A 144,179-nucleotide genomic window follows, 5' to 3' on the forward strand; every position below is an offset into this window, starting at 1 on the left:
CTCTGCCACTCCTGGGTGGACCTAATACGCAACTATTATCACAGTAGCCTTTTGTAGAACATTCCAGTGGGTTGCGCCTCTATCACAGCTCAATGGACTCTATAGGGTATCTGCGGTTGCTGCTTGTACGCGGTTCAATGATTGAGCTGTCTCTCTGTCGCTTAAGGGTGAACTCAACACAGCGTGTCCACTAGCTGCCAGTTTATCCCCATGAGCTGCTCCGGTCTCCCTGCAAGGGAGACGCTATGTAGCATTCTACACAAGCTTTTTTACCCAACGATTTATTGCGTGGGTGTCGAGAGGCATTAGTAATTAAGGGTTAAGATACAGTAATGAAATAAATGGTATGTCAGGGATAATGTTTTAAAAATAATTGTTTAAAATATGAGTTAAATACCAAACACACATAGCCCCTTAGTATTTGGCATGGAGCTGGTTTGGGCCTCAGATCCTATTCATGGCTACTGAGCATAAGTGGCCATTCTTTCTCCGTTTCTCCTGCATTTCTTTTGGGAAAAAACCTAGTCTGTGTGTTCTCCAGTGCTGTCAGATTAGTCACACTGTAGTTGGAGTTATTCTGTGCCTAGTGGTGCCCATGCAGTAGCCTCCTCTCCAACCGTTGTGCTCTCTGGGATGTCGGATGCGTCCTCCTCCAAGCTGCCCCTGCTATCTCCAGACATGATTGGTTTGAACCATTAAATATTTTGGGTAATCTTCTCACCCACTTAATGTGCTAACACCACAGTACCTTTAACTTTCTCCACTGACCCTTACCCCAATTGAAACAGAGCCTGGAACTTCCAACCAGAGTGCTGGTCTTAAATCAGTACTTTGCAGGACTAGTTGGTGAACCCCACGCCCTGCAGGCTGCTTGACCAATTGTCGTTTTCCATCTCTCTTGTGCTTTAGTGATATTTGGGGTGGCTGAATGCCACTCTGTACCTACAGGTATGTTGTCCCGTCCACGTGTCCCCCGCATAAGGACCATGGGGAAACACTAAGTGGTACTATATGGGATAGTCTGCAGGGTGTTTTGATAAATTAGTAAGAAGTAATGCAGGCTCCATTCCAGGTCTTCTCCTTGGTCTACCCCAATCTGGAGGAACGTATTGAGAACTTTTATAAAGCGTTCAGTGTCTCCATTGTCTTGAGGCTAATGGGGCATGATCTTTTGATTCTTAATCCTCAGGTATTTCCTTGGAACAGGGGTCTGTACTGATCTGAGTGGGCAAACTGAATGTGGTGAACATTTTCTCCAGAAGGGGACGAATCTTGTGGAATTTGGTTAATGGTGTCAGCTCCACCAGGGATATTTGGAATGCCATTTCACCACCACCAGTGTCAGCCTGCCATGAAGGAAGCTGCTAAAATGCATGATGACCTTGGTCCATGGGGACTTCCATGGCTCCTCAGTCACCATGGGTGCTAGCAGTGTCACTCCTCTCATCAGTTCACATGCTGGATATGAGCTGACCATGCTCTACACTGAATCTTTGAGTCCAGAAAATGATAACTTATCCCAGAGATGTGTCTTATTTCGGCGACCCCGGAATGCCCTAGTTCCACCACCGTTCTTTGGAGTGTCTGGGCTATCACAATTTTTCTTCTCCTCAAGAGGTGACTATCCCCATTAGTGCTCAGCTCTTCTATCACTCACCACAGCTGAGTGAGTGTCAACTTTTCAGACAGCCCCCGTTGATGGGATTCTCTCAGGAAGGTGTATTCCATTTCTGCTATTGCATCACTTCCACAACTTCTTGTAGACCAACATCCTCTCTGGGTGCCACCCCAATCTCCTCCATGGTCATGGCTGATAGAAATGGGGACTCAAGTTGGCAGAGGTATGCACCCTGTCCAAGTAGGAACCCGCACTCTAGTCAGGTTAAGTGTAGTGCAAGCTAAAAGTGTACCTGTGCTCACACTCTGGTAGCTTGGCACAAGCAGTCAGGCTAAACTAAAGAAGCAATATGTAAAGTATTTGTGAACACACACACACACTAACACAGTGAAAACTCCCTAAAAGTACTCCACACCAGTTTAGAAAAATAGCCAATATTTGTCTAAGTAAAACATACACAAGTCAAGATTTGAATTTTTAAAGACTAAATCAAAATGAAGTGATCTGAAGTCAATAGCTCCAACTGGGCTCTCTAGTCGCACATGACAGTGACAAATCCAAAATTTCAGTCCGACCGTGATGGAACATGGGTTGGATACTGGAGTCATGCAGACCCCCTTACAGTACCGTCGATGTGTTTGAACTCAAAGATGATGCGCAGCCCAGAGTAGGTTAGGTGTCGTGGAAGCAGGTGATGCCTTTGTTTCCGAAGGCGGTGCAAGGTCGTTGATACTTTGACGCTCGAGGATGATGCAGTGCACAGAGGAGGAGCTGGTGCGAGACCTCTGTGCCTGAAGGCGACATGGCATCGATGATGAGTCGTTGTCAAGAAGAGCGTGAGGCGTTTATTCCAAGGAATTGCTGTTGAACCACTGAGCTGCAGGCGCTGCATCGGTCGGGAGCCACGCAGGGTCAGGACTGCATTGGACTGCATTGGAGTTTGAATGGTGTGTCACAGGCTTTGGTGTGGCGGTGTTTGAAACTCTCACAGTGGCTGTACTTTGGAGGCGCTACGGCAAAGTCAGAGCTGCGTTTAAAGTTCAGGTTGTTGCGTCCATAGCTTTGGTGCAGGCAGAGGCGTTGTGCCGATTTCTCAGGGATGTGCCATTTCCAAAATGTTGCTTTGGGGTTGATTCGTCAGTCTCTGGGTTTCAGCACAAAAACTCACTTAAAAGGGCCCAGGGCTGGATTTGGCATGACTTGGCAGAGGAGGACTCACAGCAGAGGAGCCCGGGTGATGGTATCAAGATGCTGGTAAAGTGTTTGTTGTCCCTGAGACTTCAGCAACAGGAAGCAAGCTCATTCAAGCCCTTGGAGAAACTTTAGATCAGGATGTAGAGAGTAAAGTCCAGTCCTCTCACTCCCAGGTAAGAAGCAGTAGGCAGCAATCTAACACAGCAAAGCATGAAGCAAAGTGACAGTCCCTCCTGGCAGTACAACAGCTCTTCTTCCCGGAAGAATGTCCTCAGTCCAGAAGTGTTCTCAGTATATGGTGCCAGAAGTACACATTTTAGCCTTTGAAGTAGGAAGACTTTAAAGAAAAGTCTTTGTAATGTACAGGACCCTGCACTTCCAGGCCCTGGCCCTGGCCCTGGCCCCAGACACACCACAGGGGCTTTGCAGCTGTTTGTGAGGGGTCAGGCACAGTCCTATTCAGGTGCACGTGTCAACTCCTCCCACCACTCTAGCTCAGGAAGGCTCATCAGCCTAGTGATGGGCCATCAGGATATGCAGGGCACACGTCTGCTCCCTTGGTGTGTGACTGTGGAGAGTGAATTCACAAAGCCCAGCTGTCATCCCATCCAGATGTGTACTCTAGGGACAGCAAGAGACACAGAATGGTTAAAATAAGTAAATTACAACTTTCTAAAAGTGGCATTTTCAGACTTGCGATTTAAAAAACAACTTCACTAAAATATGTGTTTTTAAATTGTGAGTCCAGAGACACCAAACTCCAATTTTCTATCTGATCCCTATTGGAATTGATACAAGGCAGCTCCAATTCTAACCTATGGGAGAGATAGTCCTTGCTGTAGTGAAAAATTAATTTAGCAGTTTTAAACAACAAGGACATGTAAACCTCAAAGGCACACGTCCTACCTCTTAGCTACATTGCACCCTGTTCTTGTAGCTACCTAGGGACTAATGTAGGGGTGCCTTGCATGTACTGAAAGGGAAGGTTTGGGCCTGGCAAGTAAGTGAACTTGCCAGGTCGTAATGGCAGTTTAAAACTGCACACACAGGATTTGCAGTGGCAGGACTGAGACAGTTTTGAAGGGCTACACATGTGGGTGGGACACTCAGTGCTGCAGGCCCACTTGTAGCATTTGATTTACAGGTAACCCTGGGCGTAGTGGGGCTACGCAGAGCACCACGGAGTTATGAACAAACTCCGTGAAACTCTGCGTAGCTCCGTTACGCCACCTGCCTCCCACCCTCCCTATTAAAAACCTCATCGCGCTGTGGTAAAAACTGCGCATGCACGGGCACCCGCACATGCGCAGTCTTCAGGAGAGGTGTGGCGCCGCGGCCAGGGCGACTGACGCTGGAATCTGGGGACCACGGTTCGATCCCTGGCTCCGGCGGCAGGTTAGCCCAGCACCATGTGACTCTGGGCAATAGCTCGCTTAATCTTTCCGACGGCCCCCAGCGCCTAGAGACCCTTACGGGTGATTGTGCGCTTTACAAATGTGGACTTTACTTTACTTTACTTCACCAAGAACGCGATGAAAAGGAAGAGGGCAGCCCAGGGATGCTGCAGTTAAGGTAAGGTGTTTTTATTTACTTTTAACTTGTTTTTTAAAAGTTTTAACCAATTGTTAATAGGGTGGGTGGGAGGTGTGGGCTGGCCAACTCCGCTCCGACGTGGAGTGTGCAGAGATTTGACTATTCCGCGTTCTCTGCGGAACGCGGAGTAGGCAAATCTCGGCACAGTCAGAGGGCGGAGCAGAGTTCTCCGCCCACGGTTATTTACAGGCCCTTGCTACACAAAGTGCACTGTACTAAGGACTTATTAGTAAATCAAATATGCTATGTATAGAGATTCCAAATGCCACACATTTTAGAGACTTGGCACATGGCATGGCACATGCACTTTAGCACTGATCAGCAGTGGTAAAGTGTCCAGAGTCCTAAAACCAGCAAAACGAAGATCAGCACACAGTTTAAAACAGGAGGTCAGACAGGGAAAACCACGCCAAAATATGGCAGGTCTAACCATCTCTTTTGGACATGCACTCAGAGCGTTCAGATCTACATAAGCCTCAGTGTTGTCGGTTAGTGCTGCCAGACCGGTCAGGTGTGTGCGGCTTCAGAATAGATGGCTATTTGTTACATTTATGGATGTTCCTGTGTCGATTAGCACCTTCACCAGAATACGGATTGGTGTCACTACAACGCGGTTTATAACAACGCATTCCGTTACATCGGAATTTTTACAACGCAGGATCCATTACATCGGATGCCATTACAACGCATGGCATTACATAGCAGATGCTATTACAACGCATGGCATTACATCGTAAGTATAGGTAAGTATACCTTTTAAAAAAAATGTAATTAAGTTAATTTAATTAATTTAATTTAATTAATTTAATTAAAATACATTTTAAAATAGTAATTAATTTTATTTAATAAATTTAAATCTATTTATTTAAATTAATTTTAATAAAAATTGTAATTAATTTTATTTAATTAATATAATGAAATTAATTTAATTTAAATATTTTTTTAATTGTAATTAAATTAAATTATTTAAAATAATGTATTTAATTTAATTATTTTAATTAAGAAATGTAATTAATATAATATAATTAATTTAATTTAACCTAAAAACACCCCTGTACCCCAAAACCCAAACCCTGCCCTGAAACCTAAAAACACCCCTGTACCCCAAAACCCAAACCCTACCCTGAAACCTAAAAACACCCCTGTACCCCAAAACCCAAACCCTACCCTGAAACCTAAAAACACCCGTGTACCCCAAAACCCAAACCCTACCCTGAAACCTAAAAACACCCTTGTACCCCAAAACCCAAACCCTACCCTGAAACCTAAAAACACCCCTGTACCCCAAAACCCAAACCCTACCCTGAAACCTAAAAACACCCCTGTACCCCAAAACCCAAACCCTATCCTGAAACCTAAAAACACCCCTGTACACCTGTACTTATTTTAAAAATTATTTTAATTAATATAATAAATAATAAATTAATAATATTAAAAAACATAAATAAATATATTTAATTATAATTAATATTAATAAAATTAAAAAAATGTAAATACTTACCTATACTTACGATGTAATGCCATGCGTTGTAATAGCATCTGCTATGTAATGCCATGCGTTGTAATGGCATCCGATGTAATAGATCCTGCGTTGTAAAAATTCCGTTGTAAAAGCCTCCCGTTGTAAAAGTTGCGATGTAACGGTGCATCACCCCAGAATACATGTGACTGTTACGTGGCACATTGGTGTGCAGTTCACAATTTCAGCATTGATTGGTTGTGTCCCAGGGTGCCACTTTGTTTGCGTCGGTGCAGCTCTCCCTTGTATCGCGTCTACCAGTTACACTTTGGTGGATCTGATCTTGGCATTACTTGTTGTTACAGGCCCTCGCATAAATGCTATTTCCATTACATCTGCTTGACTGTTTGCTAGCTTTTGAGATCTTGCTAAAATTAAGATGTTTTCTAGTTTGAGTCCGGGGTTGACGCAGAATCAAATGCCTCAGTACCCACAACCTGCAGCCTTGTATGATTTGTCCTTGACTTCCTTTGGTTAGTCATCGTCAATCCATGCACTTGCCAACTCTGTAACCCGGGCGTCGAAACCATTGATCATTTCTCCATGCTTTTGACGAGCCTGCCACAGCTTCAAACTTTCCTAGTCTGGATTGGTCTGTGGGTCAAAAAGGGCATTCGGGGACTTTCGCTGAGTAATAATCAAGGTCAGACCCTGTACCTCGTAGGTTCTCGAATAGTTTGTATGTTTGTTTTCCCACAAAGTGCAACAATAATGACCTCTTTACGGGACCACCTATTTCTCTTGTGGCCTTGAAATAGCTGTTGAGGCAGCCAGCTAACGTATTTCATATAACAGTCATAGGAGCTGGGCCAATCAGCTTGCTAATTATGGGAAGCACATTCATTACTGGTCGTGCAGTGCACAGCGAGTGGGTGCTTACCGAACTGCAGGGCCCCCTTATTGGTCATCCATATTCCCAGTGTCACTGACTGCCACTCTCACAGTCTTTCAATCTCTCTGCCCAGTGTGCTCTTAGCCTTCCTCTTAATGAGTTTGGTGCACGTATTATGACACAGTATGAAACAAGACACACAATTGATGGACGGAATGCAGATCAAATTAAAACATTCACCCCCAGTCAAGAGATCTGGGTTAAATCCATCCATCTTATGCTCACTATGCCCCCCCAGTTTGGACCTGGCGATATGTAAATCAGTCTTGACCCTGTGCCTCATGGGAACAGTCCAGCCCGAACTGCTAAGCCAGGTCCTCCCTGGACCAGAAACAAGCATCCTAGGATCGGTTTGGGGGGTTCACCCCTCTTCAGCTATCCTGGCTGAAGAAGGGTGAAATCCCGAAACCAGTCCTAGGATGCTTGTTTCCAGTCAAGGGAGGACTTGGCTTGGCAGTTCAGGCTGGACTGTTCCCATGAGGCACAGGGTCAAGACTGATTTGCATGTGGCAGGGTTCAAACTGGAATGGCATGGTGAGCAAAAAAACAATGGATTTAGGCCCAGATCTCTGTACTGGGGTGAACGTATGACATTGTTCTGCATTCTGTCCATAAACTGTTGTTTTTGCATTCATCACCCTGAGTGGTATGGGTATGCCCAGACGTGGATCCCGTGCTCTCCATGCCACTGGAACCAAGCTATCCTGGCTGCAGAGGGTTGAAACCCCGAAACCGGTCCTAGGATGCTTGTTTCCGAGGGAGGACCTGGCTTGGCAGTTCGGGCTGTACTGTTCCCATGAGGCATAGGGTGAAGACTGATTTGCATATGGCTGGTTTCAAACTGGAATCGCATGGTGAGCAAAAAAACTATGGAGTTAGGCCCAGATCTCTGACTGGGGTGAATGCATAACATTGTTCTGCATTCTGTCCATCAACTGTTGTTTTTGCATTTGTCACCCCGAGTGGTACCGGTATGCCCAGACATGGGTCCCGTGCACTCCATGCCACTGGAATCAACCTATCCTGGCTGAAACCGGTCCTAGGATGCTTGTTTACAGTCCAGGGAGGACCTGGCTTGGCAGTTCGGGCTGGACTGTTCCCATGAGGCACAGGGTCGAGACTGATTTGCATATGGCCGGGTTCAAACTGGAATGGCATGGTGAGCAAAAAAACGATGGATTTAGGCCCTGATCTTTGTATTGGGGTGAATGTATGACATTGTTCTGCATTCTGTCAATAAACTGCTGTTTTTGCATTTGTCACCTTTAGTGGTACGGGTATGCCCAGACGTGGGTCCCCATGCTCTCCATGCCACTGGAATCAAGCTATCCTGGCTGAAGAGGGGTGAAACCCGAAACCGGTCCTAGGATGCTTGTTTCCAGTCAAGGGAGGACCTGGCTTGGCAGTTCGGAATGGACTGTTCCCATGAGGCACAGGGTCAAGACTGATTTGCAGATGGCTGGGATCAAACTGGAATGGCATGGTGAGCAAAAAACGATGGGTTTAGGCCCAGATCTCTGTACTGGGGTGAATGTATGACATTGTTCTGCATTCTGCCCATCAACTGTTGTTTTGACAATATGAAACAAGTGACTGGGTAATGGGGCTGCTGTATGCTCTCTTGCTCCTCCTTATGGGGCATTAATGTCCTTGGACCAGTCTCTCGCAAGTCTGAGAAGCTGTGTGGGGTTAATAGAGAAACATTTCCATCCTGGGTATTTCAAACATTCTACTCTCATTTCTTGCTCGGGAGGGTGGCTGCGGTTGCACCTCTTCACCACAATGGGGCTCACGGCCTCTCAGCACGAACGTCTTGCGCTTCGCTGCAGCGACCAACCACAAAACTGGCACTGAGTTGTCGCACCTATCCCCTTTAGGTACGTGATCCTCAAGTGTGGGGCCAATTTTTACCACTGGTAAATCTTGGGCAACATGTAAGGTGACAAGATCTAGAGAACCAAAAACCGAGACATTTCGCAACAAGCATCTGAAATGCAATAGGTCTCCCATCTATCCGAGTTTGAGCTATTGGCATTGTAAATGACAATGCCTTTTATTTATGTTTTGGTTTTTAAAACATAAAACAAATGCATTGTTGTTTACAATGCCAATAGCTGAAACTCTTGCAAATGGCAGACCTATTGCATTCCAAATGCTTGCCCTCCTGCAGTAAGAGAAACGTATTGAAGCAAATACTGCTTACAGACTAAAGAAGACATACCGTGTAACAACCAAAGTAAAAGGGCCAGTCCTCATGGGAGGATACAAATGAAACCCAGGCAGTACTGCGAAGGGACTAACAAGCCTAATAACGAATCAGAAGCTAGCATTTACAAAGGTCAATGACACAAGCCAATGACAAATATGGGCGGAGACTCGGCAGGGCTTCAAGTACATACTCCAATACAGCATGGCTCACAGAGCAGCGCATGCGCGGCCCTGGTTTGATCTAAAAATAGAAGGACTGCAATTTTACCTCAACAGAGCGGCACAGAATGACAGCCATCCTCAAGACGAAACACAGAAGAGGCACTAAGAAAATAAATAAAATATAATTTTTAAAATGAGCATCATATCTGTTAATTAACTTGCTGATTTATAACAGCTGCTAACTAGCCCTGCTTTGGAACACCTAAAAAAGTGTCTCTAACTGTTTTCAGCCCAACCTCTCTAAAAACTGGGACATGAACCAAATTTGCAGAAATCTGCAGGGACAGCTGGTGAAAACCGGGACTGTCCCGGCAAATCCTGGACGCCTGGTCACCCTAGTAATATGAGGATGCATGGCTGCTACGCTGTTTGGTTTGGCTTGGAAACTGTTGCAGGGGCCGCCTCTGACATCCGCGACCCGACCTCCAGCCAGTGCTTAAATTGAACTGGTGGTTTCCGGTGCTCTGCACCGGCACTTAACTGTCACATGGTGGCGTTGTTTGGCTAATTTAGAGATGATCACAACAATAGTTAATTATTAATTCAGTATACATTAAAAATGACTATTACTGCCGCCCAAGCCATTTTTAAAGCTTTTGGGCCTGAAATGGTCTGAATTGTCCCACTGTAGGAGTGTGATGGTTAGTAGTTCTTTTGGTACCATCATTGGCAGCATGGCAGGAGCAATGCATGGTGCAAGCTGAAGTGGCCTCCTGACGAGAGTCCTGGCACGTATTTTTTTACAAAGTAAGCACTGCCTTCATCACAGATGAGTTGAGTGTCCTACCTGGGTTGGTTTCAGCAACCATCCTTTGCCACGCCTTAAACGCCTGGCATGCGACTCTGATCAGGCACACAGGAATCCAGCAAAGTTGACAACAGACAAATGATGCTCCCCTTTAAATAAGCCCTCAGCCACGCCTGCCCATCAGGCTGGGTGTAGCATAGTCCATCACAAGTATGGACCTTGAGACTCCTTACACCAAATACTATCAGCACTTTGACAAACTGTCAGCAACCTGCTTGTGGCCGAGTAATCTTGCCAAGAACCATAGATTGCTATGAAATATTTATATGCAGTTCACAGTTTTTGAATCTCATAGTAGATAGTACTTGATACTCCTAAAAAGGCAGCTTTTCACTGGAATACTCTTCTGCATGGTTGCCTAGTTTCCATGGTTCATGCGTGACTGCTTAGGCCAGTCCCGTTTTTTCTTAAAATTCTGAAATTTTTAGTCTTATTTAACCCAGTATAAATCCAGGACTACAAGTCCCAGAATTCCGAGTACGGCCTAACTAGTCAGGTGCGGATATGAACAAAAATGGCAGCTATGCTTCTGTTTACTATAGTCACTTTTTTTTTTACTTAGCCATTCTTACAAGGTAGCCCAAAGGTTTGCAGGAAACTACAAAAGATTGGCAATTGCGATTTTCTTCTTTTTTTCGTGCGCACAACGATCTTTTTTATGTTTTTTTCTGTAATGTAAAGAAAGACCACGTTAAACGTTTATGGTGGCTTTCCTCTTTTGAACGCAGGAAGAAAATGGGGAGAGATTATTTAATAGGTGAACGATTTGTTAATTGATTTTGACGGCAACACTGACCAGAGTTTGCGGTTTGGGTAATACAGGCCTCCTGCGCCATCACAAGGGCGGTATTCTTGACTTCTGAGCAAGTAAATCACTCACTGGGCCCGCCGCACTGGAACAACCAGCCTGAGGCGCAGCATATTTTAACAGCTGCAATGTTAAACTGAAGGAAAAACAACTTATGAAATCCCTGAGGACAGAATAGAAACCCGCGAAATCGTGCATGCCTTGGAGGGGTTGAGTGAACAAAGACTGCTTCAATAAAATATAATCCCCTCCTAAGTGTCGAAGCAATAAAAACAAATACCTACCCTACGGCTTTGCTGCCTTGGGGGACTCTAGTGAGAAACATCATCGTACACAAATGTCCTCTTAAATAACGTTCACAAAAATATCGTCCTATTGGGTGTAGCTAGCCTATTATTCACGATATTATAGTCTGGTACCACTCTGCCGTGAGGGCATGCAGAGAGGCCTGCATAGGTCAAAAACGCATATCCGAGGATTATGGGAAAAAGTCCAACCTGCCGGCAAAGTTCATTTTTATCATTTTTGAGGAATTCTGGGTGATTGAAACAGAACTGGGATGGGTAAGGGTAGCAGCAGTTGACCCTGGCACTGCCCTGGTTACTCCTGTTCTCAAGAGTCATCATGAGCACAGCAGCAGCAACAGAGGGCATTAAGATGGTAAAAGTCGAGTTTACTTTCTGCAGTCTTTACTCGCTGAAGGTAGCATGGAATGCTTCTAAACATATTCCTTTACATACAAAATGGGAGACTTTAGAGGAAATCTGGATGAGTCAAGAAAGTGCTCTGTCCCTCTGACTAATCTGGGCATTTTGATGCATTGAAGTCCCTGGAGCCTTATAGGATCAAGCTCTGAATCCAGGACATTTCTACCTATCAGACAGACTCAGTGGCGTTCAGGGAGGCTTCTTTGGTCAGGCAGCGAAGGCTGCAATATCAGTAAGGCCCCCTTCTCACCAAAGTGATGCCTCGACTCAATTCACTTACCAAAGGAAAGGCCCAGCACCAAATAACAGAGGGGACAAATCCCCAGCTCAAATTGTCAGCATCACTTAACAGAGAAAGCCAATGCAAGTCAAACATACCCACCCCTTGTTATATTCCATAGAATATCTCATTCATTTCATGAAGGTTACATTCATAATATGACAACGACTGAGTTTTTGGGAGGACGCCACACCGCTCTCTGCTTTTGCTCAGCTTTACCCCCACAGGGAACTGTCGGGTGCCGCTTGGACTTTGTTGAGCTCTCTCGCTCTCGCTCTCGCTCCTGCGATGTCCGAGGACCTTGCAGCTGGCAGAGGGGGGCAAGGCAGGGGCGCGGCGGAGCACACTGGAGTGAGTGTGGATGAGCGAAGCATGCGAGAGAGCGAAGCAACACAAACCAGCTCTGTGGGCCAGATGTAGGTAATTTTCATTTTACTGATTCTAAAATACCGACTCATACCGAATCGGTATTTCAGAATCGGAAAATGAGATGTAGGTAAAAAATCGGTAAAAATTACCGATTCGGAATCACTCGGAATCTGAAATCGGTATTTACCGAATCAGTATACTCCGACTCGGTACATTCCGAATCGGTAAAACCCATACATTCCAATGGGCCTCATGGCCTATAGGAATGAATGTGTTTTACCGAATCGGAATTTACCAAATCGGAAAATACCGATTCGGTAAATACCGATTCGGAAATTTGAAACTGACAAACATGTGAGCCTGTGAACCAATCAGGAAAACCAACCACACCCAAAACCAAAGGTACAGTGGAATCAACCAATCAGAATCAAGCACCCCTCCCCAGTACCTGGGAGTGGCCACACCCATGCAGGAGCAGAAACCAACAGTCAGGAGAGCAGGAGGACAGACTGAGGAGCAGGCTTCCCTGAGCTTACCTGTACAGCACCATGGAGAGTCAGGATGGACAGAGGGATGCTGCAGAGCGCAGAAGAAAATTGAAATTCAGCCCTGAAGAACTGCAGGTGCTTGTTGCAGAGGTTGTCAAACATTACAGCAAGATTTTTGGGAAACAATCACTGCATGTTGTTGAGTCCATCAAGCGCAGTACCTGGATTGGCATTCAAGCAAAGGTAAATGCCATTGGTGTCACCCACCGTGAAATAGACGATTTAAAAAAAAGGTGGTATGACCTTCGCATCATTACCAAAAAGAAACTAGCTGCCCACCGAAAAGAAGCTGCAGCAACAGGGGGAGGCAGAAACCGAGCATCACGACTCACCGACATTGAGGAGCTGGTGGAATCCACCCTTGAGCCAGAATGCATCCATGGCATTGGGGACGCTGACAGCTCTGCAAGAGCTGAAAAGAAACAAGGTAAGAGGTATGTACATTGTCATTAACCCATTTACCTATTCCCCTTCCACACTCTGTGTGCCTATATCACACTCCAGAACAGGTATTACTAATGCCCAGCAATGCATAATGGGAGACGTAGTCATAGGTAGATACCTAAATGCAGTCAGCATACCATACAGCAAGGGATGCGACACACTACTAGCATAAGCAAATGAGGGACAGGCAAATGTGTGATAGTAGTGTGATTTAATCAAGAGACACAGGTGAACTACTCCACTGACACAATGTCCATGTCTGTCCACAGGAGAGTCATCGCGCAGCACAGCAAAGGATAGTGAGAAGAGGAGAGAAGAAGCTGGTCCCAGCACAGTACAAGGAGGGAAGTACACAGAGCAGGCAGCCAAGTCATCTGAGGATACAACCACACCACAGCCTCAGTCTCCTCTTTTGTTTGGGAGTCAGGAGTCAGGGGCAGCTGCACAGTCCCCCACCCCGACAACTCCGTCCCCTGTGCCGGAAAGGGCAAGGTGGCTTGATGTGCCCCCTCCCTGCATATTTATTTATTTATTTAAAACATTTATAAAGCGCGGCTGACACCTTGCAGGTTTCCTGGCATACTAGAAACATCTGAGGAGGAAGAGGATGAGGGTGACATGGCCAGCAATACACTAGAGTCAGCCAACGCTGAGCAGCAGCCCACTCCTAGAGCTGTGCGGGCTAGTGTCCGAGGACGAAGGTCACGGTAGACAGCTGAAGGGCATCACGGTCAGGGGGTCTTCTGCGGTCTGGAGGCCACCATGGTCAAGGTCCAGCACCTGCAGGCAAAGGCAATGATGGGTGTTCAGAGGCAGGCACGCAGCACCAACAACAAGCTGGATGACATAGGCAAGGGCATTGGAGACATTTCTGAGAGCATGCAGTCGCTGGCATCTGGCATGACGATATGACCCAGTGCATGACTATCCTGTGCGACAAGTTGGACAGGGACCACTTGGAGAGGCGCAAGGCTCGTGTGGATGTGCGGCAGCAGACAAAAGAATTAAATAGATTTGCGACTGCGACCTCCCTGCTGTGCAGACGGTCAGTGGCGATGCATGATGCTATTGTTCGGTGCTGCACCAATTTATCTGTGGGGATGGCCAGAGTGACCTCTGCCATGGAGCTCATGCTCGCACAACAGACAGCCACCCGAGGCGACACATGTGCGGCTGACAGTGAGGAATCCACCAGCAGGAGTGGCACAAGCACTCCTGTCCCAGAAATACGCAGGAGCGGCAGTCGTCATTCAACAGAGACAGGCCACACCGAAAGCCATGACACACAGCCACATCCTGTAATCCGTGGACGTAAACATTGACTATGCCCTCCACCCAAAGGACAGGTCACGGTGGTGTTAACTGTGACCACCCAGTCATGGACATTGCTATTTCGTGTAACCATTGTGTGGTATCATTGCACATGAGTAGTGAAAATAAAACTACGTACATCATAATCACAGCCTGTCTGTGTCTCATTACTTACTCAGAAATATTGCTGTGTGATCTCTGCCCGTCTCAGTCTCTCATCTGTAGCTAGTGCTGCTAGTGTAGCATGGGCCTCTGCCTGTTCTGTGTCATCATCAATGTCTTCATGATGTGTGATCTCCACCTCTGTGCCTTCCTTGGTGGCGAGATTGTGTAACATGGCACAGGTCGCAATGATTTTGCAGCACAGGATTGGAGTGTACTGGCGTGCCCCTCCACTCTTGTGGAGGCAGCGAAACCTGCTCTTGAGGAGTCCAAATGTGCGCTCCACAACGTTGCGTGTAGATCTGTGAGCCACATTGTACCGCCTTTCACTCCTGGTGGATGGGTTGAGGTAGGGGGTGAGCACAAAGGACCGCAGGGCATATGCACTGTCGCCTAGGGAGAGTAAGATTGACATTAGTTGCATGTACATGATACATTAATCTACTGTGAGTGTCAGGGTGTGTCAATGTCATTTACCTAGCAGGTATCCGTTTCCAAAATCTCCGGCAACTAGCCGTGTGTATATCCCACTATTCTGAAATATGTATGAATCATGGGTACTTCCTGGGAGTTTCGCAACAATGTCTGTGATGATGTTGCGAGCATTGCATATGACCTGTACATTGATGGAGTGCGTTGACTTCCGGTTCCTGTATATGTGTTCTGTGGCTGCAGGTGGACAGAGTGGTACGTGGGTGCCATCTATGCAGCCTATCATGTGAGGGAACTGTGCCAGTTGATAGAAATCAGTCTTGGTCTTTGCAAGTTCTGCAGGTATGTCAGGGAATGAAATATAATGCTCCATCCTCTGCATCATGGCGTCCAGAAACCTCCTGAAGAAGCGGGACAGGCAGCTCTGGGATACACCACCCACTGCAGCTATCACACTCTGGTAGCTCCCAGAGGCAAGCAGGTGTAAGCCACACAGCACCTGCACATGGGGTGGGATTGCGTGGGCCCTGGGTGTAGGATGCTCCAGGAGTGGGTGTAGGTCCCTGATCAGGTCCTGGATGGTTTGGGGATGTAGCCTGTACCTCTGGAGTATTTCTGCCTCTGTCAGTTGGAAAAGTGTTTTCCCCTGCCTGTACACTTGTTCCTCCCTTTGCAATTCCCTCTCTTCTGCTGCCTGTAGTCTTTGCCGCCTTGCAATGACGTAGAAAGCCACCATTCTGCTCACACTGTTGCATTTTGGGACTCATTTTATAGCCTTCACCTGGTTACCACCTGCATTCAATCCATGGTAAATACCGACTCATTAATACTGAATTTCCGTAAATTAGGTATTTTTCGGGTTTCCTACATCTCCATGCCCATTGTTTTACAGTTTCTTATTTACCGATTCGGTAAATAAGAAATCGGTAAATATGAATTCGGATATTTCCGCATCGGTAAAAAACCGACTCATATTTACCGAGTCGGAATTATACCGACTCATATTTACCGAATCGGTATTATACCGACTCATGTTTTCCGATTCTGTGAAAATTAGGCTCCTACATCACATTTCATGTATTCCGGTCGGTAACAGCCGAAATTACCGATTTTCGGCCGTTACCAACCGGTATTGGCCGACCTACATCTGGCCCTGTGTGCGGTGAGCAGCTGCAGGAGCGGCAGGAGCAGAGCAAGAGGAGATCAAGCGGGGGCCAGGACCGGTGAGATTAGTGACAGACATCGATAGTTGGAGATACAGGGGTTGGAGCAGCTCCAGTACGCTGGCCAGGGGTGAGTCGGGTGGGGCGGGTGCAGGCTGAATAAGCAGCTGGCAGCCGTTCCAATTCCCTGCCCCCACGGCACCCCGATCCCCATCCGTCTCCTTCTCAACTGACTCACCCCCTCGGCCATCACAGTATTGCTGCAGTATCTTCCACTCTCCTCCGCTCCTGAGCCTCCGCTTCCTTGTGTCTGAGGGAGGATTAAAGTGCACCCCCGGACACTAGAACAAACCAGACCAGACCATAGTTATCGGAGCGCAGAGCACTGAGTGGGTAGTGGAGCACGGGGCCACACGGAGCTCCGTTACAACAGCTATTAACCCTATACCCCAACACACCAATGAACCCTATACTCCAACTCTCCTCCTGTCCCCCCACCTCTCCCTGCCTTCCACCACCAATTTCACCCCCTCCTTTTGCCATCGAGACACCCAACCTTCCGTGCTCTGCCCTACTCTATCTTGAAAATAAGCTAGGCTCTCTTATCACCTCCATCTCCCAGCTTGTAGCTTCCATTTCACTTTTAAGCTCCAAGATTTCCACTTTCCCATTCCCCTCAACTCCTTTGGAAAACTCTCACCTTCCCACGAGATGCCCCTCGCCCCCTCACCCCATCATAGCCAAGCATAACCTGTTGTCTGCAAACGTCGTTCACTCTAACAAGCCCTTGAATGCCACCCTTCTTCAACTTGCATCTCCGAGTAACCCAACTATCTACACAATTCCGGCCATCTCTTCTGTCAGAACCAAGCAGCCACCTAAACCCTGCCGTGCACCCCCGTATAAGTACAATATCCCTATCACCCTTGAGAAGGCGGGATTTTCATTCTGGAACCCGCTTACCACTTTCCAGAATCCCGTCACGGGTCGACTAGATCTTTTTACCTGCCATAGAGTGAATTAGGCAACCTATTTACCAACAATCAATACTTCCTACACATCCCAGTTGCTTCCCCCAAAGAACCACTGACTAAAACTATGTTTGAAGATTTATTACAGAAATGAAAACAGCTGAAGATACAAACACCTCAACACGAGGTTCAGAAGATAAACAGGCACTAATACAAACATAATCCTACGGAAAAGTCTTAGGCGGCTTATGAATAATACGAGAATCAACTCCAGAATCATCAGGCTAATGAAAATTGCTGTAACTTGAGTTCTGGTATGCATTGAAAAGAAAAGTCAAGTTAATCTATCCCTACACTGTGCTATGTGACATCCCTACTCAACAATAGCTCACCCTAGCAAAAGGTGTCAGCCGTGGTGACTTCCAAAGAAGTTCACTCACTTTCTCTTCAGTCTAGAGAATCCTCAGTCCTAGCTAAGCTCTTTGCCAATCCAACCGCTCTCTCTAGCTCCTCAGCCCATCTGCTCTACTTCCACCCTCGGGGTGCTGTCCCTAATGCAAAACCCCACAATACTGGCGACACGCCTTCAGGTACGCCCCTCTCGAAGGTGTTGGTTTCCAGAATTTTCCATTATGGCACCTTTCCATCCTTGTCGGTTCAAACGTCCTTGGGTCCCAGACTCTCAGTCGCTTCAAGTTGTATCTTTAAATTCCTCGGATACTCCTCCAGGTCTGAGCCTAACATCCTAACACTCATACACAATGGGCCCTTCTACTCTACTGTCTACTCGGTCCGGCACCTGCAAGGAAATACATGAGAATCGGCTCACACATTCTTTAACGTTGATTAGTTTTAGCCAAAGGCCGCCTTTACTAAACATTTCTACCATTTAATGCTAAGCAAAACATTTCCAGTCAGGCCTACATGATTTCCATGGACTGGACCTCTGCACGTTTTATAGGCCCAACACCCTACATGAACAATCCTTTCGTTCTTTAGGCCTCCAACTTTAAAGCAAATACATTTTCTACTTTAAGCAAGCTTATCATGTATATATATATAAATGCAAATATGAATTTTAATAATGCGGACCTAAACATACAATGGTGCACTATTTAAACTGCATCATTAGTGTTTCAAAACCCTTAACATTTGTTCTGCATGTAGTTCTAACATCAAATACTTCAGTTCTCAACCCTACATCGCATTTGAACATGATTAGTAAACCCTTTATATATACGGGTGCTGACTACTTGTACATATAATGCACCCCTACAATTTTTCACTTCTGTTTGGCGCTCTCTCAGTTCCCCCCTTTGATGACCTGTGTCATCACCACCACCACACCATCCCTCATTGTAAGAACCGAGCTAAACAGAACTTGTGGCCACTTGCCCTCGCTTAAGCATCTCCAATGCTCTCAGGCTGCGATATTGACCGTCCTGCAGCCTTTCCATTCTTTGCTCTTGCACTCTCATCGATCTTTGCAATCTAGTTGACCTATACCACTTGTACAGTCTCACCAAACCCCACAACCCAATCACACATGCCACAGCTATGATGAGGGGTTTCAGTACAAACTCAAGGAAACTCCCTCCCAGATTTGCAAACCAGTTTCCCACGGTTCCAAATCCCTTGCCAACCTTCTCCCACACGTTCTCTTGTGTCAAATCTTCAATTTCATAATGAATGGCAGTAATGTTACTGATATATTTCTCCAGATCCTTAGAATTATCTGGAATATATGTGCAACATTCCTGGACCTTCAAACGTTTACAGACTCCTCCCTCTTTGGCTAGAAGGACGTCCAAAGCAAGACGGTTTTGTAAAACCATTGTCCTTATCGACAACATCTCACCCTCAACCAACACTAGTGACTTTGCTGTATTCATTGACAGTTCATCCACCACAGTTGCCAACCGCCGTATCTTCACATCATTCAGAATGACTCCCAACATGGATATCATTGCACCAAACACATCTCCCACTATCGCACCCGCACTTTCACCTCGCTTTACCCTCGTCTGATGTCCCCCCTCTAGGAGAGCAAAATCCTCAGTATGGTAAATTTTGGGAAAAATGATCGCTAGGTAACACGTCCCGTACCATTTTTCCGGCAATCTCACATACGCATTCCTTCCACAGACAAAGTACACCGTTGGAATCACCTGCACCACACTCTTCAAGAAATCTTTCGTATAATACTCCAGTGTGAAGGTATGTTCACATGTAGTATGGCCCACATACACATTTTCATAATACGTTTGTGGTCTGTGAAGGCATAACTTCCCTTTCTGCACTTCATCTAGGGCTATCGGACCATAACTCCCTTTTGACTTGTGCTGCTTCTCCTCATCCGTCCAATCAACTTTACCTTGCCCTGAATCTCGCAATTGTTTTTGCTTCGTGTACCTGTCCTCAACCTGTTCTATGAACCTTTTCTCTGTCTCTGATAACAAGCACGTCAAATTGTGTCGGTGAGCATATGAGGTGTCTAATTCTTGTGTTGGAATGAAAAAATATCCAAGTCTGTCCTCTGACTTATAATAGTCAAACTTATTCAAGTGTTTATAAGCAGGGACTTCCGGTAACACAGCATCATAATTCAAAAAGAAATACTCAAAATGGTTACGCCCATAAAGTATGCTAAGCAGTATACTACATGAGATTCCATATGTCAATGGAAGGTGATGGTATCTAATACCCTCATCTACTGAAGCCGTCAATTGCATACACACATAGCAGTCTTTCGCATCCATCGCATCAATGTATTCATACAACAACTTTGCATACGCATTCTGTCCAAAATTGCCCTTAGACAGATCTGCGTGTAACCTACGACTTTCTTCTGCTAACAAAGCTCTTTCTACTCCTACTTTGACCTCTTTCTTGCTAGGAGTGATGGGTGTCGGTGTTCCCTCAACTTTCACTGCCTGCTCGTGTGGTACTAAATAGGAAACTGCAACTACTAATGCTATAAGGAGTATCATTCCTCCTAAAAGGGTACCTATTATACACTTAGCTCTACGAGTCGGGTTTCCAGCCTCCATGGTTTCAGGACAGGGTAGTTCGTTCTCAACAACTATTCAAAGTCTCTTTTTCTTGGTTATTTGAGTCTCCCGAACCACACCTCTGAAGGCAGAAATCCCCGTTCTGCTTTTCTTTTGCAGCCTTTTCTTCTGTAGCAACAATAGACAACCCTAGCCCTTCTCCGTCCTCTGTGGAAAGTCCCTAAATTTCTTCTTCCTCCACTCGGCTCTGGGTTGGTCTTGACAGCTATTTACAAAGTCTCTAATAATCAATGATGATATTTGCTCCAACTGCACAAAGCACATAATCCAACAGTTCCATGCGAAGGACTACTGCTTCATAAGATGGTATTTCTGGACCAAATGTAGGAAAAATGAGTCTATCCAGGATTAGATCACGTATCTTGCTCAGGTAAGGGGGATTTGGAATAGTAAGTGTCAGTACGCCTTCAATCTCAAGTCCAGGTACCAACACTATCACTTCCAACTTAACATTTGGGATTGTACTGGTCACTGCCACCGACCTCAGCCTCCCTGATCTCAGTACACCTGGCATTTGTCAAAGGGTAGATCCACTCGGAAGTGGCGTATCTTCGACAAGGTACTCTCACCCTCCTTGACCTCCTCGGACCTCTTTGCTCCGTCTCCTGTTCTCCCTCGTCCTGTTCGGACACTTCAGACACAGGAGCGAGATCCCTTTCTGAGACCAATCGCACGTTCAGGCGCCTCCGCCTTTCAGGCCAATGAGCCTCTGCACTCTTCACTCTTCTGCTTCTCGTTTGCACACCCTGTTCATCACCACTTTCAGCTTGTTCTGCGCTCAGATCACCTTCACAGCCACTTCCCCCTTCAGAGGCAGACTCAGTGTCACTGTTGTCGTGATCTCCTTCAGCTCTATCGGAGGAGATACCATCTTTTTCGGACTCCCCCACAGCTTGACTTGTCTCCTCTTGTGGATCTTCCTCTTCGTCAGTGTTGCCCTCTACGAGAGGAGCTGTTTCTTCCAAGGGTGCTGGCACTCGTCGGGTGTGAGAAGCGTGGACCCAGTTTGGCAACCCTCCACACTTCACAGCAGTGTTCGCCACCAAAATAACTTGGAAAGGTCCTCTCCAGCGCACATCCAGGCAGCTTTTTCTGACGTGCTTCCGCACCAGGACCCAGTCACCCGGGCACAGGTCGTGACAAAGGTCTCTGGAAGCCGGAATTCGGGCAGCCCGCACCTGAAGGGACACAGAATGAATGACATCAGAAAGTCCCTTGCAGTAATCAAGGATCAGATCATCTGTGATATTTAGCAAGGCGGTTGTAGGAATAGATGGCAGTCTCATAGCCCTCCCCATCAGTACTTCGTGAGGTGAGAGTCCTGTCCTCCTGTCTGGTGTACTACGCATGCTCATTAGCACCAACGGCAAAGCATCTGGCCATTTCAGGGACGTGGATGAGCACACTTTTGCCATTCGGGCCTTGAGGGTCCCATTTATTTGCTCCACTATGCCGGAAGCCTCTGGTTGGTAACTACAATGCAGCCTTTGGTCAATGTTCAGGGCAAAGCAGAGCATTTTCACAACTTCGCTATTAAAATGTGTTCCTCTGTCCGATTCCAAAGAGGTCGGAACCCCGAAACGTGGCACTAGCTCCCTCAACAACAACTTTGCTACTGTGAGTGTATCGCACCTACGAGTTGGGTATGCCTCAACCCACCTGGAAAACACACACACGATCACCAGGACATACCTAAGGCGATTACACCTCGGCATCTCAATGAAATCCAGCTGCATCCTGTAGAAAGGTCCGCCGGACCTCCCAATGTGACCCATAGTAACTGGCGTTCTTTTCCCGACGTTCATTTGTTGACATGTAACACACCTTTGACACACTGCTTCCGCAGCCGTCCTGAATTTTGGGATGTACCAAGTTTGTCTGAACACACGCATCATGGCATCTCTTCCCAGATGTACAGGACCATGTATCTGTCGTGCCATCGGACTCACCAGCTCATTCGGCAACACCGCTCTCCCATCAGCCGAAACCCATAAGTCCAACTCTCCTCTGACACAACCAGCCATTTCCCACACTCTTTTCTCATAGTCAGACACCTGCTCATGCATGCTCTTCAATTCTTCCCAGGTATCTGCCACCTCGAGCATCATGCTTAACTCGGTTCCTTCCTGCGCTCCCTCAACTGTTTGTTCAGTAAATGAGTATCCCTGCTCGGCACAATAACGTGCGACCTCATCAGCATAACGATTTCCCATTGACACAAAGTCAGTACTCTTTGTATGTGCAGTGCATTTCACGACGGCAATTTCGGCTGGACCTTGCAGAGCCTCCAGCAACAACCTGATAAATTCTCCATTCCTGATAGGGGAACCTGATGATGTCATGTAACCCCTTTGGGACCACAATTGACCGAAATCATGAACCACACCGAACCCGTATTGGCTGTCTGTATATATGGTGATCCGAATCTTGTTGGCTGCCAGGCAGGCACGCGTCAACGCAATTATCTCCAGGCAGGCCGCTTCGACTATTCCAGAGATAGTACAGACAGCAAACGCTGCTCTCAACTGACCAGTATTGTCCCTTACACATGAGCCATCCACAAAGTAAATTTCGTCTGGGTCTACCAGTGGCTCATCGACAATATCCGGTCTGGGTTTGGTGCACAGTTCAGTCACATCAAGGCAATCATGGTCTTCCCAATCATCATCCAGGTCATTTGGTAATGGCATCAAAGTAGCAGGATTCAAGACCGAACACCTCCTAAGGGTGACATTCTCCGCAGCAAGTATAACCTGCTTGTAGCGTGTGAGCCTATTATTGGTCAGGTGTTGTGTCTTGGTCCTGGTCATCAATAATTCCACTGAATGGGGCACATGTACTGTCAGTGGATGACCCATCGCAATGCTTTCACACCTCTCAATGCTGACACCTGTTGCGGCAACGGATTTAAGACATCCGGGCAACGCTGCGGCTACTGGATCTAAGGTAGCCGAGAAGTAAGCAACTGGTCTACGGACTCCTCCATGATCTTGTACTAAAACTGCCAAAGCACACCCTTCCCTTTCACAGCAGAACAGTGAAAATTATTTGGTGTAATCGGGCATTCCCAGAGCCGGAGCGCGACACAAGTCCTCTCGCAACTCAAGAACAGCCATCATACAATCTTTGTCCCATGGTACCGGATCACTTACATCCTTGTGCGTCAGTTTTTGCAATGGCTTCGCCTTCAGGGAAAAATTGGCAATCCACTGTCGGCAGTAGCCAACCATACCCAGGAACATCCTAACCTCTCTCTGGGTCGTAGGCACCATCATTTTCATGATCGCTTCAATCCTGTCTGGCGACACTTTCCTCTTTCCTTTCTCTATCCTGTGACCCAGATACTGTACTTCAGACAAACAGTACTGTAACTTGTTAGGGGATACCTTGTATCCATTCTCGGCCAAATGGTTCAACAAAGCAATGGTGTCAATTCTACAAGCATCTTCTCTGTCTGACGCAACAAGGAGATCATCTATGTACTGTACAAGAACGGAGTTCTGTGGCAGCACCAGATTCTCAAGATTTCTCTTCAGTAACTGATTAAAGATCGATGGGCTTACTGTATACCCTTGAGGGATACGACACCATGTTAAGACGCGGTTCTCTATTTTGAATGCAAAAATAAATTGGCTCTCCTCATGCAATGGGATCGAAAAGAAAGCCTGACACAAATCAATCACAGAAAACCATTCAGCTTGGAACGGTATCTGAAACAGTATCACTGATGGATTCGGTACCACTGGACAGCATGGAACAACTATGTTGTTCACCTTTCGCAAATCTTGCACAATCCTGAACTTCCCGCTAGGCTTCTGCAAGCCCATGATCGGGGAGTTGCATGGACTGCCCATGACTTCCTTCAAAATTCCCTGTCTAATCATGGATTCAATCACAGGTCTTATTCCTGCAATAGTCTCTGGGGTCAACTTGTATAGAGGTGTTCTTGGGAACTCAGCGCTCGGTCTTACTTGAATCTTAACTGGCTCTCCCCCTTTGATCAACCCGATCTCCTCTCCTGTAAAGTCCCACACTTCTGGTGAGACTGCATCCCTCAGGTCCCAAGGGAGTTCCTCCACTGTTAAAGCACGGTACAATTCTATACACACATGTGTATTTGCAACCTTGAAGGCAGCATCATCATCATTCGTTTGTAATTCTACTCCCTGTGGGGTACAGTAAATGGTACAATTGAGTTTACACAGGAGATCCCTTCCCAACAGACACACGGGACTGGAATCACACACCACGAATTGATGGTTATCCCTGAAACTCCCGATCTTGACTGGGACTGGTTCAGTCACAGGGTTTGTCATTCTTCTGTTTGCAACCCCTACCACTTGGATAGTCTGTCCTGAAAGGGGCAAGTTAGGGACAACTGTAGACCGCACAGTAGACCGGGAAGCACCAGTGTCAACCAAAAAGGTAGTGGGGTGTCCCGCTACATCGGCCTCTACGAATGTCCCCTCTGATCTACCTCCAGCACTGCCCTGAAGGTGCAGTCCTCCTCCCCACTCAGGCACCGTCCATCACTGGATCAAAGTAATAATACTCATCCCCTTCAACTATGAAGGGCATCTGCTTGTAAACCTTGTTCCCTGTCATAATCTTCGGTGGCTGGGGAACCAGAGCCCTAGGGGCTGAAGTCCCCCCTTTTGTCGTCTTAAATTTAGTTACTGTTACTCTCGGTTCAGGAGGGGCTTGGACCTCCTCCTCCTCCTCTTCTTGTACTTGATTGTCTGGGTTATGGGGACACTTGCGTCTCCAATGTCCGACCTCATGACACTGGTGACACCATGTCGTCTTTTTCAGAGCCGCCAAGTCTATCCTTGGCCTTGGGCCCTCCTCATTGTCCCTTTTCTGTCCCCCTGATTTTCTCCTCAATGTGCCATTGCCAGTCTGACCCTTTCCTCCCGATTGCATCTGTACTAACATCAGTTTATCCTTAAGCTTCCTTGTCTTGGAGTCTATCTCATCACTGCAATACCTCGCGTACCTCAAGATCTCGTCCAGAGGCTTGTTCTGCCAGCAAATCAAATGTTGCTGTATCATGAGACAGATATCAGGTCTCAGTCCCAGGACAAACTTGGACACAAACTGTCCCATGTCCTTTGGATCCATCACATCCAATCCACTGTACTGCTTAAAAATCTGCAAGAGCCGCTCATAATACTCATGGACTGTCTCCTTCGGTTCCTGCCTAGTCCGATCTATCTTCACCCAGTCTATGTCCTGTGGTGGTACCTTAGTCTTCAACCACGTGATCACCTGCTCGTATTTTATCATCACCTTGGGTGAGGGTCCATTTGTGCTAGTATCTCGATCCGGCTCCTCTGTGGGCCATTCAACACTAACCTTACATGCTATCCACAGGTCTCCTGGAACTACAATGTCGAACAGTGTGTTTAGATCAATCCACAATACCTTTGAGATCTTAACAAACCTCTCTACCTGTTTGTACCATTCCACTGGACTCTCTCGCAGCTTTGGAAATGAGTTCGTAAAGGCAGCCAAATCTCCCCTACTCCAGGGTACATGTACATATCTCCCGTGAGCCACCTGCCGTAAGGGGTACGCTTCTGCCTGCATCAACCCTCCTCCCGGGGATGTCTCAATAGCGCTTCGTCTAACGCTCTTTCTCTTTGACCACCTTTCCTCCCATTTGTCCAATTGGGTCCATGTTCGGATTCCCACTATCAGTTCCCTGATGTGGGTTTTTAATCCGATCACCCTCTTTTCTTCTAGGTCTTGGTCTGAGTACTGTAACCTATGGCCACCCTGTAATGCTTTTGTCTTTGTCAAATCCACAACATACTTGGTTGCCAATTCAGACAGTTTCTCATGTGCTGTCCTAGCCCTCCGCGTGACATCCTTTGCCACAAACAACAGTTCATCTGGTTCATAGAGTTCTATTCTCTCCAGTGGCAATGTACCTTCCACTATTTCCTCCATTTCAGATTTTAGTCTCAACACATCAATCCTTCTTGCTTTTATTGCCGCTCTCAATGTTCCTTGGCTAGAATTTCCATTAGAGTCCCTCCCGCCACCGTCCTGACTCACTCGTCTGTTTTCTTCAGGTGTGTTAGGGGGAACCCTTCTGTTCTCCCAACCCTCATGGTCCCACTCCTGTCTATTATCGCCAGAGGTGTGGTGGAACACCCCCCTACTTTCCACACTTCCGCGTTCCCATTCCTGCATGCTTTCGCTAGGCGTGCAGTGAGACACCCCCCTATTTTCCTGGGTTCCATTGTCGAACTCCTTCCTCGACCTGTTGCTCTGGGTATCAACAATCGTATCCCAAGTTCTCAAGTCAGGCCTTAATTCTCTAATGGACCTTGGCCGGGTCCTCTCAAGTCCATCGGTCCTCTCAAACCCCCCTGTTCTCCAGAGGAATCTGCCGATGATGCCCAAGGGGTGCTCTTTTCTACCGGCCTTGGCCATTGGCACCATCCGTCCGCCACATTACTCCTCCCTTCGCTGACACTTCTCTCTCTCTCTGTTTGTAGCGGACCCTCGCTCTTTGTCTGTTCTGGATTGTATACTGATACTATGGGACCTATGGTAACAGGCACCGTAAGGGCGTCTGGCAATCTCTGTGAATCTACACCCTCTTTGGTGTGCACCTTTTGCACCGTGAATCTTCCCACTACTCTCGTTGTGGGAGATGGTTGGGGTGCCTTTTCTCCCTCTGCCGGGCCAAACTTGTCCCCTAAGGAGCTCAAACAGCTCTCCATCGGGACACCACCGTCTGTGTCGGGGTCTTCCTTGTTCCCCCTCGGTGCTGACCCCCCTCCCGTCTCCGTATTATATGGAGGTGGTCTCTCCGACAACAGTCTCTCTATCAGGCTGTCGTCTGTCTCACTGTCCTCATCCTCGGTACTCCTTCTCTGCGCGTCCCCTGCGTTGACCAACAGCGGATACAACCTGTCTCCTTCGATGGTCTGCACTCTCCACCTCTTGGCTAATGCATCCCATCTCGCATCTTGAACTGATCTTTTCACCCTTTCTTGTCTCCTATCTCTGTTCCTTTCATGGGCTGCCCTAATCCACGCATTTAATGCTTCAAACTGTGTTGGTCTGGGCAAAGGCCGCAAAGAAGCCATAATCGCTTTTAGCTGATACAGCACCTCCAGTCTAAATGTTCCATATTTAGGAAAAGTCAATTCCTCCTTTCCGTCAGTCATCTTACACCAGTTCTCAAGCCACAATATGGTATGCAACCCAACATTCATAGCCATATAATAGGCTGGGGTATCCTCGGGTGGAGCCTCTTTCCCACCCCGAGGTTCTAACGTCTTTTCACCTCTAAAACAATCTCGCAACACTTTTAAGCATTTCATGATGAAAAACGGCAACACTTCTTTGTTTACAGTGCTCTTTTACTTCCCGATGACAATCCACCAATCCCAGCGCGGCTCCTCACTAGCCGCCCTATCCCAGCGCGGCTTCTTCTGACGTCACTCGGCTCCGTTTCGTAGCAGTTCCCCTCCTTTCTCCGCTCGTCTCCCGGTCACGCATGCGTCCCAATCATACACTGGAAATGATCACTTCCGACCAAGCAGCCACTTCCTTGACTGTACGGCCACAGTCTAATTGTAATTGTCACCGAACCGGCAGATGTCTGTCCACGAACGACCGGACAATCGCCTCACTGATAGGTTACAGACACACGGCAACTTCCGACCAGCGTCCGTTACCCACGCACTCACTCATTCATTCCCCCTATCTCGGTCCTGCGGGCGGTCAATGGTACCTCATGACCCCCTTTAACAATGGTCGACAATTACTATAGGTGTTCGATACACCCGAACCACTTAAGCTCCACTTGAGCCTAAGGTTTTCACTGGTTGCGCGCGCTCACAACCTGATCTTCCTCGCACACTACAGGCACTCAACTCCGCAAGACAATACAACACAACAATACAACCGTAGCACCGCAATCTAACACGCATGACCCTTTTTCATACTCACTCTCTTCCGAGCTGCTGCTTTCTGCCGCACCGTTACTCTCCGTCAGTTTCCATGGAACGCCATCCTCCGTCCGCGACTTTCTGGATACTCGTCATTTGTTCTCTATGGGCCTCGGGGAAATCTCACCCTACTCTAGATTACCCTCACTCCAGAAGATAAACCATCCTACTCTGCTACCAACTGAGAAGGCGGGATTTTCATTCTGGAACCCGCTTACCACTTTCCAGAATCCCGTCACGGGTCGACTAGCTCTTTTTACCTGCCATAGAGTGAATTAGGCAACCTATTTACCAACAATCAATACTTCCTACACATCCCAGTTGCTTACCCCAAAGAACCACTGACTAAAACTATGTTTGGAGATTTATTACAGAAATGAAAACAGCTGAAGATACAAACACCTCAACACGAGGTTCAGAAGATAAACAGGCACTAATACAAACATAATCCTACGGAAAAGTCTTAGGCGGCTTATGAATAATACGAGAATCAACTCCAGAATCATCAGGCTAATGAAAATTGCTGTAACTTGAGTTCTGGTATGCATTGAAAAGAAAAGTCAAGTTAATCTATCCCTACACTGTGCTATGTGACATCCCTACTCAACAATAGCTCACCCTAGCAAAAGGTGTCAGCCGTGGTGACTTCCAAAGAAGTTCACTCACTTTCTCTTCAGTCTAGAGAATCCTCAGTCCTAGCTAAGCTCTTTGCCAATCCAACCGCTCTCTCTAGCTCCTCAGCCCATCTGCTCTACTTCCACCCTTGGGGTGCTGTCCCTAATGCAAAACCCCACAATACTGGCGACACGCCTTCAGGTACGCCCCTCTCGAAGGTGTTGGTTTCCCAAATTTTCCATTATGGCACCTTTCCATCCTTGTCGGTTCAAACGTCCTTGGGTCCTAGACTCTCAGTCGCTTCAAGTTGTATCTTTAAATTCCTCGGATACTCCTCCAGGTCTGAGCCTAACATCCTAACACTCATACACAATGGGCCCTTCTACTCTACTGTCTACTCGGTCCGGCACCTGCAAGGAAATACATGAGAATCGGCTCACACATTCTTTAACGTTGATTAGTTTTAGCCAAAGGCGGCCTTTACTAAACATTTCTACCATTTAATGCTAAGCAAAACATTTCCAGTCAGGCCTACACGATTTCCATGGACTGGACCTCTGCACGTTTTATAGGCCCAACACCCTACATGAACAATCCTTTCGTTCTTTAGGCCTCCAACTTGAAAGCAAATACATTTTCTACTTTAAGCAAGCTTATCATGTATATATATAAATGCAAATATGAATTTTAATAATGCAGACCTAAACATACAATGGTGCACTATTTAAACACCATCATTAGTGTTTCAAAACCCTTAACATTTGTTCTGCATGTAGTTCTAACATCAAATACTTCAGTTCTCAACCCTACATCGCATTTGAACATGATTAGTAAACCCTTTATATATACGGGTGCTGACTACTTGTACATATAATGCACCCCTACAATTTTTCACTTCTGTTTGGCGCTCTCTCACCCTTCTTAGCCCAAGTGCCCCTGTCAACAAAACAGTCTCGACAGAGCTGCGATGTCTGCTCCACAACTGCAGATCTGCAATAAAACACAAACTCGAAATCTCTGATACCATCACCCATCACAATATTGACATGTTCTTCCTAACAGAGACCTGGTTCAATGATACCTCTCACTCTATGTTTGATCTCCTATTACCCACAGGCTATTCTATTTTTAGGAATGACAGATCTATCAAAGTTGGGGGAGGTGTTGCAGTCATCTTTGGAAACTCCCTCCAACTTAAGGCTTCTCCCATCAGCACCTTCTGCACTTTTGAATGTCTATCTCTTGAGCTTCAACTACACCACCGCTCACCCCTCAGATTCCATGTCATTTACCGCCCACCTGGCAGCGGCCCTTCATTTATGGAGGAACTCACTGACTTCATCAGCGACCAATACTCGCAAAGTGACAATCAGACCTTCGTGGGTGACTTCAATCTCCACTGGGGTCTCTGCAAAACTCTTCCGCAAACTTGCTGGCCACCTTCCTCTCTACAAACGATCTTGTCCAACACTGCACAGAATCAACACACTCTAAGGGCTCAATCCTGGACCTTGTTATTTCTAAAGCAGGCATGCTTTCTATCGCTACCCCTATTCACGTAGACTGGTCTGACCACCTCCTCATCCCATTCTCTCTTCACCTAGCACACTCTATAACTCTTGGCCAACCTAAGAGGGCTACCTCCTGATTTCATGACACTAAAAATATTGACACCGTTTCCCTCTGTGAATCAGCTTTGCTGTCACTTCCAAGGCTAGACCCGAACCTAGATGTTTACGATCTCACCTCCCAATGCCTCTCAGTCCTTGCAGTCGAAATCAATAACGACGCTCCTCTCCAAAGCAAAAAGAAAAGGCCCATTCCCTCAGCACCTTGGTTCAACAAATCTCTCTATGAAGAAAGGAAGCACCTAAGACTCCTGGAGAAACAATGTAGGCAAGCGCCCTCCACCGATAATTTGGCCACGCTTCGTTCAGCAAGATCCAAGTACCACAATCACATCTTCCTTGGGAAAGCAGCACACTTCAGATCCCTCCTTGACTCAGCCAAAAATAGACCCAAAAAACTATTTGATCTCATCAAGAATACTAACTGCTCTCCCCCAACCTCCAACTTGGAGGATTCTACAAAGAAAGTAGCAGATTTTGCTGTATTCTTTGACGGAAAAGTGAAATCACTTGTGGAACAGGTCGCTCATCCTACCCCTCCAGAGGAGCGCACATCACTAACCATTTGGCAGAACTTCGACCCCATCTCTGAATATGTCCTCCTCAAGTGCATCCTCGAAACAAAGCCCTCCAACCACTCTCTTGACCTCATCCCTAGTGCCATTGCCATTGACTTCTATACCCATTCTCTTCCCTACTGGACCACTCTGGTCAACCTCTCCCCCTGTCCAGGCTCCCTTCAAAACTGGGCAGGTCACCCCTCTGCTTAAAAAACCCACTGCTGATGCGAATGACCTCAACAACTTCCGCCCCATCACTAACCTACCCTTTCTTGCGAAGATCACAGAAAGATGTGTTACGAAACAGCTCTCTCGTCATATCAAGGACAATGATCTTCTTGACAATTTTCAGTCCGGCTTCATCCAAAACTGAAACAGCCCTGCTGCAAATGATTGATGACGCACTGCGGATACTCAATTCGGGGGGGTCTTGTCTTCTAATTCTCCTTGACCTTTCTGCAGTCTTTGACACTGTAAATCACAACACCCTCCTCAACACTCTTCAACAGAGAATGGGCATGGAGGGCACTGTGCTTAAATGGTTTGCTTCCTTCCTCTCTGATAGATCCCAAAAGATCAAAATAGCGGAAAGTCTTTCATCTCCTTTGGCGGTGGGTCAAGGTGTTCCTCAAGGCTCTATACTTGCACCCACATTGTTCAATCTCTATTTCGAACCACTGGGAAATCTCCTAAGTAAATCCGGGGTCCACTATCATCTCTATGCAGACAACACTCAAATCTACCTCAAGGTTGCCTCCACTCACGATCTCTCCGTCCTAAGCTCTACTCTGGACTCCATTCAAAACTGGATGTCAACACATCAACTGATTCTGAATCCCTCCAAAACTGAATTCCTCCTCCTCTACTCCTCACTTTCTCCTCCACCGGTTCAATCATGGATGGACCAGATGAATCTACTGAACAATAAACCCATCATTGTTGACAGCGCAAAATCCCTAGGTGTCATACTCGACACAAAACTCAATCTACTCTCCCACATTCATTCAATTGTAAAGTCTGCCCGATACCAACTGCGCCTTCTTTGGGGGATTTGTCGCTTCTTCCCGGAGCATGACCTTAAAACCCTGGTCCAATCGCTGGTCCTCTCCAGACTGGACTACTGCAATTCTCTTTTTACTGGCCTCCCCAAATCCCACCTGTCCCCCCTGAAGTCTGATCTCCATTCAGCAGCTCGTTTAATTTATGGGGCCAAAAGAAGCGACCACATCACACCCATGTTATCCACCCTCCGCTGGCTTCCCATCGAGGCAAGATCTATCTACAACCACAAAGCCTTGCCCTCCTCTTCTCCTCACTACCTGGCGAATAAACTGAAACTCTCTGGAGGCTCTCGACCATCACGAAATGCGGAACTTCTACTGCTTGAACCTCCAAATTTCAAGAAGGAAATATCGATGGCCCAATTCTTTTCAGGCAACACAGTGAGAGTCTGGAAATCACTTCCACCTCAGCTCCGGACCACCACCTTCTCCCAGGCCTTCAAAACTGACCTCAAAGTTCTCCTCCTTCAAAGACACTTTCAAAGTTAATTCATGCCCTCTCTATTAACTGAAGGAAGACCTTTTAGTATTGAAAATTTCTATTCTCCATGACTATGGAAGTGCCTTCCCAGTGTGTTCTTGTGGTTTGAGAGTCTGCCATTTATTGCAGTACTACCCTTTTACCTGTGTTTGGTACGCTTTTGTAACATGCACACGTCATTTTTCTCTTGTATCACACTGTTTGCTACCTCTTACATTTTGTTTGCTTTCGATACTTGCACAAGTGCCACCATTGCCTACGTAACGTTTGTTCTTGTGTTTGAGTGTCCTCCATTTATTGCAGTATTATACCTCTACTTGTACTTTGTATGCTTTTGTAACCTGCACACATGTCACTTTTTCCTCCTGTAATGCACCGTTTGCTACCTCTTGTTTTTTGTTTGCTCACGATTGTCACTTTTACCTCATGTAATGTAAAGTTTGCTTTTGTAATTTGGTCACTTGTAATGTTCTCATGTATCAGTTCTGTTCCTATTGTGAAGCGCTCTGACACCTTTGGGTAAAGTCCGCGCTATATAAAAACGCATAAATAAATAAATAAATAACACCAGACCTTTACGCCCTGGGGCTTGGGTCATTTCTTCAGCGCTCTTAGCGCCTTCATTTCACCGCCTCGCTTGGGCAATTAGGCCTGCATCGGTGGTGTTAATAAAGAAAGCACCAAAATCAAACAGTTAAAAAGAGTAAAAGAGTAAAGACAGTAAAACATTAGAGACGGCTGGACAGATCTACGGCCCACGGCTCCTCTCTGTGGTAGCCCCTACAGCAAATACGGGGATTCAAGGAAAGAAGGAAAGAAGTAGAAAGGAAGGAGGCAAAGGGTGCAAGGAGCGAGCGCTACCACCATTAGCAGGTGGCGGCAGAGTGCGTGCCCGTCGATCCCATAGAAGCAGCCTAACTAGGTTGGGCATAGCTCGCAGGGTCCGACTGTGAGACCCCCCATTCCTTTCTCTGTGACTGTACAACATAAGGCCTTGTAACATCAGTAGAACAGGCCACCTTTGCCACTGAAGCTATTCTGGCCAACAGCCTCTAGGAGGTCAGGACGCCGGAAGTAGCTATTCTGGCCAAAAACCACCAGGAGGTCAGGACACCAGAAGTACCAAGCATATAAGGCCATCTCAAGGCTATCTTAAGGCTATCAAAATCAATCAAAAAACCAAGGAGATCTCAGGAGACCTAAAGAGACTTAGGGAGTACAATAGAAATGAGATCAGGGAGAGAGAGGCGGTCACTTACATCTATACTCAGCAAGAGGAAAAGGAAGAGCAAAGGCCTCAGCGAGATCTCCAGCAACGAGAAACAGGCAATGGAGGAGAAGGCATCACATTGCAGTCTGGTAGCACAACAAACAAACGCTGAACCATGCAATGTGTAGTGGCGGCTTTCAGCCCAAAATCTACTCAAAATTCTCATTCCTAAAGGCCGCAGGGGCAGTGCTAACTCTCAATAATGAAAGCTTGAGTGATCTCCCTTTTCCCCTCTGCCCAGAGTCTGCACTTCATTCAAAACAACAGCACATAGGAAAAAGAGACGATGATGACGGCAAGGGCGAGGATAAGAAGGGACAAAGGCAGCCCCTAGCCTGGAGGGCACCCAAGAAGAAGGGCCAGATTTAAATACATTAAGGGCAGCCTCACTCAGCAAAGTCCCTTGGACTCCCACAAAAACCATCGAGCGAGGTATACTGGTTGGCTTTAACGAAGCTGCGCCAAGAGTCACTGGTGCGCCATCTGAATTAAGAACAGGCCAACCACTTGCACCCTTAGTCACAGTAGCAATAGGAAGAGAATTCAAAATCTTAAGGAGTGGCAACCCTCTATTCCAATAGTTGTTTCCTCTTCACTTTCAACTACGGAGGTCATTAATGCTGCACAAGAGACCACAACACCGCACACTATGAAACGAGAGGAACAATTATCAATGGTCAATGGTCGACGAGCATCACTTCTCACAAGGGGTACAGGGAACCGCAGACCAATCCTTCCCCATACTGGAGCCTGATTTAGTTGCCGTGTGGCTTTCAAATACTCCGGGAGGAATGGGGGAAGGACAAGATGAGGCAAATAAAGGAATACTGGACTGCGGGCCAGATGCTAAAAGCAACACTACAATGACATCCTCAGGCATTATGAGTAATAAATCTCCCGAAAGCTGAACAGGAACCATCTCAACACATGACTGGGGTGAACCAGATGTGCTACACTCGGAGCCTGATAGCAGCGGGCCCGACATAGGGCCAGAACAGGAGCAGCATGACTCACTAATCACCTCTTGCACAAGGTACCCAGAGTCTCAAAGTGGGCACCGAATCCGACCCAAGGAATTGGACAGCCTAGACACAGGCAGGCTGTGGTTGTCCCTACTGGTACTTGACTTAGTTCCATCAAAGACCTCGAGGGCGGCCCGAACCTTTGAATATTCTCATGGAATGTAAACAGTCTGGGAAACAAGGTATCCGACATAGAATTTCTCTCTTATATCCAAGGCTTCGACTTAATTCTAATGCAGGAGACGTGGCTGGAAGAACCTCAGCACCTACTTGGGTACAAAAACCCACCATCTTCCAGCAACCAAAGGAGCCACATTTGGCCACCTAAAGGGCGGCCTTTCTATCTCCTCCTCAATAAGCACCATAAGGGGGACGAGAGAAGTTGACTCCACTCTAACCCCAACAAATGGGCTCCAAATTCTTGCACTGGACATAGCGGAGAGCAAAGCTAAACAGCAAATTATTGTACTAAATGTTTACATTCACCCACAAGATAAAGCCAGAGGAGTTAAAATGGTGGGTATGGAAATAACAAAGTTGCTCTCAGAAGAGTCAATAACCAACCTTGAACTGGCCGGGGAATTCAATATGCATTTAATAGGACCACAATCGAGGGATACTGAGCTGGAGGAACAATTTACAGCAAGGTAGATCCCCACCCAGGTACAGGGCAAAAAGATAAAGCTGACAGCCCAGTCTAGAACTTTATACAGGACATGGAGTACTTAAGCCTTGTGGTACTAAATGGTCGCTTTCTGGGAGATCATCCCACGTGGCAATTTATCACAAAGCCATGGCAAGCTCTGCAATAGATTACACGCTAGTTACTCTACATTTGTTTAGCAGGATTTCTAGTTTCAGGATCGGAACAAAAGAGCATAGCGACCATCAGCCCCAGGAAATTTCGTTGTGTATAAAGGAGAGGCCCTTGACCTTCCCAGTGGAGAATCCTGCAACTATTTATACTGTTAATCTCAGAAGGCTCAACTGCAAAACTAGTCAACCTGACAAACTGCAAACCATAGCCAAGTCAATCTGGGAAAATCAAGCAGAGGCACATAGTAACGCGAAAGCCCTCAGGGAAACAGTGACAAAACAACAAGGGGAACAATTTGCCAAAAGATCAGAGGGCAATGTGCCAGACAGACGATCGCCCAATACACAGATTGTAAGTTCTCAATCTGGAAACCAACTGAACCACTTACCAATCTCGAGTATACCAAATGTGAGGGCCCTCAATAAAAATATAAATAAAACTTTACGAAAGCTAAGACAAAGGGGAAACGAAACTACCCTACAAAAAACCCTTGTGCAATTAAAAGCAACAAATATGAAAATGATCTGGCAAGCAAAAAGGGAAGCTGAAGATACTTTGTGGGCTAAGCTCCTGTTTGACGCAAAGACAAATCAAAGTGCAAAATTCTGGCGAACAATAAATAACTTAGGTAAAACCCAAGTGCAGGGTATCAATTCCCACCTAACAGATCAAATTTGGCCAGGCCACCTCCACAAACACTTCAACCCAAGAGGGGAAAGCCCCGTTACAGCACAACCAGGGTCAGGACAGCCTGACAAGCTGAGCACCCATGGAAACATCAGAGGGAGGTCAACAAGAGAACCGCACTTCACAATTTTGCAAATTAAAAACCGAGTAGCCAAAGGTAGGCCAGAGGGGGCACCTGGCCCCAACGGTATCCCCCCAATATTGTTTAAAACTGATCTGAACTACTGGGCGGCTGTATTATTAGTGTTCAATTCCATAGAAGAAGGGGCTGGTATCCCAGATACCTGGAAAGGCTCCATAATATCTCAAATCTACAAGAAAGGAGATAAGAATAAACCTACTAGCTACAAACTTGTAGCCCTAATTGATGTTGAGGCAAAATAGTATGCCAGTCTCCTTTTGGACAATTTAACAGCATGGGCAAATGAAAAATCCCTCATCCCCATCAATCAGACAGGCTTTTCCAAAGGCGAAAACTCCATAGCGGTAGCTCTAAAATCTCTGAAACTTAAAACTGACGGGCCGAGCGTTTACCCCCTACTACATGTTCTACAAGCAAAGTTAATTCCAGCTATTACGTATGGAAGCAAATGCCTCAGGGGAAAAGATGAAGAGACTTAAGAACAAACTGTGCTAAGAGCAGCAAGAATAATCTTTAGCCTACCAAAATATGTCTCTCCTGTGCAAATCAGTCTGGAGCTTGGCCTACTGTCACAAAAAATAGCTCGCAACGCTGCTTATGTGAAATGCTGGTTTAGGATCAGAAGCTCGGATAAGTGCTCTCTGAATTTCCACCTATGGAAAGAGATAAACTCAAGCAGATCCTGCACCCCAAAGGATTACCTGACCGCATCCATAAACCGCCTAGGCCTGAAGGAGCTCTGGGCAACTATGGGAACGCAGAACAGCTTTAAGTCTTTGGTAAACAAGACAGTAAAAAAGCTCTCAGTTCTCGAAGACAAAGAAACGCTCAGGAAAAGGTCTCACGGTTGGTGCGTGCTGCAGTTATATTACACCTGGCCCGCAAAATTACCTGCGTGCTGGCTTCAGCAGGAGGCGAAAAGAGAAATACCTCCTGTTTCGAATGGGAATTCTTCCTGTCCTCCCGCATCTACCACCATGGAAGCGAATCGCAGAAACAACTCAGTGCCGTCGCTGCTGGGAAGCAGAAGAGAGCATCATGCATCTCCTATGCATTTGACACGGTCTAGACCTAGAACGATGCTTGTTTCTGAAATCTATCTTTAACACCGAGAGGATAAGAACCTGCAGTCAAGCAGTGAAGGCTTGCTTTGGTGGAGGAGACATACATCTGGCACGCCGGTTTGTACAATTTATGGTGGCGGCAGAGGAGAAAATGAAGAGATCTGGTGCACCATAAAACAGCTCTAAATCAAGGGCTTACCACTACTGGTCCTGAGATGGAAAACGATTGGGCTTTAGAAAAGCCGAGGACCAGAAGAACCAGTAGTACCTTTATCATGAAAACTGAAACAATCTTGATAAATGCAACTATTAATTCTGTGACTTTTAGATATAAGTGCACTTCTTAAGCTCTTTTTATCTCTGTTTTTATATCACAACTAAGGATTGACTAAAGCTCACTTGTTGAAATAGACACTCGGTTGGAGGAAGGCTCAACCAATCTGAAAAGAAAATATTGGGCCAGGCCAAATCCTCCCTTAGCTCTTTCCTTTTTTAATGTTTGCATAAATGATGAAATTGTAGTGTATTTTCTTTTCTTTATGAATTTTTGACTTCACCAATCTCCTTTTTGTAAAGGTTTTTATTATCTTGTACAATAAATATTTACTTACTCATATCTGGTATAACGTTTTGAAACTGAAGATTGAGAGAGGAAAACTTAAACTAAAAACTGAAGAGAAAAATGAAGACAAAAGTTGAAAATGTTTCAAATGGTTGAAATGTTAATTTGGGTATGGTTAATGAAAGAGAGGGTGGGGATCAGATCAAGAATAAGGGCTACTAGGGCTTACGGAGAGGAAGTGGAGGTTGACAGAGAGGAAGCGGAAGTGATGCGACGTGACGCACAGCAGACTAAGGGGCGGTTGGGAAGTGTGCGAAGCTGCACGAAGTCCACCGTGCCGCGGTGACACAGGATAGGAGTGACGGCTTCCCGAAATAAAACAGGAAGTGGTTCAGCTTTCCCAGGGTCATATTTTATGGGCTCGAACTATTGGTCTGAGGGTAAAAAATCCGAGAGCAGCAGTTGGTAATGGAATAAGCGAAAACAGGTGTGTATCAGGGCATTTTGCGGCACACTGCGCTTTCGCTTTGGAAGATAAAACAATAGCTGTTCTTGACTCATGTTTAAATTTACCACAGCAGTGGCATTAGTTGGTAGTAGCAACCCTCCCAGCTCTCATTACAAGTGGGGCTGGGAATATTGTCCTGACTGATTCAGAGTGGCCCGGTGTTCTCTCAGTCAAAATTAGTGGGTGTGGAATAACAGGCCTGGTTTTACCAGGTGCATTTCCTCATTGGTAAAACTCACGTCGCTGACATTTGTCACCTCTCAGAGCAGGTGGAAACTGCCAAAGGTCTCAATAAATGGGATGCAGGAAAGGGCCTGGTGATTCCGCGTCAGCTTGTAATCCACATTCAGGGCCTTTTACTCACAGTGCCTGGATTCATGGGAAAATACTGGCAGGAACCATGACTTCAGTTCCTGCTTGTGTCTTACATTCAGGGATGAAACTCCTTAAAGGCTGTCAGATTACCGGGGAAGAGGGAGGTTTTAATGTTATTATGCTACACAATTTGCGGTTGTCAGGAAACATTTCAGAAATAGCTCTAGTTCACAAAAAGTTTGTTTTTGTTATATTTCCAGATTTCAACAAAATGAGTGTGCATCAACAAATTTTGATAAATGAGAAAGCATATATTTTTGCCAATTCCATATGAAATAATTATAGTGGTCACTATTCCTTACTTTTCACTATTGCTGCTTATAAGGACACCTACAGGTCAAAGATTGCCAGTCCCAATATGGTTTTCAGTACACAGGGTTTTAATGAGCACCAAATAAAAGATCTCAGGGGCATATTATCAAGGGGGTTTATCTCCGCTTTTTTGGCTTTAAAAGCCAAGAAAGCGGAGATAAAATTATCTCCCTATTACCAAGCTGTCGCTAACACCAGTTAGCGACAGCTAATAGGAGATAGCGACCATCTTGGGCCCCGCTTTGCATGTCAGTGATATTTATCACTAATGACATGCAAAGTGGGCGTGCCAAGATGTTAGCGACTGGAAACAGTCGCTAACATCGCTATCTCCTATTACCAACTTTTGGAGATATTCGCGCTAAGCGCGAATATCTCCAAAAGCTAACACCTGCCCTGAGCAGTTTTTAGCCATGTTAACCAATGGGAGGTGGATAACATGGCTAAGAGCATTTGCTCGATAATGCATGAATATCGCTGACTTTTCAGCGATATTCATGCATTGCGGCCGTTTTTTATCGCATTTGCGATAAACCTTGCTAATAGCAAGGTTTATCTGCGATAAAAATCGCCGATGTGCGGCGATAATTTTTGTCTCTAAACAAGTTAGAGACAAAAATTATCTCTATTGGTTGGTAATATGCCCCTCAGTTGTCACCAATTGATCCTTTTAGTGAACAACTCACCAGACGAGCTTGTGACCAAGACTACAGCACAGAATAGGATCTGCCAGGCCCTATCTTAGGCGCGGCGTGAAAGACAGGGACTACTGGGCTGAGTTCATTTGCCTTTGATGTCATGGGGCCTACTCTACTTGATGCTGCAAACTGGACCAAGCACAGTCACTTCACACTTGCCTCTCAGTGTAGTGAGGACAAGCCCTCACCGGCTTCCTAAGTAGGTTATGTGGAGTTGCTCCAGCTCAACAACCAACCAACCTAGTGAAGTCAATGTCCAGTCCAGTGCTTAAGTTTGCAAGAACGAAAAGTACTTTAATCACACATTTGTACTAAATATTGCGCACTTCAATACTCTTATACAAAGTTAGTGATTATTAACACTATCTCGGGTAGACCAACTCGGCTCCCTCTCTGCCCCTCACCCAGTCCCACTCCCCTTGTTCTGAGTCTTCCTCTCTTTAGGGGTTATCTGTGGTAGCATGACGCAGGCGTATCTCAATCACCTACAGTTTAAAGTGTGCTTAGTCTCATGTTTTACCCATTTGAGCATTGAGAGAGTTCTCTCAAGGTCCTTGCAGAGGGCCACCTTGCACCCTCACTCATGCATCTACAAGATCTGCATAGAACCTGCAGTCTTCAGTGGCGCTCGTCGGATGGACACATTCTGCAGTGCACCCACCCAGTCTTTCTATCAAGGTCATGGCGACCTGGATGGAGTGTTCCACTATGACTGGTGCAGTCAATCACCTGATGTTTGCTAATCCTGAAGAAGATGCTGTCCATAGCGACTCATTGCGAGGTGCAGTTACAGGGGGTCCCTCTGCAATGGGCTGTCGAGAGCTCACGTCTGGGCTGACTAGACAGCAGGTGTAGCCCCCCCCAACTGGGCCTTCAGCACTTTGACAGATGTAGCGCCACACGGCTTTCAGTGAATTAGCACATGTGGCCCTGCTTAGGCTTTCAGCAGTTCGGAAGATGCACCGGTTGGCTCCAAATGGCAGAGATCAGTAAGATTAATCGGCAACTCCTTTCTAACCGAAAGACCCCATTGAATATCTACTGGAGCCATGTTCTCCACTCCTCTCACTTCACTGTCTAGGTCTCTGGCAGAAATGTAAGCAATACCCTTATGCTGTCTGAGAGTACAGTCCTCACCCCCCATCATGTGCAGGCTCAGGCCTTGGGAATCCAAATTGGATCCTACTGGCCTCCATTCCTATGTTTTATTCACACACCATGCATGCGTTTCAGTAAGTACACACACAAAAGTGGAACATTTACACAGACGGGCCTGTAGGTCTCCATTTGAGTAACACAGATGGAAAGGATTGGTCACATTATTTATCCTTAAACAGTGTATGGTACCAGCTACGCTCTACTAAACCCACGACAGACAGTAGCCCTCTGTCACAAATGATGGCGCATCAGATGCACCCCTCCAGGGCACAGGACAAGTTAGGGACCTATCACAGTCAAGGACAGGCCAGGGCCTCCGTGCACATGCTTACATTAACGTGACAAAAGACCCATAAATTAAAAATTAAAAATTGAGGATACCAAATCATGTAGGGTACATTGCATAGTTGATCATCATTAAAGCTTCTAGTTGCATGGCATCCCCGATCCTTCTGTGAGCTACCGTCACACCCTAACATTGTTGATGACCTCAATTCAATCACAAGTTTAGATTCTACAGTGCTTTGTTGACATATGAAAAGAACTGGAGGACTGGCATCAATGAGGTTGATCTTGGTCGGTTGGCATCATCATGCTTGTGTGCATTTAGGGTGACCGCTTTATGTCAAGTGCCAAGGCCACAGGTTCAAGTTCAGAGCTTTTAGCCCACAAAACATTGCTATCTTGTGTGTCAGTCTCACTGGTCCTATTGAAGCAAACTAAAGACTATAACACCCAGAATGCACTGGCCTGTCACATAAAAGCTCTAGACTGAAAACAGTGTCTGTGATGAGATGGTGTGAGACCCCCACTTAATGCCTAGGATGAATAGTTCAAAGACATTGACTAAGAGACATTACTATGTAGGTATATGCAAAGGCTATGCACTAGATTAATTAAAGATTTGTTTTTCTGCCCTTTGTAGGTTGGCTAAGAAAGCTTGGCTTAAACCCCCACCCCGTTTGGGATATAGATATCCGGTCTGCTAGGGCGGCTCTGCAGCTTGTCCTATTCCGCAGATGCTTTTGTTTGAGTCTCTGTAGGCTCCCTATTTCTATTCAGAGCATGGCAACACAGTACAGATGTTTCAAGAGGACCTCAGGCTAGCAGAGTTGTTCAAGTATTTGTATTCCATATTTAATTATTGGCACATGCGTCAGATGAAAAGGATGATGCTACCCCACTGCACAACAATCACTGATTGGCTTACCAATCCCTATAGATACGCACAGCGCCATTCACGAGAAGAGCACGAGATAGATTGAATGCGGCATAATTTACTACCCGCAACTGCCCTTAAACTTTCATCCACCGATGTTGGTGTCACGTGAGCTGACGGCGCTCATTCAGCTGTGAACCTAGGGCGTCGGACACTAGGCGGGTCTTTCTAAAGAAGCACCTTTCTCTCACTAGAGGAATATAAAGTAAACCTTTAGATGTGCTCATGTGCTATCGACTGAGAGGGCACGTAAATCGACCTCGTCAACATTCCCACGGGAACCAACGCCTTATAAGGCAGAGGTAAAAACTGCCCGAGGCTGCCTCAGACAGACACTTCATATCATTAGCCATTTCCTGCCCGTGCGACGGCGCTGCGTCACGTGCTAGCTACCTTTGCGGCTGATGCGTTGGCAGTGGTGAGCAGGACCCCCGTGGTCCCCTGGGGTATCAGGAGAGCAGGCAGGGGTCAAGTACAGAGTCATGAACACGCCCAGGGGCGCCCCCGTTTCCTGGATTGAGAAGAGATTGGTTTTAGTGGAGAAGTTGCAGCTGGGTGCCTGGAGGCTGGCTGGGGTTTAAGCTTCTGACGCCAGACTTCCTCAATAACAGCTCGAGTAAGACATCACAAATTCCTTTTTTGTAAGTTTGCTGCTGAACTTCTGAACTCTGACGGCAGTGATTCCTAAAAATGATATGCCTGGAGAAGCTCACGTGCCAGCAATTGCGAATGTCTGGGTCCAGCAAAGTAGCCAGGGTGTCAAAGGCCCTAGTGCAAGGAAGGAATTGGGCCCGGTGGCTGCTGTTTGTATGAATAAATAAAACAATAAGCGGGGTTCAGTGGGCCTTTCAAGCCTCTGGGCACTGGTGCTACTGCACCTGCTACACCAATGAACGCAACATCCCTACTTGGGTCTGTCTCAAGAAGGACTGTTATTAGACAATTTGGGGTTGTGATGAAAATAGGTCATCCAAATATATAAGCTAGGCATATTTTATAACGCATATATTTTCTATTAGTTTGGCCTCGCAGCACCAAGAGTCGGTTACATTTTCGCCGTGATTTCGAGGATTCGGATATAGACCAGAGCCTGGTTGGGTTTATGAGCTTTAGTACCAGCAGTGTATTTGTGCTTTTGTATTTGTCTGTTGTAGGTTTGTTTTGAATAATTCATAAATCTAGGGACTAGGGAGGTTAATTGGGCGGTGCCATAGGTCTGAAAGCGTTTATTTGCCGACAGTTAACACCTTTGCTGCGGTGGCTATTCCGCCGCAGCGCTAAGGGGGCGGGGGGGACCGCGCGGCGCGCCCATGCTGGTGACGGAACCGCTCCGTCACCAGCCTCGGTTGAGCTGTGCTCATGACGGAGCGGTTCTGTCATGGCCCCGCCCACTCAATAGAACGCGCCGCGCAGGCGCGTCGGGCGGGCCATGATGGAGCCGCTACGTCATCAGCACAGCGCCACCGAGGCTAATGACGGAGCGGTTCCGTCATCAGCATGGAAAAGGTTAAATTCTTTTTCCATTTTCTTCACCCAGAGGCTTCTGTTTTGTTTCCAGAGCAGACAGAGGTCATTGTATTGCACTTGCTCTCAGTTCACACCTTATTGTGGACCATTGCTGGATGCTTAGGCCAGTCGAATCGGCTTTGAGAAAAACAAGCATTGGCAAAGCAAATAGATCTTGCCTATTCAAGAGCTGTTGACTTTGCCAATGTGTTTTAGCCCTGTTGTACACCAGCGTGGCTGATGTTCAGAATGGCTAAAAGTAGCGTGGAGATGAGTGGCTTAGATTGGCATGGAGTTGCATAGGGTGGAGTGGAGGTTTGTTGAGTGTCATATCTGGGAGTGGAGTTACATTTCCTAAGTAATTATACCCATGACATGGCCCTACAACATGTGCGCCAATCGAGTTTACCTGTAACAACAAGCAAGAAAATAAAAATATTCAAAACATGCCTTGGGTAAAACTGAGATCTAAAGGATGTAGAGGTTTCTCCCTCCAGGGACCAGTTTTCTGGAACGCATCTGTGGTTCTGAAAAATATGGATCCGTAATAGTACCGGACTCGAGAATAAAAACTTCGTCGAAATAGGACGAATTTGGTATCAAAAGACCGGAAATGACGAGTACATCAAGCACATGTATTTTCAGTATATTCGAGTGACAATTGCGCCTCGAAATCGTCATTTACCTTCTGAACCCTTAGTTGCATGTTGCCCTCTACATAGGCCTTAATCCAGTCGAATTTGATTCCACAAGGACACGTACTCCTTAAACGACTTCTTCCTGACCCCAGTACAAGTTAGAACCATTGCCCCAGGCCGAGCTCGTTAGGTCAGTTCCCTCCCAGTGGCCAAGCAAGATAGTATCTAGGCCCAACCGGCCATAAAACCATTTCAGCACGCACACCTGCCATATCTCGCTCACATCTTTCTTCACTCCTTTCTCCTCACTTATTTTATGGTGGGGAGGTGACCATTTTTATTAGGGGTCCAGCGATATCTGATGAAATGTTGGGCCTTGCTGGATGATTTGTTATGGGCAGCACGACGTGAAATATGTACATGTCATCATGACTCTGCTTTTCTTTTTGTAATCAGTAACCATAAATGAAATACCGCGCACCCAAGGAATGTTTCGCCAAAGGGTGAATATTAGGTATAAGAAGAGAAGCCTGACTTCATGAAAGTGTGCAGTCTCCTGAATATACTTGTATCGTACTTCTAGGACCCTGTCACCTTGGTTGCAGCCAATAAACTAATCTTTGACTTCACCTGGAAGACTCTGAAGTTTCTGTGGGTCTGACTCAGGAGAACCCGAGGTCTTTGGTGTGTTGATCCCCTGGCACCGCTGGGTTACCGGTTCGGTACCGGTTCCTAAAAACCCAGTACCTCATTTGGCGCCCAGCGTTGGGGCGATTCCAGTGGTACCAATCAGCCTGAAGATCGTGAGGAGCTTCGTGTGAAAATTCCGGAGGAGGGCCCACCACCTCATCGACCCCTGCATGTCGACGTGGTCCGAAGGTCTTTACTACGAGGTTCCCCGCTTCCCGACGGCTACAAGGACTGCTGCCCTGGCTATCGCCCTGATGTTGGACCCTTGACATTTTCGGTAGAGCGAAACGCTGAGACGAGTCTTCTGGTGAAGCCATCGATAATTTTCAGTTAAGTATAAGTGGAGCGTCTCCTAGTCCTTAGTTGGACTTACTTTGTGATATCTTAGAGATACATAAAGGTTTTTATTGGTTCTTGCAAGTACCATAACCGAAGGACTCGTGTTTTCACGAGCAATATCGTAATCGATAACTCCTTTGAAGTTTTGGAACTAGACTAGAGAGAAAGGATGCCTAGTCTTAGACTCGGGAATTTGTTTTGTCTTGGTAATAATAATAGGGACTCCCGATTGGAGGACTCATGTCCGGTTCCTCCAGTTGGAACTCCGACTTACGAGCTGTACGTTAAACATGGGGTAGGCCCCATCGTTTACAACGAGGTATGGATTAAATACACTAGGAAAGACGGTGTTTTAAAATGGCCCCAATATGGTAGCTTTGATTCTGAAATTTTAGACAACCTTGAAGTTAAACTCTTCAAAAAGAAAGCCCGGCCGGCGATGTTTGACTCTTTCCGCATATGGCGCAAAGAAGCCAAACAAAAAGAAATTAAATTAGCTAAGAAAAATAAGAGAGAAGAAGGACTTTCAGTAATGCAAGCTGCCGTGCAGTTTAAAGATAATGAGGAAGAGCAGATAAATGAGCAATTGCACAGGCAACGTAAAATGGCAATAGATAAGTGCTATCCAGTTTTGCCGTCTCTTCAGCAAGGGACAGAAAAAGAGCGTGAAAAAGACCAATTAATGTCGCAATTGTTAACTTCGCCACCCCCCTATGCGCAGAATGCTACAGCACCCCCGCAACCTCTTGTTGCACAAGCTGTGCCTCTGGCTTTTCCACAGCACCCACCAGCTGTTCTTCAGCTGGCTCCTACTTCTTCGGTGCAGCCTCCTCCAGGCCCACCGACCACTTCTGTTTCTCCTGTGTTTTCTACGATCTTGCCTACTGTACTTTCTACAAATGCCCCTTCTATGATTTTGCCTAGCACCACATCTATTATTCCTCATACCTCTTCTGCCATCTCTGCATCCGCTTTACCTCACCCCGTTCTTTCATCTGTTTGTTCTTCCGTTTCACCTTCCCTTCGGCAGAAAATGGCCAGTACTGTTACTAATCTTCTTTTACCACTTTTCGGGTCGCCTGCTACGACCCCTAACATAGGAAGAAGACAGTTGCGAAGTCAACTGCCCGATTATCAAGAGAGAGATTCCCTGAATAATTTAGCTCGGAAATGGGTCATGGACACTGCAAAATATGATTTACAGTCTGTCATGGAAGTTTTCCATCAATGGGAAACAGCGACACAGAGATATGTGTTCGAACAGATGTGTGTTTTTCTGTGCGAAGATTTAGAAGACAATGATCAGGATTGCCTCCCACAAGAGATGTGTCATATAAGGTTTAAGTTTAGTCTGGGTATGATTGTAGGTCCCGATGTAGAAGAAGCAATTGAAATGCTATTATCACATCGAAGTAAGGGAAGTAGTTCTGGGTCACCATCAGAATCTAGTGCATCTAGTAGGAAAAAGGCACGACAATACCCTATGAGAGAAGTTCCCCCACAGTGGAGAGAGGGTGACGCGACAGCTGTCCCACCTGTCCTGCCCCACTTTCACCGAGTATGGGTACATGTTCCATGGAAACGAGCTGAAGTTTTAGCACTCAAACAAACACTACCAGATCCGCGTAAAAATCCTGCAGGGTACTATAAAGAATTATCACAAACTGCTGGGTCATGTATTATGAATTTAGCCGATATCGATATGTTATTCGGGAACGTCGTTCCACAGCCTTTATGGGGAAAAATTCGTCATGAAGATCATGACCAGGAATTAGGTGACACGTGGGCTAATATTACTGTTGCAGATGCACGACAAGTTGGTGGTGCGAAGCCTGAACCCCTGATAGCGGAACTACCTGGTAGGATAGTAGATTACATGAAGACAATAATGCCTGCGATACGTGTAAATTGGGATAAGTTATCTGCATGCAAGCAAAAGAAAGAAGAAACTGTGTCAGATTTCTTCACCAGATTTGAAGAAACATTCATTGACCACAGCGGTCAAGATATGACCACAGAAGGTGGTCAGAGATTGTTCGTCGATAAATTTGTGCACAATCTGCTTCCAGACTTGTGTAGAAAATTGAAAGATTCAGAAAGTTCTTGGGCAGTCTCATCTTCAGCCCAGATATTAGCTACTGCACAGTACTACGAGAATAGAGACAAGGATGAGAAAGATAAAGTAGAGAAGAAAACTAGAGAACTCAAAACGAAGGTTTTGCTACAGCAAGCTTATCCTCCACGTGGTGGTGGTAATAAAAATAATAATGGTCCGAATCACTACCGGAACACTTTTCAGCAGCCGCAGAGAAACTTGCCAGAGATTCGATTACCATCAAAACCGCGTAGGTCCCAACCAGTGTTTATACTGCAAACAAGAAGGTCATTACAAATATGACTGTCCTGCCCTGCCGCAACGTACAAATGAGTTTTCTGGTGTACGAGATCGTGGTAGTCAGCAAGCGCCCAGAGGTAGAGGGCGTGGAAACACCCCTCAGGACACACGTCCCCTTCCACCACAAAACTCTATGAACAGGTTTGACCAGCAAAATAACGTATCTGACAGGACAGCTCAATACTACGTCGATGAGTATTACCCAGAAAATGAGCAGTGGGAGAATAACGATTGCTAGGACAGCCTTAGACGAAGAGAGGGAGTTGTTTCAGTTCCAGTAGATCAGAGTGGACCTTACGTTGAGGTGATTACATCGGGTGTGTCAGAACCTTTTCTGTTGGATACTGGTGCTACAAAGAGTTCTATTATGCACTCCAAACTCCCTGGCGCACCTTTGTCTGGCGAAATGAACGTTTCCGTAGGTTTTTCTGGCGCCCCGGTTAGAAATCCGATTTCTGACCCTTTATCTCTTTCTGTTGGTCCTTGTGAATTCGAAGCACCCCTTATTTTGACAACAGGTTGTGGTGAAAATTTGCTAGGATTAGATTTGCTAAAAAGATTGTATGCGACTTTGTACTGTTCTCCCTCAGGAGTACAACTGACTTTAGGTAAGAAAGTGGTTTCTCCCATGTATTTGTCGAGGAATACGCTTCCAACAGAATTGACACTTCTTCCGGATATTCTTTGGGCTACTGGTCCGAATGATGTAGGTCTTTTAGAAATTCCACCGTATGTTGTAACATTGAAGTCGAATGTCAAAATGCCACGAATTCCCCAATACAGAATATCCAATGAGGGTGAAAAAGCTTTGCTAGCGATTGTTTACGAGTTAATTGAGAAAGACGTAATTGAGGAAACACGAGGCAATGTTTGCAATAGTCCTGTTCTGCCTGTTTTAAAACGAACTGACCCTTCTCAGCCACCTGTGTATAGATTTGTGATTGATCTTAGGGAAGTAAATAAGATAGTGGTGCCACAATTCCCAGTTGTCCCCGACATTACAACATTATTGACTATGATTCCAGCATCTGCATCCTGGTTTTCGGTGATTGACCTGAAGAATGCTTTCTTCAGTATCCCGATTGCTGAGGAAAGCAGGGATATTTTTTCCTTTAGCTTAGGTGGTCGCAGTTTCCGCTTTAAACGTGCTCCTCAAGGCTACTGTGAAAGCCCCTCAATATACAGTCAAGCTCTGAAAAGTCAGCTTGACGCAATGGTTTTGCCCGAAGGTTCCACTCTAGTACAGTACGTGGACGATTTGCTCATAGCCGCGGATACTGAGAAAATATGTAAAATGGCCACATTGGCACTACTGCGTCATCTATGTGATCTACATCACAAGGTGTCACTTTCCAAGCTCCAATATTGCCGACAAGAAGTGACCTACTTAGGTCATCTCTTATCGAAGGAGGGAAGGAAACTGACCCCAGAAAGAATTCAGGCAATAGCAAAATTAAATGTGCCAAGAACGCAGAGAGAAGTACGCGCTTTCTTGGGCATTACATCGTACTGTAGACAGTGGATTCCAAATTTTTCGTTATTAGCCAAACCCTTATTGGCACTAACGTGTACAAATACACCCAATCCCATTCCTTGGTCTAATGAGTGTCAGAAAAGTTTTCTCGAATTACGCACAGCATTATGTTCGGCCCCTGTGTTAGGTAACCCCAACTACAGTAAGCCTTTCACATTATATGTCCACGAGAAGGAGGGCTGTGCATTGTCTGTGCTGACTCAGTTATACGGAGATAGACAACGGCCATGCGCCTATTTTTCGTCAACTTTGGATCCGGTAGCACGAGCATTGCCAAGTTGTCTAAGGGCCACAGCAGCAGCAGCTGTTTCTATTCGACAGTCTGCAGGTCTAGTAATGAATAATACACTAATCGTGATGGTCCCGCATGCAGTAGATACATTGTTAAATAGGACCAAGACACAGCACTTAACTAGTGCTCGACTGTCCAGTTATGAATTGACGCTACTAGCAAGCCATGTGCACATCAAAAGATGCAGTACCCTGAACATAGCCACATTGTTACCAATTGCTGAGGAATCGGATGCTTCAGAACAGCACGATTGTTTCCTCAGAACGGAGGAGGAGACCAAAGGGAGAGTTGATCTATTCGATACTCCTCTCGCCGAATGTGATGGTACATTATGGGTGGATGGGTCATGCTTTAAACTCCCAAATGGTAATGTGACTACAGCATATGCTGTCACAACTCTGCACACAATCGTTGAAACTGCGCGAATACCACATGGTTCGGCTCAAGCCGCCGAACTCGTGGCGTTGACGAGAGCATGTGTGTTATCAAAAGGAATGAAAGTGACTGTCTATACCGACAGTCAGTATGCTTTTGGAGTGGCTCACAGTTTTGGACGACTGTGGAGAGAACGTGGGTTCCTGACTTCGCATGGAGCTAAGATTCAGCATGGTCAGTTGGTGAATGAGCTTCTTGAATCACTGACGTTGCCCCTGAAAGTAGCAGTTGTAAAATGTAGTGCACACAAGAAAGTGATCGATGATGTTGGTCGTGGAAATGCATTTGCTGATGAAACTGCTAAAGAAACGGCAAAGAATGTGATGAGCCGAATGTATGTTGCGAGCCCAGAAAGATGGACTGGTGATGTTGGAATATGTGAAGACACGATAGAAAGTGTGAAGTCCATCCAAGCTGAGGCCACGGAGAAAGAGTTAAGCATGTGGAAAGAAAGTACAGGGAGAATGGATGTAAATGGTTGTTGGATTGAATCGACAGAGCAACAAAGATGGATGTTACCCGATGCATATGTGCCTGCAGTGGTTACAATGGCTCATGGGATGGCCCATATCAGCGCGAAAGGGATTTGCGAGTCGTTGGCCCCAGTGTGGGAGAATTCAGGGATTCCCAAGTGTGCAGAGAATGTTGTCAAGAATTGCATGGTATGTCTGAAACACAATCCTGGTAGGGGAACCCCAACTCCAGCTGGTCATTTTGCACCTCCTACGTATCCGTTCGAGGTTTTGCAGCTAGATTTCATACACATGGAGAGGTGCAACAACCTAAAATATGTGCTCGTGGTTGTTTGCGCCTTCTCAAGGTGGGTAGAAGCCTATCCCCTAAGGGACAATACTGCCTTGTCCACAGCGAAAGCCCTTGTGAAAGAGTTCTTCCCCAGATTCGGAATGCCTAGAATGGTCTGGTCGGACAACGGGAGTGAATTTGTGGGTTGTGTGATGAAACGAGTGTGTGAAGGGCTAGGCATTAGTCAGAAGTTCCACGCTGCAAATCACCCCCAATCAGCTGGATTAGTGGAATGTTACAATGGCACGCTTAAACTTAAATTGGCCAAAATCCAAGCGAGCACGGGTCTTAAATGGCCCGACGCTCTACCCTTAGCACTCCTGTCCACCAGAATGACTGTGCATTCGCGAATGAAACTCAGCCCCTATGAAATAGTCTTTGGTCGGCCAGCCAACATATGGGGAGTGCCTAGGCCCACGAAGTTTAGCGAGCTGCAACACCCCATTTTGCTCGACTATCTGTATGAATTGACGGCTAAATTGCGTGTTTTATATCAACAGGTCCACAACACCTTGCCTCCGGTTTCCGAGACACCGGGTCACTCCATTGACCCTGGCTCCTGGGTTCTGGTCAAGAATTTCCAGAGGACAAGAAACGACCAGCCCAGATGGACCGGACCTCACCTCGTCCTCCTGTCTACAAGGTCGACTGTTAAAGTGGAGGGGAAGGCCAATTGGGTCCACGGGATCCACTGTAAGAGAATACCTTTCCCTCTGCCACATGACCAATGGGTCCGAACAGGAGGCACTGACTCAAAGCGCACAACTGATGAACGCGTAAAAGAAGCTAAAGGCGATTGTGACAGTAAGGACATTTTTCAAGAAACTACGCCGCCATCAGAACAATTGAACTCTGTGGAACCTGAGCTACTATTTCCGGACCAGACAGCACCCGGGAAAAGACGCTATAATCTACGACCGAGAAAAACAGACTAAAGTAAAAGTGATTTATTCTTTGATCCGAGAGAAAAACCTGTGGACTAATAAAATAATGAGTTTTTCCTTCCAAAGTGCTATTTTGAAAATGCAGATTCTCCCATCTAGGTAACTTGCTTATTTTTGTTTTTTCGAACCGCCATCCGGGTTCCGCTGCTAGGGTCGCGGTTGATTAAAGACTTTTGGGTGCAGCTGACAACAATAGGTTGCTGGTTCCAGTTGGTCGAAGGGAGCCACCCTAGACTGACGGAAGCATCCTTTAGCAGAAACAACCTACCGCCGCGGGCAGCACCTTAGAGAGGATGGAGTTTCCTGATGTGGAGAGAACTGCCAGACAAATGAACTTTAAGCAGAGGCTTTTGAAAACAATGAGAAAGAAAATTTTTATAATGATGTGTATTTTTATGATATTTAGCGTAATGGTGTTTTTGATAAGCTATGTTTTATTCTCTTCTCATATGACATTCACGCCTACTACATCGCCCATACCTCCCCCTACTGTTTCCTCTCATTCTTTCCACTCTTTGCCTGACCACGAATCAAATAGGAGATTAGAGTTCATTAATAACTCCTTCGTTCAGCTATTACACCAACACCAACTTGTAATGAACACAACCAACTGTTGGGTGTGTGGTCTCATGCCCCACACCACGGATAGAGGTATCCCCTATTTGGTCCTGCCATTTAGTCACAATGGGTCAGTATGGGCATATAGGACAATGTTCATATATGCACGAGAAATCCAACCCCTACGTTCTGTAAAAGACAACCTCAAGACTAGCGCCCTAGTGAAGGGTATAGTTGACATGATCAAGGAAGTGACTTCTTACGAAGATACCCCGGACGATGAGATACTTGCATATGTAGGTTGGAATGTGACCGGATATGGCGCTACATTGAGTGAGAAACAGCAAGCCAAGAGATCGTCCCCTATCTGGATCGTACCCCATCAAGGTCACCTGTGTCTGCAAGGTATTGGTAGGAATCCCAGAGCTCAGCTAGGGAAGAGTGTCTGCACAGAAACGTACGTTTTTGGATCTCAGACTTCCCCTGCCTTTTTAGCCGCAAAGGGTACTTATTTCATCTGCCACGATAGAGCCTATACATGGTTGCCCCCTGACTTCTCGGGCTCATGTTTTGTTTCATTCCTGTTACCCCCCACCTACACAGCAGCGGCGGACTACCATCGGACAATGGTAGTTAGAGGTGTTCTGAGTAAAGAAGACACTGCGGGTCAAGAATTTGGTGACTTCGCAATGGGTATTCTGCCGTTCTGGGGAGCCATGGTTAACAGCAGAAACATAAGGCAATTGACGAGGGTAGTTGAATCCACCGTGATTGAGACTGCCGGTGCCCTTAGTAACCTGACTGCTGAGCTCCAGTCGGATCGACTGATGACCCTTCAGAACCGGGTCGCTTTGGATGTAATACTTGCGAACCGGGGTGGAGTATGCAAATTGATCCAGTCCAGTTGTTGCATCTTTATTCCAGATAATGCTCCAACAGTATACAGGGCCATCTCCAAACTACATAAGATTTCCGAATCTATTCATGTGGATAAAGGAGATTGGTCATTAATGGGATGGTTCTGGGGGCTGATATCTGCCTGGGGATGGAAAATTCTGATGGTCATTGGGATGGTCTTAGCCATTCTTTTCCTGTTCTGTCTATGCATACAGTGTGCTCCTGCAATATGTGGCCTCTGTGCTACATCATGTGTAAGGAAGCCTGTGTCAAGACACGAACTCAGCACTAGAATGATGTTGCAGCAACACCTCAATGACTTTAGGAATATAGATCTGGACTCAGATTAACATGAGAATAGATTAATTGCCTATGTAAGGGCAAAAGGAGGGTCTGTGGTTCTGAAAAATATGGATCCGTAATAGTACCGGACTCGAGAATAAAAACTTCGTCGAAATAGGACGAATTTGGTATCAAAAGACCGGAAATGACGAGTACATCAAGCACATGTATTTTCAGTATATTCGAGTGACAATTGCGCCTCGAAATCGTCATTTACCTTCTGAACCCTTAGTTGCATGTTGCCCTCTACATAGGCCTTAATCCAGTCGAATTTGATTCCACAAGGACACGTACTCCTTAATCGACTTCTTCCTGACCCCAGTACAAGTTAGAACCATTGCCCCAGGCCGAGCTCGTTAGGTCAGTTCCCTCCCAGTGGCCAAGCAAGATAGTATCTAGGCCCAACCGGCCATAAAACCATTTCAGCACGCACACCTGCCATATCTCGCTCACATCTTTCTTCACTCCTTTCTCCTCACTTATTTTATGGTGGGGAGGTGACCATTTTTATTAGGGGTCCAGCGATATCTGATGAAATGTTGGGCCTTGCTGGATGATTTGTTATGGGCAGCACGACGTGAAATATGTACATGTCATCATGACTCTGCTTTTCTTTTTGTAATCAGTAACCATAAATGAAATACCGCGCACCCAAGGAATGTTTCGCCAAAGGGTGAATATTAGGTATAAGAAGAGAAGCCTGACTTCATGAAAGTGTGCAGTCTCCTGAATATACTTGTATCGTACTTCTAGGACCCTGTCACCTTGGTTGCAGCCAATAAACTAATCTTTGACTTCACCTGGAAGACTCTGAAGTTTCTGTGGGTCTGACTCAGGAGAACCCGAGGTCTTTGGTGTGTTGATCCCCTGGCACCGCTGGGTTACCGGTTCGGTACCGGTTCCTAAAAACCCAGTACCTCACATCCCCATATATTCTGAGATCTATCTTCAGTTTTTCAACCTTTAGAAACGCATATTTTAGGATGACACAATATAAGAGAAGCGAACTAAAGTTAGTAAGTGCTATATAAATGTACTTAATCAGTCATAACTGAGTTCACCAGCTATCGCAATGGAGCCACTGGCCAGGCGAGCCTGCACCGGTAATTTCATCATGGGATGGAGGTCTAGGGGCAAACCCATTTTGCAGCTTCATATGTTGATGATATGCTACCCTTCCCCAAGATGTTGGAATTGATTTGCCTGATTATATAGACTTATTAAACCGCTTTGGTATAGTATTTGGGCTACTTATTAATTGGCAAAAACGTCACTTGTTTCTACTCTGCCGAGATGCTGCAGCGCCCCTGAATATACATGGGCTCAAATGGAGCCCTACCTGCATTAAATATTTATGTGTTTAAATATATTTTAGCCAGCAACATTTATTAGATGGGAATATTGGAGCAGCTCTTAGAGCACTTAGAACTAGCATTAATTTTTGGACGAGCCTACCATTATCTGTGAGTGGCAGAATAGCGGACCTATGATGGTGGCTCTACCAAGATGACTCTATTTCTTTAGCACGTTGCCGTTGGTGATGCCTCACCAATTGTTTAGGGAACTGGAATCGCTACTTAGGCAAGTTTAGAGAGTGCTGTGTTATTTCATGGGATAAAGAGCAGAGGTGGAAAAATGGAACGGGTTAAAGCATGGGAACACCTAATGGATAGTTTGTTGGCCCCTGAAGCAGATACAATTTAGTTGAATAGCTCCCTGATTCCTTGCAGGTGCAAGAAGGAAATTCACGTTTAATTCAGATATATTGGGCGCTATGGGTAGTACTGTGATATGCTTATTCATGTGCAATATTTTGGCACTTTATTTATGACTGCTTTGCTTGATATGGGGTAATTGGGGGTGGGGGATTGCTGTTATAGTTTTATTGATTTCATTTTAGTGGACCTAAGATATGTATGAAATTTACAGTAGTTGAAATCTATTTGAATGCTTGTGGATGCATATCATATGAGATATATTGATTATCACTTTTAATATTTTAATTATAGTTATTTCTCCTTTTTAGTCTATCTTTTACTCTATTTTTTTATAATTATCTGTGTTCATCTCCTTTTTAAAGCAAATTATTGTATATGCCGTGCACATCATTATAATCTGTATTGAATGCTTGTCACTATTGCGCTAAGGTCCATTTAATGATACTAATAAAATGATATAAAACTGTGTTCACCAAGTGGACACCCCTTCAACTACTTCTACAATTTGAATAACTGCTGCTCAGCTTTCTCCCTGAGCAGATCTAGGTGTTCTGCCTTAACCTTTGTTTAAGACAGGGGTGTCAAATGTACAGGAGGGCTGGATCCATGCCAGATTTTCGGATATCCATACAAAGTTGCGTTGCAAAGAGACTATTAGACTCGTGAACATGGCTTGGAATTGATGAGGAGCATGCAGAGATGTGATCGCAACGATACCATTTTATCTCCTTTGACTAAGCAAAGATGAAGAGTGAGACATTTGCAGTGCCTTGTGAAAGAGTCAAACGATTGCCTGTGATAATAAAACATGTTTTGTGTCGAAGAATCTGCACTACAGAATCAGAGACGCCAAGAGGCCGCTCCTAGGGTTTCAAGTGTTTTTCAGTCCAGACTTGCCATTTTTCACATAGTGCATTTTGACACTGTGTTAATATTGAACAATCCAACCTTTTAATTAGTCATAAGTCCCCTGGAAAGGATTTAGGCTTCTTCTTTTCTTAACAAGATGTGGCAGGCCTGCTCCTGAACTCTCCTCTATGTATAAGAGAATGTGTTTTTTTCCTGGAAACTATGTAATTTGGAAACAAACATTTACAAATGCAAAAATGTCATACATTTCACCTTGGCCTGCCATCTCTCCAAAACCCAAGCATTCAATTCACTATTGTATCTGTCCTAGATTGTGTAGGGAGAGATGGCTATACATCACTGGTGGGCATATTACATGTTTTCATTTGAGCTGACTCCTCTCTTCTGACCCTATTTAAACTTTAACTCAAACTTATTTACATACGTTTCTTGGTCTGATCATACCATAGCTGTCCACAGTATGCCAATATTTACCATTGTTGAGCCATTTTTTATGTTTATTGATCTTACAAAATAGCGTCAGGAGGAATAGCCAAACACATTGTATACTTTCTGTATTAGCTACTTCTCGTCATGCTCAAATAAAAATATTTAAAAAACACATTGTATACAGAGTCTCCATCGCAGAATGTCATACATGTACATTGGTGACCTTTTCATCCCTGCACTGCTCATTACAGGAGGTGCCTGGCTGCAGTCTAGTGTGGGATGATTAGAACACGTTACAACGCAAACTTTTACAATGCATGTCTTTACAACGTGGTTTTTCCATCGCAACATACATTACAACGCATGATTTTACAACGCATGCCATCACGACACATTTTTATCGCATTACATTACAACGCATACCATTACAATGCATACCATTACAACGCATAATACTTTTAGGGCAACAGTAGTGTAAGTGTTGGATAGTGAAGGGGGTACAAATTACTCTTCCCACTCCAGTGAGTGCAACAGTAGGGTAAGTGTTGGATAGTGTAGGGGTAAAAATGACTATTTCCCATTACTTACCTTATAGTGCACTGTAATGGCATGCGTTGTAGTGGCATGCGTTGTATTGACATTCCTTGTAGTGACATGCGTTGCAATGGTATGCGATGTAAAGGATGTTGCGTTGTAATGACTGTGTTGTAAAGGTAGTGCGTTGTAATGACTGCGTTGTAATTGTTATTTCCCGTGTGGGATTGGTGTTCAATATAAAATAAGCCGTGTGACACCACATATGTAATTTTGCTACAACCATTAACCGGGCCATTTGGCTTCCAACCACTATAAGAACGTTTGTGGAAATGAGCAGGCAACAGTACTTCACAGTCCAGTCCATCCCATCAGATTGTCCCGCAATTCCCATACCACCCGCTCAACAATGCAGGTAGTGTTAGCGTTCCATCCGGGGGGGGGTGGGCAGAGTGGTGATTTGCCAGCTAGTGTGTGCCATAATTGTGAATGCAAGCCTCCTGCAGCTACTGTATATGGTGGGGAGAGAGGAGGGGCAACTTTCCAACACCATCCTATACCCTCCCAAGTTGGCGTGTGCCGGCTATACCACCTCTGAAGTAGCCACCCACCAATCCTCAACCCCAGATGTTCTCACTGCCAGCCCTGAGATGGAGGTATAAGGTGGCTTCTGATTTGATTTTGGTGCTAATGCCTACATATACATGTCCCAAGCATCCCTTGTGGGCCCCCTGTCTCCCAGTACACGTAGAGAGCTCCATGTAGTAATCTGCATTCATTTTGGAGAGCTGAAGGGAATTTCCATGCCTTTGACATTTGAAATGAAATGAAATGAAAAAGAAATTTATAAAGCGCTCTGTGGCCATGCGGCTTCCTGGCGCTGAGGAACACATCGGAATCTGCCTAACTGGTGCGAGAGAGATTAGCCCGGGAAAGCCTGAAGAAAGAAAAAAGTTTTGAGGGCTTTCCGAAAATGAGAAAAAATGGGAATGGAGCGGATAGAGAGGGGAAGAGAGTTCCAGATTTGTGGAGCACGCACAGAGAAGCGGGTGCCCCCTGTGCGGGACTTACGGAAGCGGGGAACGTGAAGAAGAGAGAGGGAGGAAGATCGGAGGGAGCGAGGAGGGGCATGGGAGGAGATCAGAGAATTGATGAAGAGAGGAGCGGACCGGGCCTGCGCCCGAAAGGCCAGGCAGGCAAGTTTGAACTGGGACCTGAACTGAACGGGGAGCCAGTGAAGGGTTTTTAGGGCGGGAGTGATGTGAGAGAACTTAGGTAAACGAAGGACAAGACGGGCCGCCTGGTTCTGGATGGCCTGGAGACGACGGGTCTCGTAGGCAGGAATGCCTACATACAGGCCATTACCATAATCCAGGCGGGATGTGATGAGGGCAGTGATGATAACTTTAAGGGCATCAACAGAAAAAAACCGGGAGATCTTACGGATGAGGCGGAGGGAGAGAAAACAAGAGGATACAACAGAACTAATGTGCGCATGCATCGAGAGGTCATTGCTGACCTTGATGCCCAGAGTCCGGACAGAGGGAACCGGGGATGGTGGAGGACCAAAAGAAAGGGGCCAGTGGGCCGAGGACCAGGGGTTAGAGGGGCCACCAGTGAGGACAAGCTCTGTCTTGTCAGGGTTGAGCTTCAAATGATTGAAGCTCATCCACTGAGAAATAAAGACAAGAGTTGACCTGAGCTTGGGAAGAGAGTGAGTGGGAGAGGATAGATCAAAGACGAGCTGGAGGTCATCAGCGTAATTATACACTGAGACCCCCAGCTCAAGAAGAGAGGAAATGAGGGGGCGGATATAGAGGTTAAAGAGGAGGGGGGAAAGAGAGGAACCTTGGGGTACCCCACACGTGACCGGGAGGGGAGGGGCCGAGAAAGAGGAGAGGTGGACTGCCTGCGAGCGTCCCTGCAGAAAGGACGCGATCCAAGAGAGGGCAACGCCCTGAATGCCCGCTGCGCTGACACGGTCAAGAAGAATAGTATGATCGACCGTGTCAAACGCAGCGGACAGATCCAAAAGGACTAAGGCCTGAGGAAGGTTACCATCGGCCTTGCCCTTCAGTTCGTCAAGGACCGCAAGGACCACGCCCTCAGTGGAGTGGCCCGGTCGAAAGCCGGCCTGATGGGAGGCCAAGATGTTATTCCCCTCGATGTAAGAAGAGAGGCAAGATGTTACATGGCTCTCTAGAATCTTCCCTAGATAGGGGAGGAGGGAGATCGGCCTAAAGTTCGATGGAAGGGAGGGATCCAGGCCAGCTTTCTTCAGGATGGGAAGCACGATGGCGGACTTGAAAAAAGAGGGGACAGAACCCAGAGCCAGACAGGAGTTAAGGAAGGTTAGGGGGGGGTGGGACAACTAGTGAATAAGGTTCTGAGGATGCGCGCTGGTGCGCAATCCACCGGTGATCCGGACTTGACCTTAGCAAGGAGGCCAAGAAAAAGCTCAGGTGAGATGGGTGTGAAGTGATCAAAAACGGGGGAAGAAAGGGGGGGATGGTCCGGTATATCAGGGGGAGGAACAATCGGGATGTTGGCCTTAATGATGGTTATTTTATTGATGAAATAGGTGTTCAAGGAGTGACAGAGGGATTGCGAAGGAGCAGGGGAAAGACCAGCACGGTCAGAAGTGGCCAGGCTACGGACCAGAGAAAAGATCTCGCGAGTTTTGTTAGCCGAAAAGGCAACGCGGTCCGAGAAGTATTTGGATTTGGCTGTTAAAATAGCGGATTTGTAAATATTGAGCAGGGCCCTATATTTCAGGCGGAGAGTGGGGCAATAAGTGCGGCGCCAGCGACGTTCCGACCGTCTGAGCTCAAGCTTCAGAGATCTGAGGTCATCGGAGAACCACCTATGGGCGTCATGAGGACGGGCCGATCGAATCTTTTTAAGAGGGGCGGCCAGATCACAAGCCGCGGAAAGCCAAGTGTGGATGGCATCCGCCTGATTCTCCACAGAGAGGTCAGTCAGAGCGGGGGCAGATAGAGAGAGAGAGGAGGAAAGATCATTAAGATCAACCTTATTCCAGCACCGAGCCCAGATGTTCTTGGGCAAAGTAGATTTCTCGGGCTGACCTAAGGGGATTGAAAAGGAGATCAGAAAATGATCAGACCACCCACAGGGGGAGATAGAAGACACCAGGGGATTGCAACGGAGAGACCAGATCTGGTCAAGAGTATGACCATGGATGTGGGTAGGGGTCAGAACGTGGGATGAAAAGTTGAGACAACAGAGCGTAGCAGAAAAGTCTTTCGAAAGGGGGTCCTCCTGCGGGTCGCCCGGCCAGAAATTAAAATCCCCCAGCAGAATTAGCGACGAATTGTCTACAGCCAGGGTGGCCAGGAGATCCTGCAAAGAGGACACAAAAGAGGACATGTACTGAGGGGGGCGGTACAGAAGAATCACCGTGAGGGGGACCGGGAGGTTGAGAGAGCGGGCCACCAGAAAATCTACATTGGTAATGCCAGGATGCGAAAGAAGCTGGAATTGCAGGGATCGACGGACTATCATCGCCACGCCGCCCCCAGGTCTTCCATCTGGACGGTCGGCACGGAGGACATAGTGGGTTGCAGGGAGAATGGCAAGAATGTCAGGAAGTGAATGAGAGGAAAACCAAGTCTCAGTGAGGAAGAGAAAGTCCGGGGGGTCCGTGTCCAGTAGATTGAAGAGAGCGGTTTGATTTTTTACGGCGGAGCGTGTGTTCAGGAGAATAGCAGAGGCATTAAGGGAGACAGGGGGAACACAAAGAGGGGGGACGGAGAGGAGATCGGAGAAGACAAAGGAGGCAAGGCGACACCGGGGAGGGGGGGGGCGTAGATGCCATGCGAGGATAAGTGAAGAGCTATAGATGGGGAAAGAGGAATTGAGGCAGAGAAAGATGAAAGTTGGGCCGAAGAATACGCCAGACGAGGAGCAGAATCTGTGGCCCCTGGTCCCGGTCGGTCGCGGACGGGCGCAGACGGGCTTGCCTTAGGCGCGCCTTCGGCGCGCAAACGGCGCGCCCGCTGCGCCCGTCCGCTGCGCGAACGGTAGAGGCACATGTTAAGTAGTGAGAGTGGGAGGTGAGATCCGAGGGGCGTGGCCAAGAAGTGGGCGTGGCCGGGAGGGCGCCCGCTGAAGGCGGGAAGCGAGTGTGAGGGCTACCGCTGCAGCGTCCAACTCGGCTGCGTGGGAGGGAGGGAACAAGGGCAAGGACCCTGAACAGGTAAGGAGAGGGTGGGTTTAAAAAGCGCACTCAGGCGCTGAGAACTCAAAATAATCAGGGCTGATAAAGTTAGGCTGCTAAAAGCTCCCGCGGAAGGCAGGGAGTGATCCTGTGGCGAGTCAGCTAGCACTCAGCTGCTAAATAGTGTCCAAGGGGGCGTGGCCAAGAAGTGGGCGTGGCCGGGAGGGCGCCCGCTGAAGGCGGGAAGCGAGTGTGAGGGCTACCGCTGCAGCGTCCAACTCGGCTGCGCGGGAGGGAGGGAACAAGGGCAAGGACCCTGAACAGGTAAGGAGAGGGTGGGTTTAAAAAGCGCACTCAGGCGCTGAGAACTCAAAATAATCAGGGCTGATAAAGTTAGGCTGCTAAAAGCTCCCGCGGAAGGCAGGGAGTGATCCTGTGGCGAGTCAGCTAGCACTCAGCTGCTAAATAGTGTCCAAGGGGGCGTGGCCAAGAAGTGGGCGTGGCCGGGAGGGCGCCCGCTGAAGGCGGGAAGCGAGTGTGAGGGCTACCGCGGCAGCGTCCAACTCGGCTGCGCGGGAGGGAGGGAACAAGGGCAAGGACCCTGAACAGGTAAGGAGAGGGTGGGTTTAAAAAGCGCACTCAGGCGCTGAGAACTCAAAATAATCAGGGCTGATAAAGTTAGGCTGCTAAAAGCTCCCGCGGAAGGCAGGGAGTGATCCTGTGGCGAGTCAGCTAGCACTCAGCTGCTAAATAGTGTCCAAGGGGGCGTGGCCAAGAAGTGGGCGTGGCCGGGAGGGCGCCCGCTGAAGGCGGGAAGCGAGTGTGAGGGCTACCGCTGCAGCGTCCAACTCGGCTGCGCGGGAGGGAGGGAACAAGGGCAAGGACCCTGAACAGGTAAGGAGAGGGTGGGTTTAAAAAGCGCACTCAGGCGCTGAGAACTCAAAATAATCAGGGCTGATAAAGTTAGGCTGCTAAAAGCTCCCGCGGAAGGCAGGGAGTGATCCTGTGGCGAGTCAGCTAGCACTCAGCTGCTAAATAGTGTCCAAGGGGGCGTGGCCAAGAAGTGGGCGTGGCCGGGAGGGCGCCCGCTGAAGGCGGGAAGCGAGTGTGAGGGCTACCGCTGCAGCGTCCAACTCGGCTGCGCGGGAGGGAGGGAACAAGGGCAAGGACCCTGAACAGGTAAGGAGAGGGTGGGTTTAAAAAGCGCACTCAGGCGCTGAGAACTCAAAATAAATAAATAAATAAAATAATCAAACATTTGTCTCTTGAGCAAGCAATATACTAAATCAATGAATCTCATGACATGTTTGTTCTTTTTAGAAGCCAGCAGTATCCCCAATACTGACTGAGGTTTGCTGGTTACTTCCACCATCACTGCTACCTTCTCAGAAGAGAACTGTGCGACCTCCAGGCAACTACCATTGAGCCACAGCCAGCATTATACTATGATGGGCACTACCATACCATGCATGCATCGCCAACTATATCATAAATTGCCACTATAATTCAAGCTTTCCAGGATCTATAGGTGCCAAGGATACCCATAATATGTCAAGAATTACAAGTGCCCTCTCAGGGCCCCTGTTATACCATGGACGTGGGTACACCACGGTCAAATGAAAGCACACGATTTGTCAAGAGTGACTATCATTCTATTTAGACATCATAATTCCAGAGAAAGACACCTTCACACCATGAATCCCCAACTTATGCCAGGAATTACCACCACTTTGGCATAGCAAACAAAGCGGTACAAAAGGGGGTGGTGATGGACGGAGCATCTGAACCAATCAAACACTCACACCCAGTCAACAGATCAGGGTTTGATCCATCACCATTCTTTAGCCCACTCTGCCACCCCAGTTGACAGGGTCAGACTGATTTGCATATGGCCATGTCTGAACTGGGGTGGCAGAGTGGGCTAAAGAACGGTGATGGATTAAACCCAGATCTGTTGACTGGGTGTGAGTGTTTGATTGGTTCAGATGCTCTGTCCATCACCACCCCCTTTTGTACCGCTTTGTTCGCCATAAGTTGGCAGGGTATGCTCAGACGTGAGTCCCTTGCTCACTTTGCCACTGGATTCAAGCAAGCCAGGCTGAACACGGCTGAAATGCCAGAAACCGGTCCTAGGAAGCTTGATTTCGGTCCAGGTAAGGCATGGCTTGGCAGTTCGGGCTGGACTGTTCCCATGAGGCACAGGGTCAGACTGATTTGCATATGGCCATGTCTGAACTGGGGTGGCAGAGTGGGCTAAAGAACGGTGATGGATTAAACCCAGATCTGTTGACTGGGTGTGAGTGTTTGATTGGTTCAGATGCTCCGTCCATCACCACCCTCTTTTGTACCATTAGGAGAGAGGCAGCAACGGTGGGCAAAGCATTATCACTTTAATGCGTAAAGTTGCTGTATACTACAGCCACTGTGCAATGATTAACATTTAAAGATGACAGCCATTAAAACTCATCCCCACTCTTAATGGATGTACAAACCCTCACAAAGACTGAAATAAACACACACACACACACACTCTCTCTATCTCTCTCACACACACAATATCAAGACTTTCTATATACTTACCTTCCACCGGTGCTCTAGGCTGCCTCTCTTCTGTTTTATAATTTTGATTCTAGTCTTCAGTTCCAACTGCGGGGCTGTGGATGGCAGAACCAGATGAAGGGTGACACTAGTGCCAAGGAAACTAACAAGTAGGAGTGCCTGACGGCGAGTGGGTGTCCTTGGGCAGCCAGGGGAGATTGAGAGGGTATCATGAGCCATGGAGCCTCCTGGGTGAAAGGAAGGGGTAGAAGGCATCTCCTCTGGCAGTCTGGGAAGGGGACATGCAGAACTGCCTGAAGAAGTGGGCAGAAAACGTGCAAAGGGAAAGCGTATGGGGAGGAAGAGTGACCCGGAGTAACTTGCTGGGCTGCAAAGGGAGACAGAGAGGAATGGTATGAATGCTCAGGGAGATTGAGAGTGGCCTGATAAGTTGGACATATCTGTGGGTTAGGAGCTGATGGGCTGGGCAAATCTGTGCACCAGGGGAAGGTAGATGGTAAGCAGGAACAGTGGAGCTGCTGGTAGAGGAATACTTTTCCCTTTGAACAGTACACATGCGTCCAGTGCATTTTCATACACGACAGAGGCTGTGGGGCATTAGCAGCCCTGGGATACCTTGCAATGCAAGTGGAAAGATACTTTTTCCCCTCACATGAAAGCAGCTTGTGCTGCATGCATAGCCTCTGTACAAATCTTTATCACAGAGTGCTGCCCAGACTGAGGCAAAACATAAAAAGCCATTCTTATTCTTGCAGGGTTGCAAAAAGTATCTGGCATAATTTTGTGGTCAATTGCACCTTCATTGTTGAAGGTGAGTTTGAAGATCTTCCTTATTCTCAGTGGACTTTCTTTGGGAATGGGCCTCCTTAAATCGTAAGTGAAAAGATATATACATCTTCTGCCGGGGCACAGGTGATTGTCTGAATCACGAAGAGAGTAATCTGTGTGCCTGACCTATGTTGGCTTATTGCTGTAACATAGTGCAATAACTATAGGATCCTCCTAAGAAGAGAGGCTTAAGCAGCCTCACGGTTAGAACCTCCTACTGAAAGTACCATTACCACCCCCCATGCCTTTGTTTGTCCTTTTATAAAACAGGGAGCTTTATGGCAAACAGAGGAGGTTCTCTGTGAGAAATTGGGTTGTTGCTTGTATGGGATGTTAACACTGCTCAAGCAACAGCCATGGTTCCTGTCAATGTGAACCTCTTAAGTCACTAAATTAACCTGTGCTTAACCCTCTGGTAGTTTGACTAAAAAATAGTCAGGCTTAATTTAGAGCTAATGTGTAAAGTAATAATGCTGTACACAAGCAGCAATAAAGTGAAAAAACAAAGCAAGAAAAATACCACACCGATTTAGAAAAAGAGAGTAAATTATAATAAATTATTTGACACCAAAATAACAAAAAATCCAATCAGTAGAACCGGAATTTGTAAAGTTTAAGGTAAAAACTAAAACCTGAAAGATCAAAGTGCCAACTCCGAATGTGTAGTTGAGGGAGACAGGGTCAAAGTGAAAAAAAAGACTGACCGCAATACATGCGAGTCGGACACAAAAATGTGAATTCGGCTTGGTCTTCGCTTAACTTTGGACTTAGAAGAATTTTCAGCGAAAAGTTGTCTGAGAAGGAAAAGTTCAGCGGGGCAGGGCTGCAGGCGGTGTCCGAGGAAGAGTAGGCACAGTCGTCAGGGAGCTGCTGGATGAATTTGCAGTGAAGATTTATACTCTTGGACTTCATCTCTTCGTGGAAGTCAAAGATTTTAGCAGGACAAAGCCGAAGGCTGTAGCTGACGAGAGATCCACGAGTTAGGTGAAGGACCACTGAACAGGATTTGCTGCTGTGGAGAAGAACTTAGCAGGAGCTGATGCAAAATCAGGCTGACTGGGGATGCCAATACAAAGGGGGGACCAATTCTGGACAATATTTAGTGGGGTCCAGTGTACACGTCCAGTCAAACATGTAGCACAGAAAGTACAAAGTTCCCCAAGAATGTCTAGAGACGGAGAAAGAAGGGGGAAAAGGGGAAGGAGTGTGCAACCCAGAGCGGGTGGAGTCAGGGAGCGGAGGGCTCCCTTGTTAGAACTCAGAGGCCTCACACACCCAGCGAGCTAGATGTCAAGCTTCATCATTGCCTCTTGCTCCTCGACAGGCTGGCGCTGCAATGCCTGACGGGCGCCTCAAGGGCGCTCTTTGTCGGAGATCTTCAGTTCAAGCCAACGGTTGAGTGCATGTGAGGGGGAGACAAAGGGGTGTAGTCTTGTAGGGAATGTGAAATTAAAAAAGGTGAACCAATTCACAAAGATTTTTATTGGCGTGACTGATTCCCTTGGTTAAAAGGTGGGAGGGGAGATAGAGGCTGTAGGGGGCACAGTGGAACTACCTCGACCCTCAAATCAGGTCGACATGTTTCTTGCTTAATAACGCAATTCTTCAGGACCTAAAATAATTAGTACTACACGGTGAACAATATACAGGTGAAAAAGGTGAAAAAGGTGAAAAAGGAGCGATACAACCTCTCTGGGTCTGTAAAGGGGCAGGCCAAGTAGTTCTGCATTGAGGGGTTGATCCTAAAGGAAGTCCCTAGAGGGCCTCGCAGTCTGTTCCCGTGGGGCAGCACACGAGGGAAAGTACCCTGATGGCAGTGCAGCCCAAGGCTTACAAACCTACCCACACGCGAGGCGCTCAATCGGTAGCGCGGAACAGCTGGTCAAAGAAGTACCGGTGTTACCGGGTTATAAGCTGTCCGACACTCCACTTCGGCGACCGGGTGGGGAGGGCGTGGTCAGGAAAAGATGCACCTTGGGATGATAGACAAGCAGGATGGTCCTGGTCTTTGCTTGAGTCTCAGAGCGTTTTTAGCCAAAAATGTTACAGGTCCCACGTTTTGGATTTTGGCTATCTGGGCACCTTTAGCACCATCACAACGGGCCCTGTACTGGAGGGGCACCACATGGGGGGAGGGGGGTTTGAGACCTACTCCGGCTGAGTCCAGGTGTAAAGCCTTTTCTGTCCCTGAGGCTCTGATCAGGAAGGCAGCCAACTAGCCCTTGAAGTCACTCTGGTAGACCTTGGTTCAAGTGTTCAAACAGGGCTCAAGCAGCAGGGCAGGCTTCTGGGGGTTCAAGGCAGCCTCCAGGCTGCAAAGCATTCTTTCCAGGTGCACCAAAGCAGTTGCTTGGAGTACATAGCATCTCACAGCAGAAGGCACTTTCACAGGTCCAGAAAGTGAACTGAAGAGTGGGTCTGAGGGTCCTATTTTTATACCTAGTACCTTCTTTGAAGTAGGGGACGTTTCTTTAGAATTCCCTTTGAAGCACTGTAGGTTTTAAGCTGGCTGCATGAACAATGCAGTAGTAACAAGTCATTTATGTGATGGCAGGGTGCAGCCTATTTAGTTTCAAGTGGGGCTGTGCCTAGCTCCTCCCACCTCCCCATCCTGCCAGTGATGATCCGGACAGGCACACCTAATCCCTCTATTGTGTGTCTGTCTGGGAGGATTAAATAAAGTCCAGCTGCCAACTACACGCAGTCATATGACCCAGGTACAGGGTACAGGCACCAAATAGCTGGAGCAGGAACGTTCCAACTTTCTAAAAGTGTCATTTTCAAAACTGTAAATTAAAATATAACTTTACCATTAAAGAGAGGCTTCAATTACAATTTATCAGACACCACACAGGAAATGTTTCCCTGTTCCCAATCAAACGTTACCACTTATTAACTGTAATAAGCAGCCGCGGCCGGTAGTGGGAGTACCGGCCGGGCGGTGACGTGGGGAGGGGGAGGGGCAGGGTGGGGGTAGTAATTTATGGATTACGGACCTTAACAGGTAAGTAAACATATAAATAAATAAAACGATTTTCGTTGCGCACACTGCATCGCATTTGGTGATGCAGTGCCCGCAACGAAATTCATTTTATTTATTTTTATGTTTACTTACCTGTTAAAGTCCGTAATTCATACATTACTACCCCCCACCCTGCCCCTCCCCCTCCCCACGTCACCGCCCGGCCGGTACTCCCACTACCGGCCGCGGCTGCTAATAAGGCAACACAATGTTACAAGCCTTGTGTATATGGTATACCCCTTTACTAGGGACATGTAACTAAATGAAACATGCAAATCAGGTTTAAGCCAATTTTGCCATATTTAGGGAGTGAGCACGTGCACTTTAGCACTGGTTAGCAATAGTAAAGTGCACAGAGTCCCAAGACCAACAAAAACAAATTATGCAAAGATAGGAGGGCTGGAGGCAGATTGTTTGGGGGTAACCCAACAGAGGGGGCCAATTCCAACAGTTTCTGACTCTTACACAAACTGTGAGGTTTGGGGGCCTGTGACCGCTACCGAAATCCCGCAATGACTAACTGTGTGTAACCATGTAGCTTTATAAATCTATACAATTGTGTTTACATATTTCACAATGCCTCCTTTACATTACTGTCATGTCCCTAAGGGATAAAGTTCCCAGCCAATACACAAGTCAGACACTGGGCCTGAATATTGCTTAACTTTATTAATATAAAACTAAACATAAATATTTGTGTGAGTCAATACATCACATTGACCTCCTTTATAATGTGAAGTGAACTTATGGCAGACATCAGAAACATCTATTGTAAATATAAACATGAATCTTCATTTTAGCCCTCATTATGGGTTTTCTGAAATTTGGAGCCAGGGTTTCGATGAGCTCTAATCTCTGAGTCCAGCTGCTTCCCCTACACTAAATTCTGGCTATTCCACGTTTTCTTCAGAAATTGTGAATTACATGATCCAACATACACTGGATCCTTTTACAATTATTGTTTCTGAATCTAGGATTAAATCTGCTGACATTCTCTACCTGCTCAGAGTGGACAGAAAATGTTAGCAGGAGAACCAAGCCACCAGTTTTGGTTGGATGATTTTGGTCAGAAGACTGGGGGTTCAGAGCATGATAGTAGCAGTTCAGGGTCAGCGTTGTCTTCTCCCTGTATTGTTCTGTGGGCAGGGAGATGGATGGGAGTCAACCAACCTAGGCTGTGCCTAGATCAGGTGCAACATGAACAAATGATGGATGGAATGCTGAACAATGCAAACATTCACCCCCAGTCACAAAGATCTGGGTTTCATCCATTGTTTATTGCTCACCACGCCACCCAAGTTTAGACCCAGCCATATGCAAATCAGTCTTGACCCTGTTCCTCATGGTAACAGTCCAGCCCGAACTGCCGAACCAAGTCCTCCCTGGACCAGAAACAAGCATCCTGGGGCCGGTTTCGGGGCAGCACCCCTCATTTGCCATCTAGCACTTCAAGATAAACTCAACGTGAACACAAGGAACGTAATCTTGCCTTAATTTCCCTACCTGCTTTTCTGGATAGGTAATTGATATAAACGTCAGTCCTGAGAGTGTTTTAAAGATAAATGCCCAGACTGAAGATAATCTTTTTCAAAACCGTTCTCACCGACATCTGGTGCTATATTCAGTCTTTTCTTTAACCTTTGTACCGTTTCTTATACCCTTCTTATAATGATCAGTATTCTATTCTTTACATAAGCGTAGAACATTTCACAAATCCAGTGTCATGAATGTTTCCAATATTAGAATTTAATACTGATGATCGCATGACATGTGATACTGGGAGTTACACACCCGATTACAGTATGTTTTGCCTCCTTCTGACTAATTTTAGTTGCCATTGAGGTATTATGGTAGCAACCAAATGGCTCAGATTCACAGGATTCCTGTGGGAGAGAGGCTCTATGCTTCGAAGCACTTCGTGAAGAGGTTCTCCCCTCAAAAAGCATCAGCTCAAGTTACAAATAACATCATGCTCCCATTCCTCATGCCTGTGAGGACATAGTTCCTGCCTGTTAACCTCAGCAGCACAGGAGTAATTGGATTTTTCATTTTCTGAGAAATTGTGTTTTAGTTTTAAACCATTCACAGCAAAGTGGGTTTCTTAGTTGTGATGTCAGTCAGTCACTCATTCACACTGGCTGTAATACTGTCTCAGTAGCGGTATTTTATGTCTGGAAGCTTTTCACTGTCAACCAATCACACCAATTGTGGTCAATAGAATCAGGGGCCATGCCCCCACTCTGCATATCTAAGCATCAATCTCTTGCTGGTTCTAGCTGTAGTGCGGCAGAGTCTCTTCAGAAAAAGTCCTTTGATCATTATAGGTTTGGAGGGGAGGGGGGATGGTCCCACAAATTGAGGTAGGCACCTCCAGGAAATCTTTCAAAGCCATCACCATTAGGAAATCCTTACCTGAGGAGCCTGGGCTGAATGTTCACAAGGTATGCAGCACTATGTCATCGTTGCTTTATACCTTTACTCTTCTATACTGACCAATAGTCGAGGCAGCCATTGCTTTCCAAATGGCTCAGAATAACCAATCAGTCGGCACACAGGAGCAGCGCACTGCATTCTTGACACTAGACTGCTGGGTGCTTCAGGTAAATGCCATGATTAAATACCAGTAGTGGCATTACTCCGAGTCCTTCTCTTGCCGTGATGAATCACTACATGGGGACCCCGTGCCTCTCTTCACAATCCTTCTCAAGCTTAAAAGTCCCTTCCTCCTCCCCATCCTTACTTCCTGTTCCATACCAATCACATGACATCACACAGTTGGACTGGCCTACAGGGAAGGAGGGAGGGAGGGGCTGATTCATCATGGTGAGAGAAGGACTCAGTGTACTGCAATTCCCGGTAAGTAATCGGTAAGTACCGGTAAGTAACCTGGCCATGATGAATCGCTATGTGAGATGTAACCAAGCCACAAACCAGACCAGTACAACTGTAAAGCATATGCTGAAACTAATTTTAATCAACCTAAGAACAAATCGTTGCAACACAGATGTCAACACCTTGAAACCCAAAAGATCCGCCACTTCTAGGCACTGTACCACCCGATACTGGTCAATAAACGTAGAAGGAACCACTCAAGTGGCAGGCCTGACAGGTTTCCTGCAAAGAGGCCCCCTGATCCTCAGCAACAGAACTGGACATGCCCCTAGTAGACCTTCCCTGGATTCCCAGAGGAGACGACAAACCAAACTGCATGTTTGTCGGTGGTATTACTGATTGGATCCTCCTGCTGAAGGTTTGAGTAGGAGGCTTCACCCCCTTACGAGTGGGACCAAAACACCTTCACCCATTCCAGGCAGACCAAAACCGATCTCTAAACATCAAGAGAATGAAGCACTGATAGAGCGCGCAGGTCACCCGACTAATAATTGTACCATATGCACACTTGGGCCCATAAATGTAATTTACCATATTTGTTCTAATCGGGTAACCTACACTCTACTACCAGTAACCCAGTTCATTCCTACCTATTTCCTATTATACTCGACTTACCAATCCTTGTCACTGGTACCTATGATCACAATGAATCAGGGAGATAGCTGAAAAGATAAGTAGTCACCAAAAAAACAATAACATTTATAATATTTGCACTCTTTATAATAACCACAGACTCAGGAAGTTTTGAAAACCTTTATCTAGTTCTCATCAAAGTCAGAAAGCATGAAATTCACAGCGAGCAGACTATCAATGACCAAAATCATGAAAATCGTGTAACCATGCAGAAAATAGATTATGCCAACCATTTAGAACCCTAAAGGGAAGGTAAGAACAAGGAACATGCTAGTAAGAAATTTCAGAAATCAGACTTGGTATGAGGTGTCTAAAGGACGGGGTAAATAAGGAACATGCTAGAATGTTGCAAGTTTGAGTACCCTAAATAGGTGTATAAGGAAAAAACCTTGACTTATAATAACGTAAATTTGAAATAACCATGTAGCTATAGGGAAGGGGAAAAAATTGGAACACGCTAATAATTCAGACCAACCACTTTAATTTGGCTAAAGGAAGGGTAAAGAATAGGAACATCTATATTTTATGGACGGTATTTCACAAGTTGCTCAAAGGAAGGGGAAAAATGGAACATGCTAATAAAAGCACTTTCACGACTTCAGTATTTTATCACAAGGGAAAGGGAAAGAAAGGGACATATGCAATTATAACTTTAGCAAGATCTCAGGAAAGGGTAAAGGAAAAAGAACGCAAGTGTGTTTCCCTCACAGATTTTTATTTACCTAGAATGGTGTGGAGACCAAACCTGGCCACGGGTCAGTTAAGGACAGGAGAACCCCAAAGAATGCAGTTGCCAGTAGGCCAGCAGGTGCAGAAATAGAACCTCAGGACAGGAAAACCAGATTAGGATCAGGGCAGGACCACCAAGGTAAGACCAACACCCGCAGTTCAGTTGCAACGCCTGCGCTACACTCTCTCTGCAGCTATCAGTCAAAACCCCGATTGGGTTATCGATTTCCCCAGCAAAGTGCTTCGCCAGCACTTATGGTTCCCAAACCCCGATTGGGTCTGTGAATCTGTCTGACAGAGTGCTCCGCAGCACCTCTGTTTCAATCAGCAATTGAGTGCGTTGGGTCAGTGACAGGTCAGCTATTCGGACAAGTCGGACGATTTCTCTAGTTAACCTAGGCTAGTTATACTGTTTTCAGGCCAGTGTTCCACAACCCAAATGTTGCAAGTGTAAGGATCCCCAATTTCAATTGGGCAAAAGAAAGGACAGGTCATCACACCACCTAGGATATGACTTTCTCAAGCTCATAATTTGCATTTTCCAAGACCGCCCCTCGATCTTCAGATTCTCATAATGTAGAACAATACATGTTCTTTTCACAAATACAATGTATGCGGCTAGGGTTCGTAAGGTGAGGTTCCCATGAGCATCTTCTCAGTCAGTCAGCTCCTTGGTAGCATTTCAAAGGTCATCTGCTTCGGGAGGCTCTCTGATCTCGCGCAGACTCAGTTTCAATCAAAATGGAGTACAGCAAGGGAAGGCAGGCCACATTTCGTAATGTATCATGAAATAGAAAGGAACAGTTTTAGAACACAGAAAAAAATTAATGCACTGTATACCATGAATCACTATACTACTCCCATTACTTTATGATAACTATAGCTTTAGTGATTAATGCAGAACGAACAGCGTAGCAAAAGCAGCAATGCAAGCTTCGGGCATGTGAGAACACAAAGTAGCCATCTTAATTCCACTGCGCAAGTGCAAAGGGTTTCCCACCAGAACTGCGAGTACGTCACGTCACATGGGTATGACCGACGCATGCGCAGAAGAAATTCCCGCGTAGCAGCAGCCATCTTAGGTAGCAAGCGTATTAGGAATAATAAACACATAGGCAAGCGTCTCTCGGACACCCAAAATGTCAGAATAAGGGATAAATTAATAATACAAACAGGTTGGTTAGTTAATTAGGGTTATTCGAGGTTCTTGATTACAAGAAAGGCGCTTTATGTGCGAATCCTTGCTCCATCACCACCTCCTCTGGAAACTGAGGATCCTCAAAAAGCACAGGAAGATTCACTTCCTGCTGTAGATGGATCATAGACTTCAGCTTTGGGACAAACCCAGGTTCCAACCAAATGACAATCCTGTTATCAAAGACCCGAAAGAAGGAGGTAGACAAGACAGAGAACCCAACTTCCCCAAGTGGTGAGCCGAAATAACGGCCACCAAGAAGAATACTTTCAGAGTCAGACGTCAAATCTCCTCAGAAGACAAAGGTTCAAACAGGATATTTGTAAGACTGTAACACCAACTGCAAATGCCAGGAGGTACACACCATCTGCCGTAGAGGACAGAGATTCTAAAACCCCTTAAAATTCTTGGAGACCACCCTCTGTATCCACTCCATGGGGACCGAAAAGCCTTACCATCCACCCACTGACCCTTAAGAGTGGCAGGACTGAGTCCCGAATGAAACCCCTCCAGAAGAAACTCTAGGACCTGGGGTAGGGATCACACCATCAGTGAAAAGTCTTCCAGTGCCGGACATATGGAGACCTCGTGGACAACTTCCTGGATGCCTACACAGAGGAAGAGACAGATTCTGAAAGACCCTGGAAAATCAATACCCCCGTTCAGCCTCCAAGTAGTCAGCTTGATTTTCACCAGAGACCTGACCTGGAGAACCAGAAAGCTGAAGGGAGAAGGGACCAAGGGAAGCCGCCACTCCTGACCCAGACTCATCACCATCAGAAAGGAAACGAGATAGAGCAGGGGGATGGTAGAGCCACCAGAATTACTTGATCCCTCTACCTACAAACTTGCATCAGAAACTTTTGGATTAAAGGAAATGGAGAGACAGCAAACATCAGACCAGGTGGCAAGGACATATCAGGGCATCCACTCCTGTTGTCAACTCCTCCCATCCCTGGATAAAAAGGGAAAACGGGCATTGCAAAGATTCGCAAACAAATCCAGCCAGGGGTGTCCACATTGCTGACACACTAGACAAATCCCCTCCAGATCCCTCCAACTGGATTACAGACAACTCTGGCTGACATCTTATAAGTAGAAACAACAGTGTGGGCTCCTGGATCTAAAAACATAATATCGGGGTGCTGGAGTATCCCTTTCTAAGGACGATTCCCCTCACCCACCCGTGGGTGGCATCTTCATCATCAGGGATCTCCTCGCACTATAAACTTGGTCGTAGTGTGGGCTAGAACCCCCTCTCTGAGTGGGAGGAGCTTAGGGATGTTTTAATGGAGATGCTGTTGTGTACTAAACCTCTTGATGAGCAGGGTGTGGTGAGAAGTGTGAGAAGTTGGCCTGGTATATGATGTTCACTATTCTAGTGAGCACCTTGCACCAGTCCAAACAACCCTTATGGTGATAGTTGTAAAGTCAACCTTATAGACCAGCTATCCTAGTGGTAGCATGGACAAAAGCAGTCTTAGGCTAAACTCAAGAGGGCACGTGAAGCCAGCTGTTTTACCATATGCAAACCTTTTAATACCAAATGAAAGGACACCACACAGGTTATTTATTCAAAATATATATGTATTTATTTCTAAATAGATCCCCTTAACTCTTTATGAGCACAGGAGCACAAGCGTATAACAAGTAACTTAATATAACATACAAAAGTTGCAAAAATATGGATAGGCCCTGGTGGCCCGTAAAACCATATACTAAAATAGTGGTATAAGTACCACGTCACGAACAATGGTAAGGCCTAGGGCCTTGGGAATCGCTGGGGCTACACTGGACTAACAGCAGTTAGGACGTGGGAGTCCCACAGGATGAGGGTGCAGTGTCTAAATGCACACGCGTGCACCAATAGAAGTCAATGGGTGTGTAAAGTTAGAAAGTTGCAGATTTGGAAGTCTTCCGACTGGACTAGAACTTAACCACTTTAATCTAGGACACTAGGGATGTAAATCTCTACAGGAGCACCGCAGTACTCGCGTTACCTCACCCACAGGAAGCGGGTGCATAGGTGTCAAAGTGTCGGGTTTCGTCGTGAAGTTCTATGGAGCCTTGGGGAAAAGATGCTGCAGGCGACCAGAAGAGAAGAGTCTGGTTGGATCCAAGGGTGGATCGAAGATGTAGAGTACCTGAAAGCAGAGGGGACAGAGTCTGGGTCACTAGCCAGTGACCAGGAAGGAACCAGGAAGGAACCAGGCGATGTCGGGTTGCAATCAGGTGATGTTGTGAAGCTTGTCTCCGCTGCCACGTGGACCAGGAGGTGTCGACGACGACCTGGAGCTGGACACGGACTGTCCCACGAAGGCTTCCGCTGTTGGCTGTGTCGGATCTCGATTCGGAGTCAACAGGTATTGGCAAATGCAACCCACGCTGGAATTGAAGATGGCTTCTGGATCAGACCAGCAAAGTATGATGGGCTGCTCCTTTTCAGGGGAGCAAGGGCCAGTATGGAGCAACCAGACCAGCGTTGAAAATTCAAAGGTTCATCGTCACAGAGGCCACTAGACAACGGGCAAGTGACCGGACAGACGCGTCGAGCAGGGAGATGCAAAAGGGCCCCACGCAGCACTCGGTGAGTGTGGGGACTTGATCTTCGGTGCAAAGGATGCTCGGCGCTATGGCTTCTCAATCCCCAATGCACAGCTTCGAGGGTGCCTCAGGAGCTGCACAGAAAGCACTTTGCTGGCTTTCCAAGATGGCCGGTCCCATGTCTCTCGTCGCCTCCACGGGTCTCAGCTTTGCTGTGGCTGTGGATCGGACTGTTGGATATCTGGAAGTCTGGGTCTTGTCAGGCTCTGTTGTTCGAGCTCCGGCGGGAGCAACGATAAAGCAAACCGTTGAGCGCTTGATGGTGCCTGTTTGCACAGGTTGGTCACTCCTTGACCACAAGGGAGATTCTTCAGTCTTCTACGTCGAGTAGCATGTCGAAGGGTCCAGAGTTTCGTATCAGAGTTTCAGTCAGGATTATCTAAAGTCTAAGGGGGGATTTTTCGATACCTGTAAGGGGCAGCCACAAGCCTCACCTTAGCTCTTCAGACACAGACATCGCTGGGGCCTTGACGCTGTTAGTTTCCCCCGCCGCCGTGCTGGTTCCATCGCTCGGCCGCAGAGGGGGGAGACTACAGCTCCCAGCCTGCCACGGGAACACCACCGCCCACTTCCGCCAGAGCGCGCCCGGAGGCGCTTAAACAACGGCAGCGCCCTCAGAGGAGCGTGGGATTTTTCGATACCTGCAAGGGGCAGCCACAAGCCTCACCTCAGCTCTCCAGACACAGACATCGCTGGGGCCCTGACGCTGTTAGTTTCCCCAGCCGCCGTGCTGGTTCCATCGCTCGGCCACAGAGCGGGGAGACTACAGCTCCCAGCCTACCACGGGAACACCACCGCCCACTTCCGCCAGAGCGCGCCCGGAGGCGCTTAAACAACGGCAGCTTCCTCCACCTCGCGGACGCGCGCGGGCGGCACCGGGCGGAGCCCGGGCAGAGGGCGGCCGTCTGTGGCCGTCCGGGGATGACGAGGGACGGGACGGGTCACCCCCCTTACATCCACGAAGCAACATGGGTAAGCGTAAACTTCAATCATCTATGAATGGCGGAGGAGTTAAGGCAAAAGTACCTCGTAATTTGCCCGGTTTCATATCTTATTTAACTTCAGCCGTAGGGGCACTAAACTCTGAAATTGCAAACACTGAAAGAGAATTGGGCTTGGATGGTAACAACACCCAGACTCTGGGTCTGCCCGTTCACGTTAGTATATCTCCCAGCCATGTCCCTCTGGAGCCTCGGATTGTAATTAAGCCACCAAAGTCCACCCCATTGTCTGACTATATTGCTTCATCTGCCCATGATCCGGATAACCCTGATAACCCTGCTAATACTGTGATAATGACTGGGTCCACAGGGGATGGGAAAAACATTGTAAAGAAAAGTGGAAAGAGACAGTATAAGAAGTCGATGCTGACTAACAAAACTCCGGTAAAAAAAGGAACGATAATACCGAGTAATCTAGAAATTACTATCAGGGACATGGTGGAGAATATTATATCCGATAAACTGGAATCTACATTGACAACGATTGCCAAAGACATGATTGACACTTTGAATGAATGTGTTGTGGGGATATTAAATAAGTGTGAGCGCTTAAATGCTTTTCTGCTAGCGAGGGAACAAACCCCTACTCAAAGTCAAGGCTCTCTCCCAACAATTCCCTGGGCCCAAAAAGCCCCGGATCGAAGGGGGGGGGGGGAACGTGCCAAGATCCCAGTAGCACTCCCTCTAATTACAGCCTCTCCTCAGGAAGAAACTGGTAGTGAGGGCTCATTGGTGGGATCAGGCCCCAAGAGTACAACTACACGGGATAAAGTCTCGGTACCCCAACCTACCATTAACCTTTCACCCGAAGCCACCCCCTTTGTCACAATAATAGTTAATGTCCCCCCTTTGGTAGTTGGGGAGGTAGAATCATCAGAAACTCTCCTAAAAAACATAAAGAATTGGTGCAATGAAAATTGCACGGGGGACAAAGAAATTTCCTCTAGCATTATTATGGGCAGACGGGTGGGGTGGCTGGGTCGCACAAACAAACATATGAAGGGGGATTGCCTCATTGTGATTTTTAATAATTCCGATGAGGCGACACGACTTTTCTGGGATGCATCAAAAATAAGCCACAATGGTGAAGGTATTAGAGCTATGCCGCTGGGATTTTTCTATCATCATGTTAGACCAGGTAATACTGGTGAAAAAGTACATCGGATTCGGAGTGCTCAGGATCTATTGTGGCCCACACAAAGTATCCCCGCTAAATCGGCTAGAGAGCATCAACCCAGCTGGGTAACCCATAAATCGGGATTACTACCTAAGCCTCACAATGTATATAATGAGGCGAACAGGGAGGGTTTGGCCTTATCCAACCGATTTTCCTCTTTGTCCCGGGTGGGGGAGATTGACTGACTGGTTGGCCCCACTAATGTGCCTCAATTTATACCACAAAACATACCAAGGGAGGCAGAGAGGACGGGGGAGAGGGTCAGATTGATAAGTTGGAACATTGCAGGACTACGTGCCAAAAGTGACGGTAATGTCTGGTTAAAATTTGTTAAACAGTATGACATTGTAGCCCTGCAGGAGACTTGGGATAGAGAGTGTGACTTCTGGGTTACTGGGTACACATCATATTTTGTACCAGCTTGTATTTCGACAGCAGGGAGAGATAGAGGGCTTTTGGTTTCAGTAAATATAGCAGGCACAGCAAAAATGATGGATTCTTTTTCCCCTAATTTCCTAATAGTGGAAGTTTGCCTCCCAGGTAACATTAAACTATTTCTTATTCATTTTTATAATTCCATGCAAGGTGAGTGCTCAAACGAGCACCACTCTTCATTGTCAAATTTTTTAACAATATATAAGGAAAATCAAACCACTTTTGTTCACTATATTGTGATGGGGGACTTCAATGTTCATTTATGTAATTTAAACTGCCAATATGGGGATAGCGAAGGTCCCGTCAATTCATATCCTCAACATTTTGAACATAGCTCTAAGGGGGAAGCCTTGGAGGACCTCCTCTCAAATACGGATTTGTACGAGCCTGGGTTTTTTGACAGGAGTGACCGTGTTGTAACATATAGAGCCAGGGATAGTGAATCGATAATAGATTATATATTCTTATCGTCGGGACTCTTAAGTTTTGTAATCTTTTATAATGCTGTCTTTTCTACCTTCAGTTACCATAATCCTGTAGTATTAGAGCTGGATAATGGTATTTCCTTCTTTAACAAAAAAGCCACCCTAGAAGCTGAAATTGATGTAATTGTAAAATACCAAGGGAGTAGGCTAAAATGGAATAAAGTTACCCCCGAAGATTTTTTTAGCACTATATGTACGAAGGTTGGTGCTGAACTGAATATATGCGCTGATCCTTCAAGTAACGGGGTGGACGAAATAGCCACTTACGAAGCAATATGTCATCAAGTGGATAAAGAGCTTACAGTGAAATCTAGGTTTAAAGAAACGCTATAAAGGGCTGGTTTGACCATAAATGCACTAGAGCTCATAACGTACTCCTTAAGGCCCTTAAAAAGACACCTAAGGACAAATTGCAAGTCACATGGCTCAGGAAAGAGTATAAATCCATAGTACAGGCACGAAAAAATGAAATTAAAAAGGAGACCTGGGTAGCGCTGATGGATAAGGCAACACTGAGGGACAGCTCTAAGTTCTGGTCCATCGTTAATAATCCTCTGTTTACTGGTTCAGAGAACTGTAAGTTATAAGTTAATATCTCAGAGAAGGATTGGCTAAGCCATTTTGAAACAATTTATGGTAGCAATATTCAATCAATCAATCAATCATGCCATTTGTATAGCGCACTACTCACCCGGGAGGGTCTCAAGGCGCTTGGGGGGAGGGGTATGCTACTGCTCGAACAGCCAGGTCTTGAGTTGTTTCCTGAAGGCGAGATGGTCCTGGGTCAGCCGAAGGTGGATGGGGAGGGAGTTCCAAGTCTTGGCAGCCAGGTAAGAGACGGATCTTCCTCAGGCGGTGGCTCTTCGGATGCATGGTACGGCTGCGAGGGCGAGGCTGGTGGACCGTAGCTGGCGGGTGGGCGTGTAGAAGGTCAGGCGGTCGTTGAGGTACTTGGGGCCCAGGTCGTGGAGAGACTTGTGTGCGTGGGTGAGGAGCCGGAACATGATCCTCTTGTCGACGGGGGGCCAGTGCAGGTTCCTCAGGTGGCTGGAGATGTGGCTGCGTCGGGGGACATCCAGGATGAGTCGGGCGGAGGCGTTCTGGATGCGCTGGAGTCTTTTCTGTAGCTTGGCTGTGGTTTCGGCGTAGAGGGCGTTTCCGTAGTCCAGTCGGCTGGTGACGAGTGCCTGGGTGACAGTCTTCCTGGTCTCGGTCGGGATCCTGCGGAAGATCTTGCGAAGCATACGCAGGGTGTTGAAACGCGATGAGGAGACGGCGTTGACTTGTCTGGTCATCGAGAGGGAGGGGTCCAGGATGAAGCCCAGGTTGCGTGCGTGGTCGTTTGGCTTGGGTGCGGTGCCCAGGGCTGGGGGCCACCAGGAGTCATCCCAGGCGGAGGGCGAAGATCCCAAGATGAGGACTTCCGTCTTGTCCGAGTTCAGTTTCAGGCGGCTGTCCTTCATCCACTTGGCGACGTCTTTCGTGTAGGCAGGTTCTGGCGGTCGGGGTCTCTGGTGAGGGAGAGGATCAGCTGGGTGTCGTCGGCGTAAGAGATGATGTTGAGGTTGTGCTGGCGTGCGATGGCTGCGAGAGGTTTCATGTAGATGTTGAAGAGGGTGGGGCTGAGTGAAGATCCTTGCGGAAAATGAAATCTTTGAGGTGCCCGTTACGGATCCCCCATGGCTGCCATTGACATTTTCTGTAGAAGAGGTTGAGAAGGCACAAGAGAAGGCACGGCGGGACACAAGGCCCCCGGCCCTGATGGTGTGCCCTCGGACTTGTATAAGGCCAATCCCAAATATTGGGCCAACATTTTAACCAATGTCTTTAACTCATCAGCCGTAACTGGGTCGCCGGTTTCATGGTCCCGCTCATTCATCATCCCGGTGTTTAAAAAGGGGGATCCCAGGTGCTATAGGCCCATATCTCTATTAGAATCCTCTATTAAAATCTTAGGGAAAGTTATCCTAGCCAAAATAGCAGATTGGGTCTCCGAGAAAGAGATTTTATCTAATGCCCAGTATGGGTTTAGAGCTGGCAGAGGAACGGAGGACCAGTGCCTTAATATACATTTAATAATAAATAAATATACGGTCGCTGCTAGGGGTTCAATCTTCCTGGGATTCATGGATTTGTCCACGGCCATTGACCTAGTTAACAGGTCAAGGCTGTGGACTATACTCCTGAACCTAGGGATTGATCGGCCATTGGTGTACTTTCTGGCTGAGTTACACAGGGATCTGTATGCTTCAATAAGGATGACACAGGAGGGCAAATGCACTACAAGGTTTAGATCAGGTAGAGGGGTGCGCCAAGAGTGCTTATTGGCCCCTATGCTTTTCACCTTATATATAAATTCCCTAGAAGAAACTCTGGCAAAGGCCACACTTGACATACCGCGTATGGGAGGAACGTCCATCCCAGTACTCCTATACGCGGATGATGCCGTTTTATCGGCACGGACACCACTGGGTTTACAAAGGCTACTAAACTCCTTTGGGGAGTTTATGAGGTCTCTGGACCTAGTGATTAATAATGGAAAATCGCATGTCATGTTGATCGTTCTGAGAAAGAACAGTACTAAAACACTTTATTGTAATGACTGTGCGATTTCTGGAGTGAAAGTTTTCATGTACTTGGGGGTTCAGTTTGATAACAAAGGGACCTGTGTTCCCCAAATTGCCACCAAAGTAAATGCTGTTAGAAGATCGTCTGCTGCAATATTAGGCTTCGCTAAGCGCTTAGGGGGTAAACCCTGTGAAGCAATTCTATCTATCTACAAAGCAAAAACAATATCAATTGCAAGATATGGGGCCGCAATATGGGGATATAAGCAATCTGAGTCCATTCAAAAGGAGGAGAATAAATTTCTCCGTGCCCTCCTAGCCCTCCCCCAATCAACGGCTACCTATGCGGTCCATTTGGAGTTAGGTATGTGGTATATATCAGATTTAATAAGTATGGCCCCCGTTTTACTGTGAATCAAAACTTGGTTGAACCCTAACCTTACCCTGAACCACAAGATACTAAGAGACTGCATGAAATTAGAGAAAGCCAAGGAAATTCAGTGGTTGTCTTTTATTAAATCAACAGCTAGGGAATTGGGGCGGCCAGAGATCTACACAAACCTGGAGGGCCTGGTAAAAGCTGACTTACTCTGGGTCAAATCTAACTTCATTAAGATCAGAGAGCAGGAGCGAGAATCAGTACAATTAAGAAAACCTATGGTAAGGGCCCATTACTTGTTAATTTCGTCCTTATCCATTCAATTGTACCTGACTACTGTAAGGATCCCATACCACCGTTGATTATTGACGAAGTTTCTTTTTAATCAGATCCACCTGTTATTAAGTGAAATTAAAGGATGGTGTAGGCCTGAGGATGCCGCCCCCTGTAAGTGTGATAGCCACTCTCTTCAAAATACAATGCACTTTACCTTTTTTTGTTCCTTTTACACAGGAGTTAGGAAAAAGTTTATTTTTCCATTGTCAAAAGATAAGGGGTTTGTACAAACTAAGCCAGCACTGTATTACTTACAATTAATGGAAAATCCTGTGATCATGTTTAGTGTTGCTAATTTCCTTTTTGCATCTACTCGCTGTAGGAAACGTAGATTGGCGGACTTGCCAGAGCCGCATTATCTCTTGCATTAAGTTATGATGATAGTGATTAATTGATTTTAATGAAATCGTTTTTAAACAGTTTTTTAACTGTTTTTATCATGAATTTATGTAAATCTGGTTTCATTTATTTGTATAGCATACTTTTATGATTTTTATTAATCGAATAAAGTGTTTTTTGATTTGATTTGATTTGATAAAGTCTAAGGACACAGCTCCTACCTTTATTCCAAATCAAGGGGCTGGATTACCTGCTACGTCCCTCCTATGGGTGGGACCCAGGAAGGGGGTGGTTACACCCCTTTCTCATTGTCCAGTTTTGCGCCAGAGCTGGGGCTGGAGTGCCCCAGCATCGGTTTGAACTGGACTATGCATGGGACACCTTGTGTGCCCCAGGCAGTGTCTCATTTCATTTAGCCCTCCCTGCCCCAATCCACTATCTCCTGTCTGGGGTGGTGCTAGCACCTCCCTATAACAGGAAACCTTTTATTCAAGCCTCCCTCTCTGGAAGGGCTCCCAGCAGCAGGAGGTCAGACTTGTGTTTATGGCAGCAGCATCCATTTTGTGATGCTGAGGCTCTGGTTAACTTTAACCGGGATTAATGGAAGTAACATGTCTTCTCCCTTTAGCAGGGTGGAATGCTACTCCCATCGCCAGAACTGGCGGGGGGTAGTATTCCAAAGTGTATGACACCTTACACGACATGTTTTGATAAAGCCAAACCAAAGTTAGCAATAACCGCGAGGATTATAATGCACTTAAGAGTATATGGTATGGCAATATCCTGGAACAGCTATAAGGACATGGTTCCAAAAGCTGCAGAAAGGCTCAGTTCATGCTAAAGCACCATCTCACATAAAACCAAGCACTCTGCCTTCAGGATTGTTATGGCCTGCCTTAGGAGTGACTTATAGGTGCATATGTGTCCAGAATTAAGGTTAGACATAGGAATACTATATCTAAGCAAGGGGTGATTACACAACCTTGCCCCAGCTGAGTGATCAGCCAGTTGTGTCAGTTTGGATGGCCAGCCAGGGGTGGCAAAAGATATGCTGCCGCCCCTGGTAGGCCGTGGGTGCACCTATGCCCTGGGAACCTATAGTACATAAGAGTGACCCAAATCCCAATTGATTATGTACCTAAAGTACATGGTGTGAATTTAGAGAGAGAACAGCAAGGCTGTGGGTCTGATTGGCAGGCCCACAGCCACATTAAGTCGAAAACCAGTGAAGCAAAAAGCAAAAAAATGGGGTGACCATAGGATAGCAGACCCTACTCTCCTACATAACCCCCCCCCCCCCAAATGCAGGGACATTAAACTTAACCTTGACCAGATAAGTCTTCATGTTCTAAGTGGAAATACCTGGAGAGACCATCTGCATTGCCATGGTCTGTCCCTGGTCTGTGCTCCACTGTAAAGTCCATCCCCTGTAGGGAAATGGACCACCTGAGCAGTTTGGGATTTTCACCCTTCATCTGATTTAGCCACAAGAGGGGCTTATGGTCGGTCTGAATCTTGAAGTGAGTGCCAAACAAGCATGGTCTCAACTTCTTCAGGGCCCAAACCACAGCAAAGACCTCCCTCTCAATAGCTGACCAACGTTTCTCTCTAGGGGTCAGCCTTCTGCTAATAAAAGCAATGGGCTGGCCTTGACCATATACATTAAGTTGTGAAAGCACAGCTCTCACCCCCAACTCAGAAGCATCTGTTTGGACAATAAACTCTTTGAAGTAGTCAGGACTCTTTAAGATAGGTGCAGAGCACATGGCCTTCTTCTGGCCATCAAATGCCTTTTGACAGCTAACTGTCCACTGAACCTTTCTTGGCATTTTCTTTGAGGTCAAGTCATTGAGTGGTGTCACAATGGACCCATAATTCTTGACAAATTTTCTGTAGTACCCAGACAGGCCAAAGAAAGCTCTGACCTGTGTCTGGGTAGTTGGAGGAGCCCAGTCCTTGATGGTCTGGATCTTACTCTCCAGTGGTTGAACCTGACCCCCACCTACAAGGTGGCCCAGGTACACAACCTTACTCTGCCCTACCTGGCACTTTGTGGCCTTGATAGTTAGGCATGCCTTTTGCAGGGCCTCCAAAACCTTCTTCAGGTGGATCAGGTGATCCTCCCAGACAGCAATATCATCAAGATAAGCTGCACAAAAGTCATCCAACCCAGTAAGGACTTGGTTCACCAACCTTTGGAAAGTGGCAGGTGCATTCTTCAAACCAAAGGGCATTACCACACATTGATAATGACCTCCTGGGGTTGAGAAAGCAGTTTTGGCCTTGGCATCCTCAGCTAACCTGATTTGCCAATAGCCAGCTGTCAAATCAAATGTGCTCAGAAACGTGGCAGAAGCCAATCTATCAATAAGCTCATCTGCTCTTGGGATTGGGTGAGCATATGTCCTAGTGACAGCATTGAAACCTCTATAGTCCACACAGAACCTCATCTCTCTCTTACCATCTTGGATGTGAGGTTTTGGTACAAGGACTACTGGGCTGGCCCAGGGGCTCTCTGATGGCTCAATTACTCCCAACTCAAGCATTTTCTGCACCTCAGTCTTTATACAGTCCCTGACATGGTCAGGTTGCCTGTAGAGCTTACTCTTCACAGGCAGACTGTCACCAGTGTCCACCTCATGGGTGCACCAGTTAGTCTGACTAGATATTAATGAAAACATATGTCTATGGGCCTGTAGAACTTGTCTGCAGTCCCATTGCTGCTGGTCAGTGAGGCTGTCTGTCAAGGCCACTCCATCAACTGAACCATCATCAGGGTTCTGAGTCAACAGGTCTGGGAGAGGGTCACTCTCTTCCTCCTGTTGCCCATCTGTAGCCGTGAGCAAGCCCATGTCTGCCCTGTCCACATATGCCTTCAATCTATTGACATGGAGCACCCTGTGGGGGCTCCTAGGGGTGCCAAGGTCCACCAAGCAGGTGACCTCTCCCTTTTTCTCAATAATGGTGTGGGGTCCAGACCATTTGTCCTGGAGTGCTGCTGGGGCCACTGGCTCCAACACCAACACCTTCTGTCATGGCTGGTACTCAGTCAGCCCAGCCTTTTGGTCAAGCCAAGCTTTTTGAAGTTCTTGGCTAGCCTCAAGGTTTTTAGAAGCCTTCTCCTTATACTCAGCCATCCTGGAATGGAGACCAAGTACATAGTCCACTATATCTTGTTTAGGCTTTTTGAGAGGTAACTCCCATCCTTCCCTCACCAGACACAGGGGTCCCCTTACAGGATGCCCAAACAAAAGCTCAAAAGGGCTGTAGCCAACCCCCTTTTGTGGGATATCTCTGTAAGCAAACAGAAGGCAGGGTAAAATGATTTCCCATCTTCGCCTCAGCTTTTCAGGTAACCCTTTTATCATCCCTTTTAGGGTCTTGTTGAATCTTTCCACAAGCCCATTGCACTGTGGATGGTAGGGTGTAGTGAATTTGTAATTAACACCACACACCTTCCACATAGCAGTCAAATATCCTGACAATAAGTTTACACCTCTGTCAGAGACAACCTCCTTTGGAAACCCCACTCTGGAGAAAACTCCAAGCAGGGCCCTTGCCACAACAGGGGCTGTTGTGGTCCTCAGGGGAATAGCTTCTGGATACCTGGTAGCATGATCCACTACCACCAGTATAAATCTGTGCCCAGATGCTGTTTGGGGGTCCATTGGGCCAACAATGTCTATCCCCACTCTTTCAAAGAGTACCCCCACCACAGGTAGTGGTATGAGGGGGGCCTTTGTTGTGCCACCTCATTTGCCACTGGCTTGGCGGGTCACACAGGAGCGACAACACTCCTTGGCATCTTCTGATATATGGGGCCAGTGAAAGTGAGGGACAAGCCTGTCCCAAGTCTTGTTCTGGCCTAGATGTCCTGCTAAGGGAATATCATGGGCCAAGGTAAGAAGGAAGCCCCTAAATTGCAGAGGTATAACCAACCTCCTGGAAGCACCAGGCTTGGGGTCTCTAGCCTCTGAATAAAGGAGCCCATCATCCCAATACACTTTATGGGTACCTTGAGCATTCCCAGCAGCCTCAGCAGCAGCCTGCTGTCTGAGGGGTTCAAGAGAGGGGCAGTCTTGAAGGACTGGACTTTTAACAGTACCAGCGGTGCCAGGGAACAACACCTATAACCTTCATGGGATACCTGTTTCGGCGCACAAACTACAGAGACACGGGACACTTCCTTCGGCGTCAAAGATTCAAGGTTTATTACTGCAGGGAACACAGAAGTCACGACAAGTACAACACGTGCAACTTGGGGAGACTGCTTCAAATTGGTTCTGTGGATCGCTCCTTTTATACAAAATTAACTCATAGGACAACATGGTACACAAAAGTTTACAACCTGGTTCCCATAATTATCCCCCAGAGGGGTCGCTTTGGTCACTTTGGTACACATAAGGTCCGGAACATAAGTGCGGAAACATTTGGCGGTTCCCAACTGTAAAAACCCATCTTCCCAACATTAGTGAATTCCGAACGGCAGTAAAACAGATCGAAATAGGGACAAAGACAGGTGCAGAGGAAGATGGAGACAGTGGGGGATTGAAAAGAGTGTAAAAGGGGAGGTATCGGGAAACACGAGATACAGGCATCAAAGGGACGTGCCTAATGAGATGCACGGCTGAGACAATAAACCGGACGGCAAGATGAGCCTCGAGCGGGGCCATCTGCCTTACAGTATCATCCCCCTCATCGTAAAAGATATTTACAAAGTACATGTGTCTTCCACAAATATCCTGAGAGTCCCAGGGTGACGAAGCGGACAGTGTCCGTTCGCTGGCTACTTGAGGGCAAGAGACAAAATGGATGCCGTATCTAAGATGGAACCCGTGGGTACAGATGAAAAACCCACATATCAAACGAACGGTTTAAGTTAGCACAGCGAAACTGCGCACACTTACTAAACTCGTCATTTGCGGTTCTTAGATACCAGACTCGACCATATTCGTGCGAGTCAAAAACATCACTTAAAATTGTCACGGAACCTCAGACGCTCCTTTTGCCCTCATGTAGGCAAGCACTAGTCGGAATCATATTCGATATTCCTCAGACCCTCGAGATGTTGCTGTAGCATAGCTCTGTCCAACCGAGACCCTTTGGTAACAGGTGGCTGTCTCATACATGTTGTAGCACAGAGGCCACATAAGGCAGGACCGCACTGCACGCAAAGGCAACACGTGAACAGGAACACTACAACGACTCCAATGATCGTCAGAATTTTCCAACCCCAAGTCGACATCAGGCCCCAAAACCATCCAAGTAGCGTCCAATCCCCTACATCCACGTGTATGGATTCGGAGATCTTATGCAACTTCGAGATGGCTTGATAGACAGTCGGAGCGTTATCAGGAATGAAAATACAGCAGCTCGAATGGATCACCTTACATACCCCACCTCGATCTGCTAAGCTCACATCTAAAACCATACGGTTTTGTAACGTCATAAGTCTATCCGCCTGAAGTTCTGTGGTGATATTACCAAGGGCACTGGCAGTAATATTAGCTGTCGATTCTACCACTCGAGTCAACTGTCTTAGGTTCCTACTATTAACCATAGGTCCCCAAAATGGGAGGAAACCCTTGAAAAAGTCTCCTGCCTCTTGACCGGCAGTATCCTCTTCGCTAATTACGCCCCTCACAACTCTAGTTTTGTGATAATCTGCATCTACAGTAAACGTCGGAGGCAACAAGTTTGCGATAAAACATGAGCCCATGAAGTCAGAGGGCAACCATGCATACGCACGATCATGACAAATAAAGTATGTACCCTTGGCAGCCAAAAACACAGGGGACGAGACCATTGGCAAACTATAATTTTCAGTGCAAGCACTCTCTCCAAGTCGGGCTTTCGATCTACGGCCGCGACCTATTAAACAAAAATTACCAATGTGGGGTACGACCCATATCGGAGGCAAGCTTTTAAGCTGTTTTTCACCAGTGAACACACTATATTCGCCTCTACTTAGGACCCTATAGGCTTGTACCTCTTCTTCAGGGATAAGCGAGGGATCATAGATATCGCTATCTAAATCCTCTATTGCTATAGACAAAGATTTTTGGTACGAGGTAGGACCAGAGTAAGGGGAACGTGGTTCTCGAATGGGGTGGAAACCCAGTGCGCTTTGAAACATTGTTTGAAATGCTCGAGCAGACCCTTGGGAGCTATACGGTAACACCAGATATGGAATTCCCTTATCCGTAGTATGTGGCATCAACCCACACACCCAACAATTAGTAGTGTTAACCACTAACTGATGCTGATGAAGGAGCTGAATAAAGGAATTGTTGCGGAATTCTGCACGTCTAGCCTGCTCGTGTTCAGGTAAGATGTGAAAAGAATGAGGAGAAACAGTGGAGGTGAGTTTAAGGTCAGGGGTAAGAGTAGGTATGGTAGAAGGCAAGAAGTAAGACATCGTGTAATACACCCCACCCGCTAATAACGCAGAACCAGTCACAAACAGTACGAATATTTGGAACACAAAACATTTGGTACGACTGAGTTGCTGCAGCTTGAATCTTTGTGCTTGAGCTCTTTCCAAGTCCATCAGCTTTGAAAATGCCATTCCCTATGACCGTCCGCAACGTTTCTTGACGCACTTCGTTCTGTGTAGCAATAGTCAATTCCTAGGAGTTCCCAGGAATCGACGGTCTTTAACCTAGCGTCAAGACCTACTAACCAGGAGGAAGTACACGCGCGGCCCTACGGCCTTTATTTCACAAATATATATATATAAAAAAAACAAATGTCTCTCAGCTGTGGAAACAAAAAGTGTAAGGAACGAAGCTCAATGAATATATACAAAATAATTACAATAGTATGAGTGTTCAAACTGATCATGGAAAACGGGATAATGCACTTGTCAAGGGACAGAACGGGTTTTTTTATTAGTCTTTAGTGCTGGATCTCAAAAAATATCGGGTTTTCCCAGGACGTGTCTGTTCGTTGAACAAAAGATTCGTCGAAGGGACAACGCCCTGTTGATCAGCTGAATGTTCTGGTCTTGAGTTTTCTGATGACAAGTGTTCAATAATGCCTTTTTGCTGCACTGAGGATTCTCCGACAGGTTGTGCGTCGCTGAAAGGTACAAACGCCGGCAATCCTTCGGTTTCAGTTGATGCAATGCCTTTCCTTACCCACGAGTCTGCTGGCAACGGAATGGGGACTTTCTTGGTATGGGTGGCATGCACCCAATTCTTCCGCCCCTCGAGACGAACTGCAGTTCTCGTGGCAAGGAGGACCTGATAGGGTCCAGTGAACCTGGGATCCAAATTGTTCTTGCGCGGAAAATTTCGCGTTACCACCCAATCTCCGGGCTGGAGCTGGTGGCCTGGACCCTCCGTCTGCGTCGGCAATGCTTCGTGAACCTGTTGGTGAATTAACCTCAGTTTAGCAGTCAAGTCATAAAGATAATCGATTAACATTGGATACTCAAGTTCACAAAAGGCACCCGGTCTAGGGACCCCCCAAACATTGGCAGGACGACCGAACACTATTTCATAGGGACTGAGCCCTACTCGGGAGTGTACAGTTGCCCTTGTTGACAGTAATGCTAAGGGTAAAGCGTCGGGCCACGAAAGACCTGTCGTAGCCTGAATCTTTGCTATTTTTAGTTTAAGGGTGCCATTGTACCCTTCAACCAAACCAGCTGACTGAGGATGATTGGCACTATGGAATTTTTGATTAATTCCGAGGCCCTTGCACACACTCTTCATCACACTCCCCACAAACTCACTTCCGTTGTCTGACCACACAATTCTAGGCATTCCATACCGAGGGAAGTACTCCTTCAGTAGGATTTTCGCAGTGGACAAAGCAGTATTGTCTTTGAGAGGATAGGCCTCAATCCATCGGGAGAATGCGCAAACAACAACTAAAACGTATTTTAGGTTATTGCATCGTTCCATATGGATGAAGTCCAATTGGATCACCTCAAAGGGGCATGAAGGGGGAGCAAAACTACCAGGAGGAGTTGGGGTTCCCTTACCAGGATTGTACAACATACATACCATACAATTCTTAACCAAGCGTTCAGCACATTTCGTAATACCATCATTCTTCCACACAGGAAACAGCAATTTACAGATACCTTTCGCGCTAATATGTGCTAACCCATGTGCCATAGTCACAATAGCCAGCACATACGCATCAGGCAACATCCATCTTTTCTGTTCCGATAAGTCAATCCAACAACCATTCGCATCCAACTTTCCCGTACTTTCTTTCCACTTCGCCTTTTCAGTCTCGGTGGCCTCATTCTGAATTGCTTTCACACTCTCGATAGTGTTTTCACACATACTTGATTCTGCAGGCCACCTAACCGAACTCGTCACATACATTCGAGTGCTAAGGTTCCGGGCAGTCTCCTTAGCAGTCTCATCCGCAAACGCATTTCCACGACCAACATCATCCGTTACTTTCTGATGTGCGCTACATTTGATTATGGCCACCTGTTTAGGCAATGTGAGTGCATCTAAAAGATCATTTACAAGCTGTCCATGTTGAATCTTCGTACCATGTGACGTAAGGAATCCTCTCTCTCTCCACAATCGTCCAAAACTATGTGCCACACCAAACGCATACTGGCTATCTGTAAACACATTCACCCGTTTATCTTTAGACAACACACACGCTCTCGTCAAAGCAATTAACTCAGCAGCCTGAGCCGAATTCTGACTTAATCTTGCACTTTCCACAATCGTTCTCAATGTAACTACAGCATACGCAGTCGTCACATCACCGTTCGGCAACTTGAAACAAGAACCATCCACATACAAAGTACCATCGGGATTTGTCAATGGAGTATCTTTTAGGTCAATGCGACCCTTGGTTTCCTCTTCAGTTTTGAGATAGCAGTCATGTACTGCTTCACCACTTGATTCTGCGTCGATCGGCAGCAATGTTGCTGGATTCAACACATTACATCGTTTTATCCGTATATGACTGGCCAGCAATGTCAACTCATATCCAGACAATCTTGCACTTGTCAGATGTTGAGTTTTCGTTCGGTTCAATAGAGTGTCGACTGCATGCGGAACCATTACCGTGAGCATATTATCCATGACTAGACCTGCGGACTGTCGAATGGACGCCGCAGCTGCCGCTGTTGCCCTTAAGCAACTTGGCAAGGCTCTTGCTACTGGGTCTAAAGTCGAAGAAAAGTAGGCACATGGGCGTTGCTTACCACCAAAAGGTTGTGTCAAAACACTCAACGCGCAACCATCCCTCTCGTGAACGTATAGTGTAAACGGCTTACTGTAGTCAGGGGTACCCAACACAGGAGCCGAACACAGCGCATCACGCAATTCAGAAAAACTTTTCTGACATTCTTCAGACCAAGGTACTGGGGATGAAACATCCTTGCACGTAAGGGCTATCAATGGTTTCGCCAACAATGAAAAATTTGGAATCCATTGTCTGCAGTAGGACGTAATACCTAAAAAGGCGCGAACATCTCTTTGGGTTTTTGGCACAGTCATTTGGGAAATCGCTGCAATTCTCTCTGGGGTCAACCTTCTCCCTTCTCTTGACAATAAGTGACCTAGATAGGTCACTTCTTGACAACAATACTGTAGCTTTGAAGGTGATACCTTGTGGTGCAATTCATATAGATAGTGTAACAATGATACTGTAGCCGTTTTGCAAATAGTTTCTGTATCAGCTGCCACTAAAAGATCGTCAACGTATTGAATCAAAGCCGCACCCGTTGGTAATACAAAGTCATCAAGTTGACCTTTAAGTGCTTGGCTGTAGATTGACGGACTCTCACAGTAGCCCTGTGGAGCGCGTTTTAGCCTAAAACTGCGACCTCCTAATGAGAATCCGAATAGGTCTCTGCTTTCCTCTGCAATCGGGATGCTAAAGAAAGCATTCTTTAAATCGATCACTGTGAACCAGGAGGCAGATGCCGGGATCATTGTTAATAAAGCCGTAATGTCAGGGACCACAGGAAATTGCGGAACCACTATTTTGTTTACCTCTCTCAAATCTATAACAAAACGATACACAGGAGGTTTAGTTGGGTCAGTTCGTTTCAGAATTGGCAATACAGGGCTATTACACACGTTTCCACGAGTTTCTTCAACAACACCTTTTCCAATGAGATCATGAACGATTGCTAACAGTGCTCGTTCGCCTTCAAGAGAAATACGATATTGAGGTAAACGCGGTAATCGCGCATTTGGTTTCAATTGAATCACATAGGGTGGAATGTCTAACAGGCCCACGTCATTGGGACCTGTGGCCCATAAGGACGCAGGGAGGGAACTCAATTCCGGTGGGAATTTATCAACCGATAAATACATGGGAGAGATCACTCTCCGTCCCAATGTAAGTTCCACTCCTTCGGGGGAACAATACAACGTTGCATATAATCGTTTCAACAAATCCAGGCCCAAAAGATTTTCACCACAACCTGTAGATAGAATCAGTGGAGCCGTTAGCTCACGGGGTCCAATCATAAGAGGCAAAGGGTTAGAGACTGGGTTACTAACAGGGGCGCCAGAGAATCCAACGGAAACATTCGTTAAGCCAGACAAAGGTGCGCCAGGGAGTTTTGAATGCATGATGGAACTTTTCGTCGCACCAGTGTCTAACAGAAAAGAATCAACTACACCTGATGTAGCCACTGCAACGTAAGGCCCACTCTGATCGACCGGAACTGACACTACTCCCTCTCTTTGTCGTTGGCTGTCCTAGTAATGGTCATTTACAACAGTCTCGTGCCCTACGTAATAGTCATCCACATTATACTGTGCAGATCGAACTGACCCCGCATTTCGCTGGTCAAAACAATTATTTGCGTCTGATTGATTTTGATAACGATCACTCTGATTGTGGGATGAACCACGACCTCTACCACGTGGTGCCGGTTGGGGACCACCGCCACGATTTCCTCGTGTCGACACACCATTCAGACGGTCCCGTAAAGCAAGACAATCATATTTTAGGTGTCCCTCTTTCTTACAATATGCGCACTGATTATACCCAAGTGAAGATCTGTAATCAAAGTTGTCAGAGCGCGGCTGTGTTCTATCGAGCTGTGCTCGTGGTCGATACTGCTGTTGTGCATCATTTTGGTTTGATCGTGGAGGGTATGCTTGCTGCAACAAAACCTTCGTTTTGAGCTCCTTAGTTTTCTTTTCTACACGATCACTTTCTTCCTTTTCCCTATTCTCATAATACTGAGCCGTTGCTAGTATTTGCGCAGGGGTTGAAACTGCCCACGCACTTTCTGAATTCTTTAGTTTGTTGCTTAGTTCAGGCAACAAATTCGACACGAATTTGTCAACGAATAACCGCTGGCCTCCCTCAGCGCCCATGTCCTGGCCGCTGTGGTCGACAAACGCTTCCTCAAACCTTGTAAAGAAATCTGAGACACTCTCGTCTTTCTTTTGCTTACAAGCTGATAACTTATCCCAGTTCACCTTCATCGCTGGCATGAGGGTTTTCATGAGCGTAATGATTTTCTGAGGCAAATCCAAGATCAACTGTTCAGGCTTGGCCCCACCAACTTGTAATGCATCAGCTGCTAGCAGTGCAGCCCAATCACCCCCTAATTCAGCTGCGTGATTGGCTTGACGAATTTTAGCCCAAACTGGTTGCGGTACAACGTTGCCAAACAACATGTCGATGTCGGCAATATTCATAATAGAAGCTTCTATCAGTTGTGATAACTCCTTATAATAACCAGCCGGATTTTTACGCGGATCGGGTAAGGATTGCTTCACTTGCAAAACTTCCGATCGTTTCCATGGAAGATGTATCCACACCCTTCGAAAATGCGGTAGCACCACAGGGTTCGCATTAGGATCACCAGGCACCCACAGTGGCGGAACTTCTCTCATGGGATACTGACCAGGAACCGCTTTCCAGTTCTCAGTGGTATCATCTAATGTCACCCGAGAATGTGCTGTGGGTCTGAATGCTAATAAGCGTTCCACTGCACGTCGTACATCGTCTCCTATAATCATACCGTTCGAAAAGTGACTTTGAAGTTCAATTATGTCGGACGGTACATCATCTACATCATTATTGTACCATTCTTCTCTCAAAAAGTTACACATTTCCTCAAATACGAATCTCTGCGTAGGCTCATTAAACTGAGAAAACGTATCAATGACTACACGTGGAGTGTAATTAGCAGGATGTCTTATCCACCTATGTGCCATTGTTACTAACGTCTCTTTCTCCCTACCACTAGGGATCTGACTCCGTCTCTGAGGAGTTTCAGATGAATCAGACGAAAATAACGGACCAGAAAGAGGTGAATAAAGGGTAGCAACAGAGTTAGGAACACGCTTACGAACAGAAGGGGAAAGAAAAACAGGGGCAACAACACTGGAGGTGAAGGAAGGCATAGTAGGAACGGACAAGATAGTCGGAGTAGCAGAAACAACAGTCTGCAAAGGTACAGGTACAGGAGCAGTAGAAACGAGGACAGGTGGTGGAACAAACGTAGGGTTAACAGCGGGCTGGCCCGCAGCCGCTGGAGCAACAAGAGGAACAACAGGAGGAGCTATAGGAGGAGCTACAGGAGCAGTAGCACCCTGTACATAAGGAGGTGGTGATTTCATCAAGTATGATAACAAGGAATCCTCCTTCAAATCTTCTTCTTTCTTTTCTAGATTATTCGGTAAGACTGGGTAACATTTATCTATTTTCATGTGATGCAATCTAGTAGCGATTTCCATATCTTTTTCTTCTTTGTCTTGTCTACATTCTTTTATAGCTTGCATTATCGGAACAAACTCTTGCTTTTTATCCTTTTTAAGTTGTTTGATTTCTTTCTGTTTGGCCTCTTTACGCCATATCCGAAAGGAATCAAACATAGCTGGCCTAGCTTTCTTTAAAAATAATTTAGCCTCAAGATTATCTAAAATCGAAAGTTCAAAAGTTCCGTGTGGTGGCCATCTAAGGTCACCGTCTTTCTTTGTATAGCGGACCCAGTAATCATTATAGATTATAGGACCCACCCCATGTCGACTATATAGATCATGTATCGGAGTTCCAACTGGAGGTATCGGACACGAGTACTCCAACCGGGAATCCATTGCGCAACATTTGAAAATACGAAACAAATCACTATGGCTAGGCATCGTGCACACTAACCTAGTATCAAACTTCAAGGATTACCGAAGCAATGAAACCTCGTGTAAGTCAAAACCCTCGGTTTTTGGCAATTGCAACTGTCAAATAATACTAAGAACCAATACTAAGAACCACAAATGCAATGGAACCATGCAATACAACAAAGCCTTAAGGCTATCACAAAGCTCGGAGAGCTAACCACAAAGCCTGAGAAGGCTATTACAAAGCTCAGTGAGCTATTACCACAAAGCCTTAAAGGCTAACCACAAAGCTTTCAAAAGCTAGAACCACTACTAAGGACTGGGAGCGACCCACAAATACTTAACTCAGAACTTCAATGGCGTCACCAGGAAGGCCCGTCTGTCGTCTCGCTTGTACATAAGGTCTACGCCGGGCGTCGAAGACAGGTCGACAGTCAGGGCATCGGTCCGTCGCAGCCGTCAGGAGGCGGGAATCTTCGCAGGGAAAAACTTCGGGCCACTTATTTCGATAACAGGATCGATGAAGCGGGGTGCACCTTCCCTCGGAGATTTCACACGAAGTTCCTCACGATCATCAGGCTTTGGACCGGACCGGTACCGCTGAAGTCGCCCCACATAGGGCGCCAACTGAAGGACTGGACTTTTAACAGTACCAGCGGTGCCAGGGAACAACACCTATAACCTTCATGGGATACCTGTTTCGGCGCACAAACTACAGAGACACGGGACACTTCCTTCGGCGTCAAAGATTCAAGGTTTATTACTGCAGGGAACACAGAAGTCACGACAAGTACAACACGTGCAACTTGGGGAGACTGCTTCAAATTGGTTCTGTGGATCGCTCCTTTTATACAAAATTAACTCATAGGACAACATGGTACACAAAAGTTTACAACCTGGTTCCCATAATTATCCCCCAGAGGGGTCGCTTTGGTCACTTTGGTACACATAAGGTCCGGAACATAAGTGCGGAAACATTTGGCGGTTCCCAACTGTAAAAACCCATCTTCCCAACATTAGTGAATTCCGATCGGCAGTAAAACAGATCGAAATAGGGACAAAGACAGGTGCAGAGGAAGATGGAGACAGTGGGGGATTGAAAAGAGTGTAAAAGGGGAGGTATCGGGAAACACGAGATACAGGCATCAAAGGGACGTGCCTAATGAGATGCACGGCTGAGACAATAAACCGGACGGCAAGATGAGCCTCGAGCGGGGCCATCTGCCTTACAGTATCATCCCCCTCATCGTAAAAGATATTTACAAAGTACATGTGTCTTCCACAAATATCCTGAGAGTCCCAGGGTGACGAAGCGGACAGTGTCCGTTCGCTGGCTACTTGAGGGCAAGAGACAAAATGGATGCCGTATCTAAGATGGAACCCGTGGGTACAGATGAAAAACCCACATATCAAATGAACGGTTTAAGTTAGCACAGCGAAACTGCGCACACTTACTAAACTCGTCATTTGCGGTTCTTAGGTACCAGACTCGACCATATTCGTGCGAGTCAAAAACATCACTTAAAATTGTCACGGAACCTCAGTCTAACTGAGCCTGCCTCAAGTCTGCTCTTGAAGGTCCCCCTGTCCCCAGAAACTCATCCTGTTCAGGTTCAAGCTCCTCCAGGACAGTTCCTTCAGGAGTCTCAGAATCAGCTTCCTGAGAAGGCTGATCCTCACTTGAGGTCAGGGGGAAGGCACTGCCTTAACCCTACTGCTCTTTCTCTTGGGTTGTGTCTGGTCTATAGTTTCAAGATGCAGCACTGGTTCAGGTAAGCACTTTTTGGCCTGTGGCCTGGTCACAGCAAGAACATGTGCTGAAATACCTAGCATCTCTGCATGAGTCCTATACTCCACTTCTGACCATACTGAGTTTCCTAGATCATTGCCCAAAGGACATTCAACTGGGAGGTCTGCACTTACCACCACTCTTTTGAGGCCAGTTACCCCTCCCCAGGAGAAATTAACAACTGCCACACTATGTGTAGTAGTGACATTGCTAGCATTGGTCACCAGGTAATTATCACCCAGTACAATCTGTCCAGGGTCCACAAAGTTAGGTGTCACCATAGTGACACTGGCACAAGTGTCCATGTAGGCCTGAGCCACTTTATCATTGATCAAAGGTGTCTGTGTGTACTTGCCCAAAGTATTGGGACTCACAGTAGTGGACATAGCCATGTCCACATCACAGATCAAGACAGCCTGAGTAGGAATCCTGACTACGCCAGGATCCACCTCAGTACCCATGGTTAACCCCACTATAGCCTTGGGTTGGGAACTACCACTGCTGACTGTACTAGGGGGTGCAGGTGCCTTAGGGGCTGCAGTGGTAGGGGCTGTACCTTTCTTGGTGCACTCACTAAACCAGTGAGAGGCAGTTTTACAGTAGTTACACCAAGGTTTCTTGGGACCTTCTTTCTTTTTCTTAGAGTTTTGGGACCCCCCCCCCTCCTTAGAAGTGTTTTGGGGGCCTGAAGAAGACTTCTGGTCTTTTTGCTTTTGATATGCACCCTTTTGGTCTGCCTTTTTCTGGTCACCTCCTTGGTTCTGGGGTCTCTGCTTAACCCTGGTTCTGACCCATTTGTCTGCCTTCTTTCCCAATTCTTGGGGAGAGGTCAGATCTGAGTCAATCGGGTGTTGGTGCAACAACTGGTTCTGACAATTATTAAGGATTTATTCTCTCATTATCAAATTATACAATCCTGTATAGTCCTTAACTTTACTTCACAGTAACCAACCTTCCAGAGCCTTAGTAGCACAATCAACAAAGTCAGTCCAGTCCTGAGTCTGTGTCTTCTGGGTATCTCTGAACATTTACCCGTACTGTTCAGTGGTTAAGCCAAACCCATCAATTAGAGCACTCTTCAGGACAGTGTAGTTTTTAGCATCCTCATGACTAACTGTGAGGAGTTTGTCTCTTCCTTTTTCTGGAAAGGAGAGCCACAAGATTGCTGCCCACTGACTCTGGGGAACCTGCTGTACCATGCAGGCCCTCTCCAAAGCAGTTATCCACTTGTGGATGTCATCCCCATCTTTGTAGGGGGGTACAATCTTACTCAGGTTTCTATGATCATTGGACCTGTCTTTATCCTTAGGGATATTGCTGCCACCTGTGGAATCTAATCCACTTAACTTTTTTTGCTCCCTTGCTAAAGCAAGTTTAGCTTGGGCCAGGGCTGTTTCCTCTTTCTCTATCTGAAGTTGGACAGCTCTCATCCTAGCCTCATTTTCTCTTCTCTGGGGAGAAGTCATTCCCCTTTGAGAACCCCTTGAGGCATTAGAGAGGAGAGACTCCCTGGAAGGAGATCTTTCCCTTCTATTGCCTGGGAGAAGTCTACTATTGGGTCTGGAAAGATGAAACTCTTCTCCATTCCCATGTAAACTTAGGTTAGCCTGGCTAAGCCTCCTGACTTGGACCTGGCTATCATCTCCATCTGAATCTTCCTCCACTTCCTCACCATCTTCTGGGGTTATGGAGTCATCTTCTGTGGAGGAGACACCTTCACCTGTATTATCTAAGGGACCTGGTTTATAGGCCTTCTCAAGATCACCTGCCTCTAGGACTTCTATCAGGTGTTGGATGGTAGGGTTGGAACCCTGTTTCAACTTCCTGGAGGTACACAATGACCTCATCTCTCGGAAGTTGAGCATCTCATATCTGGAGGGTGCCTTGGGAAGGTCATTTACCACAGGTAGAGAACTAGGTTCACCTGTACCAGACATGTCTAGTGAGGTGTGGTGTGTGCACCTACCTACACTGAGTTTTTACCTACTAGAACCTCTCTAGGAGTCGTAGTCAGGGTGTGCTAGGCCCTTTCCTCTACAACAACTAAGTTCAGTAGAACTTAAGTATTTTAAGCTTTGTTATATGTACCTATGGTACTTAATGTGATCTTTCAAATGATATCAAAGATTACAATGGTAAAACAACAGCAAGCTCAAATCCCAACCGCTGCACACCAATGTGAGAAGTTGGCCTGGTATATGATGTTCACTATTCTAGTGAGCACCTTGCACCAGTCCAAACAACCCTTATGGTGATGGTTGTAAAGTCAACCTTATAGACCAGCTATCCTAGTGGTAGCATGGACAAAAGCAGTCTTAGGCTAAACTCAAGAGGGCATGTGAAGCCAGCTGTTTTACCTTATGCAAACCTTTTAATACCAAATGAAAGGACACCACACAGGTTATATATTCAAAATATATATGTATTTATTTCTAAATAGATCCCCTTAACTCTTTAGGAGCACAGGAGCACAAGCGTATAACAAGTAACTTAATATAACATACAAAAGTTGCACAAATATGGATAGGCCCTGGTGGCCCGTAAAACCATATACTAAAATAGTGGTATAAGTACCACGTCACGAACAATGGTAAGGCCTAGGGCCTTGGGAATCGCTGGGGCTACACTGGACTAACAGCAGTTAGGACGTGGGAGGCCCACAGGATGCGGGTGCAGTGTCTAAATGCACACGCGTGCACCAATAGAAGTCAATGGGTGCGTAAAGTTAGAAAGTTGCAGATTTGGAAGTCTTCCGACTGGACTAGAACTTAACCACTATAAACTAGGACACTAGGGATGTAAACCTCTACAGGAGCACCGCAGTACTCGTGTTACCTCACCCACAGGAAGCGGGTGCATAGGTGTCAAAGTGTGTTGGGTTTCGTCATGGAGTTCTATGGAGCCTTGGAGAAAAGATGCTGCAGGCGACCAGGAGAGAAGAGTCCGGATGGATCCAAGGGTGGATCGAAGATGTAGAGTACCTGAAAGCAGAGGGGACAGAGTCTGGGTCACTAGCCAGTGATCAGGAAGGAACCAGGAAGGAACCAGGCGATGTCGGGTTGCAATCAGGTGATGTTGTGAAGCTTGTCTCCGCTGCCACGTGGACCAGGAGGTTTTGACAACAACCAGGAGCTGGGCACGGACTGTCCCACAAAGACTCTCGCTGTCGGTGGTGTCGGAGCTCGATTCAGAGTCAACAGGCCTTGGCAAATGCAACCCACGCAGGAATCACAGATGGCTTCTGGATCAGACCAGCAAGGTCTGATGGGCTGCTCCTTTTCAGGGGAGCAAGGACCAGTATGGAGCAACCAGACCAGCATTGAAAATTCAAAGGTTCGTCGTCACAGAAGCCACTAGCCAATGGGAAAGTGACCGGACAGACGTGTCAAACAGGAAAATGCAAAAGGGCCCCACACAGCACTCGGTGAGTGTGGAGAGGTGATCTTCAGTGCAAAAGATGCTCGGCGCTGGGGCTTCTTAATCCCCAATGCACAGCTTCGAGGATGCCTCGGAAGCTGCACAGAAAGCACTTTGCTGGCTTTCCAAGATGGCCGGTCCCACGTCTCTCGTCGCCTCCACGGGTCTCAGCTTTGCTGTGGCTGTGGATCGGGCTGTTGGATGTCTTAAAGTCCGGGTCTTGTCAGGCTCTGTTGTTTGAGCTCCGGCGGGAGCAATTATAAAGCAAACTGTTGAGCGCTTGATGGAGCCTGTTTGCACAGGGTGGTCACTCCTTGACCACAAGGGAGATTCTTCAGTCTTCTACGTTGAGTAGGATGTCGAAGGGTCCAGAGTTTTGTATCAGAGTTTCAGTCAGGATTATCTAAAGTCTAAGGACACAGCTCCTACCTTTATTCCAAATCAAGGGGCTGGATTACCTGCTAGGTCCCTCCTATGGGTGGGACCCAGGAAGGGGGTGGTTACACCCCTTTCCCTTTGTCCAGTTTCACGCCAGAGCTGGGGCTGGAGTGCCCCAGCACTGGTTTGAACTGGACTATGTAAATGTAAATGTAAATGTAAATGTAAATGTAAAATGTGCATGGGACACCTTGTGTGTGTCTCATTTCATTTTGCCCTCCCTGCCCCAATCCACTATCTCCTGTCTGGGGTGGTGCTAGCACCTCCCTGTGACAGGAAACCTATTGTCCAAGCCTCCCTCGCTGGAAGGGCTCCCAGCAGCAGGAGGTCAGACTTGTGTCTGTGGCAGCAGCATCCATTTTGTGATGCTGAGGCTCTGGTTAACTTTAACCGGGATTAATGGAAGTATCATGTCTTCTCCCTCTAGAAGGGTGGAATGCTACCCCCCGTTGCCAGAACTGGCGAGGGGGTAGTATTCCAAAGCGTATGACACCTTACACAACATGTTTTGATTAACAAGTTAGCAATAACCGCGAGGATTATAATACACTTAAGAGTATATGGTATGGCAATATCACGGAACAGCTATAAGGACATGGTTCCGAAAGCTGCAGACAGGCTCAGTTCATGCTAGAGCACCATCTCACATAAAACCAAGCACTCTGCCTTCAGGATTGTTAAGGCCTGCCTTAGGAGTGACATATAGGTGCATATGTGTCCAGATTTAAGGTTAGACATAGGAATACTATATCTAAGCAAGGGCTGATTACACGACCTTGCCCCAGCTGAGTGATCAGCCAGTTGTGTCAGTTTGGATAGCCAGCCAGGGTGGCAAAAGATATGTTGCAGCCCCTGGTAGGCCTTGGGTGCACTTATGCCCTGGGTACCTGTAGTACACTGTACAGGGACTCATAAGAGTGACCCATATCCCAATTGGTGACATACCTAAAGTACATGGTGTGAATTTAGAGAGAGAACAGCAGGGCTGTGGGGCTGATTGGCAGGCCCACAGCCACATTAAGTCGAAAACCAGTTAAGCAAAAAGCAAAAAAATGGGGTGACCATAGGATAGCAGACCCTACTTCCCTACAAGAAGGGAGTGAAACAAGGGTGTAATTGACACAAATTGACTCTATGATATGCTAACCAACTTTAATATGGCAGACATAGGTCAGGAATAAAAAGTGGAGCTTAGATAGAGGGAGATTCAATCTGATCTGTTAAAGAATTAGAATAGTCAAATGTTTCAGCCTAATACTGCCAAAGGGGATGTAGTGGCTTTCACCAGGACCGAGATCAGTGAAAAAGAAGTTTTGTGCAATGTCCAATAATTGTATTTTAGTTTGGTGGAAAAATAGTATATATTAAATTATATAAGCAGTAGGTGGGGTGGAGGTTTAGTCAACCTTGGAGTAGACTGGTCAGGAAACTCCACAGAAAGAGAAAGAAAATTGTGCATTTATCAAAATCATAAGCACATCCCCATGTATACTTGGCTCTAGATAGAGTATATACTATAACATCGAGTAAGATAATGATGCTGTAGATAACCTATCCAAATCAAGGGGCTAGATTATCCAAATTGTCGAGCAAGCGAACTGACCCCTAGAACCTTGGCATGTCATACTCAAGGTGGTATCCAACACCTATTTAAGAAGCATAAAGGTAGTGAAAATATATGACCATAAGACGTAGTCATACACTCACAGAATATACAATTGACTTTGCCAATGCAAAAAGAGGTACGAAGAACGTCTATTCCAATGTCTCATATGTAATGTACTGTCTAATGTGAAAAAATGTACATAGATGGGCCTCATAGCAAGAATGTTACAACAGTGAAACCAAAAATGGCATTAAGGAAAGACAAAGCGTGCTCAAACAGATTAGTATGTAACAACACGCGGGCAAGCTGTCACTGGCAAATAAAATCACCCACTAGTTACAAAAACTGTATGGGACAAGAAATGATCACATACTTCTCAAAGTGCGACTGGAGCTGTCAAGACACGATTATCCTCAGAAAGAATGTTATATTCCATATAGGCTTAGGTAACATCATACCTTTCACCTATACTCTTCCCTACAATACACACATAACAGTTCTTGTGGACAGACCTTTTACCTAGATACAACACTGCACACCGAACGCAGGATTTTTCCTGTTAAAAGCCTCATACATTATGCATGGGGATTCTTGGAAACTCAGCAGGGCTACCATCCCCTGTATAATAATTATCTATAAAGTTCATTCCAGACATCATCTTAAGTCCGACAAGTGGCACAGCAAGGTCGTACCCCCTGGGGAGACCCTTTGGTATATAAATGTCACATCTTGCTGAGACAGAGTGAGGAGATCAGGATTCCCCTGGCGACACACTGATGCAAGACGCTAAGGTTCCTGCATGCAGATACTCCAGCTCGCAGTGGTCTAACATCCCTTGCGGGGTTTCTAACTCGAGACCAAGGCGGGGTCCCAGAGTCTCTCACTTCATGAAAAGGGGTTAACTTTATCCTAGAGGGATTCTTCGCATAACACCTACACACATGCTAGGTACACTTAGGTACATCTACTTAGGGTAGCATTGTAGGAGTGTGCATTTTATTGTTATGAATTTTATATACTTGCCTGTATTCAAGGTTATAGCAAAATGGTAGAAATCTACCATCCTTTTACTTTCTTAGTGCTTCTAATCATTTATATCTGTTACTGTCTCATGGTTGTTTCAGCACATCTATTTTACACTAGAATAACAACTGTTCACTAAATGCTTATTGAAAAATGTCCATACCGTTTATTCTGTGTATCTCTCTGAGACTTAGTGAACACGAGTGACTAAGTGAAAAGTAGTACACTCTTTCCACGGTCCTGAGGGATCAGGGTTTTCATGTTCGATAGTTGTCAAGACCTATCCTCTCCATGGTAAGAGGAGTTTCTAGTGGCACTGTGAGCTAGCTGGTATGCAGTCTTAAAATATTCGCTCGGGGTGTCTAGAATCAGTCTGACACCAATCCTACAGTGTATGTTGTCTAAATGCGGAGATCCCATATAGGTTTTATAGGAACTACACGACAAGAGGTAAGAGCATATGACTGACTGTGTCAATTGCAGGACAGCACAGTGCCCTGCTCCCTCATCCAGAGTGAGACCAGCTGGGAAAGAGCCGACAACAGGTCCCACAAATGATTGTGAATTTTGGCCACTCTTGAATCCAGCAGAGGGACCATGCCCACATCCGTTTTGTATCAGGGTCCTTTGAAGATGTGATCCTGCACTGGCGTCAGCTGGGATATCATCGTGTTTATTAAAGAACCATGAGTAGACAAAAGATCCAGTACAGTTGCCGCATGTAAAGAGATCAGGAGAAGAGATGTCACCTTGACCAGACAATCGTTGAGGTAGAGAAATATGGGAATTCCCTTCAAGTGAGGAACAGCCATCAAAGCAGCTAACACCTTCGTAAAGACACAAGACTCTGATTTCAACCCAAAGGGCAGCATCCTAAACTGGAAATTTGCTGTACCCGCAGCAAACTTTAGAAACTGCTGATGACACAGTGGCTAGAGACATACAGGTATGCATCATGAAGGTCAGTGGTCACCATAAACTCTCCTGGAGACATCAAAGGAATGAGCTGCTGCAACAGCAACAGCTTGAAATGGGTAGTAGCCAACCAGCGATTGAGTCCAACACAGGCCAAACGCCCCAGACACCGTCTGGACTAGGAAGAGAATCAAATACACCCTCTGATCAGCCTCATCCTGCGGCACAGGGATGATTGTGTTTTTTGCAGCAGTGTTACAACACAGACCAACAAGGCTGCTCTCCTTTCCAAATTCCTTGAAACAGGAGTAGGGATGCACCCTGTATCTGGAGGAGGCGAGACAAAGTAAATTAGATTACCACTCCGATGATGCTCAGTACCCAGGCCTCAGTAATGGAGAGAGCCTATGCTGGTAGAAAACCTCATATCCTGACTTCCACAGGACCTGTATCTGATGAACCTCCATAGTCAGGACTGCTGATTTGAAGGTCCCGCTTCAGCAGGAACATCTTGTTGCTTGTTCGTCCGGGGCTGACATCTTCTTCTATGGAAATATAAGAGTGGGTATCCTTTTGCGATGAGTCTCTGATGTACCTAGTATCCATCTGATTCCAAGGGCTTGCAGATTTCCCAGAAGATGCCCTATGAAACCAGATATATTTCTTGTATTTCTTAAAGGACTTTTTGATAAGCCCTCCGAGTGCTCACCAAACAAACTACCACCCTTAATTGGAAGGTTCAAAAAAGAGGATTTCTCCACCAGATTTGCTCTCCAGTTCTGTAACCAGAGGCTCCTCCTGGCTATGATTTTCAGAAGAAGTAGCCATAGAGGCCGCCTAGATAATGTCTGCAGACTCATCCGGCAGAAATTTCGACTGAGGTTCCATGCGCAGCAGAACGTAGGCAACCTATGCACCTTCCTGCGCGGCCTCAGGCAGAACACTGAAGACTGCACCATCAAGGCCCCATAAGACCAGATTCAAAGCTGCAAAGGATTTCTCAAGGCCACCATCAACTTTGTGATCAACCTGATCTGAGGGAAAACAGTAATCTAGATTCAGAGATGATCTGCCGATCAGTGGAGCCAAGATGGACTCCACTTTAATGGCGAAGGGTAACATCGTAGCCTGATCTTCCAAAGCATATGCCTTTTGGAGAAATCGTGGAATTTGATTGTGCTCAGGTTCCTCCCAGGGCTTGAAGAGGGCATCTTTTATCCTGGGCTGCAAAGGCAATGCAACCCCCTCTACTAGAGAGGGTGCCAGATCCAGGTTGTCACAGGACCCAACTCTGAAGATGAATCTGAGTCCAGCTTGTCAGAGTGAGAAGAGGGTTTCTTGGATTTACGCTTCCCAGCAAAATGTAAAGGCACCGCAGCATTAGTCATAACTTGGACCTCAGGTGCTATCTGGGAAACTGGACCAACAGTAGGGGTGCCCTTAACAGCCCTTCTCCTCACATCCTGATGACCGCCATTCTCTACCTCAGAGGAAGGTGACTGGGAGCCCATCTCTTAAAAGCTCTCCTTGCTTCCATAGTATTGCATATACAAAGTGGTCTGCCAACATGCACAACTCAAATATCCCAGAGATTTGTACCACTGGTCACCAGTCCCCCCATCAAGAAGAACCAATTACCATGACTTACAAAATCCCCAAGCAAAAGTGTCTGTGACCCATGCAGCCGCAGAGGAGTCCTCAATCGCCCTGTCAATCGAGAGACACCCTCGCAGCCCGGAGGGAGGCACTGCACTCCCAGAGTACGGAGCAGCGAGGCGAGCAGGAGAGACGTGTCCCATAGTACAGCCGACATGCTAGCTGCATTGTCTACAACTCCCTTGCACGAAGCATCAGACCTTCCGAACTACCATTCCACTTGGTCTCCGCGAGACAGGAGAGGCACCAGAGACACGCTGGAGTAGGTGCAACAAGCCGTCCGAAGGTAATGCACACAAAAAAGGAACAGGAAGAATGGAGGGGGCTTTAATAGCTTGAGAAGGATTATGAAGGGAGGCTTTGAGGCCTCATGTAGTGATTCATCTCGACATGAGGGACGAGGAGGTAATGTTCTGGCAGAAGGGGTGGCTTCTCTGCAATGATGGAGGAGCGTCGCCCCACTGGCATAGAGCCAACAGGTAAAAAATAAAACAATAGTTTATTATTATTTTACTTTTCAGCTGCTGGCTCTGAGCCAGCTCTGTAGGGAGGGGTGGGGTTGGGGCCATGGGAGGGGGAGGACTGGTTTTTGTTCTGTAAGTGCGCATGTGTGTTTGGCCAGCCGTCTCAGGCTGGCCAAAACACACATGCATACTTAGGTTTCTCCAACATGGCTGTATTGAACAGCCAGGCTGGAGAAACAGCACAGAATCCATGTCCTGAGTAGAGCTTCAAAGCATCCCGCTCAGGCCAATCCCTGTGCTGCTCTCACAGCATGACAGCAACACGGGGATTGCACAGGGAGTCTGATGCTGCCCCAGTGCCTGCTAGGACAAGGAAGTAGAAAGTAGAGCCCTAAGGCGCGACTCAGGAGGTGGCCATAGCTTCAGGTAAGTCTTTTTATTTTAATAATTATTCACCCCCACGCGCTCTCCTTCCAGCGCTCCCCCGTGCCCCCTCCACCCGCCCCACCTCTTTTTGTGTGTGGCAGCCGCCACTGTCTGGCAACATCCCGAACCTCTGTTTTGAAAAAGCAGCATGCTACCGTAAGCTTCCTCGGATTCCTCTGTTTTATCTGAACACATAGAAGTACTGTATAAAAAGGCAGTATCCGATACAAATGTATTATGTGTGAATGCAAATGGCTGGGTGATAGAGGGGAGCAGTGGTGCTGGAACAATTTTCAGAGTGGGGTTGCTGTCATCAGTGCTACATCCCTGAAGTCATTGGATTCTGAAAAAGCCAAGCACCACACAAAGAAGAACTGTAGTAAATGAGCCATGCACTTTCAGCAGGAGAGGTAAATGTGAGGTATGTAGCCGTTGGTGCGTTTTGAAGCATGCTGTTACAAATCAGTTACTGTTTCAGGCAGGACATTTTCCAATAAAATGACCACAATATTCGCCCTGAGATGCAGTTTTACTCTTAAACCCGTAGCACACAAATGATAATGTGCGAAAATCGGGTCTCGGCAAATATTTATCGTTTGCACATCACCAAGCAGGTTGAAAGTTTCTGGGTGCATGAGATAGCCTGATCCTTATTTTATAGCTCTGGTAGGCCCTGTATGGGTTCTTGTGCTGGAGACCAATGCCATGACCTGCTGGACAAGTGTCCCAAGTGGTTTGGATCCCTGTCATCAACAATGCACTTGACTGTTACGTGACAGGAACACCCCCTCCCTTATTCCTGCTATTTAGTGCAGTAATGTCTCTTTTAAAGAAGACCTCCTGGGATATGTTGGTTCTAACTTATAACAAAACGGAAGGCCTGCTGAGACAGTTCAGTTTAAAGAAGAGAAGGCCTGTATGGTCCCTTTAAGGGATGGTATAGACCTGAAGTCCTTCTTTTTCTCTAAACACACACAGAAGCTCTGTTTCTCAGAGCCTGGCAGCGTCTTTCCATTGAAACCATTGATGATGCTTACATGAGTAGGCACGCGCCCACGCTGTGATTCACACCTCCCAGCCAGTAGATTAACTCTGTGACGTTCTAATGTTCCCTGTCTACATTAGGCAAACACTTACTTTGTGTGGTAGATAGCCTGTTTAATGAAAACCTCTGTCAGCAGCACTATCTTTTGTTATTCCACGTCCTCAAGCGGCAACATGAGAACTGATAATTGTTACTCTTGCGGCTTGGGCCCTGCTAAGTGCTCTTAGGTGTGAGAGTGGATCTAACAGAGAGGGCGGCTGGGTCTTGCTTTCACTTTTGCTGGCCGGAGTTCAGGTATGAGTGAATCAGAGAGCTTGAAAGGTGCTCCACAATTTGCAAATTATCAGGGCAGTTTTGAACTTGCAAAGACACACTGGATAGGTGTCTTGCATAGTATGGGAGACTGCATGCCCTTCTGTGTGTTCCAGCCAAACGTTTGTGGTAATATCAGGGAACTCAAAAGTAGCAAGCATTGGCAAAGCCAATAGGTGTCGCCTATGAGAACTATTTAATGTCTTGTCAATGTTTTTATAGCCATGTTCTACTGCAGCACATATGTTGTGCAGCATGGCTAAAAGTATTTTTTAAAAAGCCACTATGATGTGACCAGTGCTTTTTTTACTGCCCACCCGAGACAACACGGAGGGCAAGAGGAAGATACAGGGTGAGGTGCAGTGAGGGAGTAATAAAAAAACAGTGTAACTTAGCCTGTGATGATACAACCATGTGAAAAAGGGCCCATTCTAATCATGGCATCATGAAGCCTGGGGCTGGTTTGACAATGATTACCTAGGCTGATTTTGGTTTTCAGTTCGGCCCTATATTTTATATTTCACATTGCATACCTCCTCCACACACAATTATTTGGAGACAACAGAAGTTAAAGCATCGAAGTCCCCCTGGGGTGCAACATCATTTGCACACATTTTTGCAACCTCTGGATATTCCACATTATAGAGGACTTGCACTTGTGATGATCATTTGGGAAATTCCAACACCCCCTATGCCTTAGCTCTTCCAAATGGTGGCTTAGTATAGTTTGATCCATTATGCCAAAAGCAACAGGGAGACTTAAGAGAATAAGGCCAGTGGGTGGTTCTTTGACTAGACCCATTCTGAGATCATCCGGTGCAGACACTTGTAGCGTTCTTCCCAGCCCGGGTACATGTGAATCATCATGCCACACACAGAGTTTGGCATTACATGTCTTTAATCTTCAGAGTGCAATCATTAATTGTCCGTTCTATATCATGAATCTTCTTAACCACCCAATTGCTTATATTAGGAATTGGTGTGGCGCCGCGGCCAGGGCGACTGGCGCTGGAATCTGGGGATCAGGGTTCGATCCCCGGCACCGGCGGCAGATTAGCCCAGCACCATGTGACTCTGGGCAATAGCTTGCTTAATCTTTCCGACGGCCCCCAGCGCCTAGAGACCCTAACGGGTGATTGTGCGCTTTACAAATGTGGATATTATTATTATATTATGTCACTATTCTATGGAGACCAACAGGGACCAGAAGGGTCCAGCTCTCTCTATCAAACACAACACTAAATCTCTCCCTTATGATAAGGTTCACAAAAAAATACATATATACATCATAACTCCTCAATGAGTTGTCAAGATGCTCATATCAATCTAACATATCTCATTGCATGAGGTTGAGGAGACATATGAGAGGCATCCGTGCCCGGCACAGGTGACACAGACACAGTCTTTGGGCTCTCCTGATTCCCAGATAGAAGGGTTGTCTGGAGTCAACGAACCTCAAGAGAAGTGTTTGAAATAAGAAGAATCTCTTGTGATAGACTTACCAGGACGATGAGCAGTCACCATGTGTCCTTTGCTAGTCACAACCCTCAGTGGGTCAGTATCAAAAGTAGCATCAGACTTACATCTCCTTTTCTGCTTGACATTCGCTTGGTCTCCTCTTTTGAACACAGTACTCCAAGCACAGCTGCATCTATGCGCATATGTCTTCATTTTTGCATTTGTTAGGCGAATCAGTAGTGTGAAGTTTATCAATGTCAATATATCTTTTTGTGGTCCATTTTGGTTGCCATGGGTCTCCCAAATATTAAGGTGGCAGGGTTTTTAACCTGTGGTAGAAGGGGGAGTTGACCTGTATGCACAAAGAGTAGAGTGAAAAACGGATTTGAGTTCAAGTCTTTCCAGCGCAGCATGCTGAATGGTCTTCTTGAGGGTGTTCATAAATCGCTCGATGACACCTTTTGCCTGGGGCCAGAGAGGTGTGCTTTTCTGATGCTTGGCATTTAGGTGAGTGAGAAAATATTTAAATTCTCGGCTATTGAAAGGCGGGCCATTATCCGATTTCAAAATTAAGGAACACCCCATGTTGCAAAAATGCTTTCTAATCTCCCAATGACTCTGTCATGAGTGGTTAACAACAGATCTTCCACAAGGGGGAAATGGGAGTCTTCATCAACAATTAATAGTAAATTATGTCCATTGTCAAGGGGTCCAAAGAAATCAATTACAATCTTCTCCCATGCATATTTTGGAAGATTAGACATGTTTAACGGATGCAGGGTTGATTTGGATGACAAGCAGTTGCACAAATGTTATGCCTTTAATTCCTTTTCTACTCTTTAATCAAGATGAAGGAACCATACTTGGTCCGTAGGGCTCGTTTAGTAGCAGCAACTCCATAATGCCCCTCATGTGCTAATTCAATGACTTGTTGTCGCTATAACTAAGAGTCACATTAGGCCAATTTTTTTCTGCATGGACTCTGAAGCGGGACTTCGTGTAGACACACAGAAAATGACGGGTGTTATGTATTTGTCCTTGGAGGAAAGGGAGGGGTGTCAAGAGTATTTGAATTGTGTTAAAAACAACCAACATTGGTATGTCCTAACTAGGCTTAGATGTGGTATCGTGCATCATTTGGTTGCATTACCGAAGATGAATGCTTATACCCCTGACAAAATCCCTTGTGATAGAATGGTAATCAAAGCACACAGCACGTAATTTTATTCTGTACGTTTTATAAGGAGTTGCGATGTCAATATTTGAAACCCCTTTTTATTATGCAGAATAATAAGAAATTATACACAAGCATTGACATTTCTGCTTGCACTAAATGATCAATTTGTGTGCTTTAGTGTTGGCCTTTTTATTTTAGAAGCTATTTGTTTAATGAAATGTATTGTGTTAGATACTGTTCAGAGCTCATGATTGTATATGTTATGTGACGATATCTTAAAGGATTTTACTGTTCTATGAATTATACTGCTTGAATTGATTTATAATTGTATAAACTTTTATGGCAGTGTCTACATGCCGAATAAACGTCCTGAATTGATTTGATTTGACTTGTTGTCTTAGGCTCTCAGGTATAATAATTCTTGACCCTCGTAATATAAGGCCTTCTTTGGTAACTGAAAATCTTTGAATTTACGGTATTCAAGGTCATCGTGAAGAGATCGAGTATGTTTTCTCCGAGATTGATGTGTAATAATATCTTTGAGTATTAGCAAATCTCTGTCACTGCTCTTGGCAGTAATGATTTGTTCCACTGGTATGATAGCAGGGGTACTGCATTTTATGATGAAGTTAACATAAGGATCAACCTCTTTAGAAGTGGTGCCACGACATGCTATTGGTACACATGAGAAGTAGTCAGCAGGGTTTTGATCTTTTCCTGGACGATGCACAATCGTATAATAATACACCTAAAGTCGCAACACCAACCTCTCAATGTCAAGAGGGCATTTTGGATTTAGGATTGCTGAAAATGGTGAGTAATGCTTGGTGGCCGGTGACAACCGTGAAGTGCTTTCCATTTCCATACAGAAACACATAACAGTGCTCACAAGCCCACACCACAGCAAGGCTTTATTTTTCAGGTTGTGAATAAGCACGTTCCATCGATGCCAAACTCCTGCTATCATAAGCCACAAAGTGTCTTGGTGCATTAGGATTTCCATTTTGCTCGGCAAGTGTAGTCCCAAAACCCACTGCACTAGCATCAACCACAATATCCGTTCGTAGTTTCGGATCAAAGTATGCGATTTCAGTGGCATTCTCAAATGTATGCTTGATTTTCTTAAAGCTTTTTTACATTCACGTGACTATTGAAATGTAACATTTTGTTTATTACGTTTCTCAATGGGGCTCTAACAGTGGCAAAATCGTGTGTGTACCTTGACCAGTAACTGGCCGTACCAAGGAAAGATCACAGCATAGTGGGTTACAAAGCATGTACTTTATTTGGATCTAAAGTCATTCCCCCATCAGAAAAGATATGACTAAAGACTTTGAATTTTGTTTTAAGAAACTCACAATTTTCTGCATTTAAAGTGAGGCCTGCATCAGCAAGTATAAGACACACTTGTGCAAGAGCTTTATCATATTCCTTAGATGTGGCCCCAAATACCAGTGTGTCATCACTGTAATTGAAAGCATTTGTGATTGGCTGTATTACGAGGTGGATGGTTAAATAACAGGGGTGAGTCAGCAGAACAATACATTTTTCTGGACAGGGTCTTGACCTTTTGTCTTCCCCTGGATTGGCTCCTCCATGAAGGCTGATAGGAGCTATGTGCAGAGCTCCACAATTATTGTGCTTATGTAATTGCTGCTTCTTATTGGAACCCGAATCATACATACCTGTTGTGAGAGCCATCATTTTACTCAAAGAGTGTGTCTGTACTGCAGCCAGAAAATTAAATGTGAAAAGAAATCACAGCAAAATGGTTCCTGCATAAACAGTGGTACCACATCCCCTTTCTGGAAGTTGTATGTAAAAGCAGGACGCAAACTTTCCCAATGGGTCTAGATCCAAGCTTCTGGGCTGTCAAAGGATGGGTACTCCACAGAGTATACAGAGAGCTGTTGTGAACCTGGGCTGGTAATGCTTTTAGCCTGTCTCCTCAAGGTGAGGCAAAATCATCTCAAGACTGCGTATTATAATGGAGAGTTGTGAATCTGCTTGAGACCTTGGAGTATGCCTGCCTTCTGAGACAAGACAAGGAGTGATTTGTCCCACAGTAGGTTTCTGTTCAAGGAGGAAAAGCCTAGCCACAGTGTGACCAGGGGGGCCGGACTGGGATCGAAACGGACTCACTGGATGATAAGGGTGACGTGATCACATCTCTCTCCCCTCTCTTTTCTCGGCAGCAGGACGACTGGACGCTTCGGATGTACAGCCGAGCCACGACGATGAAGAAAAACAACTCTGTTTCTTTAACTGGGGGGAGTTCGCCCTTAGCCACGCCCCACGCGATAAAGAGGAAGGGGATTGGCTGGTATAACCAGGAAGAACACAGAGGACGGCGCGCTTGAATCCCAAAGAGGTCGGAGAAGCCAAAAGTTTCGAGTGCCGACCAGAACCGAAGGAAAACGGAGAGGAGGCAGAGGTGGAGCGTTCACAGAAGATACCAGAGCCAGGAGGCCAACGTCCCTGTGTGTCGCCCAGCCAAGCCCCAGGACGAGCATGGCTCTCACAGGTACACGAGCGTGTGACGGGTTGGGTGGGTAAAAGGAGGAAGCCCCGGTTCTAATTGTTGGGTTCCTGGTTTCCTCACTCCCTGACCCTGCGCAGAATAACCTCACACAAAGAAGCAGAGCACCGGCGGATCCAGAACGCCTCAGCTCGCCTCATCCTGGACATCCCCCGTCGCAGCCACATCTCCGGACACCTGAGAGACCTGCACTGGCTCCCGGTCAACAAGAGAATCACCTTCCGACTCCTCACCCACGCACACAAAGCCCTACACAACCAAGGCCCAGGATACCTCAACAGCCGCCTCAACTTCTACGCTCCCAAACGCCAGCTTCGATCGACCAGCCACGCCCTCGCCGCCGTCCCCTGCATCCGAAGAGCCACCACAGGGGGACGGTCCTTCTCCTACCTCGCCGCCAAGACATGGAACTCCCTCCCGACCCACCTCCGCCTGACCCAGGACCACCTCGCCTTCAGGAAGCAACTCAAGACCTGGCTGTTCGAGCAGTAGCGGACCCCCCTTCCCCAGCGCCTTGAGACCCTCTGGGTGAGTAGTGCGCTATATAAATGCTTTGATTGATTGATTGATTGATCGTGTGAATCCTCACTCCTTTCCCTTACTACACTGTACATATTGAACACCCCACTTAAAACACGACCTTTTTCTTTCTCTCCCCGCCATTCTTCTTCACGTCGCATCCCTTGGAGACATCGTCCTGGAGTGGAGACGGAGAGTGAGGACCTCGCCGAGGGATCGCGTTACGCCCAAGAAAGCCTCAGAACCCCCTCTACCCTATTATAGACTTATTACCCGTAAAAAGCGTGTGTTAAGACCAATAAAACCTGCACAAATTCTCATCCAGTCTCCCTGTGTATTCTCCTACCTCGCCACACACTGATTTTAGAGAGAAGCTGTCCAGGAGAAACAGACTGCTGTGGATTTTGCCTCCAGTTGACCCAAGTGTGAACAAGTGTCTCCCAGCCACCCTATATTGTCAAAATAAGCTGGTGTGAACTTGTGACCAGTGCTGCCACACCAGCAACCACCATAGAGGAAGACCAAAGCACCTGTCCTAACTCTGAATTTGCTTCAACACGAGGACTGTGATCCTCCAGGATGAAGCAGAGGTAGGAATCCCCCAACCTCGAGTGCCAAAAATGCCTGACAAGAGTGCCTTTGTGAATTGGCACACCAAACACTGACAGTAACTGACCAGGATGGGAAAAAGGCTAGGCCACCCAAACAAGTTCCCTTAATCACAAGCTCACCCATGTTTGGATATCCCAAATGCTCCACAGCTGAGATAAAGCTATCGCCTAAACAAAAAATTGACTAAGAACTTGGCTTACTGATCTTGGCGAGACTTTGTTAATATTATTGCCACCTGCTTTAGAGAACTTCCTGCTCTGAGCATATGGCCATACCTGATCATCAAAAGCTCAGGAAAGCTGCTTCATTTCACTATAGTGAGCCTAAATATGTGCTTGCACCTAAAGCTTCTGTTTGTCTTTGTAGTAATCCCTATAGTTTGAGGACCTTCCCTGTTCGAAATGTACAGTATTGTGTTGTGGTGTGATTAAAGTACTTTACTTTTTCTGAAAACAAAATTAGTGGGCTGGATAATCACTTATTGTGTTTATTGTTTGTCTGCTTGAATTCTGAGTCTCTTCCCCCACATTACCTCCCTGGGACACCTTGGGCTGCTCGTCCTGGCTACCCTGAGAGGTGAGTGCAATAAGGATGTAATTGGCCTACTTTGCAGTTCCAACGTAGGATGGACCCCAGGACAAGGGGCATATCGTCAAAGAGGATGGTGGGGTACGGTGGAACACCCCAATATTTATTGTTAATCAGATAACATCTGATTGGCCAGCTGGTCAGGCCAGATCATCATGAGACTGAGCACTGACTGCAAAAGTACAAATGGGGTAGGGACCTAGGAAGGCGCTTGTGTGATCTGACATAGGCACTGCTTTGTTAGAAAGTCAGGCTCTCGTCTGAGTTGGATCTAGCGAGTCCTTGACTGACGTCTCATGCTCAAGCATTCTTCCAGCCAATTGACCAGTCAGGTCTCTCCATCCCGAATACCCGCCTTCTTTTAAGCAGTGTGGGACCCGTCTGGTAGTGCTTGTGGTTGGGGGGAAGAGGGAGGCTACTGGTCTGCTCCCACATTTAAGAATAACAAAACAAAATGTTTTGAATGCTGATTGTGTGTTTGTGTGTGTGTGTGCGTGTGTGTGCGTGTGTGTGCCCGACGTCCTTGACCCTTGGTTGCCATCAGTTGAGCTCCTCCTGTGAAATCCTGAAGTTCTGAACTCTGCATGTAAGATTTTGAGAAAGTAACTTTTTCAGTAAGACTGAATTGGTCCCTGTATTTATTTATTTATCTATTTATTTAAGTGATTTGTAGAGCGCATAGCTTCCCAAAGGCTTCCCAGCACTAAGAGACCAATACTGTAGGAGGGATAGAAGTGGATTAATAATACTGATGGAGCAGCCAAGTTTTGATCGACTTCCAGAAGCTGCTTCCGTTTCTAGGAGTCTAGATTTGCGTGGCAGTGAATTTTACAGCCTGGGTGCTAGATGAGTGAAGAATCTGCCTCCCTATCTGGCTCTCCTGATTCTGGTAGTTTTTATCAGCTGTTCAGAGCTGGATCTGAGGCTTCTGTTTGTGAGATAGCGGATCAACAGGTTTCTGATTTTACTCTGGCTCTTATTGTGTAAGGCTCTGTGTGTCATACAGGGTGTCTTGAACTTAATTCTGGCCTCCAATGGAAGCTAGTGAAGTACTTCAAGATGCTTCCTGGCTGAATCCTGGATTGGGACCTTGGACAGCAGCTTCGGAGTCTATTGATATCGTATGTTGGTGCCCCCAAGAAGAGTGAACTGCCATAGTCCAAACGTGATGTGACCAGGGAGTGAACTACTGTCTTTCTGAGCAGTATGGGGATACGCTCCAGAACTTTGCGGAGCATTCTAAGTAGACCTGAGGAAATTCGGTTCCGACTACATTTTGTGTTTCACCGCCATTTTGTGTTGCCCTCACTCAGGCAGCCTGGCGAACAGAAAACTTTTGCCCTTCGTACTGCCACGTATCAAATAACCCCTCTATCCTTGAGGGGAAGTCGATTCCGGGAATCAGTCCGACTCACTAATCCTTATCCAAACTGCCTGTCGGCCTTCAGTATTCTTGTCCCGACTCACTAATCCTTGTCTCAAACCATCTGTTGGTTTTCATTGTCCTTCTCCCCGCCTTATCCTACCTTGCAAATTGGCCTTTTCTGCAATATATAAACATGTCTATCACTGTTGAATAACTCAGGGACACCATTATTAAATCACTTGTGGGGTTAGTCAAAACATGACCTAGGGGGTGGATAGTTTAATCACGTGACGTCTTGTTTTTCCCAAAAAACATATCTTTTCATTGGTTTAAATTTTGCGCATTGGGAGTGCTCTTATGCAGGTGTAAAAGTATATAAAAGACAGTGAGCCCAGAGTAAGGGACAGTCTCCTGAGAACATACCATTGGTGTACTTCTAGGATCACTGTGCATAGCTGCAGCTAATAAATCCTGTTTCTACGCTTAACAGAGTGTCCTGTGTCTCTGTACAACAAAGCAGGTGAACTCGGAGATTTAGGCGTGCCCTGCGCCGCTAGGACCTTAAAGGCCTGGTTCTTCAATTGGCGCCCAATGTGGGGCAGCTTCAAAGGTCGTGGTCAAGCCCGAGGGTCGTGAGGAGTTACGTGAGACAATTCCGGAGGAAGCGCACTACATAAGTGACCCCTGCATGTCAAAAGCGGACCGAAGGTCTTTACAACGCGGCTTCTCCTTTCCGACGGCTGCTGAGGACTGCTGCCCTGACTGCCGCCCTGCTTTGGTTCGTGTTGATGACGACTGGTATTTCGAGACGATAGACGGGCCTCTGTTGATGTGAGAGAACAATTTGGTTAAGTAATTGTGGGTAGCTCCTACATCTTTGTTTTTGATTTTGCTTTGATTCGATTGTTGCAATAACCGAAGCCGAGGGGTGAGTACATTTGGACTGTGTTTGTTGATAAACCCCTTGATGTTAGTAAGAGGCCAGTGAAATAACGATGCCTGGTTTCAGTAAGTTCAAGAGATGGTGTTGTTGTTGTTCTTTAAGAGATTCACGACTAGAAGACACTTGTCCAGTACCTTCAGTAGGGACTCCAAAATATCAAGTTTATTCCAAACATGCAACTGGTCCTATCATCTTTTTCGACCTTTGGGGAAAATACACTAAGAATGACGATATTTTACAATGGCCGAAGGATGGTAGTTTTGAGCCATGTGTGTTGGACAATTTAGAGGAAAGACTATTTAAAAGAAAAGCCTGGCCGGCAATGTTTGACTCACTTCGCATTTGGCAAAAAGAATCAAAACAGAAAGAAATTAAACAAGCAAAAAGAGATAGAAAGGAAAAAGAAATGTCTGTTATACAGGCTGCTCAGCAATTTAAGAACAATGAAACTGATCGTGTGATTGAGGTTTCAGATAGACAACATCGTATGGCAGTAGATAAATGTTATCCAGTTTTGCCTACTTCTCCGTCATTAGATGAGGAGAATGAAAAAGATCCTTTAATGTCCCTTATGTTGTCTGCTCCACCGCCTTATGTACCAGCCTTGGTTTCTCCACCAGTACCTGCTATATTACCTGTTATACCTCCACCTCTGCCTATGCCTCAACCTATGATCCCAGTTACTTCTGCGGGTCCTGTTGTAATACCCCCTGTAACGACGCTTGTTTCTACCCCTGTGACTGTGACACAAGCCTCTACTCCACAATCGGTTAGAAGGAAAGATAGTGGGTTCTTTTCAGCTTTCACTCCTTTCACGAATAAAGTACGTAATTCCCCTATCATGAAGAGAACTCTTAGAAGTCTGAGTTATCTTGAACTTCATGAGTTAGCAGTACTCCAATCTCAGGCTCGAAAATGGATGACAAATGGTAATATGTATGGGTCATCTGATATTCAAGATTTAGCTATGCAATGGCCTACACCCACTCAGCGTTATGTGTTCGATCTCATGTGTGAGATATTGATTCAGATGTGGGAGAGTGAAATTCAGAATGACCCACCTAGGGGATTAATAGAATTAAGAAGGGAAGTAGCTTCTGAAGCAGTGATAGGACAAAATTATAAAGATGCGATATCGAATTTAGTAACATATAGAGATCTTCTATCTTGTAGAAACTCAGGGGCAGAAGGAATTGTTACAACAGACAAATTATATCCTATGCGAGAAGTACTACCACTATGGCGTGAAGCTGTCGGAGGAGCTAATCCTGTCACTGCTCATTTCCAGCAAGTTTGGGTACATGTTCCGTGGAAAAGATCAGAGGTTATTGCGTTAAAGCAAGCATTACCTGATCCGCGTAAAAATCCGGCAGGATATTATAAAGAATTAATGCAAACGTTGTCCTCTTGCATTCTAACATTTTCTGATATAGACATGTTGATGGGTCAAGTAGTCCCATCTGAAATATGGAATAAGATTCGTAAGGAGGATCACGCTGTAGAGCTAGGTGGTAATTGGGCTGCTATCTTACAAGCAGACCAAAGGCAAGTGGGTGGAGCTAAACCAGAACCAATGATTACAGAATTGCCCGACAGAATAATAACATTAATGAAGACTCTGATGCCAGCACAAGCAGTTAATTGGGATAAGTTGTCTGCCTGTAAGCAAAAGAAGGATGAATCAGTGTCTGACTTCTTTACACGCTTCAAGGAATCATTTGTTGATCACAGCGGGCAGGATATGGCTACGCCAGGTGGCCAGAGATTGTTTGTAGATAAGTTTGTCTCTAATTTATTGCCGGAATTATCAACGAGACTCAAAATGTCCGAAAGTGCGTGGCCTGTGGCAACGCCTTCGGGAATTTTGACGATGGTTCAATACTATGAGAATAGGGATTTAGAGGAGAAAGAGAAGACAGAGAAGAAGAATAAAGACCTCAAAACGAAGGTTCTTTTACAACAAGCTCATCCTCCTCGTTCTGCTCAGCGTCCGTATCAGCCACTTCCCCAATTTCAGAGGCTGTTACAGAAATCTGAAACCTTTGTTCCAAGGTCTCCATTGGGTCCTAATCAATGTGCTTATTGTAAGGAGGAAGGTCACTTCAAGAATAGTTGCCAATTTTGTTTCCACCGTACTGGTGATATGTCTAGGTCACATAGCCGAGGTGGCTATCAATCAACACCTAGGGGTAGGGGACGAGGTAGAACATCTTATGATCAGCATCAGCGTTCTTTTTCCCCTCAAACTTCCATGAATTATTTTGACCAGCAAAATACTCAATCTACTCAATACTACAATGATAAATGTTATAACGAGAATGAGAGCCAAGATTTTCATACTAGCTAGGACAGCCATAGACAAAGTGAGGGAGTCATATCAGTTCCAGTGGATCAAAATGGGCCTTATGTTGAAGTAGTTACATTAGGTGTTTCAAAGCCATTTCTATTGGACACTGGTGCAACAAAGAGTCCTATCATCCACTCTAAACACCCTGGGGCACATTTGTCTGGCTTAAAGAATATTTCCGTAGGATTTTCTGGCGCCCCAGTTAAAAACCCAATTTCTCAACCTTTGCCCATCTCGATAGGTCCTTATGATCTAGAGGCTCCACTTATTTTAACAACTGGTTATGGTGAAAATTTGTTGGGTCTGGATTTATTAAAAAGACTGTATGCAACCCTACATTGTTCTCCTTCTGGTGTACACCTCACTTTAGGTAGGGAATTGATTTCCCCAGTGTATCTGTCTAAAGAGAAACTTCCCCCTGAATTGCATTCTCTTCCTACTACTCTTTGGGCTACAGGTCCTAATGATGTTGGCCTTTTGCAAATTCCACCTTACGTTGTCACCCTCAAACCCAATATTAAGTTACCACGCATTCCCCAGTACAAAGTTTCCAGCGATGGTGAAAAAGCTCTTTTGGCTATTATTCATGATTTGATTCAGAAAGGTGTAATTGAAGAGACTAGAGGAAATGTATGCAATAGTCCTGTTATACCTATTCTTAAACGTACTGATTCTTCCCAACCTCCCATTTATCGCTTTGTGATCGATCTCCGGGAGGTCAACAAGATTGTTGTACCCCAATTTCCTGTTGTTTCAGATATCACTGCCCTATTGACAATGGTACCTGCTTCTGCTACTTGGTTTTCTGTTGTTGATTTGAAGAACGCATTCTTCAGTATTCCCATTGCCGAAGAAAGTAGAGATATTTTTGGTTTCTCTTTATCAGGCCGAAGCTTCCGATTCACATGCGCTCCTCAAGGCTATTGTGAGAGTCCCTCCATTTATAGCCAAGCCTTAAAAACACAGCTCGATGCTCTCATTTTACCTTCAGGTGCCACTCTTACTCAGTATGTAGATGATTTGTTGATTTCTGCTGATTCTGAGGACATTTGTAAACAGGCTACTATTACACTGTTACGACACTTGGCTGATCTTGATCACAAGGTTTCACCCTCTAAGATGCAAAACTGTCGCCAAAAAGTTACCTATCTAGGTCATCTCTTATCAAAGGAGGGAAGACAATTAACACCAGAACATATCCAAGCAATTGCTCAAATGTCTGTACCAGATACACAAAAGGAGGTACGTTCCTTCCTGGGCATTACCTCTTATTGTAGACAATGGATTCCAAATTTTTCTTTGTTAGCGAAACCTCTGTTAGCACCCACTCTTAAAGATACACCCCAACCTCTCCCTTGGACTGCAGAATGTCAGAAAAGTTTTAATGATTTACGTACTGCCCTGTGTTCTGCTCCTGTGTTAGGTACTCCTGATTACAGTAAGCCTTTTACACTTTACGTCCATGAGAGAGAAGGTTGTGCATTGTCAGTTTTAACACAACAATTTGGGGACAAACAACGCCCATGTGCCTATTTTTTAGCCACATTAGACCCAGTGGCCAAGGCGTTACCCAGTTGTTTGAGAGCCACAGCAGCAACGGCAGTTTCCATTTGACAGTCTGCTGGATTGGTATTAAATAATGCTCTTATTGTGATGGTGCCACAGGCAGTAGATATACTCCTGAATAGGACAAAGACCCAGCATCTTAATAGCGCCCGCTTGTCAGGGTACGAACTGACACTTTTTGCTAGTCATGTGCATATTAAACGATGCAATACCCTAAACCCAGCCACACTGTTACCGATCCCAGTAGAAGCAGATACTCAAGAACAACATGATTGTTTCTTCCGTACAGAGGAAGAGACAAAAGGTAGAGTTGATCTAAAAGATACTCCACTCTTGAATCCAGATGGAATCTTATGGGTTGATGGCTCTTGTTTTAAGCTCCCTAATGGTGCGATGACCTCAGCCTATGCAGTTACGACTTTGTATACAATTGTAGAAACTGCACGTATTAGACAGAATTCAGCTCAGGCAGCTGAATTGATAGCTCTAACTAGAGCCTGTGTATTGGCTAAAAGAAAAAGAGTGAATGTGTTCACCGATAGTCAATATGCGTTTGGAGTGGCCCATAGTTTTGTCTGCTTATGGAGGGAGAGAGGATTTCTCACCTCCCATGGTGCTAAGATACAGCATGGCGAGTTGGTGAATGACCTTCTCGAATCACTTACCTTGCCTACTCAGATAGCAATTATCAAGTGTAGTGCGCATAAGAAGATTACTGATGATGTGGGTCAAGGAAATGCGTTTGCAGATCAGACAGGGAAAGAAACAGCCAGAGAAGTTACAAGCCGCATGTATGTTGCAGGTCCTGCTAGATGGGTCAGACAAGGAGGGATGTGTGAGGACACAATAGAAAGTGTGAAAATGGTTCAGGAAGAGGCTACAGAGAAAGAATTGAGTGAGTGGAAAGAGACTACAGGAATATTAGACGCAATAGGGTGTTGGACAGAATTGTCTAAACATCAGCGCTGGCTGCTACCAGATGCCTATGTACTTCCGGTTGTTACCATGGCACATGGTCCAGCTCACATCAGTGCTAAAGGAATATGCAAACTTCTGGCTCCTGTATGGCAGAATGAGGGCATTCCAAAATGTGCAGATAATCTAGTTAAACACTGTATTGTTTGTTTGATGCATAACCCAGGAAAAGGAACACCAACCCCAGCGGGTCATTTTGCTCCTCCCAACATATCCTTTTGAGGTGTTGCAAATAGATTATATTCACATGGAGCGATGTAATAATCTTAAATATGTCCTTGTGGTGGTGTGTGCCTTTTCTAGATGGATAGAGGCCTGCCCCCTAAAGGATAATACTGCTCTATCTACAGCCAAATTTCTTTTGAAGGAGTTTTTCCCGAGGTTCGGCCTGCCCCGAATCCTCTGGAGCGACAATGGAAGTGAATTTATAGGTCAGATAATGCAGAAAGTATGTACAGGTCTTGGAATAAGACAGAAATTTCATGCAGCAAACCACCCTCAGTCAGCAGGCCTAGTGGAATGCAATAATGGTACTCTTAAACTCAAACTAGCAAAAATACAGGCCAGCACGGGTCTTGCCTGGCCCGATGCTTTACCTTTAGCACTATTGTCCACTCGAACAACTGTATGGGACTCAGTCCCTATGAGGTTGTGTTTGGATGCCCAGCAAATGTTTGGGGAGTCCCAAGGCCAAAGAAATATTCCGAGATAGAGTACCCATTGTTAATTGATTATTTACATGATCTCACCACTAAATTACGTGTCCTTCACCAACAGGTATAAGACGCCTTGCCTCAGGCTTCAACTGATCCTGGACATGGCATACACCCAGGGGACTGGGTGTGTGTGAAGAATTTTTAGCGATCAAAGAATTTGGAACCTCGCTGGAGAAGACCTTGCCAAGACTTGCTGACGACACAAACAGCTGTAAAGGTGGTTGGCAAAAAGACCTGGATCTATGCTGTGCATTGCAAAAAGGTACCCTTGCCTTTGCCTTATGACCAGTGGGTCCGCGAAGGTATTGGTGATTTTGAAGGTGAAAAGATCCCCCGATTTGTACCTTTTAGCGATGCACACCTGTATTGGACTCAGTCTGAAAAAGAAGATGATGATGTCTTGCAGGAAGCTGTCCCACCACATCTGAGGTTGAACACAACTAACCCAGAGACACTTTTACGGAATCATCAGACTGTACCGAACAAAACTAGATACAATTTGAGATCTAGAGTAACTAAGGACAATTTTAAAAAAAATCCTAATTTGTGCTTTTTGTGACATTGACCATCTAATTAGGTTGCAGGGTCGTGGTAAGAGCCTTAGTTAGTGACCCGAGTCGTGGCAATAGGGTTGCGAGACTTGCAGTGTCATAGGACGGCTGATAATCATGGCTAAGTGAAAAAGGAAGACTGCCACGAGCAACACTTAGAAGATGGATTCTGCTATGTTAGAGAAAAATGATGAAAAGAATATAATGAAAAAATATTGCTAATTATTATATACCAGATGTAGTATAACATTGTGTGTTTTATCTCTTTATGTATTATATTAGCGTGTGTGGGTTGGATTGTTCATACTGTACAGCACAAACACATATCTATCTCCCAGCCCATACCTTTCCGCACTACTTCTTCCCCACACCAATTTCGTACACTACCAGAGCATGAGCAAATTAGGAGAATGGAGTATCTCAACAATTCCTTCATTCAATTGTTACACCAGCATCAATTGGTGATCAATACCACCGATTGCTGGGTTTGTGGACTTTTACCCCATAATGCAGATAAAGGAATGCCATATTCAGTTCTACCCTTCTCCCTGAAAGGATCCGCTTGGGCTTACACCTCTATGTTTGCCAATGCCTATGAGAACCAACATCGACATTCTGTTGGTCCGTATAGGGATGGAGTTGATGTTAGTCATGTCGCGCTAATAAAAGGAATAGTGGCTATGTCAAAACACTACAACAATCTTAATGAATTCCCTACTGACGAACGACAAGCATACATTGATTGGAATGGGACACATTACGTCACTAGTCTTACAGACAGAGCCAAAAGGAAAAGATCCCCACCTATATATACTGTACCCCACCAAGATCCCCTATGTCTCCAAGGAAATGGTCAGAGTCTTAAGGCCCAATTGGGAAAGAGCACTTGTAACATTACATATACCTATGCATCCCAAACTTTTCCACCACTGGTAGCATCTCAGGGAACATATTTTGTTTGCCATGATAGGGCCTATACATGGCTACCAGCCGATTTCTCAGGAACTTGTTATATGGCTTTTCTCCTCCCTCCGACATATACCGCTCCTTCAGGACATCATAGAAATAAATACAAGAGAGATGTCTTTGATCAAAAAGACACAGCAGGACAAGAGGGAGGCGACTTCCTCAAAGGATTCCTCCCATTTTTAGGCCCTATAGCCAATAGCAGAAACATCAGGCATCTCATTCGGGTAGGTGAAGCAACAATAAATGAAACTGTCGGAGCGCAGGGTAACATCACCGCCGAGCTTCAGGCGGATCGCCTTATGACATTACAGAACAGAATGGTGTTAGACATCATTCTTGCAGACCGTGGTGGAGTCTGTAAATTGATCGGATCTAGTTGTTGCGTTTACATACCTGATAACGCACTTACAGTATACCAGGCCATCTCTAAATTACACCACATTGCTGAGTTCATCCACCAGGATGAAGGAAGTTGGTCTCTGATGGGATGGTTTTGGGGATTACTGTCCACATGGGGATGGAAGATACTGACTTTCATTGGAATGATTTTAGCCATTGTCTTTTCGTGTTGCCTCTGCCTACAATGTGGTCCCGCCATCTGTGGCCTTTGTGCCACCATGTGTGTGCCAAGACCTATTCCGCAGAAAACAGAAAACATACAAATGATGTTGCAACAACAGCTTAAAGACATTATGGCTATTGAAATATGCTCAGAGTAAAGTGAGTTTATGTATTGCCTGCGTAATGTCAAAAGGAGGGTCTGAGGAAATTCGGTTCCGACTCCATTTTGTGTTTCACCGCCATTTTGTGTTGCCCTCACTCAGCCAGCCTGGCGAACAAAAAATTCTTGCCCTTCGTACTGCCACGTATCAAATAACCCCTCTATCCTTGAGGTGAAGTCGATTCCAGGAATCAGTCCGACTCACTAATCCTTATCCAAACTGCCTGTCGGCCTTCAGTATTCTTGTCCCGACCCACTAATCCTTGTCTCAAACCGTCTGTTGGTTTTCATTGTCCTTCTCCCTGCCTTATCCTACCTTGCAAATTGGCCTTTTCTGCAATATACAAACATGTCTACCACTGTTGATTAACTCAGGGACACCATTATTAAATCACTTGTGGGGTTAGTCAAAACATGATCTAGGGGGTGGATAGTTTAATCACGTGACATCTTGTTTTTCCCCAAAAACATATCTTTTCATTGGTTTAAATTTTGCGCATTGGGAGTGTTCTTATACAGGTGTAAAAGAATATAAAAGACTGTGAGCCCCAGAGTAAAGGGGCAGTCTCCTGAGAACATACCATTGGTGTACTTCTAGGATCACTGTGCATAGCTGCAGCTAATAAATCCTGTTGTCTACGCTTAACAGAGTGTCCTGTGTCTCTGTACAACAAAGCTGGTGAACTCGGAGATCTAGGCGTGCCCTGCGCCGCTAGGCCCTTAAAGGCCTGGTCCTTCAGACCAAAACATTTGCTTGCTAGTTTCTTGGCTTGGATCACCATTGTTAGATCCTTGTCAAGCCAGAAACCAAGATTTTTGATAGACCCCTTCGGAGTGGGTGGGCTGCCAAGGCATTTGGCCGGGTGATAAGAGTCCTGGGACTGCCTTGTTCCAGAGGACCATCAGCTCCACTTTATCCCCATTCAGCTTTAGACAGCTGGCCCGCACTCCATCACAGTCCTGGACTAGCATGACCAGATACCCACAGTTAGCACTTTCTGCTTTTTGGCACTTAAATCTACAAAATTTCATATCTCCGGTTTTACTGATTGGATTATTTTCATGTTGGTCTCATTTTATTTATTTAAATGTACTATTTTCTAAATTGGTGTGGGACTTTTATTTACTTTTGTTTCCACTTTAGTACTATTTGTGAGCTGTAAAAAATACTTAACACAGTGCCTCTAAATTAAGCCTGACTGCCTTAGTGCTAAGCTCCCAGAATGGTTAACCATAGGTTACTTCAGTGACTTTTTATGATTCACCCTCACACGGATTTTGGTAGGTGCTTGAGAAGGTTAACACCCCCTCTCAACCATTACCCAAATTTCTTACATTGGCATTTGATGGTGAAATCCTGTACGTGTGTATGTTCATTACCTATCAGTGATTTTGTGTAAGACTAAAATCCCATTATAAATCATGTAATACCAGATTCAATCTCCTTTTTTCTCTAAATTGGTCTTTTTTTCTCCAAATTTGACTCCTGTCTCACCTTTTTGCACTTGGTACTCTTTGTTGTATTTGTGATACCTTGCAAGAATGATAATGGATCTCACCTTCCTATCATTTTGTTTAGTATTGCTTTGTTTAGTTTAAACTTTAAACATCTTAGAGGTTGGCGATATGGGTCATCCGCTCCATGGCAAGACCAACTGCCTATCATAGTACACTTTGAGGAGTTCTGCAAGGAGAGGACGCTGGCCTTGAAGCAGGACCTTCGAGCAGCACCTTTACGCTTGCTAGGAAGCACACTGGGGCAAGGCTTTAACAAAAGACCAGGAGGGTGAGGATTCTGAGAATGATGATGATGAGGCAGAGAGAAAGACTTGGTAGTGGCTCCAGAGGAGAAGGGAGTGCCCATAGAGATAGGGTGCCATGTTAGATGCCATGCAGGAAGCAGTGTATTCTCTCACAACCTCTCTCCTGAAGAGTTAAAGGACAGACAGACTGTGAGGCCATTCGACTAGCTCCTGCGTCGAGAGCATTGGAACCTTGGGGTTGGACGAGGTGCCCCCAAAAGGAGGCATGATTAACAGCGCGACATGCTATGGCGCTTGGAATCAGCATTGTGCTTCAAAGAGGGACAGTAAATATTTACCTGGAATCGCGGATTAACTGTGTTTTAAGGGGCCATGCCTTTACGGAGGCTCTATATATAAACACAATTTGAGCCATGGAGGCGGGAATGTGTTGACTGGATACCCCCCCTTTAACATTATCGGACTTCAAATCCCATAATACATCTCAAGGGAAGGAACATCTGTTCCGAGAAATCTAGTCCTCTTTTTAATGCTAAGCAGCAATAACCAATGAAATTACACCCACCTGTTTAAATTACCATCAGGACAGGTTGCGCTGTCCTTAACAAGCAGAGGAAGGCAGAACACCGAAACGCGTCCTTGTAATTAAAGAGTCTTCAAAAGGGTCCCATGTGTGCAGCATGTTTCTTCCTTTAAAATGAGAGTGTTTATCTGTGTGTGGATCCACTACCATACGGAGCTGCACCCATCAGAAAGAGTGCACATATTGCCTTAAAGTGGACTTTGGCGCTGGAATATATATATATATATTTGCATAATTTATGCGTCACTCTATGCCTATAAGCGTATTGTTTTGAGATATATATATGTATTGTTTTGCGTGATTCTGCTAGCACTGCAAACACGGACACGGACCCAAATTCCAGTCTTCAGTTATTTTATTGCTTGTGACTTGATCACATGACACAGGTGAGACAGAACTTTTCAAATTTAAAGTGACCAGTGCATACGTAACGACATTTATTAGACATATGAGATAATAAACATAGTAAAAATACTTGTTTCATCCTACGTTTAGATGTAAGTTATAAAATTAATAAAAAGCATTTTGTCTTATTATAACAAATAACAAACATATGTTGTAAGTTATCGGTACATCTTAGTAAAATACTGGGAGTGCTTAGTCAGTTTAATCTCTTAAATTACTTTCAGACTCCAGCCCATGCATCTTCGTTCTACTGATAAAATCTATAGACCACTACTATGCATATGTCAGTATACGAATATCCAAATATTCTTTAAGTGCAAAACGTGCTTAGGTGGATATAAACTTTAAAATGTGGTGATTATAAAAAACTAATTTTACCGATAAACTCCTTAAAAGTTGACATTGGAAATGTTTTTCAAGACGATGCTACTTTTAAATTTATTATAGGGTAATCCATTTTGGGGAGCATCTTACATGGTACTCAAGATCCCTCGTGATTTGACTATACTCTGTGCAAAGTGCAAACAACTCATACAACTACATACTAAAAAGATATCATTACAATCTCGAATTCATTTAGAGAACTAGATAGAAATCCATATATTAATATATAAAACCAAAGAATACTAAAACACTATATAGAATATATATTGTGTTCTAAAATATACACATGGTCTTAAAATCCTACTTAAGTATAAATAAGTTGTAGACAAATAAATACATATATAAATAGGATCATTAAATATGCATATGAACAATAATATTAAATATCAATAAAATTGTTGCTAAAACCAAATTGTAAATATCATTTCTAGTTGTCTTGAATAGTATTGTTCGCTGCTAAGGCCAATGTTGCTGACCCTGTGACATTATGAGTATCGTTATTCATTTCGAGGCTTAATACTTTGCCCTCATTAGCCCTAATGAAGTATATACAGATAAACATAGCACAGTAAAAAGCAATTTTCTATATACACTATGATCAGTTAGCCTAAACATGTATGTAAATCTTCAGTTATATTGAGGCCTCCTGGTGTTTTGGAGTCTAACTGAGTATATATCTAGTTTCAAGCCTACGCAACTTCAACTCTCTGTTTCCACCTCACCTAATTGGTGGGACGCTGTCAATAACAAAATACTTATGCCCACTGTTGTTTGAATTATGTGTTTCTCTAAAGTGGCGAGCAACAGGATAAGTATTATCCTGATTGCTGATGGCTCTCAAGTGCTGCAGTATGCGTTTGTGCACTTATAATTTGGTGCTGCCTATGCATTGGAGTCCACATGGGCACTCCAATACATAGACAGCATACCCTGTCTTGCATGCCAAGAGTTTCTGTATTGTGTAGGGCTTACTGCTAAATGGGGTTACATATGTATTTTTGTTTATTCCGTGTGCACATGCCTTTGCATGCGCAAAATTTGTAAAACCCCTTGTTGGTTTGGAGCCAACTAGTTTTCTCTAATACCTCTGGACTAGTATTAACCAATATGTCCCTCATGGATGGTGATTTACTATATGTAACTGCAATTCTGTGTGGTAACAGGGGTCCTATCACAGTATCGTTTAATACTAGTGGCCAACTTTGTTGTAAAATCTTGTATATCTGATTGTGCTGTTTAGTATAACCAATTATCATTCTAAAATTGGTATTAGGGTCTTTGGTCTTGTCTATGTCTGGGTCTAGTTCTGAAATTTTGAGCAAAGAATCTCTAGTAGGGATCATAGATTTGGCTATGGCCTTGGAAATGGTAGGTTGACTGTAGCCTCTCTCATGGAATCTTTTAGAGCTCTCTAGCTGGGCCGCTTTTAGATCTATTTCATTGCTGCATATGCGACGCAAACGCAGCATTTCCCCATAGGGTATGCTTTCTATTAAATGTCTTGGATGCGCGCTGGTCGCATGTAGTGTTGTATTTCCTGCTGTGGCCTTGCGGTACAATTAGCTTTCTAGTTTATCATTTTGGATATATATCTCAGTTTCTAGAAAGTTTACAGACTTAGCACTTATTGTTGCTGTGAAATGGAGGTTAAGCTGATTGATGTTAAGCGCCTCAACGAATTCTTGTGCTTCTAATTGTGTACCTCGCCAGACAACAAATAAGTCATCAATGAAGCGTAGCCACTTAATCAAATGCTTAGTCATGTAGAGGCTGTGAGTATCCATGAGGACCAGTTCCTCCCAGTAGCCCATATGCAACTAGGCATAACTGGGAGAAAAACTGGCCCCCATGGCCACTACTCTAGTTTGTTGGAACAATAAATTGTTGAACATGAAATTGTTGTTTTTAAGACAAAAGTCAAAACAATACGCTTTCAGGCATAGAGTGACACATAAATTATGCAAAAAAGAAGCAGAGAACTCTGGTTTAGGTGGAAAGCAGCTCTAGTATAGAGCACCCTCATCACCAGCGACACTCTAAATGTGGCCACCTCAAATGTCTGCTTTTCTATCAAAGTCTTCGAGCGTCGGATTAGGCAGTGCCATCCATGAGAAGATAGAAAGGGACAAAATCTTTTGCCATTTCTACAGCAAAGTCTTTAAGCATAGGACTAGCACAGTGCTATCCATGCCGACCTGTAAAATAACAAAAGCCTTTTACCACTCAAGGCACCGTATTACAGCTTTGAATTAGTAAAATACCAACCAAGCCAACCTGAAATTAATAAAAGCAACCCCTGAGAAGTGTTAGTTAGGTAAATAGTTTGTGCCCTCCTCTATTAATTTTAATCCACATTTTCATACTCACTACACCGCACCACTTACTACCTTTCTTGCCCTCATTATACGGCATTTTTCAACAAAAGATCTCCACTAAAGTGACCCTTCGGGGGACCCATAGGGCATTGCAGCGTCAGCCGAACGAGGGGCACCACCCTATGATGAAGCATGACATACCCTTGTGGATGTGAGAGGGCTACATGATACAGTGTTGTTGACTGCCCCTGTGCCCTTACCCCAATCACACACAACCTGTCTCAAACGTTTCTCTTCCTCTCTGGGAACAGAAGCCCCTATCTTTGTGATATTGTGATTTACAGTTTACCATGGCCATTGACTATCATTGACACTTTGTGCTTCCTGGTACTATTACTACTTACAACCTTAAAAATTCATATCTCAATTCCTCATATTGATTTTTTACCATTGTGGGGCCATTTTGTTAATTACATTTTACTCTATGTTTCTAACTCAGGTAGTATTTTTTTATTATTTTTCATTTTGAATCTTTTACTGTCTTTGTACTGCATAGATACTTTACACACTGTCCACACTGCTTTATGCCATCGCTACCAGGAAGTTGAGCTCAGGTTAATTTAGCGACTTCAAGGGTTCCGCCTGACTAGGGTTGTGATTCCTTGTGGTGGGAAGTTACCCACCCCAATTAAGTATCCAGTTTCTTACAACTTAGCTCTCAGAGTGGTGAAGAGGTTACTGAAGTGAAAGAAGCATCCCCAACACGAGGGGCTAAGTAAAGTCTGCGTAAAAAAAGTGATGATTGTGGAGCTATTATGGAGGTCCTGGAGAGAATGTCAATGATCTACAAAATTGCTTGTGATGAGCTCTAGAATAGCAACTCTGCCTGGTGCACGTGATTCCCTGCATCAGCAAATGATACATGGTCCTTCCACCCCCTAACTAGATGCCTATCCTGAATCACATCCTTCCTACTTACCTTCATTGAACTAGGTGTCATGCCTAAGGGCCAAGAGTTTCCCCTTGGTTGGGTTCGAGGCTCTCTGGGTATACCTGTGATTTTGTAAAGAGCGTGCAAAGTCCAATATTATTGGCCCCAAGTGAACCTTTCTTTAACAAGATATGTATGATTTCCTTCTGGTTTGTCTAAGTTCTCGTCCCTTGGAAGTTACTGAACATATCCAAAAGGGTGTCCTAAATCTCTATAGATCTTGGATGTACACTGCTTATAAATAGGTTGTGCAGAGGCAACAGAACAGGCATCTGCCTGGCCTGCAGATATAACTAATGTGAATACCAGGTACGTCTGTCTCAATATGTAGGTGCACTACAGGGAATAGTGGTGGTAGGACGAGGGTATCAGATATATGGATATATTTGTAGTTGCTGCATTGCCTCGGTGCATATCTGGATGTCATAAATGCTTTGCACAATTGTTTAGTCTGTGGCCTTGCTTTCGGCATTTTTAAAATTAGGAACCGCTTTAAAGAATTCAGTTAAAAGTTCACAATACAACAACCCAAGCCAGGCACACAACATAGCACAGTAGCTGCACAGTGCCACCCTTGCATGTATAATTACTAGTTTAAGATGTAAGAATGTAACATTTCATTGTGCCACTTTCTAAAGGTCACACTGTGTAATGTGTTTGGATTATTGTATTGTCTAACTAACACATTGTTCAACTGGGCTTCGTATCACTTTATTAAATGGGGGTGTGGGAAGTTATTTTTCAAATGGTTCTATGTATGTGTTAATGCTACCAAGAATATTTATTTAATTTTCCAAACTCAAAAATAATTTCCATAACTCCAACCAACCAAACACTGTCTCAGCCCACCTCGTCCTTTTCAATTGGGTTCTCTGTGATGCTTGTTGGGGAATCTCAGACTCGCACCACTAAAATCTACTGTCTAAGCTACCCTGTTGCCCAGGACACCAAAGACAAAAGACCCTCAATGTCACAGCTATGGCCTATTAGCACCTGCCTGTCCTGTGTTCCCTTCATTTGGGTCTGACAATGTATTAATGGTTTGTGACCAGCAATGCAAAGAAGGAGATAACTGATTCACATAGTTGAAAATATTGTCTGAGGGCACCTTCACCTTTGTAAATGCTGGCAGCAGCCTTAGGAGAAACAGGCAGTGGGACACAGAAACTTTTTTTTTTCAAAAGCAGCACCAGTTACGTTCAAGAAAAAAAATGGACTACTTAAAAAAAAAACTATTCCGGTTAGGAATGCAAACACATGGGGGGCGTGGCTTGGATGGCAACGAAGGCAGTCGCCTAAGTTCGAGAGCTCCGCGACCCCGGGGAGTAGAACGGCGAGACAACCGGCGATAGCCCTCAGGCCCACACACGGAACGGACGATAGTGTGGGGGAGTGTGCGGAGCAGCGGAAGATGAGGAGCTGAAGCATGCGAAACGGAAGATAAAGGCATTAAAGTCCATTCCCGAAGGCAGCGAAGGCAGTGGAAGAGAGCCCAAGATGGCGGAGCAGTAAAAAAGGGGCGGAACGCCAAGCACCGAGAAGACCTCAGCCCTCCCGGTGGGTTACACAAGTGGAAGACACGGCAAAAAAGCGAGGTGTAGTGCAGGCACCCAAGGCAGCACCGGCGAGAAAAGGAGGCTGCGGGTGTGCACAAGAGAACCAACGAGAGTGCAGAGGCAGAGGCAGAGGTAGAACGGTGGCGGCCATCTTGACCGCACCAGAAGCACAACAAGAAGGCACAACAAGGAGGTGAGGCAACAGCCCAACAGCCCAGCAGGGACCCCGCGGGCTCCCGCACCGAGAAGGAGACGGTCACGGGGCCACGGGGTGGCACAAGAGCGGCGCATGCGACCTTCCGGAAGGGGGAGTGCAGTGAAGTAAGGAGCGGCAGTAAGGCGGGGCGGAGCGGAACAGCAGGGGGATCAGCGCTCGGCGGGTCAGAGGCACAAGAGCGAGCGATACCCCCCAGGAGGCACAAGCGAGGCAACGCAACGCAGACGACACCCTAGCGGGACCCCCAGTGAACCGGAGATCGACGGCGGCGGCCATCTTGGGAGGGGCGGCAGGCACAACGCCACGAGCAAGCCGAGCAGCGCAGTATCGCTGTCATACCCCCCCCCCCTCAAGGGCCTCACGGGCACACCAGAGGGACGTCCGGTGGTCAGAGCGTGGCTGTCCCGAGGGAGGCGGTCGGCACCCTCAGAGAAACCGGGACCAACGGCGGCGGCCATCTTGGGAGGGGCATCAGAGACATAGCGCACAGCGCTACGAGCGCTACGAGCAAGCCAAGGGGATTTAAGCAGCGCACCCCCTCTCACAAGGCCCTGCGAGAGTCAGAGGGGCGGCGATCAAGCGTGGCCAGCCCGGTGAGGCGAAGAAGGCGGCAGCCATCTTGAAGGTGGCACATACATCAACTCGGAGATCAGTGCAGCTGGGAATGCAAGTGAGCCAACGCGAACATCACGGCAAGGAGGCACTACCTACCCGACACTCAGAGGGCTCGCTGTAAGGACAAGCGCCGAACATCAGGTGCCAAATAAGGGAGACCGCACAGAAAGACACACATAGTGGCGGCCATCTTTTGAAGGGAGGAACAGTACAACGGCACGACAGGCAAATCCACAGCGGTAACAGCGGAAACAGTGGAACGAGGGCACAACAACACTCGGCGCTTCTCAGCCACGGTGCGACAGTCAGGAAATGACCCAATACCTGACCACCTGACCACGTCAACGCAGCCAGAGCGGAACACACCTAGCCGCCTGCGAAGGCAGAGGAGGCACAACCGACTGAGCGGAGACAATTAGGTGGGAACGCTAGACAAAACCAGGGATCAACACCTGACCCAGAGCGGTAGCCCTGGCGTCCGGAAAGACCAGGACAAGGTCTATAAGGTGGCCAAGCAGGCTCACTTTCGGCGGTGAGGCTAAAGCGGACAAGGTTGTGTCTGCCAAACCATCCCCACCAAAAGAAGCACAATATAACCTGCAGAAGAAAGAGAGACTGTCCATACACCAAGAAAGAAGAGGACTGGAGACAATGAACGGCGATAACAAAAAAATCAGGAAGGACCTGGAATCACCGATCAAAACGAAAAATCTGCAAAGCACAGAGTCTGCGATGGACCAGCTCGTAAAAAAAATAACGGAAGCCAATGACCTTGCAAAGGCCACAAAGATCTCAATGGACAATGTCCAGCTAGAACTCACAGCCATACGAGCAGACCAGAACAAAACGGCAAGCAGAGTAGCGGAGACAGAAAGAAGGATCAGCGACATAGAAGACAAGTCAGGCATCATGGACAAAGACATCTGCTATATCTCCAAGGTCTCCAGCGAGCTGCAGAAAAGGCTCGCTGAGCAAGAGGACAAAAACCGAAGGGGGAACATAAGGATTCTAGGCATACCAGAAGATGAGGAAGAAGGTTTGGGCTCATGCGCAGCAATGCTTGAAACATTGATACCCAAGTTGACAGGCATAAAATTCGAAAGAGCCTTGGAGATCGACAAGGCATACAGGATCCCGGCAACAAAACAACCGCACATGAAAGGGCCTAGAACGATCATCTGCAAGCCCCTTAGGTCGAGCCACACTGATGCAATCTTCACTTTTGCCCGAAGAGGGCAACCCCCCATCTGGAAAGGAAAGAAGATAATCTTTACCCAAGATCTCTCAAGGAGCACAGTGGAAGCACGGAAAGGCTTCCTTGCGCTGAGAGACACTATGAAGAGGGCAAAAATAACGTTCAGCTTTGTCGGCCCAGCAAGAATGAGGATAGCAGACGGGCAGGACACACGTATGTTCGATGACCCAGAGGAACTACGTAGATACCTCAGGAAGCCAGAGCTGGAGGAGATGGAACAAACAACGCCAGGCACAGCTAAAAGAAGAGCGTCATCAGATAGCTCAGAGACGGAAGAGAAGGGGACAGCGGGCGGCAAATGACACGGCGGCAAAGAACACTGCAAAGCGGAAGGCATGCAACAACTACCTCAAAGAAGGGACGGAAAGGGAAGGACGTAAGCATCGGAGAACAGAACTACCTCAACAATGTTGTTTCTTTTTAGTCATGTGTAGAGACACTGATCTGAACTCCCCACCCCTGTCAAACCCAGCGAAGCATGGACAACCACACAAGATCAACAACAGGGGTCTGGACATCTGACAACCATATCCTTTGCCTAAAAGCGAAGCACGGGGGCAAGGAGGGGCGGGGGCATCTCAGACTTTTTATGGAACCGGGGAAGCGGAGGGCGGGAACCGTTGCTGTCGCACGTTTACAGTACGTTGACAGGGGGGAGGGGGGAGGGGGGGTGGAGGGGGGGAGGGGGTCGGGGGGGAGGCCCTGCTGCACGGACAATCAGAGCCTGGCGGATGTACATCTCTTTCTTTCTCTTCTCTATCCTCTTTTCTATACCCCCATCCCATCCAACACCTCAAGGGGAGGCGTGTGTGTCGTGGCTGCCACTAGGCAAGGATAAGGCAAAGGGGCAATACACAACGGGTGCACGTAGGTACAGCGACACAGTCAGCACACCATGATGGCTCCCGACAATAGTAGCCTGGCACAGATAGCCTCAGACATAAAGATAGTGTCACTCAACGTCAAAGGGCTAAACCACCCTGTCAAACGACGGAAAACACTAGACTACCTTTACAAACTGAAGGCAGACATATACGTCCTGCAAGAAACTAGAGTGTCCGCAGAGGACGCAAACAGAATGAAGGCCAGCTGGATAAGCGAAGTACTGTGCTCACCGGCAGTCAACAAAAAGGGAGGGGTCATTACTCTGATCAGCAAGAAAGGGAAGTTCCAGGCCAACAGAAACACAGCAGACACCATGGGAAGGAGGCTGATCACATCAATCAACAGAGGCGATGAAAGGGTACACATAGCCAATATATACGGGCCAAACACAGGGGACAAGAACTTTTGGGAGGATCTAGAAACGGAACTTAGCAAGGTCCCACTGGGCGAACTACTAATCGTGGCAGGGGACATGAACCAGGCGATGGATAACGCAACTGACAGGCACCCACACAGATCTAGTCATGCCTCACAAGAACAGAACATACTTAAAAACCTATGCACCAAACTCTCACTAGCGGACCCATGGCGACTACAACACCCGAGCGCCAGAGAGTACACTTTCTACTCGCACCCGCACAACTCATACAGCAGGATAGACTACTTACTCATGTCCAACACACACACACACCTGACGGACAAGACGGAAATAGGACCCATCACAATCTCAGACCACGCACACATATCCCTCTCCCTGAGTGGCAAGCATAACGAAACACCGAGCAGGAGATGGCGCCTTAACAGTGACATACTCGAAAACCCTGCCAATATCACGGAAATAGAGGAAGCGATCAAAGAATATCTCGAATTTAATGACACAATTGACACAGGCCCAGCGACACTATGGGACGCGCTTAAAGCAACAATAAGAGGGAAACTCATAAACATCAAAGCACGCATGAACAGGGGCAGAAACAAAAAAATTAAGGAACTGGAGGAGCAGATCAAGGGGCTAGAAAGGAACCACACGGCCAACCTAACAGATAGGAACACACTCACAACGCTAACAAAGAAAAAATATGAGCTAAACAGAATCCTAAGCGAGAGGGCATCCACGTGGATCAACAAGTACAAAGCCATAAACTTATGCTCGGCGAACAAAGCAGGGAAGGCCCTGGCAGGCTACCTGAAAGCCAAGCAAAGGCAGCACTGCATAGCCACAATAACAGACGCAGACAATAAAACACACACAGCGAATAAACATATCCTCGAAACATTCAGGAAGTTCTACAAAGAACTATACACAGCTGACGCATCACTAGATGCGGACGGCGGGGCAAGCCTGCTGGGAGGCCTGGACCTACCCAGTATAAGCGAAGAACAAAGAGAGGCCCTAGACCAAGATATAACTAAAGCGGAGGTGGGGATGGCCATAGACTCACTAAAAACCAACAAGGCCCCAGGACCAGATGGCTTCACAGCCACCTTCTATAAACAATTCCAACCGCTACTCAAAGACACACTTGTCAGAGTATTCCGTGCATGTGCAGAAAACGGAAATATGACAAACTCAATGGCGGAGGCAAACATTATTGTCATCCCCAAAGAAGGAAAGGACCCCCAATTCCCTCACAACTACAGACCAATCTCTCTAATTAACGTGGACTGCAAAATCTATGCAAAAGTCATGGCCGCCAGGCTAAATGCACTTCTCCCCGCGCTCATACACAAAGCTCAGGTGGGCTACCTGGAAAATAGACTATCGCAAGACAACACCAGATTGCTATGCCACCTAATCAACCGAACGGCCAACAGCGCGGAAAAGGCGGTGATGATCGCCTTGGATGCGGAAAAAGCTTTCGACAGAGTCTCATGGCCCTTCCTCAACCAATGCATGCTCAAATTTGGTCTAGGCGAGAAATACAGGGGTATGGTCATGTCCCTGTACAAAAACCCCCGGGCGCGAGTGGTAGTTAATGCAGCCACATCAGACACACTCATACTAGAGAGAGGAACAAGGCAAGGCTGCCCCCTATCACCGGGACTATTCCTGCTCGCCCTGGAACCACTCCTCCACATGATCAGGTCAAATGACCGGATCACGGGGGTGCAGATAGAGGGGCAAGCCTTCAAGTTAGCGGCATACGCAGACGATATTCTGATCACCACGAACAACCCAGAACAATCAATTAAGGCACTCGTGCAAACAATAGAGGAGTATGCACATGTCTCAGGCTATAAGCTCAATAGGGAGAAATCCGAGTGCAAACCAATGAACTGCCACACAACAAGGGATGTGCTGGGTAAATCCGGCCTAGCCTGGCAAACAAAACCCCTAAAATACCTAGGCCTCCTTTTCGGAAGGGACTTAAGGGCAACACTGGACCATAACGAGGAAGCGATGCTAAAAAAAATTAAGTCCAAGCTGGAGACATGGAGCCCCAAATTCATAAGCTGGTGGGGTAGGATAGAAACTATAAAGATGATGGTTACCCCGATGCTAAACTACTTGCTTTCCATGCTGCCTCTCACACTCACACCCGAATTCCACAAACGCCTAGACAAAAGCATCAACATATTCCTCTGGGGAGGGAAAAAACCAAGAATGAGCCTAGCGAAACTCAGACTTAGAAAAGAACAAGGCGGACTGAACCTCACAAACTACAAAGCCTTTCAGAAGGCGTCCCTGGCAAAACAGGGTCTGCACTGGATCGCCCCCGCACCAGACTACACACCGGTGTGGCTGGACCTGGAAAGGTGTCTTCTGGGTGGCGCAGACCCAATCATGGCCCTCACGGCCCACAAACACCCAGAAGCCAGAAACGCAATAATTCACAACACAAAGATAGCGCTGCTAAGAGTAGACAGGGAAATGGCAGTGAGTATCAAAGGTACCAAATGGGAATCTCTGTGGCACAACACCAAAGTCACATACAAAGGGAAAACACTGGACAGCATGGTATGGCGAAGCAGAGGCATCACTACGCCTTCGCAACTAGAAGCAGGGAACTCCCCACTCACCTACACGGCACTACAGCAGACGACCTCCCTGCCTAACAAGGAGTTCTACGAATTCCTCAAAATCAAAGCAGCTGTCACCAAAGCAGGACTAACGAAACTAACACCCACCATCATACAATACGCACAAAACTTAAACAAGACGGGCCACCAAATAGCACAAATCTACAAGCTAATCACACCACGCACCACTACCCTAAACAACAAGACGCTGGCATTCTGGGAGGAGACCATACAGAGACAGCTGAACGAAGTGGAAAGAGCCAAACTATGGACGACAGCGTCCAAAAACAAAATCACACCACAGCTCGCACAAACCAAATTCTGGCTACTTCACAGGTTGCACTGGACACCAGCGAAACTAGGGAGGGTCGGAGCCAGCGACAACAGCACATGTTGGAACTGCCAGAGTGCCACGGGAGACCTATCTCACATGCTATTCGAGTGCACCAAAGTCAAAGCTTTCTGGGGCAAGGTCTACAACGTTATAGACACAATAACGGGTAGTAAGATACAGAGAGGACTAGCCGGGGCAGCCACTGCATTCCTAGCGACAGAACTCCAGTCTAAAGAAATACGAGACCTGGTCGATGTCCTTCTAACGGCTGCAGTGAAAACGATTCTGGGTGACTGGAAGGACACCAGCAAAGCCACCTTCAAGCGCTGGTTCAACTGGGTAACCTTCCTCAGGGGGGCAGACAACATCACCGCCAAGCAAAAGGCGGCAAATCATACAGCCAAGGAAAATATGTGGGAAGCTCTCGACGCATACCTGGAACGATAACCAACCCCCCCCCCCCCCTCCTTTTCTCTCTCCTTTCCTTTTCTCTCTCTCAGGCCCCGCCAGGCCGCAATCTTGCAAGACCAGTACAGTATTAAGAATGTCTTTTCTATGGATATGTAAAATTTTATTTTCAATAAAAATATTTTGAAATAAAAAAAGGAATGCAAACACATGGATTAAAGTACGTTGTTCCTTACGTTCCACCTTTTCTGTGTTTGTAGCCAAGCAAAGAGAGTCGCAAATAGTGACCTGCTTAATTAATACCCATTAGGCATGTCGGCCTGTGGACCCCCGCAACTGAGGGTTTAGCAATGTGACCAAATAGTACATAAGTGGCATCGCAAAATTAAAGGCTGATCACAAAAATTCAGTGTGCAACATCCAACCACTTTTTGCAACGCATCTTTTAGCGTATTGGGCCCAGAATTCTGTATGTGGGCTCTAGTTGAACTCAAATTGCAAAATGTGAAATTCAGTGAAGATAGTGGAAAGCAATGTAATTGGGTCATCACTAGGTTGTACTACTCCTCCCAGGTTCCATTGGACTCAGGAGGAGGCTGAGGCCCGCTTGATCAACAACAGCTGCTCTCACCAACTAGCGCTATAAAGCGCCACAGAAGGCCCTGCTTCGTGGGCTGCACCTGGCCGATCCCGGGCCAAGGGCAGGCCCGTCCTGCACCTGTCGACAACAGGAGGAGGCAGGGCAGGATCATCCCCCTTGGTCCTGCTGTAAAGTGCCTTTGCTTTGCTACCCTGGGGAAAAACATCCAGCCACCGTTCCTCAGGTACTTTCTTTTTGTCTCTCAGTCATACCATCACATCGGAAGGTCCTCTAAAGCTTGCCTTGTCATCTGATCCTTCACCCTCTTGCTTTGAACTAACTTTTGAACAAGCGCTTGCCTTGGGAGTGTACCCTTTGTTCATTATTCCCGCATCGCTTGGAGAGAATCCACTCTGTGCTGACACACCTCTGGGTACCTGTGATATTACCTCATTTTGTAGCACTTTATGCTGCTATGGAAAAAAGGAAGGCTCGAGATAGGGCTTTGGGTGTCTACCAATGCCAAACAATTGCCATCTGTGGTGTCATGGAGAGAATAGACAGGTTATTACCTGAATGCCAAAACATTGTTAACCCCCAAAATTCGCCTAGCCCCAATACCCCAAAGTCACACTAAATCGCATTTGTACCCCCCTCCCTGCCAAAAGGAAATCTGCAAGCACATCCCACAGATGTTTAGAAGGTCCCGCCAGAGGAGTTGTGCTGGCGTAGACATTGACAGCTTAGGAGAAATCGTTGAGATGCACCTTAGTCCACCCTAGCAGCCCCCATGGGTTCAAGTAGCTGAACCGGCTGCTCCCTCCCTTGTACAGCAGTGCATGTGTGTCAGCCAATTATTGATAATAGACATTGGACTGCCCCTGTCCATATCCTCTCCCTCAAACACTCTTCTCCTCATCTATTACATGGACCAGTTTGGGTGAGGTACAATTCTTCAGTTTCTCAAAGTGCCTCACACGGCAGAGGCTTGGAAAGAGGGAGTGAAAGATGAGAGTTGCAAATAGATGAGGGTGAACTTCCTGCCACGAAATGTGTTCAACTGCCCCAGCAGAGGGGGTTGTTAAAAATGGCTTTTATAATAGAAACCCTGCTCAAAAGAGGGAGGCTGCAGTTTTCCTCATATAGGTACCTAAGGCTACTTTGGAAGATCAAGATTCACTCAAAAACAAGGTTACATATTGGTTCGGAGAGACTAGACATTGCTATTCTATCATCAGGGATGATATTGCCCATGTTGAAAGGATAACTACCCCAAGGAAGAAACACAACATTGTGAAAGTAGGATATAGAGATATAGGTGATAGCCTAATGGCCACAGACTATCACGATCAGGTATTGTGTATTACAGGACAAGACTTCCCTGAATACAAGTACCACTTTTTTTTTTGCAGCGCGAACTAGACCCGAACCGAATCAGGTATCAGAGCGCTTTACATAGCACCAGTTACGTTACATGAGGACGGACACACATTCATTGTAGGCACGGGGAGATTAAGTGATTTTCCCAGAATCACAGGAGGTTTTGGCGTCGTTACCGAGACTCGAACCAAAAACCTCAGGTACGAGGTCGAGCGCCCTAGCCGTTAGGCCAACTCCTCTCCCCTTGCATGGAGAGGGAGATAGGGACAGCAGGATTGCTGTACAGCAGGATTGACTTCAGGCAGAGGGTGCTAGCAGCTATGAGAGGGATGTATTGATAGCCTAATACGGCTCTGTGGGAAATATCACCTAACCTCTCTGATCTGTCCAAGGCCTCATGCAAGGTAGGTGAGGCCCTGATCACTGTTTTAGTTGCTCCAACAGCTGCATAGGAAATTGACTGTGGTGTACTGAGGCGGGAGGCATGTGCTAGACGTGGGGCAAATAAGTGCCCTAATCCCAAATGTATTTTGGCAAATCAGACTCAGATAAAAATCTTGGTATGGAATGTAGCAGAGATCTCCAATTTACTCTTAGAGGAATCAGGCAAATGTATAGATTCGTATGATAAGTGTCTGTTTCAGTAGACATGGAGCATGATTCCCTTTGGTAGAAGTGGGTTTCCTACTTAATGCGGTCAAGAAAGGGAAAGGAAAACCGTTCAGGGGTTTAGCAATTTGGGTGAAAATTGCGCTCCAGTGCCAAATCAGAATTGTACCTGTTGATTCCCTGGATATTTTGGCAATTTATTTGGCTCTCCCTTCTGCTTTGAAACTAAGAGCCTAATTACGATGTGGGCGAAAATGGCTCCGACTGCATCCTAATATGCTGGTTGGATTCCATTCCGACCGACCAGTTACTATGGAGACGGTCAGAAAGGAATGCGAACGGTCATTCTGACTGGCTTCGTACAGGCTCGAAGAGCCCGTCTGCCTGTCGGAAAGCGGTCAGTAATCCCAAGGGCTGCTCTTTCCACCCGAGGGGTTACAATGTCGGATTTACACAGTCTTTATGTGCAGCCTTTCCGACGCAGAAAGGTTGTCGGAACTGAACTTTGGGGCCCCCAAGCAGGGCCCCTTTGGTGTACGGCCTATGGTTGGAGGCCGAGGTGGCACATATGATGCCCCCTGTTGAACACTGCAGCTTGTGGCAGGCTCCTTGAGGTGCCTGTCATATGGTCCAGGAATGAACTACACCTCACTTTTTAAAGTGGCCCACTGTAAAGTATAGGATTGCGACTGAACAGTGTTTGGTCGCATCCTATTTAGTCGGTCGGGACCGCCGACCGGGTGTCGGTTGGTCCCTTGCTCGAGATGATGTCGGGCGAAGGAAACTCCGCCCAACACCATAACGAGACCCTAAGACTCTATAATGTCTATAAGTGAGAGGGACCTAGTAAGGTGGAGCCTGGTGCTGTAGTGGTCCTTGACTCTACCCTCTTGGAATACACAGGTCTGAGAAGTT

The sequence above is a fragment of the Lissotriton helveticus genome, chromosome 3_1, assembly GCF_964261635.1.
Source record: "Lissotriton helveticus chromosome 3_1, aLisHel1.1, whole genome shotgun sequence".
Lineage (NCBI taxonomy): Eukaryota > Metazoa > Chordata > Amphibia > Caudata > Salamandridae > Lissotriton > Lissotriton helveticus.